The 120,588-nt window shown below is 44.3% G+C and overlaps 1 protein-coding gene and 1 long non-coding RNA gene across 2 annotated transcripts; one reads left to right on the forward strand and one right to left on the reverse strand.

The window, feature by feature from the left end:
- The first annotated feature begins 15,420 nt into the window (after window positions 1-15,420).
- On the forward strand, window positions 15,421-110,453 carry CLCN1 (chloride voltage-gated channel 1). Its single transcript, XM_048504506.1, has 23 exons — window positions 15,421-15,753; window positions 42,080-42,233; window positions 44,226-44,357; window positions 46,802-46,930; window positions 48,204-48,337; window positions 50,291-50,368; window positions 60,438-60,516; window positions 61,576-61,701; window positions 69,897-69,981; window positions 79,222-79,323; window positions 81,178-81,262; window positions 83,073-83,222; window positions 87,165-87,234; window positions 88,138-88,248; window positions 88,357-88,570; window positions 90,246-90,379; window positions 93,887-94,089; window positions 96,196-96,301; window positions 98,773-98,849; window positions 102,139-102,177; window positions 104,217-104,321; window positions 105,980-106,066; window positions 107,262-110,453. The coding sequence occupies exons 1-23, from the start codon at window positions 15,565-15,567 to the stop codon at window positions 107,652-107,654; spliced, it is 2,982 nt and encodes a 993-aa protein (XP_048360463.1). The 5' UTR covers window positions 15,421-15,564; the 3' UTR covers window positions 107,655-110,453.
- A 6,289-nt stretch (window positions 110,454-116,742) lies between these two features.
- LOC125437123 lies at window positions 116,743-119,467 on the reverse strand. Its single transcript, XR_007245138.1, has 2 exons — window positions 116,962-119,467; window positions 116,743-116,807 (listed from the first exon to the last, which is right to left on the reverse strand). It is a non-coding gene; the product is annotated as an uncharacterized LOC125437123 (long non-coding RNA).
- Window positions 119,468-120,588: the final 1,121 nt, after the last annotated feature.

The following is a 120,588-nucleotide window of genomic DNA, read 5'->3' on the forward strand; positions in this document are numbered from 1 at the left end:
TGCAGGCGGTAAGATGGGAAAAATAAACTGGTCAGTCTCCTGCAGCGTTTGCATGGCAGCAGGAGCTGCGCTGGTTTTTTCAAGAGAACCACCAATTTATTGTTTTTTTGAAAGCCGCAGGATAAGGGAAATCTTGTGGGGCGGGCCCAAGTTAGACCTGGAAGCCATGCAGAAGTCATGGCCAAACCGGGATGTTTCACCTCCTTATCCCAGGAAAACATCTAAATTGAGAAATGCCCCTTCCTGCAGCAGCACTGAAACCTCAGTTATGAGCAGAGGCAAGGAACAATGAGAAGGAAGCGGAGATACACAAACAGTATAGTTTTAAAGTGTGAATGGTAACCAGACTTTATTTTAGAAATAACCCAATTGTCTTGAGTGATTAGAGCCCACTGGTTGGTCAACTGTGACAACCTATTAAGGAAATGGTATTCAATGCCATCTAGTCATGCCACTTGTTTCCCCCTGGGTGGTGGGGGTGGGGGGAAAGATCCCTGGAGAACTGGCCCCTTATCTGCCCTTCTGCCTAGGCTGGAAGTGTCTCCCTTGATGTTGGGGAACCTGCTAGGTTCTGAACCCCTGGAAATTGCTGGTAACAATAGGATCAACCAGAAAAATAGTGTTGAGAATGATGAGGGAAATACCTCTGCTTAAAACTCCCAGCGCCCAGGGCGGTGATACCCAACTATCTTGCAGTAACTCTGCTCTTCCATATTCTATCAAGGACGGCATTAGTCTCCTCATTGAAAAGGTTATTTCCCCCCAAGGGGAGATCTTCCACTCTAGTCCTAGTATCAGCAGGTAAGGATGAAGCCCTGAGCCATGCATGTCTTTGCAAAACTACTTCAGATGCCAGGGCTCTGCTTGCCCTGTCAGTCATATGTCTCAAGTGTTCAGCTGCTGTTTACCCAACCTGGATCCCTCTGCAGACAAGACCTTGGCCAAGTCTTCTTGTCTTCTGGTTGGGAGTCAATGTACTGTGCCAAGGGAACTTACAAAATTTCACTCTCTGAGGAAGGGGAAGATTTCCTACCAAGAGAAGGAAAAGGCATACTTGGACAACAGAGGACCTTTGGACCCTTTCTGACAGAAGACTCAATTGCTGGAGATGTCAACATTTAACATTGAGGGAGGGGATCAGGAGCTTTGACGTCAAGAGGCCCCTGGACTCTGACCTCAACAGTGACAAGGGCTCTGTCTAGGCGGGGACATCAACTGTCCATGTTGAAGAGACTGTTGATCCCCACCAGGAAGTTTTGGCATTGGAGACAATGGTGATTGTTGACATCACAAGAAGACAGCCAGTTGTTGAACTGGGGAATCAGATGTGGACATGTTGGTGATGAACCTCAGCATCCAGGGGACAACAGCTTAGATTGAGAGGGATTCTTTGCCTTTTCAGCCATTTTAACAGAGGGCTCGGAAGATGTCCATTTGGCCACTAAAGCTGAGTCAGAAGTTGGATCAGATGGAGCCATTGGGACTGAGGAGACTGAAGGTGTGGGAATCCTCTTTAAAGATTTCTCCATGGAAGTATGCACAGAAGTGAGGACATTTTCTCATAATGCAGCTTTTTAGAGTAAACAGGTGGCAAGATGGGCACGTCACAGAGATGTGAGTCACGCTGAGGCAGAAAAGATATTCATCATTCTGAGCCATTTTTGTTCCACACTTTGAGCATTTCTTGAATAGTGCAATATCAATGAAGAAGATGGAAGGGGGAAAAAAACCTCTGAGGTAAATAAAGTGCTTAGCTGAAACCTGTCTTCTCTCCACAGTGATGAAGAGAAAACCAAGGGACGTGGCAGTTTAGGTAGGAGACCAGCTCATCCTCGGCTGTGGGTGGAGGGGAGGGGGAACAGCCCAAGTACTCTGAAGCTGCGTGGCCAACCTGCGTGTGGGACTGCACTAAAGACACAGTGGCCAATCCATGTGGGACTGCACTAAAGACACAGTAATGAACTGTGTCATCTTACACAGAATTACACTCTAATTAGCATACTGAAGTCAATGTGTTTAATATAGAGCATCGGGGGGTGGGTGGGTGCGAGGCTCGAAACTGTGTCCAGATATTTATGGTTTTATAGCTTATTTTGTATTTCAGTGGGACTATTATATCCATTTGCAGTTACATTTATTCCCCTACCCTAACCATGGTCTCAGGGTGGGTTACAATTAAAAAAACATATGACAATAAAATCACAACATTAAAATTCCACAACAATAAAAATCACAATGGTGAAATCCTATAACAAAAAATCTGAACAGTAAAATCCCACACCAATAAAATCACAATAAAACCCCATCCTAAAAACAATCTAAAATCATCTGCACCCACAAAAAAGGGAGAAGTATATGACATCTAGGAGCTGCGTGGCATAGTGGTTAAGTGCTTGCACTGCCACTCACACGGTCAGGAGTTCAAGCGCCCTGTGGGGCAGATATCCTGGCAGCTGGCTCCTGGTCAACTCAGCCATCCATCCATTTCTTGGTCAGTAAATGAGTACCTAGCTCATAGCTAGGAGGTAAAGAATAGCCGGGGAAAGCAATGGCAAACTACCCCACAAAAATGGCTTGTCTATGAAATCACTGCTTGCAGTGGTACCCCAGGGTCGGAAATGACTGAAGGGGAAACTTTACCTTATATGACATCTACATCAGTATGCTGTAGATGTGTCTATATCAGCATGGGATCAGGCTGTTTAGCTATGCTAGGCAAGCAGCAATGAAACATTGGCCCACTGTAGCGTTCTTCAGAGGAAGCCCTAATCTCATTTGTGGCTTCTGAGATTTCACCAGTCATTGCCCAACTATTTTCCCAGAGGTGTATATTTGTGTCTGTGTGCATGTGCACATGTACTCACACACCTGTGCACAAATCAAAGTTGACAGTCTCTGAATGAAGAATTCTGCCATGAGAGATTCTGCACTTTGGGGTTATCTCTTCTAAAGACCATATGGTTGTCTCAAGAGTGCTTTCTCCTTTGTTAATAGCTTTCCAATTTACCATATGTACTAACAATGCCCCTTAAATCGTCTTCCACTCTCACTAGCGCCAGCTGGCTCTGTATTGTTCACTCAGTGTCTGAATTGTACACTTTGCATGGATCGCTGCCTCTTACATGCCTCAAGTGCCTTCAGCTTCCTCACTTATTTATCATCAAACCTCCCTCTCAGCTTCCCTAGCAGCCTTCTCGCTTTGTAGATCATGATTTTATCTCTTCTTGGCTGGCTCCTCTCCATTCCTTTCTTCCTTACGGACATCCCTGTGCCATAGCTGCCGATCCTCGGACCTTTGTTCTGCTTCCTAGATTTTCATATTCTGCAACCTCATTTGTTCTGCTTAGGGTTGCTAATTCCTAGTGCCTTGGAGGTGAACCTTGCAGAGGGCAGAGTTTGGAGAGCGAAGGGATCTGAGAGGTGTAATGCTGTAAGTGCCACCCTCCAACACAGCCCTTTTCTCCAGGGAAACTGATCTCTGTGGCAATATGACAAGAATGGCTGGTTAAGCAATGGCCAATTGCTGAAAGGGGAAAACTAACTAATCAATCAATTTCTAACGAAGACCAGTGGTCACTGGTACTTCCAAAATGTAGATGTGTGTGACAAGTCCTGAGCTGAGATACCAAGACCAGCCAGAGCAGGATTGAATATCAGGTAGGACTGAATATCAACCTTGGCCTGGAAGGGGTAGCTTGTGAGGCTGTGGCCACCCCACTCAGCATGAAGAACTTCCATGTTCAGAGGTAGTATTCCTCTGAATATCAGATAACTGATCTCCAGACTAGAGATCAGTTCCCTGGCAGAAAATGGCAGCTTCACAGGATGGACTCCATGGAAACATGTCCCTTCTGAGCTCCCTCCCCAAACTCTGTCCTCCTCAGGCTCCATTCCCAAATCTCCAGGAATTTCCTAGCCTGGAGTTGGCAACCCTCGTAGAGGACTGTTGTCCTCATGGCATATTAGTAAAGATTCCCACTGGATTTTGTAAGCAGACTGTAAGTTGTAAGGAGAGAATGAGAAGCTCATTGCCCAAAGTTACACGCGGAATTCATAGCAGAGATGGGGGTCTGAGACAAGAATATCCAACCAATCTTTTGAATCTACATTTGCTCCTTAGTAACACTGAAGTGGGAGGGAGGAATCTGCAGATAGCCAATAAGCCACAAATCCATTCTGTCCCCTCCCCACAAGCTATCACCTGCGCTTCAACTATTCATGTGAAAGGGATCTGGGAGCCTTAGTAGATCACAAACTGAACATGAGTCAGCACTGTGATGCAGCAGCAAAGAAAGCCAATGCAATTCTGGGCTGCATCAATAGTAGCATAGTGTCTAGAGTGAGAGATGTAATAGATCTCATCTGGGATACTGTGTCCAGTTCTGGGCGCCACAATTCAAGAAGGATATTGACAAGCTGGAACTGATCCAGAGAAGGGCAACCAAAATGGTAAAAGGTTTGAAATCCATGCCCTACAAGGAGGGACTTAAGGAGCTGGGTATGTTTACTCTGGAAAAGGGAAGGTTAAGGGGTGACATGATAACCATGCTTAAATATTTGAAGGCATGTCATGTTGAAGATGGAGAAAACCTGTTCTCTGCTGCTCCAGAGACTAAGACAAGGAGTTATGGATTCAAAGTCCAGGAAAAGATTCCACCTAAACATCAGGAAGGACTGTTCTGCAGTGGAATATGCTTCCTTAGAGGGTGGTGGAGTCTTCTTCTTTGAATGTTTCTGAGTAGAGGCTGGATCTGTCAGGAGCGTTTTGACTGTATGTTCCTGGATGGCGGCCGGGGGAGTGGGGGGAGGAGTTTGAACTTGATGGCCCTCGTGGTCTCTTCCAATTCTGTGATTTTTACTAGTCCAGACTCAGGAAGCATTGTGCTAGTGACTGAGAACCATGTAATTGCTGCCACACAGGTAGATTAATGTAGGAGCCTTACTCCTCATTCACCCCAAATGAGGGAACAATAGAAAGAAATGGTGGTAGAAGCTGCTATCAAGGTCCACCCAGTGTGTCAGGGCAAGAGACGAACCGAAGTGGTTTGCCACTTCCAGCCTCTGGACTTCCTTGGTGGTGTCCCATCCAAGTATTAACCAGGGATGACCCGGCTTAGCATCTGAGATCTGATGAGATCCACTAGTTTAGACTATCCAGGTCAGAACACAAATAAATACTGGCAATTATTGTGAGAGTGGATTCTTAAGGAGTCACAACCGGCAAAGACCTGCCTCACCATTATTAGCCACCACTGGAATAAACTCATTGTACAATGAAATGCAAATCATTAAAACTGTGAGATGCAGCAGCGTATATCTGAAGGAAAGGTTACCAAATGATGAGTCATATTTTCTGAACTAATGGAAAAAAAGATTTTTTAAAAATATCAGCAATCCTTCCTTCTGATGCCAGAGGCTGCAGAGGTATTGACTCGTGCCTTCTCTATATTCTCATCCAGAGTCTAGGGGAGATAATTAGGAGGTTATTCACATCCTATATTTCTCCAATTCAGGGCTGGAGGAATAGCTTGTTGTTTGCCAGTCTTTAAATAAGATGAAACATCCCTTTCCCTAGTTCCTTCCCGTGAAGCAGAAGAATAACCCAGAGCTTTGGCGTTGCCACTAAAGTTCCCAAACAACCAGCTCCCACAACTCTGGGCCTCTTACTCTGAAATATGAATTGTGGGAGCTAATTGTTCAGGAGCTTCTTAGTGGCAGCACTAATGATCTGGGGTTTCTTTGGGGTTTGCAGTCAAGTCCAGCCGGGGCCGGGCTGGCAAGGATGTTGGGTGCTGGGTCCAGGTCCCTCCATTGTTCCCTACCTTGAATGGCGGGGATAGGAAAGCTTTCCAGGACGCATGTGGGCTGCATCTTTCCCCGGGGATCCTTGGTTGGAGGCCAGGCTTGCAGTCAGGAAGGGAACAGGGAAAGAAAAGGGGTCTCTGAGCGTTTAAAGGTGGAGGGGGGCTGCAAGAAGAGGCCCCCCTTGCAAATTATTGGGGAGATCCAAGGCAGCTTGTGGGTCGTCCTGGATATTTTCCAGAGGAGCATTTCTTTGCAAGCCCCGAAAGGAACAGTTGTAATCTGCTCGAACTCTGTTAAAGAAGTTTCCTGTCAGCAATTATAGGTATATGATGTCTGGGGGTAGAAAGTTCCAACTGGCAAGACCGGCAGGTGGGGAAAGAAGTTATCTTAGATTTTTACCCTTACACCTTATTTATTCCAATTTTCTCTCCAGTTGGAACTCAAAATGGCTTAGGACATCGGCTCCTCTCCTCCATTCTATCACAACAACCCTGTCAGGTGGGCCTGGTTCAGAGTTTAAGGGCCTAAGATCAACCGCAAGCTTCCATGATAGAAGTAAGAATTCGAACCCAGGTTGTCAAGAGTCCTAGTTCACCACTCTAGTCAGTATATCACGCTGGCTCTCTAAGGGCATTGCCTTGTCTTCTCAAAAGCCCAGTGCAATTCTGCTTCCCTGCTTCCCTGCTTCCTTGCTACCTTTTGGTTTTCATCTAAGTAGTCCTTAGTGATATTGATGGCTGCCAACCTGTTTGAATTAGCATCATTGTCCTGCATGCCAAGTTTTGCAAAACAGTTCAACAGTCCCTGGAAGGTATTTCAGTTATTCAGTGCCCAGGAATCACTTCACAAGTGACTGACCCAGCCAAACACAGAAAATTCAGATGTCAATCACCATGGTGAAATGGACTGCACCCCTATCACGACAATTGTCGTGATAGGGGTGCAGTCCATTTGTACAGATCTGACATTGTACAGATGTGGCCCTATTTTATCTGGTAATAGTATACCAATAAGCTGCTGATTTCCTTGGTCTCTGAGCTAGATTTCACTGTCCACTCTCCCCCCCTGCGCTGCTTCAAAAGGGCTGCTTTAAAATTCCACCCAAGAGGTAACCCTTTTCTGTGTATTGTCAAAGGCTTCCATGACTGGAATCAACAGGCTGTTGTGGATTTTTTCAGGCTGCATGGCCGTGGTCTGGTAGCTTTTGCTGCTAACGTTTCCCCTGCAGCTATGGCTGGCATCTTCAGAGGCATGTCACAGTAAGATGTTTTTCTCTCTGTGGTACATTGTCTCTCTGGAACCATTTTCTGCTGGTGGGTGTGGCATTTCCTAAAGCGAATATGACATCCTTGAGGAGCCTGCAGAGAGAAGGATATTTGTTCAGATCTTTGACTGAATGGAGATGTTTACTATCTGAAAGAAAAGAAAAGGAGAGCAGAGAGTTGTGTGTGGGACGGGGTTGAGGGAGAAAGACTTCATCCTTCCCTCAGTGATCGATAGTCGTGCCATATGAAGTGATAAATCTTCCCTTTGGCAGAGGGGCAATACAGGAACTGGAACCCAAGGTCAACCTCTGTACATTCCCCTCCTCACTCAGCCAGGGAAGGGAACTTTTTGGGTTGCCACCTGAATGATAAAGCAAGCAAGAAGGGGTGGAGGCAGCAGGTGAGGACTATATTAGAGCAGCAGAGTTTCACAGGTAGCTTTTTCATTCTGTGAAACAGAGAGACAGAAGAGAAGGTTGGACAATAGGAGCAGGTAGAAAGAAGAATCAGACAAGATATGGCAGACCAGAAGAGATTTCTGTCTCAGGTGAGATCCACCTGTTCCCCCACTGCTACCTTTATCTTTAGGTTCTCTGGGGCCCCTTCTGCACATGCAGAATAATGTACTTTCAATCCATTTTCAGTGCACTTTGGAGTGGGATTTTACTGTGCAGAATAGCAAAATCCACTTGCAAACAATCGTGAAAGTTGATTGAAAGTGCATTATTCTGCATGTGCGGAAGGGGCGTGGGTTTTGTAACACAATCACACATGGGTTTTGTATGGGCCAAATTTTAGCTTTCTGGTGGTATGAATAAATGTGGAATTTGGGGCTTTCTAGTTTACAGAAGCTTAGAGAGGCAGGCAAAGGCAAATCATCTCTGAATGTCTCTCACCTTGAAAAACCTATGGGGTTGTCATATGTCAGCTGTGACCTGATGGCATTTTTAACTTCCCCCAGTTTAGAGAAAAGGTGACTACAGGGGTGAGGTGGGGATGACAATGACCAAAGTTTATAAAACGGAGTTGAGAGAAATAGATTTTCTTCTTCTTCCATAATACTGCAACTCATGGCCAGCCAATGAAACTGATGGGGTAATAGATTCAGGATGGACAAAATGAAGTATTCAGCTCAATTGTAATTATCTTGTGGAATTTGCTGCTACTAGTTTATCTGGCCTTGAAAAGGGATTAGACAGCTTCATGGAAGGGAAACCCATGAATGACTGTTAGCCATGAAGACTAAATAGAACCTCCATTTTCAGAGGCAGCAACCCCTACCCCCTGAGAACCAGTGTGGGGCGACAACAGTGGAGGGAGACTTTCAGAGGGCATCTAGTTAGCAACTATCTGAAATAGGATGCTGAACTACAGACTTACTGGTGGATTCCACACAGGGCAAATATAACGGATGTAGAGAACCATACAAACTTTTTTGTGTGTGTATGGGTGGGGGACTTTGCACAGGTCTTGTCCCCAAAATGAATTCACCCTGTTTTGTTCCCCTCAAGCTGGGATTTTCAAAAATCGCGAAACCAGCTATTCTTTTGCAAAATCCCAGGTTGGAGCCGCTCTTGTGCAAACAGCCAAGCAGGAGGCACTTTATTTCCCTCCCTTCTACTGCACTGTCCACAGTCAGGGAGAATATGCCTGCCACAGCAATACATTCATTATTGCCCTGATGTTGCAGGGAGGTCCCTTTTTCTTTTCTTTTTCCTTTCGCATGTTGCACATGTGCAGCTACACAGGTGCAGCCGATTGTATTGTGGGATGATTAGCATGGCTGCTGGGGTTCATTTCTGTATGACTGCCAGTGGCGGAGCTACAAGGGGATGGGGGATGCGCCGTGCACTGGGCGCACGCCTGGGGGTGGAAAATTGCCCTCCCCCGCGGAGCCCCCTTGCGGCGCCCCACCCCCACCCCCCTTCCCACACTTACCTTAGTTCCTTTCCTAGAACTTTTTCAGGCTGAAAAAAAGGCCTATTCACAGTTCAGGCTTAAAAACGGCCTGATTGGGGGGTGGGGGTGGAAAATATAGACTGCGCACCAGGCGCAGTTTGTCCCAGCTACGCCTCTGATGACTGCACAGCTACGTGTGTGTTGCTGGGAAAAAAAAGAGAGAAGCATCTCCGTGCGAAGGTGCAAAGGCAACCCGGATTGTTTCATGGGCTCCAATCACTGCCTGCATGTGAAGAGGAAAAAGGGAAATGGGTTCCTTTATAATGACTGCAACCCGTTACGCATTTGCTGCATGGAATCCACCACTGCTGGTCTTATCCACCCCAGCTGCGTTGAGGTTTTTATCTTAGCTCTTTTGCACTTTTTGACCCTTCTAGGGATCAACAAATACTCATCCCAGAATTTCCTAATACCAAAGACGGTCTTTGACTAAATGTGTGCAAAATTTCCGCTTTCTGGGTTATGTGGAAGTACTTCAAGCCTTTTGATACTTTAATATTCAAGGCTTTTAATACTTTAAAATTATTTAAAGTTGGGCACAGAATCCAAAAAGGTGATATTTGTTGTTGCATATCCTGATTATTAGAAAGGTTTGAAAATGGGACGTTTTGTGCCTTATCAGGAAACATGAAGTACAATCCTAAATAGTTACTTCCAACTCCCCCTCCCCAGAATTGACACTTGCTACACTCATAACCCCATGCATTTCTGATTACTTAATTCAGTCCTTAAAAAGATATATATATTTTACCGTTAGCAATCAAAACATAGCGTGCTTCAAAAAGGAGGCCAATTTTTGAGCATGAAGCAAACAAAACCACACCTGGAATGAAATATTTTGCTGCAGGAGTTTGGTTAATTCTTCACAAACCTGAGGTAATGGGAGTCTCTATGCTACACAACACAAATTGAATTTTCACACACTTTCAATCAGGATAAAGCATATCAGTGAGTTCTGAGCCCTTTCATTGTTTCTGAAACATGCCCTCCCTTTTAGCCAATTATTCAAGCGCTTTTTGTATCCATTTGCGAAACTGTTCTCAAAAAGGAGTATGGATGGGGATTGGAGAAGGATTCCTTTTGACGGTGCAGTTGGTCTGATACTCTCCCTACCGCAGTTTGCAAACTAAAGCAAAACATGGATGGGGATTTGTGTTCAGATGTGATAGAATGCACATCCATGTGATAGAATGCACATCCATGCGCACTGCAGCAGATAGGCAGCATCCACATTCAGAGGAATATCCAAACTACATTATTTCCAACAAGGTGCAGGATTAAATATTTATCTGAATACACCCCCTCATCTACATTTTGCTTTGCTCAAGCATTTGTAACTACATGTCACTAGAGATGTGTTGAGGCAGAAGTCCAATTGCATAGAGCTAGCAGGAAGTGAAACTGCCAGGACAACATGGAGAGACAGCAAGTATGAGCCTGTTTGCCTGGCCAGTAGGAATGTGTTCTGGTACAGTGGTATAGTGGTTAGAGCAGTGGACTCTAATCTGGAGAACTGGGGTTGATTCTCTACACCTCCTTGGGATAGTCACAGTTCTCTCAGAACTCTCTCAGGCTCACCTTCCTCACAAGGTGTCTGTGAGGGGAGGGGAAGGGAAGAAATTTGCCGCTTTGAGATTTCTTATGGTTGAGGAAAGTGGGGTATAAACCTCTCGGTTATGCACACGTTTTCCCCTCTTCAGAACTCACCACACTCTCCGATCAGAAAATCCCCACGGTTTCCGAAAGTTTTAAAAGTGCAACTTTTTTATCTGCAGGGAAAGTAAAGGAGATCCCTGTGCATTAACCTTTCATGGGATTTTCTTGCTCCTCCCCACCTTCCCTCACCTCCACAACAGCAGCTTCACTGACTGTTTGTTCTGTCATTTCAGAACAATTGGACAGGTTTTTAAAAATTATTTTGACGGTGAAATTGACATAGTCTAGCAAAGTGATGCTAGACCCAAGATGGCAAAAAAAGGTAGTGGAAACTTCTCCTAATGGAGGTTACACAGAAACAACAAGGAAGGGAAGGGCAGGCAAAATAGCGGCTCAGCTCAGCTGAAGACATTTTGCAGGAGGAGAATCCCTGTGTAAACTAAAACTACAGGAAAACTCCACTGTGAAGCAAACAGCTGCCGGGAATGTAGTGCGTGCATAAATGGCCCAAAAGCAGTGGCATAATGCCAAGGGGACAGGGAAGGGGGTGCGCAACACACCGGGTGTGCGCTCCTGCGAGAGCATGGTGAGGGCGTGGAGGGGGCATGGTGGGGGCATGGAGGGACGGGGCAGGCAGGGGCATGGCAGGGGCACAGGGAGCACGTGTGCCCCAGGCACAGTTCCCCCTGCCCAAAAGTCTAAGACAAGATCCCCCCCACAATGCCACCCCCCTTTCCCAAAACAAACTTCTTGTCATGAAAAGAGACCTCGTAAAAATGAATTCAGCTCTGATGTATATGGTTATATATGTGTGCTGGTTAGAGTATCATACTTGGATCTGGGTGACACAGGTTTGAATCACCACTTTGCCATGGAATTTGCTGGGTGACCTTGAGCCAATCACACCCTCTCAGCTTGACCTACTTCACAAGGTTGTTGTGACGATAAAGTGAAGGTGAGGAGAACTATGTAAGCCATTTTGGCCCCTTTGGGGAATAAGAGGGGCATAACTGAAGTAAGTAAATAAATCAATATGAAGTTCAATAGAAATATTTTTATTTTGAGAACATATGCATCAAGTAGCATATTGCAATCTTAAACCAAATTGCACAATTCTATGTAACTTGACTTCAATGGGATTAGAAGGCCATAACTCTTGTTTAAGATTTCGCTGCTAGTGTACGTAGTAAACTTTAGCCAACTTATCCCCACCCTGAATGTTTAATATATTTTATTCTAGTTAGTTCTCAATATTTTAAACACTGCATATTTCCTACAATCTTGCCCATCATCATTTACTCAAATGCAAGACTAGTTTTCCCCCAGATATGCCGCCACGCACAGAAAAATGGAGTAATCTTACATTCATATTCACATACAAGCTACATTACATTTAGTATTTTGTGTGTGTTTGTATGTGTGTGTGTGAAAGAGAGAGAGAGAGAGAGAGAGAACATTTTATGAGTATTATCTTACATGTGGGGTTGTCTTCCTTCTGAGTACATACAGTAAAATCTATGAATGCCACCTGCACTAGTGGGGGCTGAACATGAGAAACAGGCTTTTCCATTAAGGGACGTTTCCCCTTATCAGCTTGCCTAGAATTTGACTTGTTGACTTTTATACTCCAGACATTTTTCACCCAGGTTTTTGCTGTTCTTCTTGCTTTTTGCTGTTCTTCTTGCTTTTTAAACCAAAACCAAAACAATTGACTCTTCTCTCCTGCTCTTTATATTGGTTAGCTTTTCAGCTCGCTGATGGAATGTATGCTTTACAATTGGGTAGTGAAACAGATTCTAAATTACTGTTTTTAATCTCTTTTAAACTGCTGGGATTTAGAGTTGGAATGTGGATTTGTTTGTTTTATTTCACAGCGTTCTTTTTAACCTTTGTGTGGAAGCAGCCTTTAGTACACTGGCGATGTAGCTGGGAATAACTGTTTTGAATGAATGTATGAATGAAATATTTTAAGGTCTGTTGATCCTTGTGTTGTATCCACTTTGCTATCCGGGGAGGACAAAGAGGTGTTGATAACAGGTCTCTGGCAGACATGTCGGCTTTTCCTGTGCACAATTCCACTTGCAAGATGATCTGGGGGTCTCATATGTGCTTCCTCTTCATTTCCTCTTAATTGCTATTCCAAGAGCCACACGCTTACTGACAGGCCACGGCACGAGCAGGTTTGAGAGCTGTCAGTGCGCCATCCACATGTGAAAAAAATTCGCTCTTCATTCTTCTCACATATTGCGAGGCTGTTTCAGTCAGTTCATGCCTGGCAGTAGTAGCAGAAGACACGGTCTCAGTGTGTATGTGTGGGTGTGTGTGTGTGGGTGGATGTGGGTATCTGCATTGGGGAAGTTGGCACCAGGCAACTATGAGGTCAGTTTCAGCGGTGGAAAAAGATTAATGTGACAAAGAGAACCTTTTCTCCCTCTCCCAAAATTCTAGAACTTGGGGGTGCACAGTGAATCTGATGGGGGGAGAGGGGTAGATTCAGGACAGGCTAAAGGAATTACTTCTTCACACAGTGACTGATCAAAATGTGGAATTCCCTTTGGGCTCCCAGGCCCCCTGGCCACAAGCGGGGAATGAGGGGGCAGGAAGGATTGCTGGACTTAGGTTGGGAAACTTCTGAAGATTTAGTGGTGGAGCCTAGATAGACGGGGACCTCAGTGGGAGTTCGTTCTCCCAAACATCCATTTTCTCAAAGGCCGAATCCCCACCAAGAAATTAAATATGGATACATTCATGTTTCAGAAGAAACGATACCTTTTCATCGTGGTTTCTCCCTCCCTACACCACTGAAGACCTCAGATGTCTATCTGAGATTCAAGCAGTGTGACACTCCCCTCGAACACACGATCTGCGCGGTGGACGTGTTTTTCCTCGTCCTGATTGGCTGCCATGTTGTGTTGAGGCAGCACCTTTTTAAAAAAAAATTCACGCGCAGCAATATAAGCAGCAGTCAATTTGATTGGCTATTGGGTCGGAGCGGAAACATTACTCGGCCCCTGATCGAAAATTCATATATTTTTTTTGCTTTAACGTCCCAACATTGCCACATATGAACAATATTTAATGAGCGTTGTCCCAAAGTAACGTGACATCATGGCAACGTTGCCACAACCACCACATGGCAAAAAAATGGGGAGTGACGCGACACCTTTCTAGCCCACTGCACTCTGATTGGCTGGAAAGATGTTGCATCACTCCCAACAGCCCGAAAACAAACACACATTCGATTCCTGTTTCTCCCCTCGGATCCGGCTTTGGCGTGTGTTTTTTCAAAAGGTTCACATAAATTCAGGTTCTGGGAAAACCTGTGATGAGGGGTGGAATGAGCGACAGAACCACGATGAAGATGTGTTCGGCATCTAAGCGGTGAGGAGTCCTTGCTCAAACTGCGTTTTTTGCCACGATTACCTCGTGTTTTATTGACGGTGGAGATTCAGCCAAAGAGAACTGATCTCTGTAGTCCCACCTGGAAGCTGACAACGCTAAATTCACTACCAGATGATGCCATGAGCATACAGGGCTTTAAAAAGGGATTAAATAGATTCATGGAGGATAGATCTATCAGGGACTACTTGCCATGGTGACTAAAGGGAACCTCCACTTTCAGAGGCAGTCAACCTCTGTAGACCAGGGCTAGGGGGTGGTGCTACTGTATCTTAAATAATTTCAAACACACCTCATTGGCTGAGCATGACAGGCTAGTAGACTGGCCTTGAGTAGCATCCAGTAAGATGTTTCCAGGCAGTTCACAATCCCAAGCTGTTAGTCCTTGGCTTCTGCCTCTCAGAGGCATACTGGCTCCTCTAAATATAGACCTCCTGTCGTTTTCTGACACCTTAAACTATTGGACTTCGCCATGTCCTGTTGCGCATGTCAACAGAAAGATATTTTCCTTCCTGTTCTCATAATTCAAAAAGTCTGCCCAGTGAAATTGATGGAAGACAGATGAAAAAAAACAACATGATTTTGTCATGCAATGTGCAATTCGCTTATGGAATATACTGCCACAAGATGAGGTGATGATGGCCAGGAAGGCAAGTGCCTTTTTTTAAAAAAAGGACCAAATTCATGGAGGGTGGGTCAGTAGCATTCAGTATTGATAGAAGTATGTGGAACTTTCTCAAGCAGAGGCACTATGAACCCCCCCCCCCCCCTGAAATCCAGGGGCTGAGGATAAATAACAGGTGACAAACTTTTATGGCTCAGTGTTGCAGGAAAAAAGAATGCTGGACTCAACTGAGTTCTTTCAAAACGGTTCTTGAATTGTTAACATGTGCGATTATGGTAGTTAGTGCCTTTGGAGAGTCCTGACCTAATTATCTGCCAGTGCATTCCTAAAGTGATTTGATGTCCTGCACTGTACAAATGCATGCATTAAAACTAGCAATATGGGCAGAAAAGGCCCATATGTCAGGATAACTCTTGCTGCCAGCTTTTCCTCTCTCTCTTTTCCTCTCTCTATATACGTCCCCTCTGCATGCAAGTTTCACCTTCTGGCTTTACAGTTCGTGAACCTTTCTTACTTCCCCCGGTTGCCTTCTCTCCCCCTTATTTCTCCTTCAGGGTTCCCTCCTGCCATACACCTGATATTCAATCCTGGCTGAGTTAATGCCTCAAGCCCAGATCAGATGTGGCTTTGGGGGGGTCATGTGACAGAAGAAGGTTGCTATAAATATAGTTAAACCTGCCATCGCTGCCCCAGACGCCTTTGGGGGCAGGAAGAAAAGAAAGTGAGAAAGGCATAAGGAACAGGGAAGGCGAGGGAGGCAGTTAAAGGCCATGCCGCAGGCCCAGCTGCTCACGGGGCTCGGCGTTTGGCTTATAGCGGCCTTGACTCAACTCAGCAAAGGTTGAGCACAGTGCTATGGAGCATACGGGGCGCACGGTGGATGATGCCCGGAAAAACACAGCATTGTGGGGTGGTGCCCCCCAATATGACTATGTCCAATTTGAGCATTGCACCAGTTATGGTCTCCCATCGGAAGCGGGCCACGAGACCGGGGGGACTGGGGATGACGTGCGTTACCAGGAGAAGGCCTTCAACCATGCTCAGGTAGGGTGGGCACAAGGGGTGTGGAATCAATTGTCAGGTCCAAATGGACTATGGGGGTTTTCAGATCATAAAATTGCTGTTTCCCTAAGGCTGGTTTTAACTTGTCTAGGAAATGAGATGGCCAGGTTGTCAACTCGAGGTTGGCAAATTTCTGGAGAATTAGGGGCGGAGCCTGGGGAGGGTACCATTTGAGGAGCAGAGAGGCCTCAGTGGAATATAACACCATAGAGGCCACCCTCTGTTGTGGAAACCCCTGCAGTCTAGAGATCAGGTGTAATTCCCAGAGATCAACAGGCCTTATTTGGTGGTTATATTTGGTGGTTATACCACTCTATAAAGTGGTAAAATTCTTAGGGGGCACATTGTGCTATAACACTTCAGACTGCTGATATGTATGAGTGGGGGGTGGGAAATCACATTTTTAATGCTCTCCCATGTAAAAAAGCTACGCATTAGATGTTGAGCACATGAGGAAGAAATGTTGACATTCCAAAACCTGTAAACCCTTCCCTGCAGCTTCAAGCAGGACAGTTTATATCCTATCACCTTGTTCTATTGAATGCGTCGACCTGCCTTGACTTTAAAATGTAACCTTAACGCAAAGGTGGCCTCTAAGAAGTCAGCGTGTGATGGGGGAAAGATAACAAACTCCCCAGAGTAAGGCAGTGAGTTAAAATACGGCTAATTTCTATTGGAGCACCCTTAGCAGACAGAATCCTTAGAGATAGTCTAGAAAGAGAATACGGGTGGCAGCTAAACCCTCTCTGGCCCGGGGACTCTAAGAAGGTTCGTTCTACAATATCCGTTGATGGAAAAGAGTTGGCCATCTTCAAAGTGGGATCTTTTTGGAAGTTGCTTTAGATTGTACTGCAAATGGAATAGACACCATTGTCCGAATAAGACCGAACTATCAGCACCATGGTTTCCGTGGTTGCCAACCTCCAGGTGGGGCATGGAGATCTCTTGGAATCAAAACTCACCTCCAGGCAACAGAGATCAGTCCCCCTGGAAAAAAAGGCTGCTTTGGAGGGTGGACTCTATGGAATTATTCCCCACTGAGGTCCTCCCCCAAACCCCGCCCTTCCCAGGCTGACTCCCTAAATCTTCAGGAATTAGCAACCCTAACAAATTCTGATGCTGCCTTACCTTTTCAGGCAATGCCAAAGGTGTGTCTGTGAGGAAGGCAAGAAACTGGCTATATCAGAAGAGACAGTGACGGGGTAGCCTTGTGTGCTGGAAAATTCCCCGGGAGAGTTTTTTTAAGCAAGCATCAGGCTGTGCGTTGCTTTCTACATCCCCAGCATGAACATATTTTCCAGCTGGACATCTTGTAAACAGATTATCTATTCCTTACAAACGTAGCCTCAGCTTCCTCCAACTGGTTCAAAATGAAGTTCAGGTCCCCAGTTCAAGCCTCACAGTTCAAGTCCCTGGCCACAGAGGTTGCTTAGACTGCTTCAAAGCCACCTACCAATATGCGTGAATTGGCGAACTTGAACATCCAAGGTAGTTACTGCATGACCAAGATGCATGAAGATGGGCATACAGGTGGTAAATGGGGGAAAAGTGACTCTCGTGCAACGGAAGGTTGGGAGAGGAAAAAATTGAACAAGGGATATGGTGTCCATTTTACATTTCCTCTTCTGATACCAACCTCATGTGTATGTGAATGTAGTTCCTTTGGTGCTCCTGATATGTGTGGTAACCATTTTGTGTGGTTAGGGGACACAAGGACTTTTCATGCACATACACCTTCTGTACATATGAATCAGAACACTGAACAACCTGCATTCCGATTTGCTTGTATAGAAGCATTATGCACATGGAAAATCCATACATTGCCAAATTCGCATGAAACGGCAACCACGTTTATCTGCTGGATTATAGGGACAGTACATTCCTGATGCACACATCTTGTGAGCTCCCGGCTTATGTGGACGTGGTGTCTGAAGAGGGTGATTTTTTGGAGACGGGCGCAGTGTTCTCTCGCAGTGTTCAAATATTGTGAAGTCTAGCATCCAATAGTGAAATGGATTCGTAATGTGAAATGAGCATGCGTGACCACTGATTTGAAGAGGTCATTATAAGATACTTGGGAAAGTTTCCATGATACAAAGTGGGGTAATTCTGCATTTGTTTGTTTGCCCCCTTATACTAACAACAAAATGCTGACATTCTTGAGAGCGACGCCTGCAAAGAATCTTTACAGCAGTCTTTCGAAAGACTGAGCTCTCCCTCTTTCTCACCAACCACAGTCATCTAAAGAGAACTAGGAAGGTGCTGGCATGTGATTCAGGTGGCCGACAATTCCTAGCATAGCACCCAAGTTGAATGCAACAGAATTTAAGCAAATATTATCAGTCATCAGTCCCGATGTCTCGATATCATATTTTGCTGTAAAGTAATGGTTAAGGCTGACATGACACTAATCATGATTTTCCTGGATTTTTTGGCAGCTATAAATTTTTTTTTACCTTTTTAGTGATTTTTGACACTTTCTGCAAGAATATCCACTCATTTGTTAACTGTGTCCACACCTATCTCTGTGATGTTATCGTGTAGCCAACTCTCTGATTTGCTGTGCAGCGTTGGGATATCCTCCCATTCACTGCATGATTCCTGACTGAATGGAATAATAACCCACATGTTACATGCAGGAAGAATTAGCAGGAGGAATGGCAGAAGGCATGCGTTGCTTGCAAGATTTACACCAAACACCAATGGTCAGCTAACAAAGCAAATGAGTAATCTAATCATCCAATTTGCTTTTTAGGAGACAGGAAAGTCTATCCCACTGAAATAGCTATTTTCAGCCTTGGAACGGAAGAAACTGAAAGCACTGTAACATGGGCAGGACACGGGAGAAGTTTGGGGAGAAGGGCTGCAGTTATCAGGGAAGAGCTGTGTAAGAATCTGGGAATTCAGTTCATCTGGTCTGTCACTTACAGATTTGACTGTGGGCGTTTCCCCACTTACCTTGACCAAAGGTTGCTGCGCGCTACTCCCAGCACACGTCATTTCTGGCGTGCTCCCAGGCTTCCCCACGACCCCGCGCCGTTTCGAGGGGCCTTTCCCCACTCACCGTTTGCTGCGCGCTACTCTTGTCAAGTAGCGTGGGGTCCAGTGGCACTCCCCACTACAGGGGTGGCGACAACGCAGCCGCCCCAACTCTGCCACTCTCGCACGTCATTTCTGGCACTGCTGAAAACAGCGCCTTTTGATGACCCCGTGCAGAGCACGGGGCAGTGGGGAAGCCGGGGAACACAATCCCCACGCTGAAAAGGTCCACACCGGATGAAACCGACGTAATTTTTAAAAGTGGGGAAACAGCCGACAAGCACCAGGAATGACGCGTGCTGAAAGGGTGCAACAGCGTCAGCGTCGGGGCGGCTGCGTTGTCGTTGCCCCTGTAGTGGGGAGTGCTGGGGGACCCCGCACTACTTGGGGAGAGTAGCGCGCAGCAGCAGGTAAGTGGGGAAACAACCTGTGTTTAAAGGATTCAATGATGCTTTGCCCTGAGCTGGATGGCCCAGACTACCCTGATCTCATTTGATCTCAGAAGCTAACTAGGGTCAGCCCATTTGAATGGGAGACCTCAAAGGAATACCAGAATTGTTTAGCAGAGGAAGGCAATGGCAAACCGCCTCTGGGGGTCTCTTGTCTTGAAAACCCTGCTGGGTTGCCATAAATTGGCTGCAACTCAATAGCATTTGACACACACACAACGCTTTCCATACAGCAACACTCATGTGTTTTTCCTTGTTGCCAATGTGATTGCAATGGGGGATCCACACAGACTTGTACTCCTCTGTTTTGGAAATAAACCTGTAGTGACTCCCGAGGGAAGCATATCCACTTTTTTTGCATTTAACAATGGTAAAGCAATAAAAGCAGAAGGATTGGGCCAAGGCGAGCTCAAGACAGTGGTTGCAAAAGGCAAGGTTGTGTTGTGGAAACCGAGATTGAAGGGCTGTGGCAGAATTGCCAGAGTTACACCCTTCGAAATCAACGGGCTGCTGGTGTATGGGCGGAATCGTTCAGATTTAGGCTAGGAAAGGCACTTAAGAAGTGGAGAAAATGGAAAGGAGGCTGAACTTTGTGCGCCAACAGCTATGCTCGGCATCCAAGACAGGAATAGTAAATGGAAAACCTTCTGAGATCACCGTAGTCCCACAGGACATTATATACTCAGACTATATTGGCATTCACCCAAATGCTGTGGCTTCCCTGGATTTCCTTTGTGCCTTTCCTGATCAGCATTGAGAATCAGTGCTTTGTGAGTGTGAAAGGTTCCCCCAGCCCCCCCGGCCCCCTCCCCAAGCTTGATTTCAGTTTCTTTGGCTAAACATTTTGCCTCCTTCATGCTTGGTGTTTATACTCGTCCGATATTTGCAGTGTGTTCTCGTGTTGCTTCTTAGTCATCGTTTAGCTAGCTCTTTTTTAATCTTCCATCTCAGGTCAGCCCCTCCAGCTGCTGTCCAGGATCTCCTGCAATTTTTCAGGACCTTCCTGGTGCTGTTCCGGCTGGGTGGCAAAACAGCCTGCAGCCGGCCTTCCTTTGCAGAATGGAGGAGGGAGGCCGCAAAGTGTGTGAACAGAGGGGAAAGTGGTTTCTGATATTGACTAGAAAGGGATGTTTTAGGTCTTCTGGGCTGCAAGCAGAAATATAGTGTTGGGGAACCGGAGGGATAAACTGGCAGGAGGGCGGGGTGGTAAATCAATGCTGACTTCCTGAAACCTAAATAAAAGCAGTTTATTTCAATTATACTCATCAGAAATTATTACGTTTTAATATGGGAAAATTTAACCTTGCATAAAAATGGACTGAACACTGTAATCCTATGCAGAGTTATGTAGAGAGAGACAGCACTGTATAGTGGATAAGAGGGGTGGACTCTAATCCGGAGAACTGAGTTTGATTCCTCACTCTTATCTGGTGAATTGGATTTGTTTCCCTACTCCCACATATGAAGTTTGCTGGGCCAGTCACAGTCCTCTCAGAACTCTCTGAGCCCTACCTATCTCACAGAAGATCTGTTGTGGGAAGAGAAAGGGAAGGGGTCTTTGAGATCCCTTACGATTGAGAAAAGTGGGGTATAAATCCAAACTCTTCTTCTTCTTTAGCTGAAGTCCAGTAAAGTCAATGGGCTTAGACTGGAATAACTGCACAGGATTGCACTGAGTTAGAATTGCCAATTTCCAGACAGGGCCTGGAAATCTTCTACTATTAAAATTAATCTCCAGACAAAAAAATACCAGCTGCCCCTAGAGAAAATGGTAGCTTTGGAGGGTAGACTCTGGCTGGTTTTTCAAGGCGAAATTGCTCCTCTGTTAGCACGGGAAATGCCCCGGTGCAATGGAGAGTTCTTCACTGCCCCTGTTGCTGCAGCATGTTTGGCTCGCTGTGCCTCGGTGCCACCCTGGAGCATTGGCTTTGCTCTGTGACTTTCCAGAGCTGCCAAAATGGACGTTCTTTTTGAATGCTCCCGTGTTGCTCTGGGGGCTTCCCTGCCATGAAGAATTTCATGGCAGCAGCACCGGGGCCATTTTCCCACCCCTCAAAGGGCTGGCTCCCTTAGCAATCCCACTCCACCAAAACAAAGAGGAATTACTTCCACCCATCCCCACTGGCTGTGAGGAGCTTTGCAAAGAGGGAGGAGAAGAGGGTGAATTACTTTTTGCACGTGCGAGGAGGTTAAAGGGGGAGAAGACAGTGATTTTCTCGACCTTGAGGCACCAGTGAGAATTTTAGACTGGGGCAGATTCTCGGTGCCGGCCTGCACTGTTTTAAAAATAAAAAAGTATTGAAAGTGAGTGTGGGGAATGGGGCGAGATTCAGCCAATCTGAACACAGGAAAAAAGACTGCCCACGCATCCCTGGAAGAGAGTGTGGAAGAGCTTGCGGTGCTTATGGGAAAGCACCAGGAAAGCACCGGGCTTGTGGAGAACGAGCTGGGGATCCCGCACCGGCCCTGACTTGAGTGAAGGAAAGAACCGGGCAGTGAAGGAAAGAGCCGGGCAGCCGTGGGGAACTACAAGTAGGGTGAGAAGCCCCGCAGCAGGTTCGTTCCCAGATATGCTATGGGGCATTTTGAAAATGAAAACTCAGCCTCTATGGATTGGCATTGTACCCTGCTTAACCCCCTCCCCAAATGCTGCCTTCCCCAGGCTGTACCCATTGTTTGGTCATGGTGGGGGAGGGTGGCCGCTCATTGGGGGGGCAGGTTTTGCCCAGGGCTCCAGCTTGCCTAGGTACGCCTCTGCACCACCACCACCCCCTGCAAATTTCCAGGTATTTTCCAATCCAGAGCTGGCAAACCTATGCTGAATGCTAGCTGGTTGCATGTTGTCCTTGCATTCATTAGCTGGAACTCTGGAAGGCAGAAGCAACTTATTTTCTGAGTTTTTCCCCCCTACATACAGCACAAACTCATGCAGGTTAGCTTGGAACTATACAATTTGGAGCTTGTCTTTAAAAATAAAAGTAAAAAACAAAGAGGAGGGAGACCAGGAATATCTATTGTGGGATGTAAAAACTCCTTACTTTGTTCACCATAGCTATGACCTAATACCATCTCTCTTCCTATGACATTTTCTTTGGAACTGGAAAAAATCTAGAAGGTTTAGATTCTGCACTGATTTTCCTATTTTCTTTATTGCCACTAAAACTGTTAGATATGTACATTATCACATTCATCCCAACATGCACACTATTTTGAAATATGAGCTCTATCTTACCACTAGACTCAGCCAAATTGGGTGCTCTATTTCAGATTAAGGGGACCTTCTACTTCTTCCAACTTTCCACTACTTAGCAGTAGCCTTTGGATAGTACAGTACATCTCAGGAACTGGAGTTGGCAAAATCCAGGAGAGGCCTGGAGATCTCCAGGAATTACTACAGAGATCTGTTCTCTGCGGGAAATGGCAGATTCAAAGGGTGGACTCTATGTCATTATACGCCACCGAGGTCCCTCCCGTTCCCACCGGATCCATCTCCAGGAATTCCCCAGCCTGAAGTTGGCAACTCTATGAACATTAGTTTCTGCATAATACTAATTCTTCCAGTTTTTAAAAACCTATTTCTTGAAATCGACAACACGCTCCTAAGCAGAAATAAGTATCCAATATGGCTTAGTTCCAAGGAAGCAGATAAGAAGTCCCACTGAACTCCATGGAACTTACTTCTGGGTATGCATGTTTATATATGACAAATTATTACAAAACTGATGTGGAGAAAGGCCCTCCACCCTAGAATCCACCTTGATATTTTACTAACCGAGGCTGCACTCTGCACAGGCTCTAGAATCTTCAAGGCTGGTAAAAGACTGAGAAAAAGAAAACTAGAGATGAGTCATTTGTCTCTCAAGCACAGATCCTTTGGGCTCTTAATTATGCCAACTATTTCCTAGAAATAGAAAAAAGTGATAGAATTGTGGACATGACTATTTTCTGGTCACATTAGAACAAAGGGTTTAACATCTAACACCTGCGACAGCAAAAGTCTAGATCCTGATTTTCCCTCTTGAAGCAGGAACATTAGAACTGACCCCCGGAGTGAGATGAACTCTCAAAGGGGAGATTATAAACCCAGGACAAGAGGAAGAAACTCTTTCAGCTTTTGACCTGGGAAGCACAAGCCACACAGGGCTAAGTTGTTATTTAGGGACTCCTTGTTTTGAGTGTCGGGGGAGAAGTCCCAACTCAGAAACTAATGCAAGAATCGATTTTTAATGCTGCAGCTTCAAGAATTGTTAACCTACCTTAGTTGAAAACACCATTTAGCATAAGTACAGAATTTGTCAGGAGGATTACTATTTCTTTTAATCCTTGCTTAGTCTGATGCTTTCCCAGACCATGTACACTATTTTTATTTTTTGTTAATAAAACTTCATATATTTAGAATTCTTAAAGCTTGATATTTGTAAACATACCATGCATATTCAGGCCCATTTCCCAATGAACAAGTGCCAAATGAAGGGGCAACTGGTTGACAGGGCTCACGTCCATGGACTGGCACAACAGCCCAAAGACCAGCAAATAGTCTGTCCTGGCCATTAGCTACAGTTAGAGTTTGCTGGAAGGAGTGCAATTCCTAGGCAAAGCCTTTACAGCAACAGAGATACAGAGTGCTAGATGTACAAATCCATTAAGGAAAATATATTCTTTCAGATTTGTTAGTGGCAGCAGTTATTAACTTGACAGAAGTTGGTACCACCCCTCCTCCAGAATAAGGGGAAGGGGAAGTGACACCAGGCAGAGACTTGGAATAGCCATGGGACTTTTCTGACCTCCCAGAATCAGGACGGAGTGGGGCTTGCAAGCCCATTCCTTCAAGCCTCTTGTTGAACTTAAGAGATCAGCAAAATCAAAAGATCAGTTGGCACATAGTTATAATGACTGAGGCAGTAGAAATCTTCAAATTTTGCCCCAAAATGTGGACCCGTCCCTGACATTAGCATTGTGAAAAAGCTACTAGGAATAGAAAAAAGTGATAGAATTGTGGACATGACTATTTTCTAGGTAAAGTAGGGCCAATTTTAGCACAAGTCTCTAGAATCAGGAGAGAAAAAGGAAGACAGCTTACTAAATCCTTATCGGAATGAAGCTTTTATGACCTCTGTAAATAAAGGTTGGCAATTTGTTGCCCTACTATTGTTAAACAAGCAACAGTTATACAGAGGCGTAGCTGGGCCAAACTGCGCCCGGTGCGCATTCTATATTTTCCACCGCCACCACCCCGACGCCCCCCACGGCGCCCCCCTCCCCCCAATTACCTTAGTTCCTTTCCTTTTTCTTGAACTTTTTCAGGCTGCAAAAGGCCTGTTCACAGTAAAAACGGCCTGATGGGAACTATATTTCCCAGGAGACCTTGTGAGCTCCAAGGTCTCCTGGGAACTGTAGTTCCTCAGGCTGTTTTTACTGCGAACAGGCCTTTTGCAGCCTGAAAAAGTTCACGAAAAAGGAAAGGAACTAAGGTAAGTTTGAGAAGGAGGGGGGGCGCTGCAGGTGGGGGGCACTGTGGGGGGCACCGCAGGGGGCGGGGGAAAGGGGGAGTGGCCTGGGGCGATTTTCTGCGCCCCCAGCCATGCGCCCGGTGCATGGCGCACTCCCCTGTCCCCTTGTAGCTCCGCCAATGCATATTAAAAAGAAAGGTCTGGCTAAAATTAAGCAAGTTTAATCCCACATTGACTTTCATGGGACAGATTTTAAATAGCATTCTAAAACCATCAGGCATTCTAAACCATTGTCACTATTCTCTGTCCCACAGAAAAATAATACTAGGATTGGATATTCCTCAGAATATTGCCTTTGTTGGATATTCCTCAGAATAAAGCCTTTGTTATAGACTGCTCTGCCTGGGTCCTAGTTCCTACCTATCCCTGTTCACCAAATCCGTTTGAAAGTCAACATTTTGACATAAATGCACTTGTATCAAAATGACATGTTCAATAAAGCACAAAATAATGGTTTTGACAAAGGCAGTGAGTAAAAATGAACAATTTTCATATTCATTTGGGACTATATTCTAATGTAGAAGCATACTATTTTCTCAACTGTCACACCACAACTGACTGAGCTATCATCTTTCTGTGGAACAGAGTATAGCCCCTAAACTCTTATTTCATTTAGCTAAGCCCCCCCCCCCCCCGGCTCCCTGGACAGAAGTCTTGCATTTCCAAAGTCTACCACAGCCACTGCTGACATTGGCCGAATCCCCACTGAGAATTAAAGATGGCTACAACCAGGATTCAAAAGAAACAGAACCTTTTTATTGAGGCTTCTCCCTTCCCACTGCAGCATATTTCTAGTGAAGACATCTATGCCTATCTCGGTTTGACTATCTCGGTTTGACAATCCCCACTTACACGTGATCAGCTTGGAGGGTCTATCCTGATTGGCTGTCATGCTGTGTAGGGGTGGGAACTTTTTTGCCATGACAGTATGTGGTAACATGAGTACGTAAATGCATATGTGCAATGCCTATGCAGCTTTTTTTCTGATTGGCCCCTCGTGCCCACTTTTGACCAGTTCCCGTTCTCTTGTGCTCACATTAGAGCAGTTCTCATTCTCTCGTGCACACGTTTCACCGATAACCTCAGCCGAGCAAAACAAAAAAAGCTGAATGAAACAAAAAAAAGGCTGTGTGCCAGGCTCTGATTGACTGGAAGGCATTTGCGTCACTCTCTACAGCGGGAAATTAGACTACATTAGACCCCCAAACCTCCCCACTCATCTGGATTGGAGACATGTTTTTTTAAAAAGGTTCATATACATGCAAATTCGGGAAAAACACGTGATAAGGGAGGGGGAGCGCCAGAACTGGGAGGAATCTGTGTTCGGCGGTTCAGCTGTGGGGAGTTCGTCATGAAACCTGGATATTTCCGGTGAGTATCCCGGGATTATTGGCTGTGGGGATATCGCCATTCAGTCCTTGATGGGGAGGGGGCAGTTAGATAAGGACCTGGAAGGTCCTGTAGGTGAAAAGGCAGCGGATACCTAGACACAGGAAATAAAGGAGATTAGCGAGGCCAAAGAAGGTTACCTGAGGGTTCTGTGTTTCCCACTGCATAGAACTTGACATCTTTGAACATCTCATGAACTTTTAGCTCCCTCTCCTCTTTGCTCAGCATAGTCTTCTCCAACTAACAGCCGCAGCTTCTGTTTTACAAGGGCTGTGACTCCCCTCTAAGACCTAGGGATCTCTTCTCTTTCCCCCTGCACCCCCTAGCAGCAGCCTAATCAGGGGAATAGGAAATACATGCTGCAGAATGAATTATCTCTTCTGCCACTCCCTTTCTGCCTGCTGCTAGGGGCACCTGCTCCTGCCCCCACTCCAGCCCTGTTCAGAATCATTCAGTGGTCAAAGCAAATACCACACGAGGAAAGAATCCAGGTTGTAGCTTGAAGTGCCCAGCAGAAAGGAAACTCCACATTCATATACCAGTAAACAAGACATGAGATCATGCTTCAGACCAAAAATGGTGGTTGGAGGAAGTTGATCCAGGCCAAAGGACAGCCAACTGAGCCTCAGTTCTATGACAACATGTCCTTTTATCTCTTTTGTCCATTGAAACCTATCCTTCTCCTCCACTCTTCTCTGTCTTTTCCCTGTTTTTAAAATTTAGGTTGTAAATTGGTTGGGGCGGGCCTTGTCTTCTGTTTGGGGTGTCTTCCTTAATTAGATGCCTGGTACTTGTGGGATTAAACTTGCTTAATTTTAGCCAGACCTTTCATGTAATGAAATTAGCAACAGTTGGTGAGATCTCATCATATAACATACACCAGATTTCCCCAACATGGTGTCTTGGGCACCATGACACCTGCCAGTTCTTCTTATGCTGTTGACAAGCTTTTCAGAAAGTAGGAATGGAAATGCTACAACTCCTAGACTGGCTGGATTTGATTATTTCACATTTCTTGCACACTGCTCCTACAGGAGAGACACTTCTGCTTGCAACCAAGCACTCTTGGATCCAATCCTCTGGAACATAAACCTCATCTTATACATTCCCATCAGATCTTATCTGTACTAACTCCATACTACAGATATGTCCTCAGTTGGCCCCATTCTTTACTGATCAGCTAGTTTTTCTCAAATATCTACTCAATGCTTCTCATATAACTGTCAGGCATATGCCCACTACCTGAGCTGTCAATTTATTGCAGATTTTATAGCTGATGGTTTAGCAGCTAAATAAATTCTTACTTGATTGACAGCTCAAGCTGGTGAGCTCTTATTGGTGTAACATATTTAGATTTTCATCCTGTCGATTCCTGGAAGGTCTGAGTGGGTCACAATACATGTAAATATACAAACATGATCCAAAATAGAAATTAGACAAGAGAAGTGTTAAAGTCCTCCATCACAAACCGTACAACCTGTTTCTTGATTTTAAACTTTGCTGACTATTCACTCCCATCTTCTGAACTCAGAGACATTATCCCACCGTTCTTTCAAAAATCTCAGGGCAGCAAACATAATCCTCCTTCGACCATTTTATCCTTACAATAATCCTGTGAGGAAGGTAAGACTAGAGGAAAGTGACTATGCCAATATCACCCAGCAAATCTCATGGCAGAAAGGGGATTTAAACCAGATCCTAGCAGCCCCACACTAACCTATGTTGGCTGACAGGCCACCAAAAATGCAACTGAAGTATTATTAAACGCTCATGTGTCATTTTGGTGTTCTTACCTCATGCCTACGAGAACTCACTTCCCCACTTAGAAAGGACAATACCTTTCCTAATATTTTGATGTTCATTATTCTAGTGATCCTTAAAACAGTCCTGTGAGGTGGGTCGCTATCATTTCCCCTATAGTGCAAAGTGGTGGCTGAGTTTGGAGACAGTTTGAAAGAGGAAAGCATATTTGAGCCCCAAGTAAATATAGGGAGGTGATGGTATTTAACACTGAGTACTTCCTCCATCCTTTAGGCTTCTCAGTGAAGTAGTAAATGTGATGTTAAGAAGACATAAAAAACATCTCTGGTAACTTATGCTTTCCTTCTCTGCCAGTCATATTTCCAGTTTCTCAATCTGAACCACTCTAGAACAATTTTGTTTAGTACCTTTTTATTCCAGCTTTCCTTCAAGGAGCACAGGTGCATGGCCTTCTGTGTTCCTCCATTTGATCCTTACAACAACCATGTGAGGTAGATTAGGCTGAGAGAGAGAGAGAGAGAGAGAGAGAGAGAGAGAGAGAGAGAGAGAGAGAGAGAGAGAGAGCACAACTAGCAAACTTCATAGCGGCCTAGGAAACTGAGGGCCCCTCCGCACAGCAGAGGCAACTAGGGTTCAACTCGTGTCTTTGGAAATTGTTACCTGAGCTCGACTCCTTTGTTACTCCGCACAGCAGCTGACTCATGTCTCCGGAGCCGAGTTCAGGGGGCGGGATTACCTCCTCACGCCTTCTCCGCTCCTCATTCCCGATTGGCTGCTGTTCTATGGCGGGAAACATAGGTGTGCGTCCCTTTTTTCTGTTTACCGACGTAGGAGCTACGTAGGAGGATTTTTTAAAAGTCGCGCTTCTCGCTGCCGCCACGACTCTCCTGTTCTGCGCATGGCTGAAATACTGCACTGTGATTGGCTGGCTGGCAGAGTCAAGGCAAGGGAGATTCCGCACTCTGCCGGCTTCAGCTTGAGTGCAACCCGAGTTCTCCAGGAAGTTGCACCTCCTAGTCAAGCTCAAAAATTTAACACTGAGAGGGGAGGGAGCCAAGACAGACACGAGTCCAATGCTACGGCTGTGCGGAGTACCCGGGTCGGACCTACATTGAACTAAGGTCAAATCCTACAGTGCAGAGGGGCCCTGAGTCTCCAAGGTCCTGGGTCCATCCTTTGACCCCAACATTGCTGAATATCAACTCCTATTAATTGCTGCTTTCTTGTCCCTAGAACTATACTCCTATACACACTTACTGAAGGGGAGATGTAGCAAGCTGGTACCCATTCCTTCTCACGTTTCCAAGTGAGATGCTCTTTCTGCACCTCATCACTACTACACTGATTAGTAAAGTGGATGCTCATTTCTGTTGTGAAGGAAGCAAAAGAGGGAATCCCAAAGAAAAGGCAGAGGTTACTAATTAATCAGAGGACTGTCCACATATACAGAGACATATCTATAGCAGTCATCCGCTAAAATCCAATAGCACGAAATCTACCTTGGCAGTTTCTGAGAACCAGAGGCTGAAACAAAAAACGAAGCCTACACCTTTGAGGGAACTTGTGTTGGATAACCAGGTTCAGTAAACTTTCTCACCTGAGGCAAATATTCTAGGGAAGGGAGAAAAGAACCTCAGTGTTTCGTATAGATTCACCCAGTTATAAAGAATTCAGTCGCTTGGGGAAAAGGTTGCAATTGCTGAATCACAATTGGGAGTCATTTTACTCATTTAAACTGAAACTTTTCACACATAACACTTACTTTGTGGAATATTATTTTTTCCCTGTCAAATAAAACATGCTGTTTTTCCTTCACCCGTGTCTGGCAAGTTGAATAATTAGTGAATGGGGGACTAAATTTACCTCATAAATCCAACATAATCCTAAACCTAATAAAACCTTGAGTCTAGGATTTAATTGACTCGAAGCTTCATCTTAATCAACTTCATCTGAGAACTGCCACAATATAGCTTTACAAATAATAACAACAAAATCCCAACTAACCTGATTAGAATGAAATAGCAACAGGAGGTGGGACTATTTAGAGCAGCTAAACAAACAAAAGATGGGGGAATTAATTAACTCAAGACCCTAGGAATTCATACATTCCTTGACAGATAGATAGGGAGTGGATTTCCAAATTATTTGCTTTTTCTCCTGCGATTTCTCCTCCAATTTTTTCCCTCTGATTGTAAAGTTCATGATTACAAACACAATAGAAGGCCACCTGACTACCACATCAACTTCTGTATTTTTTGGGGGGGCTCTTTAGGAAGGTAGAAAAATAATACTCAAAATGACTCTCTTTCAATGGCCTTACAAGGAATGAGCATACTCTTGGAAGAAAAGAAGGGGGGGGGGGGACCACCCGGGAGATGGGCAAATTGTGCCGCTAAGCCAGTACAAAAGGATAGATGAGGGGAAGCACGGGGAATTCCCAGTTGTTTATTCTCACCCCCACCCCCATTCTTCAGAGCTTTGCACTTGTTCCCCTAATAGCAAGGTTATAGACAAGTGCCTATCTGTAGGACAGTGATCAGGGGTCACCTACAGACAAGGTAGGAGCTTCTGCATTCTTTTTGGTGCTTCTCAGATATGCAGAAAAATGCTAGTTTCTTAACTGTGCAAAATATCTACTAGTTTTCCCGATAATGATTGAAAATGAAGAAGAGTTTGGATTTATACCCCCCTTTCTCTCCCGTAAGGACTCTCAAGGGGACTTACAAACTCCTTTCCCTTCCTCTCCCCACAACAGTTCACCTTGTGAACTAGGTGGGGCTGAGAGAGTCCTGAGAGAACTGTGACATATGAGAAGCCATGTTGGGCAAAAGGCACACTTGGCTCCACCTGCTTTATGAAAACACTTGGCAGGTTCCAGGTAAGGTGTCGGTTGGTGCTATTGGCACCCACAGGCACCATGTGGGGGATCTTTGGCTTGAGCTATGTATGGTCTTCTGTTGGAAGTGTGTCAAACAAAGGATGCTGTCCCTATTTTTATGAGTGAAATTAGAACATGATATTTCAACATGTTTTGTTCAGTGCTAAGTTAGATGCTAGCGAATTGTGCTTGGTGTGGTGGTAAAAGATAGCACAGTGGTAGTGAAATGCCACTAAGTTGTCACTGACTTACGGACATTTTGTAAGGTTTTGAAGCAAGATATGTTTGGAGTTGGTTTGCCATTGCCTGCCTCTATAACCCTGAACTTCCATGATGGTCTCCCATCCAAGTACAAACCAGAGCCAACCCTGCTTAGCTTGTGAGAATTGATGAAATTGGGTTAGCCTGAGCTATCCAAGTCAGGGTGGATGGTACTGAACACAGCAAACAGGGAATCTATGGCCTTTTGTGCATTTTCTGCTTGCCACGCTAGATTTTTTGGAATGGGTTTCCCCCCATGGTTATCTATTTACACTGGGTAGAATCCTGCTGTAAAGCATCTCCTGTTGAGTCAGCCACCATTCTGTTTGCCTGCTGCTTCCCCTGTTGCTTTCTGCCTTTTGGGGGGGGGGGGGGCATTAAAAATAAGGTAAGGAAGGAATCCTTTGGGCTCCACTGGCCAAAGAGTGGTAGGAACTGCTATCGGGTGCGGGAGCGCAGGGAGGGCTGAGCAAAGCTGAAGAAAACGCATGCTCCTTCCCTTCACTTTCTGTGTGGGGGTGGGGGTAAAGTTGCCCTTTCCCTGCTTTCAGAAGCCACAGATCAACTCTGATTTGAGACGTGGTGAGTTCCTAAAAGGCTAGAATTAGTGTGTAACCGAGAATCCAATCCAAAGGGATGGCCACTCCATGCAGAGCAGACCACAAGCGCACAACAGGCCTATATGTTGTTTACTACGTATTTCTGATGCAAACTACAACAGTGTGGGTTGTAATTTAAGAACAATAGAGAGGACAGAATTTGCGGTGGCCAGAGGCAGAAGAAGTGAAAGTATGCTTAATTGTTTGGTCACCTCCCAGACCCCCAGAGGTTTCACATAAACAGAGTTCTGTGAATGCAACCGGTCCTTCACATCTGTCATAGGTGATACAGAGCAGAAGAACTGAGTTTTATTTGGCTTAAGACAGCCAGCTATGCTTTGCAATTCTCCTCACTTCGTGTCTAGTTCTGCTGATTCAAGCACTGCCCACCCTCTTCTTGGCACTTGGTGTATCTTAAAGGAGCACGTGTGTGCAGAAGATGGGGGGGAGGTGGTGTTCTGCAAGGTGTGAATTGCCAAGATCTCAGGACATGCAACAGTGGGAGGAACATGAGCTCCAAGTGAGCCGGCAGTCCAGAGCCGGGTTATTGAAGGGCATGTAACAAAGAACTGTTGGTTCTTAAATACACCACCCCCCCACACACCACCACTTACTGGGAGAGGGGAACAAATGGAACAGATAGAAAGAATGAGTACAGAGCTACTGGATCACAAGTTGGTGTTCCATGCCAGACAACAGGCTTGTTGAAAGGCAAGTTTGGCACTATGCAGTGATATGGGATCATAAATCATTGCATATAGCTGCACTGTCTGTGCATTTTTCTCAAGTCTGAGTGCATGTTCTGTTTCTAAGAGTCACATCTTTTCGCATTTAGAAGCCTGCACAGAGTGGGAGAAAATACCCAAAACCAGACTGCACCAGTGTAGAAGAGTGTTACATTCACAGTTCATGTAAGAGGCATCATGAATGTCAACAAAACTTTATTTGGAACAAGGAGGAAAATCCAGTGCCAGTAGGCCTGCATGGCCCTATTTATATATCTTCCAAATACCTTAGATTCCCATTTTTTAGAATATTTGATAACACTTTGCAAAGTAGCAATGGATTCTGGGGGATTTTCTTAGGACAAACAAATTGTTATTGTTTTTGAAGAGTTGATTCTGGATTCTTTGGTCTTTTTTTAAACATCAATACAACTTTTGTATTACTTGAATTTCTGACCTGGGCATCCCCACCCCCACAAATGGGATGTTTTATATCAGGTTGAATATTGGTGATTTTTTTTAAAAAGTCCAGGTGCAAGAATTCCAAATTGATTCCTTCTTGACCAAGGTCATTACTTTAAGTCCAAAACACTGCCCTGCTTTGAATCACTCTATATTTCACATCTTTGTGCATACCTGGGCCTGGCATTCCTGAGCTAACATAAGAAGGCAGGAAGCAAGAGCGAGGGTAGAAAGAAACAACCCCCTCATGTTGGTGTGATAGACCCATCTCTTTCTACTTCTTTTTTCTATATTTCAGTTGTAATTCTTAGCTGACATAAAAACCACCAGTTGGTTACTCATATGGTTGAATAACCTCCAGACAGGTTCTGGAGACCTCCCAGAATTTTAACTAATCTCTGGGTTCCAGAGATCCGCTTATCTGGAGAAGATGGATAATGTGGAGGTGGATGCTGTGGTCCATTATGCATGGAGTTCTTTCTGCGATGCTCCTTGCTCCACAGAGCATTCACAGTGGGGCTTCCTCGTGTTTCCTTGTTTACACACAAGTAAGTGCCCCACTGCCTGCTGCATGGATTGTGCAGCTTGCCTGTCCCTAGTTCCAGGTCATTCCTGTCGATCACAAGATTGCTGGCTTTTTTTCCCTTTGAGCCCTTTAAATTTCATATCACTATTTCTCACATCGCTATTGAGCAGGCTCATTATCATTAATTTTTTGGGGAAAGTGGTTATTGATCCCACAGAAATATCAGCAAGGAGTGGGAAGACTGGAAGGAGCAAAAACCCTGAAATGAGGGAAAACATTGGGGTTTCCCTGCTCTCAGGAACTGGGGGGCTTCCAGAATCTTTGGTGATATAAGTGTGGGCATGCCTGCAATGAAATCTCTGCCCCGAAGGAAATGTATCCTCACTGCGGGGCAGAACACCAGTGTATAACTGGTCTATGACACTATACCCCATTGATGTTCCTGTACTCCCGAAAGCCCACAGTTCTCAGGCTTCACCCCTGAGTTTCCAGGAATTTTCCAACCTAAAGTTGCTCACTATGGCTATGGCTGTAGCCTTGTAGAAAATTGTTCTCTGGTACAAAAGATAAAGATAGTGATGGTGATCTGTTTAGTTTGGACAAGTTGCTTTTTCTTTCGAAAATGGGTCCAGGTCTCCGACCTGGATGGCCCAGGCTAAGCAGATCTGGGAAGCTTGTAGAACATTTGCATTCACTTTCGCACATGCAGAATAATGCACTTTCAATCCACTTTCACAATTGTTTGCAAATGGATTTTGCTATTTCGCACAGCTGCAAAGTACATTGAAAGTGGATTGAAAGTGCATTATTCTGCATGTGCGAAAGTGATAGAGCACCACTGCTCTTTTGTCTTGTTTTGCCTTTACAAGAGGTGCTGTGATTTTGAAAAGATTATTTGATATGTATATATTTGCATAAGAGATGGGACTCCTATTTACTTACCTGGAGTAGGGAGTTATCTGCCCTAGGAATTTCCCACCCACAAGAATTGAGGAGTGGAAGAGAAAGTGGCCTCTATATAGTGACACTGTAGGAATTTCATTTTCCCTGTGGTAAAGTTCGTAGAGGTTGGGGAGGCAGCCTAGAATGTCACCTGGAAGTGACATCACATCTCTCCAAACTTCATATTCCCCAGGCTCCAACCGCAAAATCTCTTGGTACTTGCCAAGGCATTGATTGAAACTTAAATCAGAATTCTTCCAGCGTCAGCCCCTGTGGCTGGGTCTCAAGAAATGAAATCTCTGAACGATGTATGTGAATGTTTTGATGAGCACAAAACACCACCAGGCGGCTTCCCTTCAGTCCTTCAGGAACTGCTTATACAAAATGTGGTTCAGCTGCAGCTGTTCTGTTTCAACTAGGTGTAAATCATGTATGAGAATCAATATTCTTCAGTTTAGAAAAGTAAACAGCTTTCTTCAGAAGCACAGGCTCTTCAAGTAAATGAACACAACATACAGCAGAAGAATGGCTCATAGGGTTGCCAGCTTTGGATTGAGAAATTCCTGGAGATTTTTGTATTGGCGCCCAGGGAAAGTGAGAGTTTGGAGAGGGATGGGACTCTCAGTAAAGTATGATGCCATAGAGTCCACCCCAGAGGTGGGATCCAGCAGGTTCTCACAGGTTCCCGAGAGTAGGTTACTAATTATTTGTGTGTGCTGAGAGGGGGTTACTAATTGGTGATTTTGCCACGTGATTTTTGCCTTAGTTACGCCCCTCCTCTCAGCAGTAGCGCGCAGAACTGGAAGCAGTCTAGCAGGAGGTGTACTGGCATGCGTGGCAGCCTACGCCTGCATGCATTCTTTTCCCGCCCAAGGACCAGCGCAGTGGCTGCGTCCTTGCCACAGCCCTGCCCAGGAATGCCCCGCCCCCAGAATGCCTGGCCACGCCCCCGTCGTGCCCAGCCCCATTGGCGCTACGCCACAGTTTGAATCCCATCACCATGGGAACCTGTTATTAAAATTTTTGGATTCCACCACTGGTCCACCCTCCAAAGCAGCCATTATATCAAGGGCAATAGATCTCTGTAAAACAAACAAAAGCAGGGGGAAAACGTAACCCTAAAACAATAGAGTTAAGTACCCAAAGGTCAAGAATAAATTCAGCTATGGAGATTAAAAACTTAATGGCTAGACACTTTTCCCCCAGTGAATATATATTGTGGCTCTAGTTAATATATTATTAATATAGTAGTTGAAATTAAGTAAGGGAAAGTAAGACTCCCTGAATTAAAAATGTTAAATTCTGTATAGTATTTTATATGTATTGTATGATTTTTTGTTTTCACCTTCTGATTTCTAATTTTGATTTTTTTTTCCTGTTTCCTGTATTCTGGTATTTTATTTAGATGAGAAAATAATTTTACAAAATTAAAAATAAATTTAGCTATGGGGCCAACAAATTAAATTATGAAAATTATATAAATACTAAAACTATAATATAGAAAAAAATATTGGCAGCTAAAAACAACAACGCAAATAGGACCCTTTATTGCTTATATTACAAACATATTCATATATAAATATAACACAAATAGACAAACAAATGCAGTATTGAACCCTGACCAGGTGTGTTTCGGCCACAAGGCCTTCAAGAGTCAAAAACTACAGAATTCTCAATTCCAGACTAAAAAAATATTGTTTTTTTTAGATCTTTATGACTGGTCTCTGTAGTCTGGAAATAATTTGAACTTCCAGATTTCCAAGGCCCCTCGGAGGTCAGCAGGTATACGCTAATGGTAATCTTTGATGTGAAAATAACAGCCCAATCCAGCCAGGGTTCTGGTGTTGTCCTTCCTATTCCACAGAAAATGTAAAACAAAATGTAAAACAAACAAACAAACCCCAAAACACTACAACCAATCACCCATTGGGAAGGAGAAAGATATGCCACAAAAATTGTGGCATATCTCCTCTGGTAGCTCTGCCTGCACATGGAGACCGACCAGGCACTGAAAGCTGACCAAGGTCTGCCATGACCCCCACCCCATCCCTGGAATGCCCCTGGCCATGCCAGTGCAGAGTTTTGCACCAGCGGGCCTGGGTGACCCAGATAGTTTTTTGGGTCAGGTGCCATGGAGCCATGCAGTACCATTTCCACTAGTGCATTTGTCCCTTGCTGTGGTAGAATGGGCACCCAAGGCAACATAGGATTATGCTGGCTCCAGAGGGGGATTCTCTCTCTCTCTCTCTCTCTCTCTCTCTCTCTCTCTCTCTCTCACACACACACACACACACACACCCCGATTTGACTGTCTGTGTGTCAAAATGATACAAGACTGTTCCTATTTTTAGTAATGAAATGTAGATGATGTGGTATATTCATCTTTGTGTTCTCTGTGCAGTCTCACATTGGGGTCTGCACAAGCACAGGCCCCAATGTGTGCCTGCACAGAAGACCACTGAATGAACAACAGTTACAGGTAAGTGCAAGTATGCTTTTCAGAACTATGCTCAGGACAGCCACACCCAATGCTGTTCAAGGACAACCCCCCATGTTCATGAATCCTATGCCTGAATGCAGTCTCTACCTTGGCTTCAGGCAAGCTATGAATACATCCCAGGATCTGGGTCACGCTCTAGTTGAGATGAGCACACAGTGCCGGATTCATGTCTTCACTCCTGAGTTCACATTGCAATGTTTTTGCTTCAGAGATTGCTTAGAGCTTCTGTTGCCGCTGCTGAGAACGTCGGTTAGGGCAGCAGCTGGAAATGGCTAATTTGAGTTACCAGAGACCTCCTTCCCCTTTGACAGGCTTGTCCCCAGGTCAACATCTGCTTGGACAGACTGCTTAGATTTACTTCAGTTTGATCAATTGTTTTGCCCAGTGAATAGCTTTAAGAAAAGTTTTAGCAAAATGGAAATGGAAGGATTTCAGATGCCACCTAGCGATCTTGCCAGGTCTCCTGAGACGCAGAGGGCAGTGCCAGGGAGCAAAGCAGTGGTGCCTGCAGAATCGGGGTGGAGCAGAATCAGGGTGGAACACAGCGTTCCATGTGTAGAAGATGGCAGTGCCTGGTTCTTCAGAAGGCTGGTGGACAGGGGTAGCAAAGCAGGGTCTCCCAGCCATTACCTTTGAAAAATTACCTTTGAAAAATTACCTTTGAAAAAAAGTAATTTGTGTCATCAAGTTGCAACTGAATGATAGCAACCATCCTGGGGATATCGATGCAACAGCTGAGCAAAAGTGGTTTGCCATTTCTTTCCTCCCTGTACCAACCCTGCACTTCTTTGGAGGCTTCCTATGATCCTATCCATGTACTAATCATGGCCAATCCATGATCTGGTGAGACCAGATCAGTCTGGGCTATTTGGGCTGCTAAGTCATTTGATAGGCTATCCTTATTGAGAGATTTTTCTCCTTCCCCTAGGGCAATGGTGGCGAACCTATGGCATGGGTGCCAGAGGTGGCAATCGGAGCCCTTTCTGTGGGCACGCGTGCACAGAGTTCATCATGCGGGGGGGGGGGCAGAAAATCACCCCCCCACACACACACATCTAGGTTGGCCTGGGCACGATCCTTTACCTGGGAGTAAGCTCAGTTGCTGGCAATGGGGCTTGCTTCTGAGTAAACCCTCCTAGGGTCATGATTCACCCATTCGAAGCATTGCACGGTTGCTTCGCCAAGCTTACTCCCGAGTAACGCATGCCTCAGAGCCAACCATGTTTGCCATGTTGACACTTTGCAATAAATAAGTGGGTTTTGGGTTGCAATTTGGGCACTCGGTCTCAAAAAGGTTAGCCATCACTGCCCTAGGGAGCCTAAGGCAGAGGATAAAACACTGTAGCCGTCCTCAAGTTGTTCTGTCTGACAACTCCTCAGTATGCTGATCTGGGACTTAAGCAGGATTTGTTTGAAGTTTGTGGTTAAAAGGAGATTTCTGTCTGTCTTCCCTTCAATGGGCATATTATTTATTAGCATGTAGAGCAAAAAATTCCCAGTGAGTTGTAAAAGGTTATGGCATCAGCCCTAAAGAATCAAGGTAACTTACTCCTCAGTAAGCATGCTTAAAATTACACTGTACAATAAACAGGTATTTCCCACAACAGAAGCTGAAACGATAAATTCTTGAGCTCCCCCTTTTTGCAGAAATATGATGAACCAGTTTCATATGCTGGCCAGATAAAATTGAACAATTTTTCAATCTGACGAACTGCAGCAAGAATAGTTCATTGTTTTCTTTGAAATTGCAGTTCTGCATCCCAGGGCTGTCAGTAATTTTATAGTTTATTGTTGATCACTGGCATTCTGAAGATAAATGATTTTTATTATGTTGCCATTGTATCTTGTACACTTGGGGTTTTTTTTTTGAGTCATTCTATTTTGGCTGTGTTAAAACCCAAAGGGCAGATTACAAAAACTAGATCATTGGAATAGGATTGCCAACTCTGGGTTGGGGAACTCCTGGAGATCTGAAGATGGAGCTAGGGGAGAATGGGATTTGGGGAAGGGAGGAGAGGGGAGGGGTCTCAGTGGGGTATATGGGCAAAGAGTCTACCCTTCAAAGCAACCATTTTCCCCAGGGTGGTGTAGTAGTCAAGAGCAGGTGGATTCTAATCTAGAGCACCGGGCTTGATTCTCCACTTGAGTGGCAGAGGCTTATCTGGTAAACCAGATGTGTTTCCGCACTCCTACATCTGAAGGGTAACTTGGACCAGTCACAGTTCTCTCAGAACTCTCTTAGCCCCACCTACCTCACAAGGTGTCTGTTGTGGGGAGAGGAAGGGAAAGGAGGCCATCTTGAGTCTCCTTACATGAGAGAAAGGTGGGATATAAATCCAAACTACTCCTCCTCCTTCTTTATCATTGGGAGATTGGTTGTAATTGTGAGAGATCCCCAGGCTACACATGGAAGTTTTCAACCCCATGGAATCCTAGGAAAGCAATTAGCAGCTGTTGTCTGTGGCCCTCAGTTGTAGCTTCCCTGTGGTATCTGACTGTTGGAAACAGGGTGCTATACTAGATGAACAATTGGTCTGATCCAGCAGGACTACCCTCATGTTCTAGTTAAGCTTTTTTTGCCATCAAATCATAGCTACCTTATGATGATCCCGTAGGGTTTTCAAGGAAACTGACATTCAGAGGTGGTTTGCCATTGCCTATCTCATAATGCTGGACTTCCTTGGGGATCTCCCATCCAAATACTAGCCAAGTTCTAGGCTGAAAATGTGTGACTGGGCCAAGGTCACCCAGTGAATTCCCTTGGTGTGAGTGGAGATTTTAATCTGGGGCCCTTTCCGCACGGGCCGTAAACAGCGCCCTGGGGATGGCAAAAATGCCATCCCCAGGGAGCCATTCGCATGGGGGGTGCAGCTGCTGCGCAGCCACGCCGCCCTCACTTCCCACCTTGCTTCCCCAGCGAGGTTTTTGGAAAATGCGGCTTCCAGCTGCTGCCGTGCGAACTGCAGCGGCTGGAAGGCACCATCCCTCCCCCTGTTCCCCATCGACTTACCGTCTCTGCGGCCGTCTGGCGCATCGCTGAGGCCTGGGGACACGCCCCCCTGCCCTGCGACTCCGGAGTGGTCGCGCAGGGCGGGGGGGCGTGTCCCCTGGCCTCAGCTACGCACCAGACAGCCGCAGAGACGGTAAGATTCAGCACGGCACCATTGTCCTGGTAGTTTCTGGAACCGTTCGTGTGAACGGTCCCAGGGGGGTTGGGTTGGCGTCATGTACGCCGACCCAACCCCCATCATGGCCATGCGGAAACGGCCTGAGTTCCTCAGGTCCTAGTCTGGCACCTTAATCATTACACTATGCTGGCTCCCTGCAATTCATAGTTTACTGCTGAAATACGACTTCCATCAGAAGAATATATGCCCATCTGTCCGTCTGTCCCCCCCCCATGAAGTACACTTAGTGTGACCATGAAGTACACTTAGTCTGGAAACCATCAGGGTGAGTTTTCCATCCATGCTCTGGCCATATTGTACCCATATCCCTCCCTCCCCAAGTAGAATAGGAGGAAGGGGAGAAAAAGTATCAGAAATGTCTATACACAGATCTATTTTGTAATGTATCATTTTGTCTTATGCCTCTCCAGAGTAAGGGATGGGTCATATATGGAAGTTCTTCAGCTAATTATATAAGAAATAATGAAATGGTTTGCATGTCTGAAGGGGCTCTGCACATAATTTTGAATCACTAAGGCCCCTTCTGCATGTGCAGAAGAATACACTTTCAATCCACTTTCACAATTGTTTGCAAGTGGATTTTGCTATCCTGCGCAGTAAAATTCAGCTGCAAGTGAATTGAAAATGCATTATTCTGCATGTGCAGAAGGGGCCATACAGTGCTTTTCAGTGAATTTAAAACTGAAACTGACAAGAGGAAGATCACATATTTTATCTACAAAATGCAAAGTGCAAATTTATACAGCCTCAATTTACCTTGAGGCCAAGGAACAGAGAGTCAAGTGTTCAGCACTTCAACCTCCACTCAGTTTTGCTATTAAAAAACCACCTCTCTGCTTTGTTATACAGGAGAAACAATATTGGTCTTTAAAAATGCATACATATACTCCTTGACAATCCATGCTGATGACAAGCACTGAGCCTGATCTCAAGTAGCAAAACCAAGAGAAGGTCAAAGGGTTAAATACTTTTCTCTGCATAGCCCTGAGATAGAGACTTATGGATAGAATTGTGCAGTTATCCCTTCCACATTGCAGCGGTCAGAGGCGCGATGCCCCCTTCCCCCTTCCCCGCAACCTGGAAATCTGTATAAAAATGTTTGGCCTTCCCTTCATACCAGAGAACAAGTCTACATTTTTCTTTTTCTTTTCTTTTAATTCTTAAAAAGAAATTGTCCAATTCCAAAGCCTTTATTGGCATTATAAATTACAGAGTTAGTAGAAAAGACGTATTTATCTACTAACTGAGACATTAAAACATTAAAATCCATTAAAACATTAAATACATTAAAACAATGTTGAACATTCACAACCACGCCTTGTAAACCTCACATATAAATTAATTTAACCATTACTGCTATGTAGGCAATGATTGCGCCTGACCAAATAGTGCCTCAAAAAACTTGCAACATTCTCACATACAAGATCACAGGACCCGTTGAGTAGAAAGTTCATCACAGATGGTAACCTGACAGCGTTTGAGCTCTCTACCAATGGACAGATATACATGGAGCGTAATGACTCGTATATTAAAAAGAAATTGTGTATATTGACGATATTAAAAACATAAAATAGGTTGATATTGTACATAGTGTTCATATATTTTGTGCATTTCTGAGTTTCTAAACTTTTTCTGTGTCATCCGCTGGCCTTCACGTGTTGTCTGCGGCTTCTGCAAAACACCTAAAAAATTCCCATTTAATTTCTTATGCCAACCCGTGATATATCAAAACCATGATGGGGGAAGTTGCAATGTGGAAAGGATAACTTTACTGCACTTTATGAGAAGAATGTGCTTCATAATTATTGTGTCATTTGTTCAGCTGTCAAATTACTCCTTCCTTTGCCTGTGCAGTGTAATCATGTATGTGTGTGAACAGTCTCTACGTCCCATGAGAAACATTTATTTTACTAGTACTTTTCTTGTATGGGACTTGCGTCCCAGCTGGAATGAGAATGCAGATGTGAACTGCAAATGCCCAAAGCTGGTAAGCATCTAGTGTGTGTCTCTATTGTTCAGTCCCTGTCATCTCATAAATAGCCTGACAAATGACAAATCTGTGGCTCTGTCTGTTCTCAGCTCTATGGCCAGTACACAGACCAGCTGCCCAGCCTATCTAAGAAGGAAGCAGCCCAACTCCTGAGCGAGAAAAAGCCCCAAGGTAATGGCCAGAGTCCAGTGAAGCGGAGTAGTCAAGCTGAAATCAAAGAGGAACGATACTCCAAGTGCCATGGTAAGCTACAGTAAACTTGCTTTGCTGATAGTCTGTCCTGTCTAGTGAGGGATGGATGAAAGCTGCCCCTCCTCAAGTTCTTATAAAGGGGGAAAAAGGTATCTTGGCTTACCCTGTCTTTTTCCTTGTTGGGGCTAAAAGGATCCAAAAGGGTTCAGGAAGCCAAGTCAGGAAGCTTTTTAACTGTATCAATCCCACTGTCCCTCTTTTGCTCTTGGTTCAGGTTTTCTCTGTATTTTATGGGAGAAATGTTTGGGTGGGGGGTGGACTTGTGACAGAATGAAGGGGCAAAGTGCCTTTCCTTGTTGGGAGACTCCCTTTGACAAAGAGTTCCCTGGAAAGAACCTGATAACAGCTGCCACCACATAGAGAACAGCTGAGAACAGCTAGACTGACCTATTAAGAAGGGTTTCCTTTAACACAGTACTGAACAACAACAACAACAACAAAACAGGATATAAACCCCAAAGAATACCTTATGGAAAACTATGTTGCATTTGTGCAGTCTTGCATGTAGGGGAGCGATTAAGACAAATATCATACAGAGAAATATGAAGCCCAAAAGCAGGGTGGTTAGATCCGGAAGGTGGTAGAAAAAAGGGGGACAAAATAAAAAACCTGGAAAACACATAATAACTGCTTATTGTTGCTTATATTATGTGTGTTGTACACCGCCCTGAGCCCTCCAGAGGAGGGCGATATAGAAATTAAATTACCATACCATACCAACACACGACATAGACTTTTCAAATAAACAAACAATGAGGTTGGTCTAACTTGGCTAGATTCATTTTCCCTAGACTGTAGTGGAGTTCCTTGCAGTAACAAGATGATTTGGAAAGGGATGGGGTTCAAATCTCTGGCATCCTGTGATCATCAGATTCATGGGGTTCTTGTGGGACAGATACCATGTGTTAGGGAAGTGGATACACAGGTGCAGGAAAGAAGCCAAACTGGAGCAAAAACCTGGTATAGAAAAGCCCTAGTGTTTCAGCTCTAATGTACAGTGGATCCCCACAGCTGCTTACCTGGGCCAAACAACATATTGGAAGACCCTGTCTGGAGTGTGGATTTAGGATGGAGTGAAATTCAAGTACTTTGACTTCTCTGAGTCATGAACTGGACTGTCATTCAGTCTCAGCTATGTCTTTAACTGTGTGAGATGGAAACGATGGAGAACTCAAACAGATAAAAATGTAGGGAGTTGTGTGAATGGAGTTGCCAGTGTGTGGTTTGTTTGTTGTGTTGAAAAGGAGGCATGTCAAGGCCTAATCTGGATTAGGACCATGGAGCAAAGGAGAAAGGTGTTTTTTTAAAAATCTCTCCCTCTCTCTTTTAAAAAAGATTTTCTTCTTTGTGCCATTTCTCTAACCCGAAATGGCTCCAGGGAGCCATCATGTTTGTTCTCCGTTGAGGCAAATATGATGAAAAAGGTCATCGAGTTGGGGCTAATTTATGGCAATGTCGTATGGTTTTCAGGGTAGGAGAGGAGTAGAGGTGGGTTGCCAGTTCCTGCCTTTTGTAGAGATGTTGAACTTCATTTGTGGTCTCCCATCCAAATACTGACCAGCACTGATTCTGCTTAGCTTAAAGGCCCATCTAGGTCAGGGCAAAGCAAACATGCAGGTACCCATGTCAGTACATGCATATTTTCCCATCAAGGCAAATAGGGTTGCCTTGGAGGCAGAAAGGTAAAGAAAACAGCACTGGGGGTGATTAAATCCTCTTTCATTTGCACCATGGTTCCTAGGTAATCAGGCACAACATACCTGATTTTTAGGGGGAAATCCTGGAGATAATATTTGTGAAACTCTCAGCACCGTGTCTATCTGAGCTTGATGTCCAATTCATTTCAGTCCAATTCCTTCTGTAGCATAGACTGAACTTACTCAGGAAAATGGGCAGGGCTTTAAAAGTATTTCACTTGGACTGAACTAGCTCCAGACTGCTTGATTTCAGCTCACTCTGTTGCCTCATCTTTCTCCTCCACAGCCTGCGTTAAACGCATCCAGAAGTATCTTACCAAGAAGCTGGGAGAAGACTGGATATTCTTGGCTCTCTTGGGCCTTGTCATGGCCTTGGTGAGCTGGGGGGTAGATTATGCCAGCGCCAAGAGCCTACTAGGTACGTGGACTTGTAGTCTCAAGAAAAACAGAAGCAAAACAGAAATGAGGGCCTTTTATGCACTTACTGCTTGCAAGGTCGCTGTGTGCTTTGCAAGATTTCCCATGGCTTTCCATTTGAAAAGGAAGTCTTTTGCTGCAAACTATTCCCAGTCACTCCAATCTGATCTGCTATTTTGTCCTCTCACCGCTTCCTTTACTTGTCTATTGAATTATAGTAGACCAGCAGCGTGAAAATAAAAAGAACAGCATGGACAGAAAAGCTTTTGGGTAGGCGGGGGAAAGCAGAGAGGAGTGATAACACTTAAAGAGAGAGAACACATTACCATCTCTTTCACTTTCCCCGTGAAGGCAGGGGAAAAATCATACTTCACCCTCCCTTGGAAACCATGGGGATTCTCTGATCTGCAGCAGGGTAGAGTTTGGAAGTGTGGAAACAGTGTGCACCACCGAGAATCTGACACAAAGGGAATGTATGCTCACTGCAGAGCAGACCACAAGTGCATAAATGGCCAAGGTGCCTTTGTCTTATGGTATAGTGGGCAGAGCACCAGACTAAGATCTGAGGAGAGCAAGGTTTACATCCCTAACTCTGCTGTGGAAGCTTGGTTGGTAACCTTGGGCCAGTCATAGTTTGCCAAACTAACTAGGAAGTGGCAGGTCCTGTAGGTGGAAGATCAAAGGGTGCCTCGGCAGGGGGAAGGAGAGAGATTAGCCAGGCCAAAGGAGTTTTCCTGGAGGTCTATGTATCCCAATGCACAGAGCTTGATATCTTTGAACATCTCCTCAGGAACTTTTAGCTCCTGTTACTCCCTACTTATTAGTTTTGCTGACTAACAACCACACCTTCTACCTTACCTAGAGCTGAGATTCCCCTCTGAGTCTCCTTCCCCTTCCTGCATCTCCAGTAGCAGCCTAATTGGGGGAAATGGGTGCAATCTCCAGCATTGGTCATTTCTGCTAGGTAATTGAGCCTCTCCTACCTCCTATCAGCAGCCTAACTGGGGAAACAGGGGAAATGAGACATTTCTTTTGTGCCATTGAACCTCCCCCACCTCCTAGCAGCAGTCAATTGGGGGAACGAGGTGCACATGCTGCAGAATGAGCCATCTCTCCTGGGTAACTTGGCCTCCCCCTCCTCCAAGCAGCAGCCTAATCAGGGGAACAGGCATGCACACTGCAAAACGAGCCATCTATGCTGGGCAATTGAACCTCCCCCCCCTCCGGCCACTCCCCCTTCTCTGCTCCCCCACCCACGGACTGGCCTCCTTATCCCCCCTAGATACAGCCTTATGTTGTTGTGAGGATAAAAATGGAAGAAAGGAGCACAACGTAAACCATTTGGAGTCCCCTTTGAGGAGAAAGGGGTGTGTGTGTAAATGCAGCAAGTAAATAAATAAACACCTTGCTTTATCCCAAATTCAAGGACATTTAAATGCAATGGAGATGGAGGGAGAGGAGAGGTTCTCTAATATTATTTTTAAAAAGATAAGAAATGTGTTGAGGTTGCCCATTTCACTGGAGTAAAAAGAGGTTATTTAATCCTTAGCCCTCCCCTTTGTTCCTCAGAATGCTTTGCAGGTGTGAAGCAACAGTTACAGGGCTCTTCTCCGTGACTCTCTCTTTGATCCTCTCTATGCTCAAGGCTACTAAGCTAGCATGCGGCATCCCTGGCCATGCTACCGGGCATCAAAAGGCTTCTTCTAAGAAGAGCAGCAGGATGCTGTGCTGAGGGGGCCGACTAGCTGCAGTGAAAATTTCCAGGCGGCTGGCGCTTGTTGTCATTTCCTGTCGTGGGGAGTGCCAGGGGACCCCGCGCTACTCTCCTCAAGTAGCGCGGGGCTTAAGGTAAGTGGGGAAAGACCCACAGAGATGCCATATATTGACTTCTGTTGGTGGGGAGTAGGGATGCATCTCCTGCTATTACCATTGATCTCCAGATGACCAAGATCAGTTCTCCCAAATAAAATGTTTGTTTTGGAGGATGGACTCTATGGCCACTGGGCCCTGCTGAGATTCCCTGCTCTCCCCAACCTCCCCATCCTTTGCAGACTCCACCCACAAAATCTCTAGATGTTTTCCCACAAAGAGTTGGCAACCTTAGTGAGAAGGAAGTTAGGGGTGGAAGCCGATTATAGGAATATGACCTGGAAGGGAAGCAGTTAAACAGTCTCTGATGCCACTGTTAGAATCTAGAGACCTTGTTTGTGTTTTACTTAGGCCACTACTGCACATGTAGAATAATGCACTTTCAGTCCACTTTCACAATTGTTTCATAATCCACTTTCACAATCCAGTTTCACAATTGTTTGCAGTAAAATCCAGCTGCAAAGTGCATTGAAAGTGAATTGAAAGTGCATTATTTTGCATGCATGGAAGGGGCCTTAGTGATTGTTTCCCAAACTGCATTCCTTTAATAACATTTTTTCTTTTCTTTGTCCATAGTTTACAAGTGGATTTACAAGGAGCTACACCCAAGCATCCCGATGCAGTTTCTGGCCTGGGTGACCTACCCCCTCATCCTTATCCTCTTTGCTGCTGTCTTCTGCCAGCTAGTCTCTCCGCAGGCTGTGGGTGAGATAGCAACGTGTGCAAAGATCAGCCTGCCTGTCAGACACAAACAGTTGACAGTGGCAGGCTCAGATATTGTAACCTAGGTCTCCCTCAGTCACTTCTGGAGCAGGGGCTGGGGAGTGACCCCCGATTTTTTTTTCAGTATAAAAGGTTATATAGATGAGAGTAGATCTTGTCCTGCAAGTGATTTTATTATCAGTAGCTGGCTTCATTGCTGGTATTTGAACCCATTGCTGGGGGAATTTAGCGGGGAGATTTGGCCACAAGTGGTGGGATGGATTATAACCCAGATTCGCATGTTCTTGAGTCTTTAAAATGATCTCTCCACCCCTGCCCCTAGAGCATATGATTGGAGAATATCTCTGTCTCAGAAAAGGATGTTAGCAAGGTTGTATATTCCTGTGCCCCAGAACTCAACAAGTTGGACCTTCTTAGTTGTAGAATGCTTCACCTGGGTGCTAGTGCCTACTTAGTCCTCCCAATCTGTTTGAAAGCTTGAAAATAAAAAATACATCAATCAAAGTACCATGTTCAGTAATGGTTTTGACAAAGGCAGTGTGTAAAAATGATTCTCATATTCGTTCAGGACTATATTCTAATGCAGAAGCATACAATTTTCTTGACCACTGAACCTCAACTTTGACTGTACTAAAATATTTTTCTGACACAGAGAGTAGTTGTGTTTGGCACTATCATTTTGTTTGAAGCTCAGTCGTGGCTCAAACAGAGGATGGTCACGTGTTCTTCTTTATCCATAAAATGCAAACTTCAGGCTCCAGCAGCCTCAGTTTGTTTAGGGCAGTAGGAGCGACGAGACCTGACTCATATTCTCAATTGGCCATGCTGGCAGGGGCTGATGGGAATTTATGCAGTCCGCCAATTGGCCATGCTGGCAGGGGCTGATGGGAATTGTAGTCCATAACATCTGGAGTGCCAAAGGTTCGCCACCACGGGTTTAGGGTCATCAGGAGATTTAACCCTTCAGCCTCCACTTAGTTTTAAGGAGAGAAAACAAGGTTGATAAAGAACATGCTTTTTCTTCTTTTAAATGTTGGTAGCACACTAGGGGAGCCAGTTTTGAATACTGAAACAAGCAGAGGTTGAGTGGTTGAACCCTCTCTGCATGGCCTCCAAGGCAAACTGAGGCTACACAACCTTGTAAATTGCATTTTAAAGGCCTATGGAAAAATGCCCGAGGGCTCAGTTTCTCTGCATGAGTTGTACTGTGTTTTCACAGTACTGTCTTTCAGTGCCATTTTTTTTCTTTGTCCAGGTTCTGGGATCCCTGAGCTCAAAACTATTATGCGGGGAGTAGTCCTCAAGGAATACCTCACACCTAAAGCTTTTGTGGCCAAAGTAGTAAGCCTGACAGCTGGTCTGGGAAGCGGAATACCTGTTGGGAAAGAGGTGAGTACAGGTGCCTAGGGTGAGTGGAGAGTGAGTACCGGAAGGCCACTTAGTATTGGGGAAACAGATCTTGAGAACTTTGTTGTAAAAAAATTCAGAATTGATGCTGATGTTTGAAAATTTTCCACACTGTGGTTTTTCTTTGCTTTTGCTTCTGATTTAGAACATTTTTTTAAAAGTATCCACACAATGTTGTGCTCCAATAGGTGCAGTCCCTCCCATCAGTGTATTCTTTCCAAATTGACTTTCTTCTGATCGTTTCAAAAACAGGGCAGTCCAAGTACATCACCACTTAGTCTGGAAGGAAAGGTCTACATTTTCAAAGCCCTCTCCCCCCCAAATATTGCAAATTTCCCATTCTTTTAGCCCCTTGTGGGTGCTGTTTTCCCCTCTTTGCCACCAGAGAGCCTTTTCAGGTCTTAAAAACAAACCGTAATTGCTGCCCCAGATTTTCAGAAAGTATCAGGTTTGTAGAAAAATCTGAAATTGAAAAAAGAGGTGGGGGGATTACAGTTCTCCAAAATAATATAAACAATATCTATAGCTTTAAGAAAAGAATGCCCATTGAACTATCAGGGGCCATTTTGGATGTTGCTAGGCAACTACAATAATATTGCTGAGCTTTCCAAGCTTTGATTTCTATAAAACAAAGCTAAGTGAGGGGACCGAAATGGCTCTGGAAAGGGTCCTGTCCCTTTCCTCTGTCATGTCCCCTAATGGAGGGGTCGTATGGGATGGCCCCAGCAGCAACCATCTGAGACTCACAACACACACCATTGTAGATTGGAAAATTCCTAGATATTTTGGGGGAGGAGCCAGGGAAGGGTGGGGTTTGAGGAGGGGAGGGAACTCAGCATGGTATAAACCAGTGGTGGGATTCAGCAGGTTCCCACCACTTCGGCAGAACCGGTTGTTAAAATGGTGCTTGTAAACAACCAGTTGTTAATTTATTTTAATTCCGCCACTAGTATAAACCCATAAAGCGCACATTCTAGAGCAGCCATTTTATCCAGGTGAACTGATCTCCATCTTCAGGAGATAAATTACAATTCCAGGAGATCTCCAGGCCCCAGCTGGATATTGGCAATCTTGACCACTAGACCTATCAGCAGCCACTGCAAAACTGGGCCCGGCACCCGCCACTATTTAGCCAGGCCTGGCCCACTGTGGGCCACCATGCAACTCAGCCAGAATTTTCCCAGGGAGAGGCAGCCGGGGGAAGGAAGTAGGGAAAGCTAAAGGCAAGGGAATAGAAAAAGTTTAGGTTGGCTGGTAGGTGGGAAGGAGATAAAGAAGTAGGAAAAGAGGAGAAGCTGTTAAGGTTTTCAGGGAAGGGAAAAAAGAATACTGGGAAGGGGCTAAGGGAGAAATTAGATTTCCCGCACAAGTCCTTGTGGGCCACTCACTTGAAAGGATATAAAGCTATAGAGCTATAGCAAGTACTGATCTTTCTTAAATAAGAAGCCATCACAAGCCCTCTAGTGGCATAATGAGGGAAATGCAGGGGACATGGGGGTCTCGAGGTTCTGACAGAGGAAAGGGGCACGAGCACCCCCCCCTTCCCCGGTGTGGCAACTTCATAGCTGGTTTGGATGTGTTTACGTTCACACTAGTGATGGCAAACCCTCGCTGTGTGGAAGCAGCTTGACAATCAGTATCATACTCTAATCGCAAAGATGGGCAAGATAGACAGAAGGATTTCTTTTACCATTGGAGGCAGAAGGACCCAGAAGAAACAGGAGCGGGGGTGTGTGTGTGAGACCTAGAAAAAGATGCTGATGATAGCCCGGAAGCCACACAACACTCCATGCTGATGATACTTTCAAGGCAATGAAGAGGTTGGGAAGGAGACAAGTGCAGAATCAAAGGACTGAGCAACCAAGCCGGTTTTCTTTTCTGGTCAATGTTGTGGCACTCCTCATTCTACATCTTTCTTGCTCTTCTTTTTGGCAGGGCCCCTTTGTGCACATTGCTAGCATCTGTGCTGCTGTGCTCAGCAAGTTCATGTCCATCTTTTGCGGCGTATACGAGGTAAGCATTCTGCATGCTCCATCTGGTTCGCGGGAAAGTTTGCAGAGAATGTCAGCTGGGAGTGCCTCATGGACCCAGAGTCCTGAAGATGCAAAAGGAATCCATTGTACTATGATAAATGCATCAGTTATAAAGTAGATGGTGCAGTAATAGCAGCAGGTGGCTATGTTAGCTACCTGGTAAAGTGAAAGAAATGGCTGGTGGGCCGAAATCACAATCCTGCAAGAACCATGTGGAAGAAAGCTTTTTACTTCAAAACAATGCTAAAACTACTCGACACCTTATTGTATTTAGACTTAGGGTTGATAGTTTTTTTCTGGGTACCAAGCGAGCTCTGTGGCACAGAGTAGTAAGCTGCAGTTGCAGCTCTGCTCAAGACCTGAGTTCAATCCCAAGAGAAGTCAGTTTCAGGTAGCTGACTGAAAGTTAACTTGCCCTTCCATCCTTCTGAGCAGAGGTGGGATCCAGCAGGTTCTCACAGGTTCCCGAGAGTAGGTTACTAATTATTTGTGCGTGCCGAGAGGGGGTTACTAATTGGTGATTTTGCCATGTGATTTTTGCCTTAGTTACGCCCCTCCTCTCAGTAGTAGCGCGCAGAACTTGAAGCGGTCTAGCAGGAGGTGCACCGGCGTGCGTGGCAGCCTGCGCCTGCGTGCATTCGTTTCCCGCCCAAGGACTGGTGCAGCGGCTGCGTCCTGGCCACAGCCCCGCCCAGGAATGCCCTACCCCCGGAATGCCCAGCCACACCCCCGCCATGCCCCGCCCAGCCCCATTGGCGCTACGCCACAGTTTGAATCCCACCACCATGGGAACCTGTTACTAAAATTTTTGGATTCCACCACTGCTTCTGAGGTTGGTAAAATGAGTACGCAGCTTGCTGGGGTAAAATATAGATGACTGGGGAAGGCAATGGCAAATCACCCCATATACAAAGTCTGCCTAGCAAATGTTGGGATGTGACATCACCCCATGAGTTAGTAATGACCCGGTACTTGCAAAGAGGCTACCGGTACCTTTTTACCAAACCTAAAACATTGAGTTGGGGGTATAGGAAAGGGCCATCAAGTTACAGCTGACTTATGGCAAGTTGTAGAGTTTTCAAGGCAAGAGATGGTCAGAGGTGGTTAGAGGTGGTTTGCCATTGCCTGCCTCTACATATGAACTCTGGGCTTCCTCAGTGTTCTCCCATCCAAATACTAATAGGACAGACCCAATTTAGCTGCTACAGAAGGGCCAATATCTATGACACATGGGACACTAGTCAGGTCTTGAGTGCTTGAGGTAACTTGTGGTCACATGTACGAGGAGGGAAACTCACCTTCAAGTGTTTCATTGCTCCATTTGGTTCTGAAGCACTGAAAGAAGGAGGAAGGTCTTCAGGCTTTTGAAAGTTTAAAAAAAAATTATTCAATTTAATACCTCGCCCTCCCCAGCTGAGGCTGGGCTCAGTGCAGCTAACATACATAATTTAATACAACTACAAACAATAATTTAAATTGATGGTTAAAACATGTCATAAAAATCACTGACGGCAATTTAAGTCATTCAGAAATGTTTGCCCACATAGAGTTCCAATTTCACCCAATGTTATAACTCATCTTTAGGTGAAGTGAGGGATGTAGGCTTCAGCGCCAATATAATTCATGGACAACTATCTCAGCTTCAATTGTAGGCTTGGTGGAATACCTCAGTCTTGCAGGCTCTGCAGAATTGTTGGATATCCCACAGCGCCCTGATATCTGCTGGCAGCGGATGCTACCACATAGGAGCTAGAATCGTGAAGGCCCTGGCTCTGGCGGAATCCAGCTGTATGTCCTTAGTAACGGGAATAACCATGAGGTTGCTATTGGAGAACCAAAGGGTCCTCCACGGGCAATATGGAAAGATGCAGTCCCACAGATACAATGTTCCCAGAACGCTCAGGGCCTTAAAGGCTAATACAAAAACCTTGGAAATGATCTGGAATTCAACTGGTAAACAATGCAGTTGGACAGGTCTTATGTGCCCTTTCTCCAGAGTCCTGGTGAGAACTCTAGCTGCAGCGTTCTGGACCAATTGCAGTTTCCACAGCAGTCTCAAGGGCAGGCCAACATAGATCAAGTTACAGTAATGTAGCTTGGAGGTGACTGTCGTATGGATCTCTCCCACACCATTTTTACTGGTGGAGCTCAAGAAAGGGGAGCCCAAGGAAGGGGCGCGGGAGGGAAGCTTGTGAAAAGGGCACGGGAGGGAAGCCTGCAATCCCTCCTTCTCTTTCAAGCTCCCCTGAGCTGAACAGAGCAACAGAACATTTTGAAGTGGAGTTTCCTCCCCTCCCCCATCATAAGTATGACAACAACTTGGGTTAAGCACGTGTGACCAAACTCACGTCACATATACCCTACATTCTGGGCCAGAGTTTAGCACCCTGAGAATCATAGCTTTCATTATAACAAAAGGCAGGGTTCTAAACCTGGTTGTAGAAAAATGTTGGAGTTACTATGAATTTCTTGTAAAGGTTCAGAAAACAAGGATGGTTTTGGCAGGGCTTCTGGCAGCCATGGATGGGTATTTAATCTTCTGCACAGCTGTAAACAAGAACTAATTTTTAAAAAAGAAATGTTCAGCTTGCTAGCCCTCTCCTATGGCTGCATTTCCCCTACTAAATATCTAACCTTGTTATGTCCAGACCCTATGCCATCCCCTGCCTCCATCCTATTGCCTGTGAAAATATTTCCCAATTCTTGCTGAAAATTACATAATGTGTACAAATCTGCCTACATTTGCTCAAATGATTCTGTATGCAGTGGTATTGTTTTCTATGTCTTGATTTTTATCCTTTTGACACAGAATAAACAGATTCTTCATTGTTCCCACCACCCATATATAATTTCTATTTTCAAAGTTATTCACAATTATTAATCATTTCATCAAGACTAATGCATTAATGGGAACTGTCAGAAGAATAGAGTGCTTATTTGTGTATTTAGATATTTATAACCTGATTTTCTCCCCAATGAGAGTACAAAGCAGCTTATAACATTTTTCACCCCTCCTCCATTTTATCCTTACAACAACTTTTGGGGCTAGGTTAGGCTGAGCGTGGGTGACTGACCTATGGTCATCCAGCAAGCTTCTATGGCAGAGTGGAGATTGGAACCTAGGTCAGCCTGGAAAACTCACCAGAACCACTAGGTCTCCCAGATCCTCATTCAGCACTCTAACCACTACAATACAAACCTAATGTGCCATGTGTAGTTGTAAGCAGCTGTGTTTGAGGCTGGCTGTGTCTCTAAATGCTGACTGAAATGCAAAGGAGATTGGTGCTGGTATTATGGAGAGCCTGGCAGGGCAATTTCTTTTCAACAGCAGGTGACCCAGGCCAGGTTAGTACGGACACTGGCAAAGAGGTGTAGGGTTTGGCTGTGTGTCCCAGCCACCTCTCCATGCCAGACCTGTTCTCTGTACTAAAGGTGAACTTCATGTGCTCTACAAGAAGGCTGACTCTGCTGTTGGCTGTGGCTTGGTTTTGGAGGAGGAGGGGACTAACCACATGGCTGTGCGGCCTCTAACCCTGGCATGCCTCTCTCTGGCTGGGCTCTCTGTTCCAGAATATGCACAGGCAGCTCGACTTCCTGGCAGCCGCTTGCGCAGTTGGCGTTGGATGTTGCTTCGGGGCACCTCTTGGAGGCAAGTGCATTCCCCCTATTTATACAAACAGTTTACCCTTCCTGGCTGAAGAAATTCCTGGCACAAGATCTGTTTTTTCAACCCATCTTGACTGTTTTATGGGGCAGTAGCAGGCATGTTATATGTTGTAGCCTACACTTACTGGAAGCCAGCAACCATGCACAGTTCCTCTTGATACATGATGTCTGAAAGGAACAACATGTAGATTTTCAGCTTGGTTACAATGAACCAGAACCCTGTACTAGGGTTTTATGCCGCATGCGCAGCGCTATACCTTACGTACGGAATTCCTACGTTGCCTTTCTGGTAAGGAATTCATGGGAATCATGCATATCAGGAAGACTGGAGACATCACACACTTTTGATATGTGCAGCTGACAGGATCCCAGTATTTATAACTGTTATGCCTGATAGGGGCTAGATTTTTTTTTAAAATCTTGTGTAACCCAAGAGGGTGAAGCACAATCTGTGAAAAACAGGAAGTGATACAAGGAAGGGAACTCTCAAAGGCCAGGTGGAGAGTTGGCTTAAATCGACAAGCCAACTGCTTCCCACTTCCCCTGTTTTCTTCTTCCTTCCCCTAGTAAGTCACTGTTCCTATTTTACCTCTTGTGGAGGACTGATGGATTTCACGTTTAAAGAAGTTGCTAGTGGGTGCACCAGTTTCTCTTCTGCTTTCCCTCCCCAACTCCCTGGTTACATGGTAAATGTTATGGAGTGTGTTTGTGTTATGCTAGCTATTCTGAAGTATAGTCAGCTCTGCATTCAGTCCTATTTGAATACTCTATTAAATGGCATATTTTGGAGGGGAAAAAGAGAAGCCATTATGGTTAACTTGCTAAGACCTCCTTCAGAAGCAAGTCCAGAATTGGTGATTGCAAATGAAATTGATAAAGTGTACAGTGAACTGTGGGTGTATATGTGGGGGATGCACCAACTATCGGATCTGACCAGCTTCTTCACTCAGATTTCCCTTCTTAATACAGCTTCAGTCTTACATAGCTTTTGTATATGCCTGTCCTATGATCCCAAGCATAACCTTTTTTTGGTAGTCAAAGGCCGAATTCCCACCGAAAATTTAATCTAGATGCAACCAAGTTTCAAAAGAATCGGCACCTTTTCATCCAGGTTCCAACATCCTCACTGCAGCATGTTTCTAGGAAGAAGTCTAGGCCTGCCCCTTGGGGGGGGGGGGGGTGCCTACTGTCAGGGGTGCAATTGTTAAGCTAGCAGCACCAAAATTTCAGAGTATCTTTAGGAGACCCTCCTGATGATACCACCCAGGTTTGGTGAAGTTTGGTTCATGGGGGCCAAAGTTATGGACCCTCAAATGTGTAGCCCCCATCTCCTATTAGTGTTTTTTTCAAAAAGGTGCATATACAAGCAGGTCCAGGAAAATCCCATGATAGGGGGGGAGCGCCAGAAATGGGACTGTGGTCTGTGGTTTGGCAGTGGGGAGATCACAAGGAAACCTGGATATTTCCGGTGACTATCCCAGGATTAATCGCCAGTGAGATTAATCGCCAGTCTTTTACTAGCAGAAAAGTTGGGTATAACCCACCCAAACAGTGTATGATCAAGCATATACCACTATTTTCAACTGTGAAGTATAGGAAAATATGGAAGATGCCTGCCATCTCATTTGAGATGGAAAGTGATACTAAAGTACTTGTAGGTGAACAAATATTGTGGTGAATGAATTAGTCATTAAACTAATGGACAGATTCTTCATAATACAGCCAAGGACAGAAATTGTGATTATGGCATGATTCACCCACTCTTTTTTTTTGATCCAGAGCTGACAATGGCCCGAGGTCTTACATGAGGCAATCCTTTTAATTTCTTCCACACTATCAAGAGTGAATCCTGCAAATGATGCATTTGACTTAGATCTTTGAGCCTTTTAAAATTTTACTGTAAAGATTTGACTTCCAGGGGGCACATTTTTGAAAGCTAAAGCTTTTATGCCTTCTTGATAAATGTACAAATATGAGTGTTAAGAACTTACTTGCTTGTAAATTCGATTACTTCTACTCACTCACTGCCAAATCCAGGTATATCCTTAATGTTGATTTAAAAAAAAACACGTTAGAAAATGAATTTTTGTGCATGAAAGAAAAATATGTAATATTCTTAAGTACACTAGCAGTAACCTCATATATAACCATGTATATGTCTAAATAAGCCATATAATAATTAATGTACAACTCCCATTTCTCTTTAAATTCCTGTTCTGGTCTTCTATTTATGAAATTAGTCAGTCTGGCCATGTTGAAATACTCTTTCGTTGCATCTTCCCAGTTTTCTTAATCAGGAAATCTCTCCATTTTCTAGCTGGATGCAATTATGACTTTTCTGAGAAAATGTTTGATTTTTTTTTTATGGGTAGATTTGAGCTATGAGAAGTTGGGTGACAATCGTCTGCTTGCAAATCTGGCCAAAGGAACAGAATCACAAGCTAGAAAGGCTGTCTGCGATTCCATCCCAGTCTCACTATTGTGTGCAGAATTTTCTGCAAAAGCATGTTGTCTTAGCTGCACGAGCTCTCTGAGGCATTTACAATAGCCAGAATGATTCTCACAACAGCATCCATCAAACCGGAGGGAACATTGAGTGCTGTTCGAAGTCCTATAGAGAAGGAGAAAAATGAGATAATTAAAAAAATAAAAATAAGAGCAAAATAAATATTGATGTTTGGAGAGCTGTTTCTCCCCCTTGCCGTTGTGACATGACCTTTGGCAACAGTTTTCTACAAAGGCTCTTGGCATCTTGTTGCTAATGAGTTATGGAGTGCCCTTGAGGGTTGATAGCTATCCAAACAAACCGCCAGATAAATAATGTGTCATCGGCCTTGAGTCAAGCACAAACCTTCCTCTTTCCAAAGGAAATGAGCAGTGGGAGCCAGGCCAGTTTTCATGTCTTTGTGACATAAACTGCCTTGACGACTCAAAACCAATCCCTGTCTTCATTAGGATTGCGAATTCTAGGTTGGGGAATTCCTGGAGATTGGGGAGTTTGGAGAGCGACCTCCTTAGAGCAGATATTTATCCTAGAAGAATTCATCTCTGCAGTCTGGAAATCAGTTATAATCCTGGGAGATCTCCGGGCCACACCAGGAGGCCGGCAACCCTGATCTTCACCCCATCCCACCCCAATTCAGGAATAATATCTTTGGGAAAACAACTTCAGAATGCAAAGAACCCGCGTAGATCTGGCAGGTTATTCAGTTCTGTGGGCTGAATCCTACCAGGTTCCCTACTGAAGCTTGCCTGATTATTTCCGTCTTCTCTGCAGTCCCCACCACACCACACACCACCCCAGGTGTTATCCATGCAGGTTCCACAATTCCTGGCATATTCTCTGGTCAAATGTGGTCTTCTTTTCCTCTTTTTCCCCAACAGATCCTGTCCTGTATTTCTAGCTTTTGAAATTTGGCATCTGTCTTAGGCCGTTTCTGCACGGCCACGCTGGGGGTTGGGTCGGCGTATATGACGCCGACCCAACCCCCCCCCCCAGGACCGTTCACATGAACGGTCCTGGTTGCAGTGGTGAAGACGGAGCGAGCTCTCCGCTAGGCTGCGCTTGTCCCCAAATGCTTTATCAGTCTGTCCTCTGGCGCGTACAGCGGAGGCCAGGGGATTACGCCGCCCTGCGTGACAGCTCGGAAGTCGCAGGGCAGGGGGAGCGTGTCCCCTGGCATGTGCGACGCGCTGGAGGCCGGAGGACGCGGTAAGGCATTTGGGAAGGGGGGGATGGCGCCTTCCAACCACTGCCGTTCGCACAGCAGCGGTTGGAAGCCGCTGTTTCCCAAAAACCTCGCTCAGGGAGCGAGGTTGGGAAACAGCGGCTTTGTGCCGCTGGGGGGGAGCGAGGGCGGCACGGCTGCGATGCAGCTGTGCCCCCATGTGAACAGCTACCTAGGGACGGCGTTTTTGCCGTCCCTAGGGCACTGTTATTGGCCCATGCGGAAAGGGCCTTAGAATACTTGATTCTTGATTCTAGAAGTCAGAAATGTATGGGTTTTTATTTTTCTATACACATGAAGAGTTTAAAAATGTGAGGACTTTCTAATACAGTATGCCCCATTGGATTTTGGATTGGGGGAAACTCTGGGAGGAATGAACCTCTGGATCTTTCTGAACACCTCATTTGCCTCTAATTTCTCCACAAGCTTCTTTTTTAAAAAATAAACAGGAAGATTGCTGCATAGTTATAGTCTGCAAGGTCTCTCAGGTTGTGTCAACCGTACAAAATTTCTACACAGCCATCATTTCTACACACAACCTGCAAGGTTTGTGCCAGTGGCAGCTTCCTGGCGCACACACATGAAGCTGTTTTCACAGTCACTGGGTTATCACACATGATTAGTCAACAGAAAAGCTTTGTGATATTTCCTACATGTCTGTGCTAGGATTTCAACATGTTATTCACAAGAGGTTAATTGCTGTACCTCATAATTTTTCAATTCTTAACTAGGGATTTGTCCCCCGTGTTTGAAAATCACTAATGTGGAATGGAGAATTCTGTAAGCATAAGGCCATGTTGGCCCTTTCCCCACTTACCGTTTGCTGCGCGCTACTCTCCCCAAATAGCGTGGGGTCCAGCAGCGCTCCCCATGAGTCCGGGCGGTGACAACGCAGCCGCCCCGACTCTGCCGCTCTCACGTCCCCTCAGCGCGTGTCATTTCTGGCGCTGAAGAAAGAACACGACCCCGCGGCAGAAATCACTCACGCTGAGAGTAGCGCGCCGCAAACGGTAAGTGGGGAAAGGGCCGTTATCTGGCCCAGGGGCTGGGCTGATGCTGTTGGGAAGAGGTTTTTTTCTCTTTCCCCACAGCATCATAGTGCATTTCTGTGCCTTCTGGGGTTTCTACAGCTTTTCTCCTACCCTTGTCAAGCCTGCTTTGCTGCAAATGTTTGGGATCGATCATAGTAAAGTGGCTGTTGTGAGTTGTCTGGGCTGTTTGGCCATGGTCTGATAGTTTTTGCTCGTAATGTTTCACACACATGTGCGACTGGCACTTTCCAAGGCATGTCATGGTAAGATGTGGCTCTGTGTCACATGCCTCTGAAGGGGCCAGTCATAGATATGGGGGAAATATTAGGAGCACAGCCTGGAAAACCCAGGCAGCTGATTCCAGCCACGAAAGCCTTTGTCAGTTTCTCATATTAAAGCTTGGGTGGTAGCTACGTGGGTGGGAAATTTCATTGGGGGGGCTTATTAAAAATTAGTAACTGAATATTTTGATATTGATAGGGTGTTTTAACCACCTGTATAATGAGTTCTACGAATTCTCAGATTTCATTTTTTAAAAGTAAGCATCTAGCCCCTTCTGTCGCAGAGATGTAAAAGGAAAAGCATATCTCTACACCATAGAGCAGTGATGGCGAACTTTCTCGAGCCCGAGTGCCCAAATTGCAACCCAAAACCCACTTATTTATGGCAAAGTGCCAACAAGGCAATTTAACCTGAATTCTGAAGTCGGCTCCGAGGCGTGCATTACTCGGGAGTAAGCTTGATGGTAGTCGGTGGCTTTGCTTTGAAGCAACCGTGCAACTCTTCCAACGGGTGAATCATGACCCTAGGAGAGTTTACTCAGAAGCAAGCCCCTTTGCCGGCAACCGAGCTTACTCCCAGGTAAAGGATTGTGCTTTAGTTCTTCGTATAAAAATCAGTGGGATTTAACAGCGCTTAACAGGGTTACCTACACTGCTACCCCAAAACTAGGTCTTAGGTTTAATGCTAATAATCGAGCCCAGTGGCCCCAGGCCAGCCTAGATGTGTGTGTGTGGGGGGGGGCAATTCCCCCCCCCCCACATGACAAACTTTGTTTGCTCATGCCCACAGAGAGGGCTCTGAGTGCCACCTCAATAGGTTCACCACCACTGCCATAGAGGGCTAGAGTCTTATTTTTTTAACATGAAAACTGAGAATTCAGAGAACTTATTACACATATTGTTATTGTCTTGATATAAATTCAATAATTGCTGCTTTTGGGGGATTGGGGCAGGCAAATTGTGGGAATATCTGCCCCATGGAAGCCCCATGCTACTGCATTTTACTGGCAGCTGCACTGGAAATGGGGAAAACCACACAGCCCTGTCCCCGTGTGAAAGCCTCTTAAGAGATTAATCTGTTTTGGGATTAAATCTCCTCCAGGTGCTTGTGTGTAAGGAAGAAATAAGAAGGAAACTCCTGGCACAGAAAGTATTTTTGAGCCCAAGCAGATTGGGTGTGAAGTCCATATCCATCTAATCACTGAGTGCCTCTAGCTTCCAGTTCTGTCACTTATTTTTCTCTCCTCCTGTTTTCTGTTTCTTGTTTTGTGTCGTCTCTCTCCCTTTTCTCTGCTCTTTCTCTCTGTCTTTCTCTCTCTCTCTCATGTCTCTTCCCCCAGTAGCAGCCATATTATTACACAGATGTCCTGACTGTGGGATGCGCCGTCGGGGTTGGCTGTTGTTTCGGGACTCCACTTGGAGGCAAGTGGCAGCTAACTTCCATTTGACTTTTCTTAGAAGCATCCATCCTGTCCTCCCTTCTTCCCTGAGGCATAGCAACCATAGCTCACAGGAATGCCCTCCACTATTTAAACTTACAGCATACACCCCCCAATCATGGCTGCCCTCAGCTGCCATATTGGGCCTCTTTTTTGTTGGAGGTAGTGGGGTGGCCCAGCACAGGGGACAGATCATCCAGCTATCAAACTAGAAATGAAGCGGCATGTGTTATTCAGTTTATGTGCTTCATTTATACCCCGCCTCTCCCTCTAGAAGGATCTGAAGCAGTTGTTATCCATTTTATCCTCTATGAGATAGATTAGGCTGAGAGCGTGAGACTGACATGAGGTCACCCAGCAGGATTCTGTGGCCGAGTGGGGATTTGAACCTGTGTCTCCCAAATCCTAGTCTAACACTATAACCACTGCACCATTCTAGTTCTTTCTCCTGCCACACTGATTCTGTCTTTTTCTTAATGGTATGATTGTTCTCACATTCTGCATCCAAGCCCTGCCCAGAATCTCAAAGCCATCTCATTGGAAATAGGTAAGTCAGCAGTTATGGATAACAACATCTTCCCTAAAGAGCTGCCAGTGGATTCCTAAGCAGAGTAAGACCCTCCTAGGTCCATAGCATATGGCAGACTTTGAAGGGTATAACTGTGCTTCAGATTGCGCTGTGTGTATTACATTTTTGTTGGTTTTGAGATGATCCAGGGACAAGCACACATACCCTGCTGCCCCAAACTGGGGTAACAGATAGGTTCCCACAAAAAGAAAGCTTAACAGCCAATGGGTGTTGAAATATAGTACAAGTTAGATTCTTTTGAGCTCTTACGAATGTCCTTTCCATACCTGCTCTGAAGGGGAACATTCCTTTGGGATGGAAGAGGAACCCAAACTATTTGTTTAAACCTGCCTTTTGTAAACTCCATTTGCATGTGTGGTGCGGAGGTGATGTTTTGGCAGAATGCAAGATATTTGGGGTAGGGAGAAGTAGGCTATTATCACGTATGTGTGAGAACATCTCTGTTCCCTCTAGGTGTTCTCTTCAGCATCGAAGTTACTTCTACGTACTTTGCAGTCCGGAATTACTGGCGCGGGTTTTTTGCAGCCACATTCAGTGCCTTTGTTTTCCGCGTTTTTGCTGTCTGGAACAAAGATGCAGGTAGGATGAAGTCACTTCTCATTGCCTTCTTCAACCTTTGCCACCCTACACTGAGTATTCCTTGGTACAGAACTTCTGTAAGGCTTTGGAGCATAGTGTCCTATGAATTTTTTACCTGCCTTAGATTGATGTGACACCAGATTAGGAGGGGTAGCTAATACCCCAGAGAGGACAGGGTCAGAATTCAAAATGACCTGGACAGATTAGAGAGCTGGGCCAAAACTAACAAAATAAATTTCAACAGAGATAAATGTAAGATACTACAGTTAGGCAGAAAAAATGAAATGCGTAGATACAGGATGAGTGACACCTGGCTTGACAATAGTACATGGGAAAGGGATCTGGGAGTCTTAGTAGACCACAAACTGAACATGAGTCAGCAGTGTGATACGGCAGCCCAGAAAACCAATGCAATTCTGGGCTGCATCAATAAGACTATCGTGTCTAGAGTGAGGGACATAATAGTACCAAACTATTCTACATCGGTCAGACTACACCTAGAATACTGTGTCCAGTTCTGGGCACCACAATTTAAGAAGGATATTGAAAAGGTGAAACAGGCTCAGAGGAGGGTGACTATAATGGTAAAGGTCTGGATTCCACACCCTATGAGGAGGGACTTATGGAGCTGGGCGTGTTTAGTTTGGAGAAGAGAAGGTAGCCATGTTTAAATATTTGAAGGAATGTTATGTTGAAGATGGAGCAAGCTTGTTTTCTGCTGCTCCAGAGACTAGGACAAGGAGTAATGGATTCAAGATGCAGGAAAAGAGATTCCACCTAAACATTAGGAAGAACTTCCTGACAGTGGTTATTTGACAGTGGAATACACTGCCTTGGAGTGTGGTGAAGTTTCCTTCTTTGGAGATTTTTAAACAGAGGCTGGGTGGCTATCTGTCAGGAATGTTCTGATTGTGTATTTCTATATGACAGGGTTTGGACTTGATCACCCTTGTGGTCTCTTCTAACTTTATGATTCTATGACACACTCCCTTACAATAAGGCTTGAACACTCACCAGTTCAGCTCACATATTGTTTGCCCCTGGTGAACAGGGAGCCAATTTTTCAGTAAGCTGTTTACCTGTTCATCAGAATTTTGTGGCTGTTTAGCAAGTTGCTTCACCACATTCCTTCTTAAAAGTGCAGTCCAAGCAATGTACATGTTCTTGCGCAACCCAGCTGAGTTTTACTTCCCTTCTTGCTGTGCAGTTGATTTACTTAGTAAGCAAATGTTTGAGATGGGCACTTCAGTCAGTAATTCACCATATAAATCAATCAGCAATGTTGTTCATTTAAGTAGTCCTTAGACATAAATGACTCCCCATCTGTTTGAATTGGCAGTGTTTTTGTATTTGCACAGTTCTGGAAAAACAATGCAAACTTGTTCATCAGGGATTTGAGTCATTCATTGCCAAACCAAGCAGACCTGGTGGTCAGCACAATCAAACATGGCAAACTTGATTGCTGAACACAGTCGATGTGAAATTCACAGCTTTCCTTGTCCCTTGTGATTCAGTCTTATGCAGAATTATTCTAATCTAAGCCCATTTATCCTAACAGGCTTAGACTGGAGCATATCTGCATAGAATTGCACAGTTAGCCACCTACATGGCAGACAAAAACTCTCTTCTTGAAGCTTTCGTTCAAGTGGTTCTTGCTTTTCAAAGTGAATGAGAAGCCTGCATAGGCTAGAATGTTCATTCACTCTATAAATGCCTCTGTAAGCAGTACATCCCTGCTGACCCGTGACGGCCATTCTGGTTTGGGTCTTCTCCCATACCCACCTGATTGCTGGAATGGTTCTTTGCTTTTCGCCAGGTATTTACGCTGCCACCAGCTGGTCATTTTGAGTATCTCCTGATAAAAGGGCCAGCTCTGTTAACAAACACGCTGTTCGCATAGCCACTTACAGCTCTCCCACCCCACCCCAGTCTGCAGCTCGTGCTCACCACTACCCCAGGCAGGCTTACTACCATAGCACACTCTGGGAATCTAGCAGTCTAATGGCCAATCGCTTCCTTTCCCCTATAGCCATTTCAGTAATATTTTTAAGTGGGGCTTCACAGAATTACAGGGAACAAACCTCCAGCATTCAAAGTGGCAAGCAATTTATTAAAAAGAAAATGTCCATATGTATACTCTGCCCAGATACTCTGCAAAAATACAAAGAAAATGGGCATACATGCAGTCCTGTGTTTCTCCTCTAGACATAGCCTGTCTGTTGTGATTCTAGGATAGGCTATTTACTGCATCAAAGATGGAGTCCAGGTGTGTGAGTGCCTTCCTGCAAGTTATTTCCAGTTGGAATCAGTTCAACAGACCTTGCTGCTCTCATGTCGAGGGTACTTATTCCCCTCAGTTCCTCCCCCCTTGCCTCCCCCAGCTTTTGTCAGTCCTCTTTCTGTTATGCCCAGGAAGAGAGAGAATCTAGCATTTTGATAGTTTCAAAGCATAGTTGCGTTGGACTGCAGTAGAACAGCTAGATTTGAGTCCTGTAGCACCTTAGAGACTCACACATTTTTTGGGATATAAGTTTTCGAGAGTCAAAGCTGACAGATCTGATGAAGAGAGTTTGACTCGTGAAAGATTATACCTCAAAAATCTTGCTGGTCTCTAAGGTACCACAGGACATGAATCTAGACAGTCCTGTGCCTCAGATAAAGATGTTAGTAAGGTCAGTCGAGGTGCCGTGGTCAAGAAAATGGTATGCTTTTGCAATGGAATATAATCTTGAATGAATATGAGACTTATAATTTCTTTTTATGCACTGACTTTGTCAAAACCATGATTTTGTGCATTATTGAACAAGGCACTTTAATACAAGAGCATTTATCATTCATTGTATTTTTATTTTAAAACTTTCAAATGGATTGGGGGGGGGGGGGGCAGGACTAGGTAGGCACTAGGACCCAGGCAAAGCATTCTACAAAAAGAAGCTGCAAAGTTTTGAGTTCTGTGGCGGAGGAATATACATCTTTTTCTAAGACAGCAACTTTTTCTAGCATCTTTTTCTAAGACAGACTATAGTATTTGGATCCCAATATCTGTGTCCTCTCCTAGGTGTCACAGGATGCAAGATGGCCCTTTTGATTGTTCTCTGAGGCCAGAAGCACTGCACAACCAAACCCTAAGTACTAGATACTTGTGGGAGCCATTGCCTAGATGGGGGATCCCTGTGGCAATTAACCTGTCCCCAGCTTCCTCTTGGAGTGAATATGGGGATCTGCAGCCCCTCTCAATTCCCTGTGGTGTGTTGTACTCAAAGTAGAGGTCATTCCTTTTTCCGTTTTCTCTTCTGCATGCACTGTGCCGTTTTGAACCGTAAAGTTGCCATCAGCCTCAATGCAGATGGCATATTTATCTGTTCTAAGCAGGTAGGTTTCATATGTCTGCTCAAAAGATCTGAGGTCTTTGACCAGCAAGAGCAGGTAAAAGTCAGTGGCCCTTTCCACACAAGTCACTACAAAGTTTCTAAAACATTTGCAAAATGTTTTCGATCCCGCCCCCCGGTTTGTCCCCACTCACCCCCTCAAAACAATTCCTGGCTGCCATTTTTTGATTTTTCTGTGTTTTTAAAAAAAATCTTGATGCTTCAGTTCTTTGTGTTGCAATTCATCATAGCTCGCGTAATCGATGCTTGGTAGATTTCAACCCGCCCCCCACCCCCACCCCCAATATAACTGAGAAAATCACCACACACAATCTTTCACTGTCTCTTACAATGGTGCTCATCGAATGTAAGTTCATTATACCAAGCCAGGTACATATATTTTAGAGGTCGTGTCTTGGTTCTGATCTATAAATGTAACGCTTGAAGTTACTGAATGTGGGGCATATACATACTGGGTCACTCCCGTCCGTTTTTCGGTATACATGCCTGATGACTGCGGTTTTGCAGTGACAGATGGCTTGCAGCAAATAAATTGAACTGAATTGAACCTCAGTGTTTACCGTACTTCTATATTTCATATAAACAGCAAGAAAGAATGAATTTCAAGGGCAATTTAAGCCCATGTGTGAAAATGCTATCAGACATTTCCTTGCCTGAAGAGAAGAATTTAAATGACCCCTCCTTCCTCTGGACTTCTCTCTCTCTCTCTGACCCTCCCTTCCTCCCTTTCTCTAAGATGGAAATGGGAAGCAGAAACAAGATAAACCCCAGAATGTGTTATCTGCACAAACTATTTTAGAGGACAGGTTGGAGGCTACCCATTCAAGCAACCCAGCTTTTATCTTGGTTCATGGCTCTCCAATGCCAAGCTGTTACTTTCCCCATCTTTTCCTGGGCTTTGAATTTTGTGTTAAAGTTCCTGTACGGGCATTGTAAGGGAAATTGTTAATATGTTAATTAATTCTTCCCAGTTAATTCATAACAATGCCCCAAGACCCATGGGAGATTAGGTAATATAGAGTAATATAGAGACCATACCACTTGCTAAATTGAATGCCTGCCTGCCTATCTATCCCAATCTATCCTAGTCTAATCTAATCTATCCTAATCTAATCTAACCCCAAACTAATCTAATATATCTATCTAATCTAATCTATCAGTCTTTAATCAAGCAGGGTGATGTTACATCTTAAGCATCTTATTACTAAATGGCCATTTAGCCTTTACCCAAGCTTAATCAATTTAGATCAAAGAGCCAACTTAGATGTGATGGCATCTATGGGAGGGGACCAATGAATACTACCACCATTTTAAAGAGATCCTAAAACGCTGTGAATTGAGGACCCATTAACACCATCATGTCTAGTTTGGCACTAAATCAATAACTACTGGTTCTTGATAGGTGAGTTTGTTACCACTCTTCCTGCCTTGCTGTCTTCTCTGCTGAGGTGAGGAACTCTTTGCAATGATATAATTCACTTCCAAATCATAACATCCTCCTTGATAGTTGTCTTTCTACCAACAGTCCCTTACACCATTTGCTTTTATGGTAGTTGACCATTGGGCCTACTTGTCTTTGCACAATCCCAAAATTTTGCAAGCTTGCTTGCAAAACTGAAAGTTCAAGAAGTTTAAAAAGGACCTGGTCAATGCATCATGTGATGGGAGCAGGCACTGGTCAGGCTTTTATCTCCCGTTAAGAACTGTTTCTGAAGACCATCTGGAAGCCAGAGGCCTTCCCCCAGGGAAACACCCCCCCTCCACACACACACACACAACATTGCACATACTATTTCTCAAGTCTGCATCCTTGGCAATTTATTGTCTAGATTTGACCTGTTCATTAGTTACCTACATCGAGTTCTTCTTGCTTTATCTCAATCTGTTCTCCGGGACATCAGGACTCCTTATGTCTGGGCTTGTCAGGCCTCCTCCTATAGTGGGAGACCTCCCACTGGTGAAACTCATTGCCTGGAAGGAATAAAAAGTGACTCACAGACATCACTACATCATTTCCAGGTGCAATATGGAAGTGACAAAGGTTAGCTCTAGGAATCTCTGGAAACTCTATGGTAAAAACCATAGGTCCATTCCACACAGCACAAAAAAGATGTGTGAGGGACATCTTCAAAAGAGGTGGCTGCTTCTTTTCACTGCACGCCCAAAATAAGATCTCTGGGGGATATCTTAAAAAGAGATGGCTGCTGAAAACGAGGCTTTTTGCCACCCAACCGTTTCACTGTTTGGTCAGTTTCACCCTCTGCTTGCACCTGACATTTTCTGTGCTGCTCAACGGATTCTCCCTGTCTCAATTTGCTGGGCACCCTCCTGGGTATTTGCTCTGCAGGCTCCAATCCTGGGCACCTTTTCAGGCTGAAATCTACATAGTTGTACTCAGCTTGTCCTGCCAATTCCAGCAATATATAGTTTTTCTATTTTTAATTTTTTTTCTAACAGCTATTACTGCACAAAAAGTATGGTCTGTAGAGGGCAGGTCAACCCAATTCTTCCCAGTGGGCAGTAAAACAGTTCTAAGAGTGGCTAAGGTTCTCTCATGTGAAGTTACAAAGATAGCTCTTCAAAAAAAATATTTTTTTTGAAGGAAAACAGTATATTGTCATAATCAGCAGGCTGAGCTGACTACACCTATGTACTTTTTTGGCTGGAAAAACACTCAGGATTGGAGCCTGCAGAGCAAACCTACTGGGGGCACCCTCCAACAAATGGAGACAGGGAGAATTCCTTCAGCAGCAGACAAAATATCGGGCGCAAGCTGAGGGTAAGACTGACCAAAGAGCAAAAAGGTCAGGCTGGAAAAATAGGATGCCTCCTGAACTCTGCATTCCTCACATCCAAGCAGGGGATGTCTGTGGACGCCTTAAGGGGAAAAAATTAGGCAAGTTTTTTTTTAAAAAAAGACTCCTTGAGCTTAAATAAGGTATCATGAGGACGTCTTGGGGAAAAAACTGCTGTTTGGAATTCCTTCCCAAGACACCTTTTTAAAAGTTCCCAGAAAGTCTTATTTGTGTTGTGCAGAATGGACCGTAGATTCCAGTGATTTCTAGAGCTATTCTTTGTCACTTCCAGGTTGTTCCCAGAAGTGACATAGCAATGTTGCCAACATCACACCCGTTCCCATATAACCCTGCCCCAGCCCTCCTGCCAGTTTTCGGGCTCAGTCTGGTAACCCTACTTGTGGCCCTTTCATCCTCCTAATGCGAAGCTGCAAGCCAACCATATATACAGACATTATTAAATTAATTTGATTTAAATTAATTAAGTTTGATTTTTGATTATTAAATTAATTTGATTTGTTAACTAGATTGATCTCACTTATAACTGGAGATTGGTCTCACTTATAAAAGGGCCCTGTCCTCATTCTCTGGGTATGTTGACCTAGAGAAAGACAGAAAATAACATTTTAGTAAGTATGAAATAAAATATCATTGATATGTTTATATCTTGCCTTTCCCCACAGACTCTAGGTGGCTTTCAAGGTGCCCAGAGGGCATAAAAATGCAACAAAAATATTAAAACAGCAATCACTGCAGATGCAACTGACCCACAAGAAATTCGTTTCATTGACTAAGGACTATTGAGTCATCATTAAAAAAAACTCAGCAAAAAACTTTGGATGCCCGTCTAAAAATAAGCCATGAGATGGCCTCCAAAGCTCCTCCGGAAGGCCATTCCAAGGAGTCAGTCCCATGACCAATAAATACCTAGATCTTAGCCTGAGCATCGCAGGAATGAACAAGCAGATAAGACAGCACCATAATTAGAAGCTGCCCAGAAGATGCAGGTTCATGCACAGGTTAATAGAGGTAGATGCGGGTCTTTACTTGGGATGAAGGCCTAGATTCACATATTGAATTATATACATACACTAGCTATAGTACTAGATAAGCAAGTTTTTGTTTGAGCAAGAACTTTTTTTGTCAGAGCTGGCTCCAAGACTGAAAACATCTGAACACCCTGTCTAATGAGACCAGGGTCCTGTGGGATTTATCTGAGTTCTGCAGTCCTGTAAGACAGAGACATCCGTCCAGGCCTATGGTTGGGGGCAGCAACGCTGTTACTCCAGCTGGCTTTCCCCCTTCCTTCCTTCCTTCCTTCCTTCCTTCCTTCCTTCCTTCCTTCCTTCCTTCCTTCCTTCCTTCCTTCCTTCCTTCCCCTTTGTTCTAAAATTAGCTCCCTTATTAGATTTATGTACAAGAGAAGGGTGCTGAAGATCCTGGAAGCCCCACAGTTCCTGACAGTAGAGAACCCCCAATATTTTTCCCCACTTTGGGGTTCCTGCTCCTTCCAATCTTCCCCCCTCACTCTTTGGAGGCATTTCCAGGAGATCGATGGCTGGCTTCTCCCCAGTAGTAATATAAGAAATATTGAAATGAAGTTTAAAGGACTCCAAAAAAAGTTGGCAATCTTCAATCAACGGGGAGTGACCCAGAAGAGGGGACAGGAAAGCCGCACAAGCTGGACAGCAGGCAGTGGGGCACCTCCTTACAAACAAGAGAACGCAAGGAGACCTCACTGTGAATGCCCTGTGGTGCAAAGACCTTTGTGGAAAGCACTCTGTGTATAATGGGCCTAAGTCTGCCTCTAACCTCCTCAGCATTGCAATATTGTAGGAGGACACTGTCATGCTAGCTATTGAAAAGCTGAAAAATAAACAAACAAACAAACAAATAAATAAATACTGAATATCTGTATCAGGGTCTCATCTGTAGTTCACATTTCAAATCCTCACATGCTCTCCTTCTCTCCACTAATACTTCCTCCTGTCTTTTTTCTCGCCCTGTGCAGTCACCATCACAGCCCTGTTCCGAACGAACTTTCGGATGGATTTCCCTTTTGATTTGCAGGAGCTGCCCGCTTTTGCTGTCATAGGGTAAGCCCAAAGGGGTGTGACTCATTGCAGTGTGGAAATGATAACAGACAAGCCATGGTAAGAACTCTCCAAATGAAACACAGCTGTCTGGAAGCTCCCAGGAAGCAATCCAGCCACAATCCCAGTACTTCACACTATCCTATAATGACTCCATTTGGAACAGGAACAACCAGCTACTTGTACACTACCCTGGGGGGGACCAGGTGCAAAATGTTCTTGTATTTTAAAAGTTTTGCGGGGGGGGGGGGGGTTCTGCCAAGGTGTCTTGTTGCAGCTCTGCATGGGAAACTACACCTGTCCCAAATTCTGTCTTATATGTCCCGATTAAGGGCTAAGGGTCTGAGCTGTCTTATTTAGCTTTGGTCATTCTTATCTGCTCTAGGCAGAGGTGCACAGTCTGTGGATTTCTTTTTCTGCAGAATTATCCTTAGAAATCCCTAGGTGGACTAGAGCCCTGGAGTAGGAGCTCCAAATGGCTCCTGCAGTGCTGCAGAGGCGACTCAGCTTGAATATAAACCAAGTGACCCCTGTGAGTTATCAGCAATAATAGGGGCCATTTGATTTAAGTGGCTCTAAGTTGCCAGTGGCCCTCCAGGGCAGTGGCCCACCAGGAAGTTTCCCCGTAAACTAGAGAGCTCCCAATTATTTACTTTGGGGTGAGCAAATTGATTTAAAGAAAGAGACAACTCATCCCTTTTTAGTTCATTTTAAATAGGGTTTTTTGACAGGCTGTAAGCTTAAAAATCAATACAGTAAGACAGAATAAAATACAGAACTGAACAAAATGTTACAATATTAGGAAATGAAAAAAGGAATAAAGTACATGACCAGCATTTACTGCACAGTGCACACAATCTTTAAGCTAAAATAAAACCCTATAGTAATTTTAAACAAAACGAAATGAAATGTGTAATGTGTGCGTAAGAGTTTGACCTCTGAGGAAGACCTATTTTGGACAAGATGTGTTAGGTTCCTGTGTTAGGACTGTAACCATTTATGTGATTTATATGACTGTTTTTTTCATTTAATTTTAATTACTATAGATTGTTTTTAACTTAAAGATTGTGCAATAAATGTTGCTCATATAATTTATTCCTCACCCCCAACTTTGTTGGTTCCTAACTTGTTTGTCAGGTTGTGTTTTTTCTTTGTAAGAGTTTAAAATGTTACAATACTCATTGACAATTTTCACATTTCACAATTTTCACATAGTGATCCTTCTTGACAATGCCTTAAAAGAAATCACTTGCTAAAATTTTAGCAACAGGTTGAGTTCTTACTGGATCAGTATCAGCCATTCTCAACTCAACTACCCACCCTGGTCAGGAAAGGCTGGGATAGAAATCTAATGAGATAAGTAAATAAATAAATAAATAATCTGCCAACAGGATTCATTAAGCAGTTGATACCTGATCAAGACCAACTTGCTTCAAAGATCTCTTGGTAAAGTCAATTGATTTCAAAATAACATAGGACCTTTCCCCACTCACCGTTTGCTGCGTGCTACTCTTGCCAAGTAGCGCGGGGTCCAGCAGCACTCCCCACTACAGGGGCGGTGACAATGCAGCTGCCCCAACTCTGCCGTTCTCGTGCGCCCTCAGCGCGTGTCATTTCTGGCGCTGCTGAAAACGGCACCTTTTGATTACCCTGCGCAGAGCGCGGGGCAGTGGGGAAGCCGGGGAACACAATCCCCACGCTGAAAAGGTCCACGCCAGATGAAACCGACTTCATTTTTTAAAGTGGGGAAAAGGCCATAGATGATCTATAGCAGAGATCCACAGCGTGGGACCTATCAGCACCATGGCCCCTGTCAGCACCTTTCCTTGAATCCAGAAAATGTTTTGAGCAAGTGGGTAGAGTCAGTGGGTCTTTTGCCCACCAGGGTTTCTGGTTGCTCATTGGAGATCTGACTTGGTGTGTAGATTGAAAGGTGTTAAGTGGAGCTTATGCCTGAAGTATTAAAAAGTTTCTATTAGAGTGGTACATAATCTTGTTCCCTGACATTTTTTTTGGTTGGTTCCACCACCTGTGGAAGCCATTTTGTGCTTGGCTCAGCCTCCTGTAGCAGTTATTTTGTTGTTATGCCCACCAGCCTTTGTGAGAATTCCAAGGGGCTTTCCCGCGACTAGCAAGAAGGGAGCTAAAAGGCTCGACTCGAGGTTCCGCTTTTAGTGATGGCTTGCATTTCCAGGCTGTCCGCACAGCAACTTACTTGGCCCCCTGGAACTGAGCTAAGTGGGCAGGTTCATCTTGGTGCCTGTTTTGCTTCCTCGATAAATTGATTGGAGCTTCTTGTGTTACCATGGGGAAATGGGAGCCGCTTCTTTTTTTTTACAGTTTACAGTTACATGCCGCCACCACTCTCCTCCCAGACATTCTGCTCGCAAATTGCACAAAGCAGCCTGGATTTAAGTTGAACCAGGATGGGAAGTGTCATTTCGATGCCTCCCAAGACTTCGAAGCTTTGAAGCGGTATCAACCTTGTTCCAGCAGAAAGGTGCAGTTCATAACTGCGACAGGGATGTCGCAGTTCTGAGGGGGGGAACTGAGACAAAACAACGTTGAGCTCAGTTGCAGTGCGGATACACTGAGGTGAACCTAGATAGAAACCAGTACAACTCTGTCAGTGCGGAAAGCCCCCAAAAGTGCCCACAGTTTCAAAAAGAATGGGGACCCCTGATCTGTAGTTTCCATTGCATCAGACTCTGAAAAGCGAAACCAATCCAAAAAGTGACCAATTAAAAATTGTACAAGGTATTTGTCAAGATGACTCCCCCCCCACAAACACAACTCTATTACTGTGCTTTTTCTTCCTCTCTTTTCTTCATATTTTTCTCCTGACCACCCCACTCCCTTTTTACAAAATGTTTCTAAATAAAGGTTGTAATGTGTAGCCCAAGGTATAACCTACTCTGCTGTGACTTCATCCTAGACATAGCTTGAGGCCAGTGGTGGGAGAGAGAATCTTGGTTGAGATCAACATTTTGATTTAGGCTTGCACACTTTCTACAGCAAGCCCTTCCAGGTTTGAATTAAAACCAAATTAAAATCGAGTTAGGTTTAATACATTAATGACTAAATGATATTTATTTAAAATAAGTTATATTAAATGTGCGACAGGTGAGAGTCAGCGGTGGTGTAGTGGTTATAGTGTTGGACCCAGGTTCAAATTCCCACTCGCACCATAGAAGCTTGTTGGGTGACCTTGGGCAAGTCATACACCGTGTCAAAAAACGGACCGGAAAATATAATACAAGACACACGTATGCTGCTAAAGTGGCATTCAATGTATTACCCTCTTATATTTCTAATCTTACAATACATGAAATACAAGTGCAACAATGCTTGTATGTAATACTATTCCACACCGTGGACTTCCTTAAAGGGCGCTTAAAGGGATTTTTTTACGCGCTGTGCTTAAAACAGTTCACTCTCAGTTTCGTGCACATTCAAAACAATTAGCAGCTATCCTGCTTTTCATACTATTTGTATCAAGCTATAGTCACCAGGTCATATTATCACCCGAGCATTTGCCGAAAGTATATTCTTCAAGAATTATGATGTTATTCTGGATCATTAGAAACGAAATCTTACTGATCCCCTTCAGGGAATTAATTTAAAGGGAAGCCTTCGTTGCAATGCGGAGAAGTGGCCAGCGAAGCAAAAAGTTCTAAGCAAGCGAAGAGAGCTCAGTCGGCAGTAACTAAACGCTTTACCGATGCAGCCTTCTTCAGTGCTTCAAGAATCTTCAATGAGCAATATAATAAATTAAATTCCTATAAATATATATGAACATTCCTGTAAAACTGCTTGTTCATGTATCAATTTTAAACGGGATTTTAATAACGCCTAAAAGTGTTAATAACATTTAAATATTTTTAAGTCGGTGAAGTATATTTAAATATATATACGTACATTCATTTCATTCTATTTTATAATAAATAATTAAATATTAATAAATACCATGCACTTCAACATTTACCATTAGTCCTTATCAGCCTCTAGTGCCAAAGCTGTTGTTCTCTTAATGGATGTCATTCAAGCATGGTATGTGGTTGTATATATCTATTGTCCTAGTGTGATTTGCTGCAGCGTAAGCACTTTCCATGTCTTAGTGTTTTAAAGGGAATCAATATCCAGCTAGCCATATCAAAGTCCATTTATAGGTAACAAGGAAGAATCTAAAATTCTCTATCGCTTAGACCTATTAGCCTGATATGATTTTAGAATCATAAGACCGATTTAGCTTTTCTTGTTGGAGGAGCACTCTCTTTGCTGTCTATATTGCTCTCAGATCGTTGATGATGGTACAAAACTACATAGTTCGAAATCCTGGGCTGCATGTTGGCTGTCAAAATGGAAATGCTCAATCTAGTAGTGATAGCCTTCTTTTGTTCTGATGTATACTTGCGTGTTCTTGCATTCACTAGCTCTCGCCGAAGACGCAAAGAATGTTGTCATTCCGGCCGTGCCAACTAAAGTCATTAACAGCCCCCCGACGAATAATCATGCAGACAGGCCGGTCAGGTATTTCACCTTTGTTCTCACATGTTAGAGAATGATTTGTTTTCTCCATGTTCTGTTTACATGCGTGCGATCCTTAATTTCTTTAGTGTTTACATGGCATTGTATGGACTGCATGGTGCAGTGTCCTATAGACAGATGTCTAGTAATCCTTTAATTCTGGATCTAATTAATACTGTCTGGCTTTTAATATCTGCTCTTGTAGTTGTTGTATGTGCAGTCTAGTTGCATGTCGTAAACCCAATTAAAGGGGAAGTGACAATTAGGCATCCTGGAATTTCGTTGGACAGTATACTTGCCAATGCACTTTCCACTATGTCTTTTATACTGGTAGACTTTAAAAATCATGGATTTAATGCCCATGTTATTTCTAGACTGTGGATTCTGGTTACTTTTATGTGGAGCAATTGGCTTAGTAGAATCCTTTGATCCTATTAAAGAGGCTCTACTTGAGAACAGATTTTGGATTTAACCCCTTGAAGAGTATTTTTTGCATTATTTTTTTTATTTCTTCGTCTTAGTTCCTCACTGGTAGAGTTCCGTTTTACAAACTAATTTCGATTGTTGACTATATAGTAAAGTTATTTTTTAAGGTGTATTGGACTGGGCAAGAAGAAAGTAATTTAAGTATCTTATTTCCTTTTCAATGGACTTATGAAATGGAGCAAAGGTGATTTGCTGACTATCATCATTCATAGTTAATCAGCAAGTGTCCAAAAGCTAATAGTCCGGGAAGAATTTGTTCCCCTCGTAGAATCCTTGAATTCGAAAGGATGTAAGTCATTTAGCCAGCTGTAAGCCGGATTTCCTTCACATCACAATAATGGGCTGCATGATGAATAGCAAGTCATCTATATATCTTGTAGTAATCGATAGGTTGCCTAGAAAAAAAATGGATTTGATTCTTGCATGATATATTGGTTCTCAAAATTGGACATGAACAAATTTGCGACACTTTCCTTCCTATATTAAGGACACTACACACTTAATTAACAAACTGGAGGGCAGAAAATATCCAAAAAAGCGCCTCTACTCTAGTGACTATATGATGTGAGTATCATTGTACACCAAAATATATGTACCTAATGAAGAAGTTAGATTGATACTTCTAAAGAGCTCTGGAATTAGGACACTCAGAGAGGGAATTCAAACAACCCCCCCCACACATTTTTTTTTGATCTCCTTTATTTGGAAATAATATTTGAATACACATATTTCAGATTCAAAGCTATCAATTATTATATTTCAAAAATCCGGCCCTTTCTCTGAGCATGGGAGGTCACTCCCCTAGGTCCAAGTGTCACAAATGGGGTTGTTCATGTCCAATTTTGAGAACCAATATATCATGCAAGAATCAGAATACCATTTTTTTTCTAAAATTCTATATTACTGCAGATATATAGATGACTTGCTATTCATCATGCAACCCAATTGTGATGTGTGGGAACTATTACACTGGCTGAACATTTCTTACATCCTTCAATTAAGTTCACAGGGGAACAAAATTCTCGGACTATTGGCTTTTTTTTTGGACACTTGGATAACTATAGATGATAGTCAACAAATCACCCACTTTTGCTCCATTTCATAAGTCCATTGAAAGAAATAAGATACTTAAATACTCTTCTTGCCATCCAATACTACCTTAAAATAACACCATATAGTCAATTTAGTCAGGGCAAAAGCGAACTCTACCAGTGAAACTACATTTAGGAAGAAAACAAAAAAATAATGCAAAAATACTCTTTCATAAGGGTTATCATCCAAAAAATCTGTTCTAAGTAGAGCCCTTAATAGGATCAAAGGAGCCCCAGCCAACAATTGCTCCAATACAAAGTAAGAATACACAGTCTCAGAATAACATATGGGCATTAAACTATGATTTTAAAAGCCACTGAGTATAAAAGACATAGTGGAAAAGCATTGGCACATACTGGTCGAAATTCCAGGATGCTCATTGTCAGCCTACTTGAATTGGGTTTAGACATGCAACTGGCTTAAGACAACAACTAATAGAGAGCAGATATTAAAATAGACAGTACACTAGATCTAGAATTCAAAAGGACACCATCGTTGGACACTGCACCATGTGTCCACAATCATTAAACTACTAAAGAAATTAAGGATCCACGCACAAACAGAACATGGAAAATAAATCTCATTTTCTCCAACATGTTGAACAAGGGTAATGTGTCTACATGATTATTTGCCCCCAGACTTAGTGCGTAATGGCTTCGGAATGACAACACGTAGTCTTGAGAGTTAGAATGCAAGAACACGCAAGTAATATAAGAACAAAAAAAAAGAAGAGCCGAACCACTAGTTGAGGCATTTTATTTTTGAAGCAACATGCGGCCCAGGATTTCCAATTTGTAGTTTTGTACCATCATCAGCGATCTGGAAAGGAGCAATATAGATATAAAGAGAGTGCTCCTCCAACAAGAAAACTAAATGAGTCTTATATTCTACAAAATCATATCAAATAGGTTCCTAAATAGAGAATTAGATTTTCTTGTTACCTATAATGGACTTTGATGAAGTGCCCCAAGCTGGATGTGGTCCCTTTTAAAACACTAAGATAGAAAAAAGCAGCTGCAGCAAAATCACATAGGAAATAGATATATGGAACCACACATACCATGCTTGAATGACATCCATTAAGAGGAACAAGCAGCTTTTAGAATGAGTAAGGATAATGGCAAAATGTAAGAGGTGCATGGTATTTATTAATATTTAATTATTTATTATAAAATAGAGATGAAATGAATGTACACATATATATTTAAACATACCACCCGTTTGGGTAAAACATATTTATTAACATCGCATGTTTATTAAAATTGTTTAAAATTGACACATACAGTTTTATGAGAATGTATATATATTTATAGAATTTAATTTATTATATTGCTTATTGAAGACCGGAGCACTGAAGAAGGCATTCGAAAAGCTTTAGTTACATAGCGACTAGCTTCTGCTTGCTGAACTTTTGCTTGCTGAATACTTCTCCTCGCATTGCAACAAGGCTCCTTTAAATGGACTCCTGAAGGGGATCAGTAAGATTTCAGCCACGTATCCAGAATAACATCATACCCTTGAAGAATATACTTTGCAAATGTCAGGATAATATCCTATGACTATAGTTTTTGATACAAATATATGAAAAGCAGGATTAATACGTTGGACTGTTTTGAATGTGCACGAAACTGAGAGTGAACTGTTTTAAGCACGTGCCAAAAAATCCTTGCGCTCCTTTTAAGGAAGTCCACTTGGAATAGTAATATTATAAGCATTGTTGCACTTGTATTTCATGTATTGTAAGATTAGAAATATAAGAGGGTAATACATTGAATGCCACTTTAGCAGCATACGTGTGTCTTGTATTATATTTTCCGGTCCGTTTTTTGGCAAGTCATACACCCTCCGCCCTGACCCTGGCTAGTATTTGGATGGGAGATTTCCACAGAATATCAGGGCCGTGACATGGAGGCAGACAATGGCAAACTACCTCCCAACGTCTCTTGCCTTGGAAACTCTACCATAAGTCAACTGTGACTTGACGGTAAATAAATAAGTACAAGTACAATCTAAACAAATGAACAAAAAAACTTAGGTGAGTTACAACAAATTCAGTGTAGGTTGCTACTACACCCAAGCTGGCGTGGTGCTGATTTGTCTCCAGAATCCCAAATACCTTTCGTTTTCCTCCTTTGCAGTATGTTTTCCTTGAATGCGGCATTTAGAATCCATAACCCACCCTATACTTTTAAGGCTGCTTAAACATGTAAGAAAACTTCTCTTCCTGCAGGTATTGTTGACACTGCCACAGTCGGAGGACATGTGTTTGTCATTGCAGCGATGCTGAACAAAAGGATATAGAAGAGAGCTCTTGTGTCAGTCAGGGCCAAAGATGATGTTGTGAAATGTAAAATACAATGCCCTGTACAATGTTAGGGGTGGGACTATGTTGTCATCCCAGTCAGCATTCTCAGGAGAGACAGAGAGGTGGTAAAATTCTCTTCACCTCTTGGCAGTACCACATACGGAAGTGTCTTATCTAATAGTAATATCCCATGGCAAGTTGTTGAATACTTACCTGTATTTGTGTCTTTGATCAATTGCAATGCTCTGGAGTGAAACAGCTAAATTCTTTCAATGAGTTCAGTATCATGATGAACAAACCCATTTGTTGGTTGTTGTGTGTTTTCTGGGCTGTGTGGTTGTGGTCAGTGAGGTTGTGATTAGGAGTTTTTGCTACGTTTTGCCCACCTCTATGACTTGCATCTTCAGAGGCTAATCACAGTAAGATGTGTTTCTCTCTGTGGAAGAGAAGCAAAAACTATCAGACTGTCAGGGCCCCCCTCCAGGGCACCCAAAGGGGTACCCGGTTGCCCTCGTGCCGCGGTGCCGCGGCCGCGCGGGCAGCGCCGTCCCCGGCCAGCCCGAGCCTTGCGGGGCGGCCGGCCGGGCCGAAGAAGACGGCGGTGGCAAGTCCGGGCGGGGGGGGAGCGCCGGCGGTAAGTCCGGGTGGGGGGAGGGCCCCGCTCCCGGACACAGACCGTGGCAAAAACTATCAGACCTGGAAAACCCACAACAGCTTTCTGTTGGATATTATGACTGTCCAGAAAACAGGATGTATTAAACCAAAGAAAGATAATTTTTAAAAAATTTGGCAAAGTGCTGGGTTAATTTTTTTCCCCACCTCATCCTCCATAGGATCTGTTCCGGATTTCTGGGAGCGTTTTTTGTTTACTTCAATCGGCAGGTGGTTTTGTCTGTCCGACGACATACAGCTCTAAGTAAATTCCTAACCAAATAGTAAGTACAACATTGATCATTTATTCTCTTTGGGGAGATGGGGCAGCAATCATACTGTTTCAATAGATTTGCAAAGCACAGAAGCTAAGGTGGGCAATGTTTTTTGAATTCTCAGGTGCAAAATTCAACAAATCACTGCAAGTTCCCAGTTTACATCTGGCTTTGGCCCTGTGTTTGTGCAGCAGCAAATTCTGCTAAGAACTTAAGCTGCCTCTTTTTAGTTTTTCATTGGGAAGGTGTGGAGTAGAGTACATTTTTCCCCAGTGGGTCAAGAGAATAAAGTGCCCGCCCCCCAAAGAAGTTGATGCAGTTTTATTTAGCTGAGAAAAAGGTGCCATGGGGAATGTTGTTAAAATGGAAAATCAGCAGTAAGGTTGGCATGATACCCTGTTTACCTTTTGAATCTGGTTCCGGGAGAGGGCCTGAAAAATCATAATGTATTTCGTTTTGTAGAAAGCAGGTAAAACAAAACTGAAATTAGCCAGTTAGAGCTTGATCTATACAAACAGAAGCTTTTGATTTCCATGTGTACATAGCTAACTGTCTTTCACTGAAACGATAGCAAGTTAAAAGTTCTTGTTTGAGCTGGATCATGCAAAAATCTCATCAAAATCTCTTTACGTGAATGCTGTCTCTGATAACTAGGCAAATTCTTCAGCCTTAAGAATCAACAAGTAACTTGTAATGCTGTCCCAGGCAGTGTTGGATTTAGAAGGGTGTAACCAGTGGTGGAATTCAAATAATTTAACAACCGGTTCTGGTGGTGGGATTCAAATAAACAACTGGCTGTTTACAAGCACCATTTTAACAACTGGTTCTGCCGAAGTGGTTCGAACCTGCTGAATCCCACCACTGGGTGTAACTCTGCTTTGGACTACACTGTAAATGAAGTGGGAAGTCCCCTTTGCAAGCTGATGGTAGGATCCTAGTGGATCTCATCAATCTAATTTTCAATCCTAAATCGTTATTAGAAACCTAGAGAAAGAAAGGCATTTCCTGATCTTGAAGTAGGCAGATTTGAAGAAGACATTACCTTTTGGCCTCTTATGGACGAACAGAAGGCTGTTTTGGTTTTGATGAGATTTGGATTTAGTTGAATCGGGACCTTATGCATGTGGGACCTTATGCATGAATGTGCAAAGTGGTTCTATGGGAAAGCATTGTGTCTGAGGAGGTGGGAAACAATACAGACATTTTGTTGATGGCACTGGATCTCTGATGGCTCAGTCAAACCCAGAAATCCCCACCTGAATTGCAATCAAGTGATGAACATCCATTTGTAGACCACAGTGTAAATTATGAAGTGGTACAGCACATCCTTTTACATAAGACGGTCCCAGCTCCAAACCTTGGCAGCACAATGTGTTGTTTAGCAGTGGAGTCCATGTGGTTGATAGGAACTCATAAACGAAGCTCTGCTTTACAGTCAAAAGGATAAGATTCATCATCTGCAAGCAGAATTTTCTGTAGTCCCTCAAGTGCATCTCTTTCCTCTTAGCACATTCTTTTTTTTCCCTGTGAAAGTACTCTATATTATAACAGCATGGATGAGCGAGCAATGCATTCTATTTGTGAACCTTGGATTGAAAAAATAAAACTCATTCGCACTGATCCAGATTAAATTAATCAGTATTTTTACAACTTGCAATTAGAACAGATTATCTTCTTTGGGGTTCACACATTGTGCTACATCTCTCCATCAAGTGCAAACTGATGGCCTTATACCTCAATTTGCTTCATGCACTAAGGAGTCCATGTTTATTGATCTTTGACCAGCCCTGCTAGTGTGGCATTCTATATCAAGAGATCAGCTTGCCTTACAATCTACATGATTTTTCTTTCTCTCTTTTTTAGCCGCCTGATATATCCAGGGGTTATAACCTTCCTGATAGCATCTGTGACATTCCCTCCTGGCTTTGGGCAATTTATGGCTGGAGAGGTGAGAATGCTGTTGTGCTCGTAAGATGTCAATTGCAGTTTCCTAGAATAAAGGATATGTTTGTTCTAAACATAAGGTGTGTTTGCAACTTCCTTTTCTAGCAGTAGCTAGCTGAAGCAAAACAACCCCTTTTCTATTCCACTATAAGGCTGTTGTGTTGCCTGGTTTGTTCCTTACTGAATTTGAAAGTAGTGGCTCTCCCATGAGCCTTTTTTTTACTGAATAAGGGCAGGTGAGAGATTCTGCCTTTCAAAAAGGCACTCTAGCCAACTATTTCTGCCCAAGGGACAAGCTAGCTATACTATCCCCCTGAACTCTCTCCCTGTCTATTTCAATCATTACAGGAGAAACAGCTATGAAATACTGCTGGAACTTGTGGGAGTAAGTTAATGCCAGTGTGTGAACCCTACAGTGGGTAGATGCCTATCCAGTAATGCTTCCAGTAGTAAATCAGACTTCTTGGATGAAAGCTTCCCTGATTACTTAACATAGGGTTGCGTGAATGGATTGCCTTTGCACACAGTGAGGAAGGGAAGTTAGCTATAGGAGTGACTGAGGGGGATATGGAACATGTAGGAGGGTCCCAAGCACCTCCATAATTCTCAGCTGAAAAGGCTAGCAGCTTCCTGAGTGGCATGGTTCCACCAGAGGAGTTGTAGGTGGAAGGCTCCAAAGAGGGTTGCCAACCTCCAGGTGTGGCCTGGCAATCTCCTGTAATAAGAACGGATCTTTAGACTAGAGAGATCAATTCCTTTGGAGAAAATGGCTGCTTTTAGGGTTGCCAACCTCCAGGTGTGGCCTGAAGATCTCCTGGAATTAGAACTGATCTCTGGACTACACAAATCAGTCCCCTTGGAAAAAATAGCTTCTTTGGAGGCTGAACTCTATGGTATTATATTCCAGTAAGACTCCTCCCCTCCCCAAATCCCCTCCTTCCCCATGTTCCATCCCCAAATTTCCCAACCTAGAGCTGGCAACTCTAGCTGCAGACCTGGCTGAGTGGAGCAATAATGCAGAAGCAGTTACGTTTGGGATGATGTGTGTACTCTGTGATAAAATAAATTGTTAAATCAGATCTTGGTGCAAAGGTAATCCAAATGTGGCAACAACAGCAGCAGCAGAGGATTGGACTCACAAAAGTGGGTATAAATTGCAGGTGGAAAGGTACCAACTGGACATTAGGAAACTTAAAAAAAATTAAGAGTAAGTGGAATCAGCTGCCTAGGGAGGCGGTAAACTTTTCCTCACTGGCAGTCTTCCATAGGTGTCAAACTCACGACCCTCCATATGTTATGGACTACAGTTCCCATCATCCCCAGCCAGCATCATGCAGGCAGGGGATGATGGGAACTGTAGTCCATAACATCTGGAGGGCCGCGAGTTTGACACCTATGGAAGACTGATCTGACATTGAGCAGGGGGTTGGACTAGGTAACCTGTATGGCCCCTTCCAACCCTTTTATGCTTTTGGATTGTCTGACTTTTTTTGCGGGGGGGGGGGTTGCCAGGTGCCCATAAACTTAAATGTATTTTCACAACCATAAAGGGCTAGAAAGGTGACATTTTCTTTAAAATGAAAGCTGAGAACCTCAGGGAGTTGAAATCTGCAGCCAGTGCCATTCTGTGCAGCTTTTCTGTACTTCTACAAGTTTGAAGTCTTCCTCCAGCGTAAGGATCTTCCTTCAGATAGAAGAGGCTTGGAACAACAGTCCTCTTTTGTTGGAGGAAAGCTCCTTAAGCCACAAAAAAGCTCCAGGCTTGGCTGAGCACAGTAGGCAAGATCCAAGCACATACTTTTCTCTCTTTGCAGCTGATGCCCCGAGAGGCCATTAGCAGCCTCTTTGATAACTACACTTGGGTCAAGCACACAGAAGACCCCCAGATCCTGGGGAAGTCTGCGGTCTGGATCCATCCCAAAGTCAGTGTGTTTGTGATCATCCTTCTCTTCTTCCTCATGAAGGTAGGCATCTGTCTGAGAGTGTGGGATGTGTGTCTAGAGCGAGCAGAGCTCTTGCCGTTTTCCTTCTGCAGGTGCAGAGAGATGTCCTCAGCTCACAAAGAAGTGCTCCATCACCTCCTGGAAAACTTAGCGAGTTATCACCACTAAGGCAAGATGAGTGTTTTTGGACAAGACCAGATGCACTCGGTTTATAAGTACGGTTGTCAGACCTGCTGTGGAGCCCCACCAATCCCAGTGCCATTGAGCCAGTCAGTGGGGAACTCACTAGTGGTAAACTTAAGTCTTGGGCCTCTGGCATCAGAACGTAGTGACATCATTTGTGGCGTGCACTGGAAGTGATGTTATCACATCGCTGCCAACTGCAAGGACACCTGGTATTTGGGCAAAAATTTGGGTAAAAAACAGCTTCTTCCATGAAGTTTTGCCCCAAATACCAGAGTATCCCCATGGTCATCAGCAATGCGATGATGTCGCTTCTGGTGCACACCAGAAATGATGTGACCATCTTCTGATACCTAAGTTTACTGCTTTTGAGTTCTCTACTTCACCCCCACCCCTCTGATTGCCAGGGTGTAACCTAGCATTTCTATTTATAGAAGGGTAGTAGCAGATGTCCCTAACCTAGATGTCCAAGGTTAGCCCAATCCTGTCGGATCTTGGAAGCTAAGCATTATCAGCCCTGGTTACTATTTGGTCAGTACTAGTCAGTCTCCAGTGCTCTGCATGCAGAGTTCCTTCCTTGGAGAGTCATAACATTGGCCCTTTCCCCACTCACCGTTTGCTGCGTGCTACTCTTGCCAAGTAGCGCGGGGTCCCGCGGCACTCCCCACTACAGGGGAGGCGACAACGCAGCTGCCCCAACGCTGCTGCTCTCGCGCCCCCTCAGCACGCGTCATTCCTGGCGCTCCTCAAAATGGCGCCTTTTGATGACCCCGAGCACGGGGTCGTGGGGAAGCCCGGGAGAGCGCCAGAAATGACGCACGCTGAGAGTAGCGCGCAGCAAGGGTGGTCGATGGTGAGTGGGGAAAGGGCCTCTGGCTCCTCCTCCTCCTCTTTGTCTTCTTGTTACGAGATTGCTGTCATACGACTGTGATGTCTTGTGACTTCCTGGGTCAAAGATAAGTCCCATGTCTGGAAAGGTTAAAGATCGCTGCTTTGTCACACAACACAGCTTGCTAGTTCTGCATTAGATTTCTGGAGAAAAGTTTGAGCAGTGGTGCCATCAGGGTAAAATTTTGGGTCTATCCAGGCCCAGTGGGTGGGGGAAAGGTTGGATGAGAGGCAATCAGAAGGTGTGACTGGGATGGATCAGCTCTCCTATATTCATTTGAACCTCTCTTTTTTCTTCCACTTTCTCCCCCTTGCATTCTGATAATTACAGTTCCCGGAATACCTTATATTAATTACTGAGCACTTCGGGGACTGCAGTTTTCAGAATGGATTGGTGTGGGGAATCTTTTCTGGCTTGGCTCTGCTCAGCAGCTGGGAAAGTTATCTTGTACGCTGAGCCAGAGGAATATGAACATATCAACAACTCTCAAATTAGTAAGTCCTTGTGATGAAGAGGAATCCCCACTAGACAATTAAGTCCAGGATCTTGAATTACCAAACTGCACTACTGCCCCCTCTTGCAATTGCTGTACCGTAGTTTTAGCTGCCTCTGGCTATGAATTTCCACCGTGCTTTCTTCACTCTGGTCGAATCCGTCCGAATTCAGAACAACTCACTGTTCTTCTCATGCGTAACTTATTTTTATTAATTAATTTATTAAAATATTCATATCCTGCCTTTCCCGGTGGTTCAAGGCAGCTTATAATAATAGCAAAAAAGAAAATAAAACTCAGTTCAAAACAAAAAAAATAAAACTGCAAACCTTAAATCCCTCTCCACCCCCCTCCTTAAAATGCCTGACAATTCAAATCCCCTCAAAAGCCCTGGCAAACAGGCAGTCCTTGTGGCACCTCCTGAGGATTTCGCCCAGTGGTGGGATTCAAATATTTTAGCAACCGGTTCCGGTGGTGGGATTCAAATAATTCAACAACTGTTTGTTTACAAGCACCATTTTAACAACCGGTTCTGCCGAAGTGGTGCGAACCTACTGAATCCCACCATTGATTTCACCTCTTCAGGGAGCCCATTCCATTGAGCTGATCTCAAAGGCCACCTTTGTAGGGAGTGGACTATTCAGCAAATAACATCTATTCTCAGGGGTGTAGCTCTCTAAAACAGTGCCAACCCCCCCGCACACACACACAGAGCTGCACCCCACCCCTAACTCCCCATGGAGTTTGGGGCAGGGCACAATTTAAAGCCAGTCCCAGGAAGTGGTGCTCGGGGCTCCAGCCCCCCTGCGCCCCCTAGCTATGCCACTGTCCATGTTCAATGAGAATCTCTGATTCCTATCCAAGGATCCTAAGGATAAACCATAGTGAGAGAACAATTTTAAAAGGTACTTATAGAGCCCAAACACATTGTTATCCTCTGTGAGTTTGTGTGTGTGAAGAGATTTTTTTTAACCCACAGAAACACATAATCAGATCTTGTGATCCAGCCATCACTCCTTTCTGCCTCCTTCTCCCCTGGATACAGGATTGCCAAATCCTTCCATGGCCACCAGTGAGGGATGTGGGGTGACGTCAGATCCAGGTTGGGAAACTCCTAGAGATTTGGGAATGGAGACTAGGGAATATAGGAACTTCAGTGAGGTATGATGTCATGGAATCCAGCCTCCAAAGCATCCATTTTCTTCAGGAGAACTAATATCTGTAGTCTGGAGATGAGCTGTAATTCTGGAGGATTCCTAGGCCCCACCTGAAGGCTCACATCCCTACTCAGCTAGGACCTGGGACAACCAGGTCAAATCCCCACTCTGCCACGACCCTGGGCCCATTACAGTCTCTCAGCCTAACCTCCCCTCACAAGAAGATGAAGAAGAAGAGTTTGGATTTATACCCTATCTTTCTCTCCTGCAAGGAGGCTCAAGGCAGCTTACAAACCCCTTTCCCTTCTTTTCCCCACAACAGACACCTTGTGAGGTAGGTGGGGCTGAGAGAGTTCCGAGAGAACTGTGACTAGCACAAGGTCAAAGTCATCCAGCAGGAATGTAGGAGAAAGTAAACAAGTCTGGTACACCAGATAAGAGTCTGCTGCTCATGTGGAGGAGTGGAGAATCAAACCCGTTTCTCCAGATTAGAGTCCACCTGCTCTTAAAAACTACACCACGCTGGCAAGGCTGTTGTTGTGAAGACTGAGGGGAGGTGGGGAGAACAGTGCAAAGCTGTGTTGGGGAAAGCATAACAATTAAAAAACAATTCCCTGGTCTGTGGGAGCCACGCAGGTCATGAGGCTGTATGGGAAAAGGAGGAGGCAGAATCACCTTTCTGTTGCCATTTTTGGAAGAGGTTCTTCTCGTTACAGTCCCTCATGGCTATTTAGACTCTGGGAATCAACTTCCTTGGGTGTCACAAAGGACTACTGGAGGAGGAAAAAGTGGGAAGAATCCACAGTTCTTATATCTGCGGATCACAGGATCTGACCCATTAAACATATATTTGTTTAAAAAAATCCAGAACAAGTGTATGAGCATTTTTGTTGTTCGTCTGATAAACTAGTGAAGTAGAGAAGTGGAGCAATTGGTGGCGGGGAGTGGGGGGTGGGTGGCTAGCAATTGCGGTAGGGGAACATTGATTGGCATTCTCCCTAAAATCCCGATTCTCTCTAAAATCCTGATTCCTCCCACCCCATCTCACCCCAGCATATGCGGATGGCTTGCATGAATTCCCCTCCTTGCGCTCCTGCCCCTGAAGCCTGAAACTCCCTCGCCTGTCCCCTGCCTCTATACAGCTCCCCTCAGACCATTCCTGACCAAATGGCCATTTGGCAGAACTATGAGAGACACCAGTGTCACACACTAACCCTTGCTGCCTGTCCCCTCTGTCCTAGTTCTGGATGTCTGTCATCGCCACTACCATGCCGATCCCCTGCGGAGGCTTCATGCCTGTGTTTGTGCTGGGTGAGTCTTTATCTTTTCCTGAGGCTTCTCTGAAAGGGATTTTTCACAATCAGGTTTATGATGGAACTGACAGGGGGATCCAAACCCAAGTAAGAAAAGGGCCCTTTGAGGCAACCGGGCCCCTGGCTCCCTTTCCCTTCTGGTGTCCATAGAGGAAGCCATTAACAAACCAGCTTCTTATTTCCCTGCTCTTTCTCACACCCCAGCCATTGCACAAAACTCACTTCTGCTGGTGTGTGCTACACTAGTTCTAATAACTCCAGCTTGAACCTCATTTGCATGTAGTCAGTGGGAAGGAAGGAAGGAAGGAAGGAAGGAAGGAAGGAAGGAAGGAAGGAAGGAAGGAAGGAAGGAAGGAAGGAAGGAAGGAAGGAAGGAAGGAAGGAAGGAAGGAAGGAAGGAAGGAAGGAAGGAAGGAAGGAAGGAAGGTTGAAATAAAGACCTTATTAGTTTTTTAGGAATAGAATATTCTAATTTTCCTTCCTTCCTTCCTTCCTTCCTTCCTTCCTTCCTTCCTTCCTTCCTTCCTTCCTTCCTTCCTTCCTTCCTTCCTTCCTTCCTTCCTCCTTCCTTCCTTCCTCCCTCCCTCCCTCCCTCCCTCCCTCCCTCCCTCCCTCCCTCCCTCCCTCCCTCCCTCCCTCCCTTCCTTCCTTCCTTCCTTCCTTCCTTCCTTCCTTCCTTCCTTCCTTCCTTCCTTCCTTCCTTCCTTCCTTCCTTCCTTCCTTCCTTCCTTCCTTCCTTCCTTCCTTCCAATAACCACCTCATTGCTTGCCCATGATCAGGCTGGTGTGAATAGTTCATAAGCATTTTTCCATTTGTTGTTGACAAACATGGCAGAGCAGAAGGAGCTGTTTCCTTTGTTAGGCTCTCAGGTATGAAATGTTGGTTTCTTGATGATTGTAGGGGCAGCCTTTGGACGTTTGGTGGGTGAAATCATGGCCTGGCTTTTCCCTGATGGAATAATCTTTGACGGCATTGTTTACAAAATCTTACCTGGAGGTTATGCGGTGATTGGTAAGTCCAACCCCTGCGTTCTTCCTTTGGTTCGCAAACTTTTGTTCATAAACTCTGCCAATTCGTTCAATGCTGACTTTTCCCCTCTTTCTCCCCAATCCGGGAAAGGTGCTGCAGCTCTGACAGGCGCAGTGAGCCACACGGTGTCCACAGCAGTGATTTGCTTTGAGTTGACAGGACAGATCGCTCACATCCTGCCTATGATGGTGGCTGTCATCCTGGCCAATATGGTGGCCCAGAGTTTGCAGCCAAGCCTGTATGACAGCATCATTCAAGTAAAGAAGTTACCTTACCTACCAGACTTGGGCTGGAATCAAATCAGGTACGTCTGGGATAGGGAGCAGAGTAGAAGATGGTGGGAGGGGAGAGGTCCAGCTACAAAGAAGAAATCAGTTCCAAAGAAAGTGGGAAACTATCAAGTGTATTCATTTATTTGAAACATTTATACCCCACCTTCCCTCAGCTAAAGTCCAAAGCAGTTTACAAAAATGAACAATGTGCAGGAAAAATAAACAAACAAAACAAACAAACAATAAAATGGAGTTCCCCCTGCCTGTAATTGCTTGCTGTGACAAATGCCCATATTTGGGAAGTGGTTTCCAGGGAGAGACTGCACTGAAATAATTAAGTCCTGCCCGGTCCTGATTGGCTGGGGGGAAATTGCCTGAGGGGAGAAAACGAGGCAGTTGGAGTGGTGGGTTGGGGTTCTTTTTTTCTCTGGGGAGAGTTGGAGTGAGGGAGACTCCAGAAAAGGGGTCTGAGCCTAAAAACCTGTCAGGGCTACTGGACATATAACATTAGGGTGACCCTAGGAACATGTCTTTGGGGCTTGCTTACTCTCCCTTAAGGGGAAGTATAGATTTGGCTGCAGGGAAGCGCCTGAGGGAGACTGGTCAGTTTGAGGTGGAAGACCAGCTTCCTGAGGAGAGAGCTGTGACCCTTCTTGGTTTAAGCCAGTAGACACAGGGATTCTAGGCAGGGACCCAAACACCTCACTGTTGGTCATAGGACCATTTGAGAGCCTAAATGCCAGTCTGAATGACAATACGTACTTCTGTTCTTTTTTTGTTTATGCGTTCCTCAACCCTACCAAAGAAATGTTTGACGTTACTCTTTATTTTAAATAAAACCTTTTGTTGTGGAGCTGTAAGGCGATATGAGCTCTAGTGCTGATTTTGAGGGAGGTCCTTAAAGTCAATAAGGAATAATTCCTGAGGTAATAACTCCCTGGGCTTGGAACTTGTGAAAGGGGAATCCTTTCCTCCTCCCTGTTTGGACTTGTGTTACACTTGCCCTACAATAGTCCCCTAGTCCAGCGCCTGTCCCAGTCAACAAAACATCCTCTGGAGCAGTGGCCATCTTACAACAAATTCTGAAAATAAATGACAAAGGAGCCCAGCTTGCCTCTTCCAGGAGTCCATTCAGAGAGACAGAGCCCCAGCAGAAAAACTCCAGTGGTCAAATGGAATTACTGCTACAGATTTACTATTATTATTTACCAGCAATCCTAACAGTTCCTTCCTGAGAGTAAACATCATTGACTAAAATGGGACTTACTTCCAAGTAGACCTGTTTGGGATTGCAGTGTTAGTTTTCAAAAGTTGTTCTGATTTTTATGTGTATTTTTATTTTATTTATTTATTATTTATTTTTATTTATTTTCAAATTTATATACTGCCCCTTCCCCTAAGGGCTCTATTGGTTAGGTTGTAGTTGTTCACTGACTCACAGCCTGCAGATGATTATTCATTCATTCATTCATTCATTCATTCATTCATTCATTCATTCATTCATTCATTCATTCATTCATTCATTCATTCATTCATTCATTCATTCATTATTGTTTATCTGTTTATTTGTGTTACTGTTTATAGTGTGCCTTTCTCAAGTGAGACTAAGACAGATTAAAAAGTCAAGTGAATGAATGACCAAAGAATGAAAATGCTTTCCTTTCTGTTACCTCATTCTTCTTTGCTTTTAACCTCTCCCCATTCTAGCAAATTCAACGTCTTTGTTGAGGATATTATGGTGTGTGATGTAAAATTCATCTGGTCTAACTGCAAATACCGGGATCTCCAGGCTATCCTGGAAGGCACAGATATCAAGGCCTTTCCTTTGGTGGATTCTCCAGGTGAGCTGTGGTGGGGGGCACCCCACTTCTGTTCTGTATGATAGAAATGTAGCCTTATAAAAAAATGTTCCATGGAAAGGTCCCCATGGTTTCATTTTGCCTGCCCCTCTGCTGCTCCCCCAGTGCCCCCCCCCCAGTAGCAAAACACTGCACTTCACTAGCTGCATACCAAGAAGAGTAGAAGAAGAGTTTGGATTTATACCCTGCCTTTCTGTCCTGAAAGGAGACTCAAAGGGGCTTACAACCTCATTCCCCTTCCTCCACAACAGACACCTTGTGAGGTAGGTGGGGCTGAGAGAGTACTGAAAGAACTGTTACTGGCCCAAGGTCATTCAGCAGGTTTCATGTGTAAGAGCAAGAAAACAAATCCAATTCACCTGATAAGAGTCCGCTGCTCAGGTAGAGTAGTGGGGATTCAAACACAGTTTTTCAGATTAGAATCCACTGCTCTTTTTACACCACAGTAGCACTCTTTGGTCTTTCTGCACAGACCTGTTTTTGGTGGCATGATGAGAGGTGGAAAACCCTTTGGAAGGAGGAAGTTCGTAACTTTGGCATAGAAAAGGCTTGTGGATAGTCAAAGGTTTATGGGAATGAGTACAAAGTGGGGGGAGGGGTCAGACCCTGAGTACCTTGTATCCAGTCCCTTTTTGAGTCCCGGTTAATTCCCAAAGAATCTGTTTTTGTCCACTATCCTTGTCATGAACATGCAGAAGTGGTGTCAGTAGGATAGACTCACAAAAATAACCATAAGATCTCTAGTTTCAAATAGGGAGGTCAGGTATTCTGCTATAGTGGGAGACCTCTCAGGGCATACCCCTCTCCTCTCCACTGCCATTCAGCAAAGGGGTGAATGGGTTGACAAGGTCATTCATCATCTCACAAATGCACAGTATCATTTCTGGCATGAAACTGGATGTGATGTCATCATGTCCAGACAATGTTCTAGGATTTGGCCCTGTCTCTATGGTTTAACAATCGAGTTTTGGGTGAATCCTGGAGTGTTGCCCTGATGTGACGACATCACTTCCAATTTTGCATCAGAAAGTGGCATTGCACATTGACACACTGTTGAATCCCTTGTCCCTGCCCCGCAGTTTTCCTGATGGGGTGCCCACTATGACTAGCCCCCCTGGACATTGCTGCGTAGTGACATATAAGTCTGGAATATTTGGCTTTACAAAGTGTAAGCCCACCTTGCTCTGACCTTCCCTGGTCTCAGTATATTTCAGAAAGGAACATAAATAGCAGAATGGTGACCTTTCAGACTTCTTTGTATTCCTGATTGTGAACAGGATGAAGCCTGAACGGAGAACAGAATTAATGAAAAATGTCCAGGAAACATTCTCCAAAATAGTATATTTCACCAAGCCATTTCAGCCTCGTCCCCTGCCTTGTGGAACCAGGACCAGAGCCCTGTGAAATTTAGAGCAAATTTAGTGCAACAACAGAGTTGTTCCTCCGGGGAGTCCAGGCATACAGTTGAGACAACTTCAGTGGTGTATCAACACCCCCGCTCCCCTCCTTTCCCATTTTCCCTTCCTCTTTTCCCCTTCCTCCATTTCCCTTCCTTTTCCTCCTGCCACCTTCCCCCCTTCCTTTACATATCCTCTTTTTTGACCCCTCCGCTGGAGTCCTGCCTAATCTAAATATTAAACATACACTGGAAAGAGGGACTGTGTGTAAACTGACTGATGGCCTTTCGTAGTTTCATGTTGTTACATTTCTGATTTGAAATTGTATTTTAATGTTTAAGTTTTAGATTATTTATAATGTTTTATACATTGTTTTTTTGGGGACGTTGGAAACCACCCTGACCTGGTAGGAAAGGGTCGGTGTAAAAATCCAAAAATAAATAAATAAAAATTAAAAATGGGTCTACCCATCACTGATAGTCATTAGTATGAGGATAAAATAAATAGTGAATTGAAACTTGCTCATGGTTCTAAAAAATGTTCAGTACTGCAAAGTGGAGCTATGGATATCTAATCATAGTCGTAAGGCAAAAAAAGCAAAACTATAAAAAAAATTAGGGCCAAGTCAAAACTACAAAATGATAGTTTCATGCATTGTCAAAGGCTTTCACGGCCGGATTCAACTGATTTTGGTGGGTTTTCCGGGCTGTGTGGCCGTGTTCTAGTAGATCTTGTTCCTAACATTTCGCTTCATCTGTGGTTGGCATCTTCAGACGTGTATCACAGACGGCATCTGTGCGTAACAGACTTCTTTCTGTGAAACACCTCTGAAGATGCCAGCCACAGATGCAGGTGAAATGTTAGGAACAAGATCTACCAGACCACAGCCACACAGCCTGGAAAACCCACCACAACCAGATACAGTTTCAGTTTCACTTACATTGGGGAAAACCCCCTCTGTTTTTCACAGAGTACTTGACCTTCCTTTCAGCCTTTCATTAATTTAGGGAAGCCATTCACAAAGGGCCAACACCAAGGAGGAGCATTGAGACTCCTAAGCTAATAAGCTATCCTGAGAAATATTTTAATATTTTTACTGTTTCCTTGCTGATTTGATACATGAAAGGAGGAATGATCACATTTACAAAGCTGATCCCTCTAGGCATCGGAGAATCTGTTCCTAAAATAGGCATTCTATGGAATCATTCAGTCTTGAAAGAGAATCCCTGAAGTAGAAAAGGAGAATGGCAAACTTTCCTGCTCTTGGCAGTCAGCTTTTTTCTCTTTTCTTTTTACTTTGCTCTGTGGTTTACCCTTCTTTTTAACAATTTTTCATGAAGATGCACGCAACTATATTCCTAGTCTCAGAATAGTTCACGGGCACAAGCAAATATGGTCCTTTCATTGGGGTCTTGCAAATTAGAGACAAAGGCTTTTAGCAGCGAAGCTAAATTTGCTCAATTTCATTTTCAGTATGATGGAAAAGTGGCAATATTTGGGGGAAAAGTTCACAAACTAGGGTCCAGTCTGATGAGCAATCTGGAAGTGGGAAAAGACTGATCTGGTGATGAAATCTGGTGGCATTAAACTAGACTGTCCTTTAGAGGGGAAAAAGTCATGCAAAAAACTGAAAGTTCGGCTCAGTCTATGGCAACCCTAAGATTGCATGTCTGTCTAATGAGTCACACAAAGCACAAAATGAGTTTGGCACACACAATGCCTTTTGCAATTTGGTGAGTAAGACTGGTGCCAAGGAGAGAGGCTTGGGGGACTTGGCAAGAGGAAGGGGGAATAGCAGCAGAAGGCCTGGCCATTGTGGGCCTTAGTCATCTTCCACTTGGCATGAGGGGCTGGCACTTTGTGTGGGAGGGAAGGAAATCACAGCTGAGCTGTTGTCATATAGAGGGGGCTGAGCAGCTGCTGCTTTCTGCAGGAACCTCATGCTGTTTCTGAAGAGCCTGGAGCACTGGAGCAAGACTCTGGTGTCTCTCTGAAAGGGTTCTTTGGAGGTCTCTGGGGTATGTAGCTACCAAGTCACGTATGTATTCATCGAACACACTTAATATTTTCTTTTCTACCTCTTTTCTTGTAGAATCTATGATTCTCTTGGGCTCGGTGGAGCGGCCAGAGATCCAGAATCTTCTGCTTAGGCACCTCAGTCCAGAGCGACGACTGCACCTCACCAAGGAGACGTTCCAGAAGTCAGATGAGGCACCATTTGATGATAAATCTGGATGGAAACATGAATCCTTCGCTTTTGTGGATGAGGATGAGGATGAAGAGGAGAAGACTGAAGTGAGGAAGGGGTCAGAGATGACAGAACCCCAAGCTGCAGGGAAGGGTGTTACTGCATGCCAGAGGGTCGGAATGGATGGTCTTTGTGGTCCTTTCCAACTCTGTGGCTGATTATACATCCATTCTCTGCCCTGCAGTGAGGATACGTCTCCTTTGGGACAGAGTTTTGATTGCAGACGTGCTCACACTTAAGGCGCTGCAGATCCTGAATGCCCCATGGTTCCTGAGAGTGTGCAAACCCCAATGTTCTCCCTGGCTTTGTGGTTTCCACTCCTTCTGGTCTTCCCCCTACCTCCATTCCTCACAGGCATTTCTGTGGGATGGACAGCTTTTAAAAAGAAAACAAAAATTAACAATAATGAGCCATGGCAATAGTGATATAAAGAATAACAATAGCAAAAAAATTAAGGGATTTTTAAATAAAATCTGGCAATCTTGCAACCAACCAGGCGAGAACAGGGGGCTAGCTGTGCAGCAGGCAGTGGGACACATCCTCACATGTAAACAGAGAAACTCGAGGAGACCCACTGCAACCTCACTGTGGAGCAAAGAACCTCGAGGAAAGTGTTCCATGCATAAAAGGCCTATAATTCTAAAAAGATAAAAAGATGCAGTGAAGAGAAGAGAAGAAAGGGCAAGGAAACCAACTGCAGTGTAGTGATTAAGAAGAGACGTAGGCCTTGCCATCTTTGCTTCAAATCTCTCTTCATAGGCGAGCTGCCCTCTGTTTAAGTCCCCAGTTTGGCCAACCTGACAGGCTCTGTTGAATGTTAGTGATGTATTATTTATCTCTTTCTCTGTCTTCCATGCTCTCCATAAAGAATTTCTGAGGTGGTTTACAATGCCATTCTATTGTCTTATGTAGATGTTGTTATCCTGCTCTTGGGGAGGAAAGGCAGCAAAGTATAGCTTGATCTCATCATATCTCAGGAGCTAAGCAGGGTCAGCACTTGTGTGGAAGACCACCAAAGAAGGGTCTGCAGAGGAAGACAATGGCAAACCATCTCTGTGTCTCACTTGCCTTGAAAGCCCCTTGCTGGGGTCACCACTGCAGCCTCAACTTGACTGCTCTTGCATACATACACATCCTGCTTTTCTCCCCCATAAGAACTTGTAGTGGCCTGCAGAAATACCACAATGGTTTAAATAAATGCAGACTTAAAAAGACAAGGATGAAAAGTGGGTTGCAAATAAAGGAAATGAATAAAACAAAATAAACAGAACAAACAAAATGTACGCTTGTGACATCCAGTGCTGATCTTGGATCCACTGGGTTAGTTTACTCAGGGCCACAGGCTGTGAGCCATGGGTTGAGGACCTACAGCCAGGGCCTTTGTCCCTTAGCATAAAGCTCACCCCTGAGGCCATACCCAAGCCATCTATGCATGCACTACTTACCAGCAGCTGTTTGCTTGCAGTAGGGTTTTTCTGTGGTTTTTTGTTTGCACGGGGACTCTCCTGTGAAGTGTCCCTAGCCAACCGAGCTGCCATTTTGCCCACCCTCCTCTCCCTTGTCCTTTCTGTGCAATCTCTGTTGAAAGAGATTGCCTTCCACTTTTTTTGTGCCATCTTTGCTCTAGTGTTAATTTGCTAAACCATTATGTCATTTTCAAAGGTCTATTTCAAGAAAATCAGAAGAAAGCTAAATGCATGCTGATCCCATTCACTTTTCTTACAAAGGGAGAGGAAAAGTCACACTTTGAGAGTTTTGGAAACTGCGGGGATTCTCTGATCTGAGAGCACAGAGGGTTCTGGGAATCCACCCAAAATGGAATGTACGCTCAATGCAAAGGAGACCACAAGCGTGTAAATGGCCCCGGTTTTGCGTATTTGCAACAGGAAGGGAGACAGAAGCTCCATCAAAGGTTCTGCAACAGGCAAACATGTTCCCAAGAATCCCCCCATTTCATTAAAACAACAAAATAAAGATCATGCTAAAAATGAGCAGCATAAAATCAAGAACAGCAGCAACTGACTTACAAACAGTAATGAAGGGCAGATAAATAGAGAAAGCATCAACGATAAGCCATGTTTTAAGACAAAATGCTGAGTAAATGATTTTCTAGGAAAAGTTGAAGCTTGTTCCTCTTTGCTTTCTCTCAACAGCTCCGTCAGCTGCCCCCTTTAGCCTCAAGTCACCCAGAAGAACCTAATGGCCCTGTGACTCCTCACAAGCCTTTGCCAGAAACACCAGCTTCTCAAGAAACTGCAGGTATGGACCTTTGGGAGTTGGACATTCCAGCCAGGACTTGAGAGATTTAACTACCCTTACCACTAGGATGGGACATAAAAAAACCCCTCTGGAACCCTCTTTCCCACTCTGTTGCAATCTTTCACCAGCCAATAAAAGATATTATTTTGATTTTCCTTCCGTGATCCCATCTTCCTGCCTTATGTTTTAATTGTTTTTAATTTTTTGTATGTGTACTTTAACTTGATTTTATTTTTTAAAAATTATTTGTAATGTGATTTTATTAGGTGTATTTTAATTTGTTATCCACTTTGGTGGCCCTTGTGAGGGCAGAAAGGTGGGATGTAAATGTTATAAAGTAAAATAAATAGAAAGGGAGGAGAGGCCAAGGATTGTGTTTCTAGAAAGCAGACAAGGATCGTGATTCTGTTGTGACTCACCTTGATAGTGGTCATTCTAAAGAAAACAGAAACAGGTGGAGACAGTGTACAGAAGGAGCATATACAGAGGGCATTTCTACAGCTATTGAGTACTTACAACTAAATTTTGGGCAAATTAAGCGGCTCTAAAGAAGGTTTACCATCCATACAAATTTCAGCCCTGGTAGGCGTCTCTATATAAAACTCTTCTAGATATCATTCAGTCCACTATTTCACCAAGCCAGTTCTATGTAAACTGACCTTCAGGTTATCACCGTCCAAGAGTTGGCTAAAGTTGATAGTAAATTATTGTTCTGCCCCACTCCAAAGTCAAATGTATTCAGGACCAGAGCACATGTGTGGCCACAAATACTAGCATGAAAGCATCACAGAAAGAGCACAGACAAATATAGTTATTGATGGCCATTTAGGTGCAAACCATAAGACCTTTTCAGTACACACCTAAATATGTGTGAATGTGGCATGCACATGCATTTCACAGGTATGTTTGTGAGGGGGCTCAAATTCACCGCCACAGCCTGTTGAGTATATACTCAGTGGCAGTTGATGCAAAAATAACTAGTGTGTTGAAAAATTAAATTGTGTTAGAGTGGGTCTCCGCCCTTGCCCTGTTACCAAATTGTCCAAACAAGAGACAAGTTTAAGAACTGCCCGATCAGACAAAAGTCCATCTAGTGTGCTAGTATTTTATTTTCAGCTTTAGCCAGCAAGATGCCTCTGATTCCTTCTGTTCAGACCTGTTACTTAAAAGACCTGTTAATTTAATAAAGCTTTGTGTTTAACTTATGGAGTTCTCTTCTACAAGAGAGGATAATGGCCGCCAACTTATGTGGATATGTAAAGGAAAAAACAACTAGAGTAATCCATGGAGGATAAATCTGTTATCTTACTGATATCAGACTGGGCCATTCCCCAAGTTGACAGTCATAGGCTCCTTCCATTCTATTCATTCCAGCTGCTCAATATTCTGTTGCTTCTTTGACAATCCCATATTTCTTTACCTTGGTACTTACAAAGCAGCCTTGTTCGACCAACAGGGACCTTCTCCCAGTTGATCTGCTGCCGCTTGCCTAGCTGTTTTCCAGATATTCAAAGAGCTTTCATGCGAAAAAATGTCCTGCCTTTATTATATTGACATGTGGAGAAACCAGATAGATAGATAGATTTTATTGTTGGCCGTAGGCCATCACAATTTTTAACAGTAAAATAGAACCTATACAATCCATATAAATGTTAAAATAATCAATTAAATTAAATTAAATTACTGGTAGTTTAAAATCAGTATTACTACATCCTGGAATCAGCTTTCAACCTCATTTTCCTGGCCGCATATGCAAACAGAGCCACTCGGCTTGAAATATAGTGATCACAATCTGCTAAAAGAAAGATCAATTTTTCCACCTGGTTCCTGTCCTTCATTAATGACATAAATCCTGTAATGTACTTTTTCCTGGGCTCGTCATACAGAGTACATTCTAAAACATAGTGCACTAGATCTTCTTCCCTACCACATCCACCTGTACAATTTTTACTTATCCCATATGGAGAAACTAAACCTTATATGTATAATTTCAGGGAATACTTCAATTTCAGGAAATACTTCAGAAAGTTCAATGATGTAACAATCTGCAAATATCCTTTGTAAACCTCGTACTCAGTAATGGAATTGATTGTCCAAATAAATTAATAATAATGATGAAAACAAATCAAAGACCTCTCTCTGGTTAGCATTCTACAGCTGCCAAGTTTGTCTATCTAGGCTGGATTGTGAATGGGTGAGGGAAATGTGGGGTTGCCAGTTCTGGGTTGGAGATGGTGGAGCCTGAGAAGGGTGGGGTTTGGGGAGTGAAGGGACTTCAATGGGGTATAATGCCATAGAATTCATCTTCCAAAGCAGTCATGTTCTCTGGGTGTACTGATCTCTTTTGCCTGGAAATCAGTTGTAGTCCCAGCCGATCTCCAACTAACACCTAGAGGCTGGCAAGACAAGGGAAATGGCTGCTTGACAATCTGGTCTCCCAGACATCCCATGCCTTCTGTTCCTTTCCACAGGCCAGAGATTCTGGCGACTGACAAGGCAGCTCCTGTGCTTTTACCACCCTCCACCTCAACCAGAGCTGGCTGAACAGGTGAGGAATCAGAAAGGCTCTTCTGGGCCCAACTACGCTTGAAAGGGAAAGGTGATCGTTACAGGGGAGAAGCAAAGGACCAAACTTGAAAAATCTCTGGGAGATCCATGGAAAGCAGTTTTTGTTGGTAAATAGTAAGGGGGCAGGGAGTTATTCCAACTCAGGACCAATCACTTTATGTGCTGGTAACTCCCTGTAGATTGTCTGGTGGTGGAACATGGTGTCAATTCAAAGACCATTTATGGTGACCCTGTAGGGTTTTCAAGGCAAGAGATGGCTTGCTATTGCCTTCTGGATAGCAACCTGGCTTCCTTGGTGGTGTCCCATTGAACTACTACCCTGGACTGACCCTTCTTAGCTTCTGGAATCTGATGAGATCAGGCTAGCCTGGACCATCCGGGTCAGGGCATAAATCGTCGGCCACCCCTCAAACAGCCACCAGGAGCTGTTATTTTCCCCTCTGTGAAAAGATAAAAGTTGTCTATTGGCAATGAGTGGGTTGGATCAGTGGTGGGATTCAGCAGGTTCGCACCACTTCAGCAGAACTGGGTGTTAAAAAGGCTCTTGTAAACAACCAGTTGTTAAATTATTTGAATCCCACCACTGGGTTGGATCCCATGGATCTCATTTCACTAGCAGAGGTACTTTCCTTTGCTGGAAGCTGCCTTTTTCTGGGTCAAGATCCTCAGAAGTTCATTTTGGCTCCATCTACCAGAAGAAGTGCCTCTGCTTGCAGAATGGCTGCACTGGATCCAACCCATGTTGTTTTCTTCCACCTAGTGCACATCTTGAAGTTTTGACCTGACCATCTCCCGGCTCCCTTTGTAGTCTTTATCATCCTGATTAGATTTCTCTCTTCAGATATGACCCACCCAACTTATCTAGAACAAAAGATTGGGCGCTCCAGGATTGGGCAGCCAAATGTGCTTGGATCTCTGGATAGATACGAAATGTCAGGGAGGGGTACAGGCCAAACTTCAAGATACCATAGCTAGGTTGCTTTGTAGTAGCTTTTGATGTGGTCAGAACCCCTGACATGTCAGAAATGTAGCATTCTCCTGGAGGCAGGTGCTATAAAAAAGGTATGGGATTTCCTTTCCTCTATCTCCAGGAGGCAGGTGCTATAAAAAAAGTCACTTCCTCTGATGGCCCCTCCCCCTCACGCTCCAGTTGCATTCCTGCCTCTATCAGGAGAGCAGTGCTTTGCAGGAGCTCCGCAGAAGCTACTTTCAGTTACAGCGAGCTTAACCTTTTCTCCTCTCTGTCATTGACAGTTTTTGTTGCACAAATCCTGTACAAACCCTGCTCCAATCAATCACACCTATTTGCATTCATTGCTTATTTCGTGTGATTTACTAGTTAATTGGGAGAAATAAACAGGGCCAGTTCTAATGATTTTGCAGCCCTGGATGAAAAATTATCTCCCCCTCCTCCTGCATCGTGTCGGATGCCAAGAAGACCATTCTGTTTCTTCTTGGCGGGCATTTTTTCATACAGGGAACGAGGTGTGGCTCAGTGGGAGACCATCTGCTTTGCATGCACAAGGTCCCAAGTTCAGCTCCTAAGATATCTGGTTTAGAAGTGTTTGGTAGCAGGTAGTAGGGAAAGTCTCTGCTGAGACCCTGGAGATTTGTCACCCATTTAGGCAGAGAGACTGATGTTGATAGACCAACTGTCTGAGTCAGGATAAAGCCCCTTCATGTTTTCCCATTGTAGCCTTTCTTTCTCTGTTCCTTTGTATGGGAGGAAAGAAAAGAGGCTATACAATTAACCCTCCAAAGCTCTAGGTCAGGAGACAATGGCTCCTTCCGCACATGCAGAATAATGCACTTTCAAACTGCTTTCAGTGCTCTTTGAAGCTGTGCGGAATGGCAAAATCCACTTGCAAACAGTTGTGAAAGTGGTTTGAAAACACATTATTTTGCGTGTGCGGAAGGGGCCCAAGTTTGGAGAGAATTTATCCTGGAGCCTACGGAATTATCCTATCCTCAGTAGTTAGGGCTGGCTGCTGAGGATAGGCATGCCAACTGTGGAAACATTACTCTACTTGCTAAGATTCACTGGATGTCCTCTGTATATTTTTAAGATTATTTGGGGATAGAAATGTGATTTCTTTATTTTAACAAAGGCAGAAATCTCAGCAAGTTTGATTTTGTACCCCATACAAAAGATGCTTTTCCCTGCATTTGTTTGGAAGTTAGTGCTGTCAGAAATCTTCCCAAACATGACGAAAATAACCATTTTGCAAATAAAATGAATATTTTCTTTGTTTGTAAATGATCCATTTGATTCAGAGACCCTGTCATGTAAGAGGGATATCTTCTTTTGGGACAGAATGCTGCTTCCAAGATGTCCATCTGCAGTTTTTACAAATGATTGTGTTAAACAATAATTAACTTAATGTATCTTATCCATTTGATCAGGGTAATTATTTTAGTCAATCAAAAGATTTTCAGTCAATTCACCTATCTGGTTAAAGACCGAAATGCTGCAACCCTAGCAGAATTACTGAACATTCTTGTCCCTGGATATTGGGGTTACTGAAGGATATTGGGGAAGTCAGTGGTTTCTGTCTCATGACCCCACTTGGCCATGGCCCCTTCCGCATGGGCCAAATAAAATGCTAAATAATCCGTTTTGGGGGGAACTTCACACAGATCCCTCCCCCAAAATGAGCCTGCCCTGTGTTATTTTCTCCAACCTGGGCTTTTTGAAAATCGCTAAACAAGTGATCTTTTAAAAAAATCCCGGGTTGCAGCCGCTTGCAAGCAAACTGCCAGGCAGAAGGCGCTTTATTTGCCCCCCTTATCCTTTTTTTTGCAGCTTGCACCTGCATAGCTACGCAGGTGCAGCTGGTCGCATCGTGGGACATTGGCATGGCTGTGGACGTTCATATGTGCATGTCTTTGTAGTTATGCATGTTTGGGAAGTAATTTAAAAAAATAGGCGCATCTTCGTGTGAAGGCACGACAGCAACCTGGATTGTTTCTCTGGGCTCCAATCACTGCCTGCACGGATGCATGTGAACACGAAAACAGAAAACAGGTTCCTTTATCACGACTGCAACCCATTATACATTTGCTGTGCGGAAGGGCCTATGTTTGAAAACTTCTTCCAGGAAGAAACACATCTGTCAGAGGGAGGTTTCTTAGGCTGGAGGAAGCTTCTGAACTCAACGGAGCAGAGTAGTCAGATAAAAACAAATGTTTCTTCTGTATGAGAGTTTGATCTTAAATTAATGCTTTACCTCTTTGTTCTGATCTTGGCTTTGGTTTTTGATTCCCCTCAGGATTCAACGGACATTGTAGATACCATGAAGCCAGAGGAGGTAAGTCTGGAAAAACTGATATCAGAGAACCAACAGGAACCCTCCCCGCCTTTCCACATACACACCCACAATTTGGGGTTGTTTATGCTTGAAAAATAATCACAACTATCTTTCTTGTCAGCTAGTAGTTGTATCCTTTTGCTTTCTGAATCTGCAAGCAGGGACAGCACATAGTGTGTCTGTGCCTCAGGTGGAAACACTACTACTCCATCAAAAGAGTTATAATACAGTTTATAATTTACACAGTTCAGCTTAAGGCAGGGATCCCCAACCTTTTAAAGCCTGAGCACAGCAATGAAATGGTTACAGTAGGAGGTGGAACCAGCCACAACATGATTGTCATAGCTTAATTTCAGCAACACAGTGCAGATCCTTGTGCTGTAATGGCAGTTATTGCCAAGGCCATATCAAGTAAGTACAGAAAAACAAGAACTAATGGAATGCAACAATACTGACAAACAAAATGTATGAACATTATACTACCGGCTACAAAAGGATGCTGGAAGCTGCGGTTGTTGCCCAGGTGAAATGGGACATTTGTGCACTTTGGTAATTGTCTTGAAGCTTGCAAAGGCAATGATTCCTACAGTTGCTTCAGGCAAGACAGCATTCTATTTATTGACTGAAGGAGTTTTTCCTGCCCTAAAAAACAGGGAAAAACCACCAGGAAACCTGTCTCATTTATGGGCTTTTTCTTTGCCTTCTGTGGACTTTTGATGGAATCTTTGCTGTGTGTAAAATTCTAAGAACATTATTGAAGATTCTTTATTTTTATATTAGGTGGATTCTTCTATGTGTTGTTATGTTTGTCAGTTGTACTTTATATTACATTTCCACACATACTTTAAGTGTTTAGCATCCTTTTGTAGCCAGTAGTATAGTGTTCATATATTTTGTTTGTCAGAGAGTGCCAAGGCAACATTTTTTAAAATGTGCACAGCCAATCAAATTGCCAATAGTCAATCAGAAGCCTTGCTGATACAAGCCCTATCTGGTTCCACCCACTTCCTAAAAATACTTGGCAGATACCAGAAAAGATGTTGGCTGCCACCATGGTGACTATGGGCTTCACATTGCGGAACCCTCCCTTAAGGTTTAAAGGATGTTTCACAGCTGAACTTGAAGGAAAACAGGGGACGTCTCTTTTCTGTTTACTGAAAATGGAACATCTAGGTCAGATAGGGTTGTGAACACCAGTTTGGGCAATTCCTGGAAATTTGGGAGTGGAGCCTGAGGAGGGACCTCAGCAAGGTGTCATGCCATAGAACTCATTGTCCAACATAGCCATTTGTGGAAACTGACCCCAGTAGTCTGGAGAAGTTGCAATTCTGGGAGACCTCCAGGTGCCACCTGGAGGCTGGCAACCCTATGTTGAGGGGAGCTAAACTATTGCCCCTCTCCCTCCTTATCTGGCTGTTCTTGATTACTTGAAGTGTTTCTTTCTTTCATTTCACTCTTGGAGTCAGGCTGAGAAGGAAAAAATGGTTCAAATAATGGAAGACCATGCGATAAAGAGGAAGTCAGGGTTTAACAATGTGCTGTCCTTGTGCAAAACAAGCACTTTTTCCTGTTGGCTTTCTAGGTAAGTGGGTGGACAAATAGATCTCCCCATTCCCTCCTATTTGTGCCCACATGGTTGGGGAATAATGAGTTAAACCAAAGTCTTCATGGGGAAAAATGGTTTCTGAAGAGTTCTGAGTTCTGAGGGTGAGTTTCACACATAAGAATCAGGGGAATGGTCAGAGCTACAATGGGGAGGGAAAATGGTCAGAGTTACAATGTCCCTGTTGGAAGAAAAGATAGTGAAAGGAGCTTAATCCCCTTCCTCAGAGGCCGCTGTTCTCCTTTGAACATTGCCAGAAGATCAGTGCTTAGCGCTGGGCCCATAACCTATATTCAAGATATATAGTTGTCTTTCTACTGAAAGGAAAGAAGGGCTGGAGGAACCTGTCAGGAGTGGAACCCTGAGGACAGAGATTGGTCCATGGGACCAGATAAAAATGCAAACTGGGTGTGTGAACCCTTCTTTCTTGTGTCAGATAGAAGCTTGGGAGGAGGAGGAGTTGGAGAAAGAGGTGTGCTTTGACAGCTGCCGGATAGACCCTTCTCCCTTTCAGTTGGTGGAAAGGACATCTCTGCACAAGGTGAGTGTCTGCTCTGCCCCTTTCTATCTCTACACTCCTTTGCCCACCTACCCTGGTTCTTTCATTTGTCTTCCTGTTCTCACTGTTGGGTCCTTGTGTCTCTCCAGTTCTGAATTCATTAAGAAAAAGTTCATGAGATTTGCCTTGCTTTCCTTTTGTTACTGTGAGAGCTCTATAACCCATATGGGGACAACAGAGTCCTCAGTAATAACATCAACTGGGACCATCCTTAAGTTCTTCCATTTAAAAGGTGGCTTCTTGATTGTTTCTGCCTTAAAGTTGCTCCAGAGTAAAGTCATTGCCCAACTCTTATATGGAGTTGAAATCTGGTGCTGGGACAAAAACATAGTATCAAGTCTAGAGATAATACAAAATTCCTTTTAAGGGAGAATATTGATCTTGCTGCTCTGCTACAAGTTGAAATTGACCTGCCTTCTGTTAGGGGCTGTGTCAAAGTTAGCATAATTAATTACTAGGGAAAGTTGAAATTTTTCCCTGTAGCCATCTTTCTAGGCAATGCTTTATACAACTCCAGAAAGACACCTTTGGGGTTGCTAGTTACCACAGGATTTTCTGTCATTGCCCAATAACTGTTGATGCCTAGGACTTTCCTGTGGATGGGTTTAAAACTCTGGATCAGATATTTAATATACAATCTGCCTTAGGTAGAGTATCATTACTAGCTCAAGATTTTCCCCATGATTCAAACTACTAAAATAAGATCGTACTAGAGTTTTTTATTTGTCCAGCATCACAGTCCACAAATAATTCAATAAACCATGTCAGTTTCACTGGTCTATTGAGTAATCAATAGACCAGCATCATAAAAATAAAAAGAACAGAGTGGCCAGAAGAGCTGTTGGATGGACATGGGAAGGTGAGGAGAAGTGAGAAAACCTGAAGAAAGAGCAATACATGGTCATCTCCTTCACTTTCCCTGTGAAGGCAGGGAAAAGTTGTACTTTACCTGCTTTTAGAAACCACAGGGATTCTCTGATCTGCAAAGTAGTGAATTTTGGAGCAGGAAAAATGTATGCACAACTGAGAATCTGATCTGAAGGGAATGTATGCTCACTGTGGCACAGACCACAAGTGCATAAATGGCCAATAATTGTATAATTGATGGCATTACTGTGTTATTATCTCACTTTAGCTTGTTCTCAGTGCCAACAAAAATTAACTTGTTGGGTAGGTGGGATCTCTGTTTCTAAATGTTTGGATCATCAGAAGTTTCATGCCTCTGCTGAGTTCCTTCTTAGGGTTATCAGTTATTGTTGGGAAGTTCCTAGAGATTTGGGGGCAGTACCTAGCTAGGGTGGAATTTAGGGGGTGGATAGAGCTCAGCAGGGATATTATGCCATAGAATCTGCAATCCAAAGCGGCCATTTTCTTTAGAGGAGCTGATCTGAGTCTTGCTCATTGGGGGAGAGCGACTATAAGTAGAAGAATTCAATTTTTAAAATTAAAAATCTATGTAATCTTGAGATTAGTTCTAATGCTGGGATAACTCTAGCCCCACTGGAGGGCTAGCAGCCGTTTAAAATTCTTCTTGGTTTGTGTACACTACAGTATTTACCACAGGCGTTTGGCTTTGGTATGAGTTTCAAGGGATTCATTTCTTGTTCTTTTCTTCTGTCTCCTAACTTTCCCCCTCACAGACACATACTTTGTTCTCTTTACTGGGCCTCACTCATGCCTACGTAACCAGCATGGGGAAGCTGAAAGGTGTGATTGCGTTACCAGAGGTAAATGAAATGTTGCTCATTGAATATTCATGCTTTATGCTTTATCAAAGAGTTTTACAATCAGTCAGGAATAACCTGGCAAAGCAGAAGGTTCCAGTTTTTACTCAGTGTGGTTCGAAACAGGTAATAGTATATTCTAAGAGAGCTGAAAGTGATATGGTAAAGGCCCGGCTTCTCTGGCTATGCAGCTTTTTCTTTTGTTTCTTTTGTTCTGGTCAAATGAGTTCTGTGGATTAAAATTAAGTTCAAAATTTGCATACTAGAAGTGGAAGTGGGATGACCTTCCATATCTCCTTTAATTCAAATAATCCTCAGCTCATTGCAGATAACATCTATCCGTTTTCTAGGCACTGCTTTCTTTGTTGGTTATCAGAACTGTTGGTAAGAGTCTAGTCTCCCCTCCCCCGCCCCATAGTGAAACCATCTGGCAGTTTTTTTGACCAGAGACATATCCATATTACAAATCTGGCAGTTTTATAATAGTTTACCAGCCCCAAAGAATCATGAGAACCATATTTTTGTCAGGGTGCTGATAGTTCTCCATAAGAGGTTGCTTGCCGTCAGTGTGTGCTCTCTTGAGACATTATATCTACAAGCAGGGGCCTGCAAGACTTGTGGGAGGGGACATCATGCTCCCCACCCCCATTACCAGGCCTCAAGAGCTGCCTTGGAGCCCAGTGGCGATGATGTTCAGGAGTCATTCCATATCTGGGGTGGCTCCTGGACACCACTGCTGCAGCTGGGCCCAGAGCAGCTCCCCAGATTCTGAAGCTGCTGGGAATTTAAACCTCCTCCCTCCAATTTCTTTTTAGTTTTCAGATCTTTCAGTAAACCTAGGGGATTGTCCAGATTTGTAGGTCTATTTATAATCAGCATGGGTCTAATCTGTGGGTTTAGATATCCACAGATTGGGACATATTTCATTATTAGAGTATAAAAAACTATTGACGTCTGTGGTATTGGTATACCCCAATGATCACTTCTGCAGACCATTCTTCATGTGGATATTTATCACCTGTTTGCCAAGAAATGGATTTCATTAGCCATTTTTTTCCCTCAGAAGGGACTTTAATTGGGCATTAGGAACAAAATGAACTGTGTGGTAGAATTTTTCTAGTCTCTGTAGTGTCTGTTTATTCAGGAGTGCTCCAAAATAGCTCATCTATTAACTTGCATCTTTCTCTGAACTTCTAAGCTCCGGAAAGCAATCGAAGGCTCCACAAGCTCTGGCGTCCAATTGCGCCCTCCCCTTGCCAGCTTCCGTGATACCACCCAGACCTCGAGCAAGGAGCAGGCTAAATGGTCCACACAGGCATGGAGCAAGCCCAACAGCAACAAGACACCTGGGGGAACTACAGTGGACTCAGGAACAGATACCTCAGTGGCCCCCAGTTGTCCACGCCCACAACCATCTCCCAGCCCAAAAGAAAGGAGAGAAACACGCTCTGTATCAGTTGCTGATATGGAACTGGAGGAAATGGAGCGTGCTGGCCCAGCTGCTGAGAACATCTCAGAAATCCTGCAGGACCTTGACCTGCACTCCTCCAATCTGACTGAGGATGAGGAAGATGAAGATGTGCCACTATAATTGTATAGAGAAGGGGGCCCAACCCACCCCCTTCACTCCTGCTACTTGTGCTTCAGGGGCGAGTCCTGCGGCCTGCCTGCCCCGCTCTTGCAGATGGTGACCCATGCCAGAGGACTTTGGCTAAGTGGACTGGCTCTCTCTTCTGCCACTTTCAACATGTTGAGGTGGTATATGGAGGAACCTGGGCTGTAGAAACTTGGGGATATACCCTCTCTTTATGCCTTCTTTGAAAATGGTGATAAATGTATGTGCGCTGTTTCACATTGCTGCATTCCCTGCTGGGAGATGTTCATGGGAAAAGATGAGGTAATTTCCCTTCAGTTGGAGCTGCCTGCTACCCCCGTTGCCAACAGCATTTTGTATCTGCTCCTGTTTCCTCTTACCTTGCTTGATACAACACCTGCAGCCTTGTAGCATGGTCTGGTGAAGAGACAGGAGGATTTAACAAAGGGTTGGTCCAGCAGTCGAGATCATCCAGCCCCTTTTAGGAGTGTGTCCAGAATGAGAAAATCTTCATCTTATGTGATTACTTTTTACGATTTTGCAGTGCCTTTTCCTTTTGCATAAGTGTCAAACTGATCCTCCCCTCAGAACAGTTTAATACCTTTCAAAAGTCTGTCTCACTTCCTCCCTTGAGACATGTTCTGCCAGACCCCTGACCTCTTCCCTACCCAGAAATCTCCATTCACCTGTTCCCACGGGGGCGTTTCTTTTGAAATGAGTGGAAGTAGATGAGAAAAACGAGAAGCAGGACTTATTTTAGGCCTGTTCAGAGTTAAGTGAACATATGTACATCCTGCCTGTACATGCATGCGTCTGTTTCTGACAGCCAACACACATTCTCTTTACAAATGAAACCGGGGACCAGTACCTGGATAAATGTGTGGTTTAAATCTCCTGTGCAGAATTGTAACATGAGAATTACTGAATGCTCAGATGAAGCAAAATCAAGTGTACACTGCACACAGATTGTAAATGCGTTCACTGTAATTAGTTAATGGGGCTTCTATGTTAATGTGTGTGTGTTGGGGTGGGGGTCTCTATGCCCCACACACTGGAGAAAGACAAGGTAATAGCAGGAAGGGAGTTTGCTTCGTCTCAATTACTTAATCTGTATATTTCTTCACCACACTCAGGGCTTTCTTGAAAATGGAAGATTCCTGTGCCTTGATTCAGTGGAGCACACGGGGAGCAGCTGAGTCCTTTTAAAAAAGCGGAAATCCTCCCAATTAGCTGTTTGGCAAGGGGGAAGGGCAGAGGGTGTATAAATTAAGCCTTCTCACCAGGGCAATTCTGCATGCAGCTCCAACTGATGGATTGTAGAAGTGACCTGCATGCAAAGCCAGGCGGGGGCATGTTGTTCCCCATGAAGCTAGGGGGGTGCACCCAGAAACCAGATTCTGCACACATAGCAGGACTGGGGGTGCTAGTTATGAGCAGAATGGCAAAATCTCTAGATTGGCAGATCTCTAGATTGTGTAAGGCTCCTGTTTTTCTGCCAAATCATGATTGGAATTTTGTTGTTGTTACTGGTAAAGCACTTGTCTTAAACATAACAAATCCAGGTAAGAAAATGGGGTTGATGGGAAATAAAGAGGGCTACTGCTTCTGAAGGGTGCACTGCAAATTTATGTAGGTTTTTTTTCCAGCAGTTCAACTGTCATTTTGATCCCCTCTTCCAAATTCTTCAAATTGTCATTGGGTGAGGTTGCCAAGAATCCTGTTAAGAGATCCTTAGCATGCCTTTACAATCTATACTTCCCAGACAAGACAGAATGACTACTGAGCACTAATCCCTTTTCATTCTGCAGTGTAAATCTAGTACAAGCCCGTCCCCGACTGAATTCACCCTTCTTTCTCTGCTGCATTGGTAGGCTTTCAAACTCTGGGTTGGGAAATTTGTGGGGGCTTGGGGGTGGAGCCTGGGGAGGGTGGGGCTTGGGAAGGGGCAGGGTATAATGCCATAGTCCCAGAGGTGTGTGTGTGTGTGGGGGAAATACCTGCTCCGGGCGCTCCCCCCTTGCCCCACTTACCTTAAGGAGCCTGCGGTGGGCTGAGGGGAGGAACATGGGGGGCAGTTCTCCACCCCCACATGACCAGCTGGTGTGTGCCCGGGGACATGTGACCCCACATGTCCCTGTGATGCTCCGCCTCTGCATGTAGCTATCTCTGTAATCCAGAGATCATCTTGTAATTCTGGGCTTTACCCAGAGGTCAGCAGCCTTACCTCTGCAGCCAAAGAGGTCCCTGCTGTTCCAGTGCCTTCTGAGTGCATGAATGGCCCTCTAGTATTCCAGATGCAGCTCCCAAACTGAATTTGGCCTGTTGACTGGAAGAGAGAGGAAGCTGTTGTGTTGGCTGGGCTCCTGCAAGGAACTATCCATCTGAAGGAGCACAGAGTTTCCCTGTCTACCTCACAGTCCTGCCAACATGTGCCAGGAGAAAAAAACATAGCACTTGTGGACTGCCAACTTTCTGAACGTTGTTGTATTGAGAGAGATACAAACAAAATTACACCAAGCATAAATCCCCGGGGCAAAAAGCAGGATCCTAACTGTACAACTGCTGGGGATGGGGGATGAGGCAGAATAGAATTGCACAGCAAGCAGAAATTCAGCTAGTGAAGTTTTTTTTCTATTGGTGCATCCTCATGCTGCAGGGAAAAGTTCAGTCGTGACTTATCCTGTTAAAGATGGACAAATCTTTCTGAGAGGGGGGAAGGGTGCTATCCATTCTGTGCTTGTCAGCACACAGCCCAGTTGGACTTTTTTCTTCATTAAATGGGATTATAAACCTCAATTCTATACGCGGTCATTATTAGAAACTTCTACAACACATGTAAATTTCACTCTGCCAGCAGCATCCCATACCATTATTAAGAGACAGGCAAAAAGCCCAATCTGAGGCGGGGCAAGGGACAGGGACGGTGCTGCTGCGGCATAGCCACACCACCTCCCATGGAGTTCCAGGTGACACAGCAAGCAGAGGGAGAAAGGTAACCTGCCACCTGGAAAAGTTCATAGGGAAAAGTGACTTATGCCAGGAAAACAGAGGGCTGACCAGGGGTGTTCCTGGGCAAAAAGACCTCTGGAAGCTCCTCTCCTGGGAACACCCCTAGCCTGCCTCCAGCTGCACCGGTGTCCCTTTTTATACTAGTGTGGCATCCTTTTCCAGCTCAGGCACAACAGCTGTGTGGCACCTGCCAATCAACTTGTTCACCCTCTCTGCAGCAATTTTTGCCCCTTACACTGGCGGGGTGGGCAAACACTTCCACAACTTCTTTCACCCCCCACCCCACCCCTGGATTGGACTGCCCAGGATCGTTCTCCCCTCACAAAACACCGTTTATTTCTGTGGATCGCATCAGCTCTCACAGTATGAACATCCTGTCAATTTAAACATGATGATAATGCCAGGTTCTTTGGCAAGTGTTAACAAAGATGCAACCAGTTCCCTGCTTAATCAGCCAAAATATACCTTACATCCACAGCTCATGCTGTCCAACATAGCACTGATCTAACAAATTACTTTTTAGCGACACCAGTGCTGGGTCCTGTGGACACCTTAAGGCCTTATCCAATTTCATTGTCTCCGGAAATATGTGTTGGGAGCTAAAACTCACACATAGTTGTATGTACTTGTACCTTTCGGTTTTCTTCACCTGTGTTCATAGACTATATACAATTTTGGCTCGGTTAACAGTCCAAAACCCCTCAAAGCTGTGGTAATATATAGAAAATATATTTATTAATACATAACAATGTAAAAATGCATACAATGGCCCAATAGATACTTTTTTAAAAAAAGAACAGGATATGGCTGAGTTCTCACTGAGGTTTGAGTGATACCACTTTAGTGTGCAAACAAGGGATGACATGAAAGACTGTACCTCCAATCCCCTTCCTCTACATTCCCTCCATGTAGAAAACGAGTATGTCAGGGGAATGATTTTAACTTAGTATGGTATGGAGGAGCAGTCTGCTGTGTGACCTAGCAGAAACCTAGCAGTGAGAACTAGGCTTTGAGCCCTTCCGGACACACGAGTCGACTCAGGTTTGACTCGTGTCGGCGGAGTCTTTTACCTTGACTCGAGTCCTCCCGTTCCTCCGCACAGCAGCCGACTCGTGTCTCCGGAGCCGAGCTCAGAGGGCGGGACCACCTCCCTGTGCTGCGTTCCGATTGGTTGCTGTGTCCCCCGTTCTGCGCATGCCCAAAGCTTTTCGCGCCGCCACGAGTCTCCCCTTCTGCGCATGGGCGAAATACTTAGTTGTGATTGGCTACATGGCAGAGTCGAGTGACGGAGATTCCGCACTCCGGCGGCTTCGGCTCGAGTGCAACCCGAGTCCACCAGTCGACTCAACTCCCCAGTAGAGTCGAGAAATTCAATGGCGAGAGGGAGGTGAGTCGAGTCAGACACGAGTCCGACGCTACGTCTGTGCGGAGGACTCGGGTCGGACTCTAGTCGATCTCAGGTCGACCACGACAATGCGGAAGCACCCCTTGATTAAAAAGCACAGCATTGAAGAAATGTACAGTGTATGTTGCTATTTATTTGAGGTTGCTATTTATATTCAAGGTATCAATAAGGACGTTTTCAATGTGTTACCCTAGCTCTTAGGGTATAGTTTTGTGAACTAGCCTAGTGCTCCTTTTAGTGGTACCAACTTTGTGGTTCATGGGGAACCACATTTGTAGTTACCATCAATCAACAAAGTCCTATTTCTTTCCACCTCTGGCATAAGGTCTGCCCGTTCTTCCAGTAGCAGCGGTTTCAAGGTAGACTCCATTTGCCCACCATATGCCCCACCAGGCAAGGGTCTGCTTTCTTGAAATGTGAGGTAGGTACCACATTGGGGAACAGTACAGTTATCCCTTCCACATGGCTGGGGTTAGGGGTGTGATGCCCCTTGAGATCTGGAAATCTGTGTAAAAAAATTCTGGCCCTCCCTTCATATAGGAGAATAAGTTTGAATTTTTCTTTATCATTTATCACAGCCATGCATGTGTGGCTCCAAAGCTATTGAATTGCCACGGTTTAAGTCCAACACTCTCCAAGAGACATGTCACTTAAGCGGCAGCAGGAAAAGCATACAGTGTCATAGTTCTGGTATTTTCCCCTCCATTATTTTCAGAGGCCTAAGTGAGGGGGCAGAAGAACCTGTGTTCCTTCGAATGTGCTCGTCCGTGTGTTTTGCTGTCAATTCCTAGTGCAGTCCCACTTTTCTGAATTGTTTTGTGTACTTTCAGGGACTCCCCCTCTTTTCCCCAGTGATTCTTTTCCTATGTAGCTGCAGTGGCACAGAGAGACTGACTGACTGCTTGGTACAGATCTTACTACCTTTCATTGTCAACTTCTATCTAACATCATTTTCACAGGGGGAAATGAACAGACTCTTTTTTCCCTTAAAAAGTCAGCAGTGCTTTCTGAACTAAACAACAGAAATACTTTCTTGGTCTTATTTTAAAAGACTACAGTAACCTGCCTGAGGACACTGTATCTCCTAACTAGTCTGCTACTCTGTTTTGCAGATATTCACACTAGATATTTCTGTTAAACAGGGTGCGGCTGCCCAAAATGGCTGCTATGACTTTTCCTCAGTTTGTGCTATCCCCATTTTCTGTGCTGTTCCCTCATAACTGGCTGTTTCAGACCCAGGACAATATTGTGCCGCTATGCCCTCAGGCAACTGGTTTGGTTCAGACAGAATGTGAATGTGCGGTCTGACAAAAAAATAAGGTGTAATAGGGCCACTTCATTGTGATTGGAGGCCATTTTAATTAGCTACAGTTGCTCTTAACTATCCTTTTGTGTGCTGTACAAATACAGACACCCATGCTTCATGTCGTATGGATGCATAGCTATGGCTTGAATGAAGACGAAACCAGCATCTGTTGAGGCAAACAAGGATTTGAGTGATTGTCTGTAAGCTGAATCCTGGATTCACAAACACACCACAGTGGAAATAAACAACTTCATATGGACCAAACTAATATTATGAAGTGGGTGGCCAGATGCCTGAGGCTGCTATTTTTTCTGGCCACTGTACATTTACTGGCAGGCAACTGTTATCTTGCAGTTCCAAAATATAGCAATATATTAATCTTATTTAATCATTTTTAGCTCATTTTCCCCACCTTCCCTGTAGGGTTGTCAAGCGGGGACTCGCAACTTGCAGGAGATGGGGGATGTGGTATCTTCTGCTTTGGGAGGGTACAGTTAGCATCCTGGTGTCACTTGGATGACACTTAAGCTTTCGTCCAAAAACCTATGGTGTTATAGCCTCCTGCTGCCATTATGTCACTTCTGGGTCATCCTGGAAGTGATGTCATCATGCCAGGGATACCAATTATGCCCATCCATGTTTCCTGGTCTTTCCTCCTGTCGCCCACCCGAACAATAGTGGGCAACGGGAGCTGGGGGCAAGAGATATCTCACCCCAAGTGAGAAGCTTACAACTCTATATTTCTGGTACAGTAACAAGCACCAGATACAAAGCATGGTTCCAGCATACAGCACACTGCCATATGAGACCCTGAACGAGCCATTTTATGGAAGTGGCATTTCTGGAGCTTTCTTACCCCCTACATTTTCTGTCTGTTCTTATGCCGACTGCTTTCTTGTAACCTTTGGCTTCTCTTTGAAGAACACCAAATGCTTCTGGTAAAAATATCCCCACAGAAATAACACACAATTCCACCAACCACAATGGCAAAAACCACGTGCCGTTTAATAGCAATAACTTCATGAGGTCCTTACATGCCATAGCAGGCAACGATCCCCCTTCCTCAGTGGCTCTCGCCACAGCCTGGCATGAAATGCCATATCATTTTTGATAGCTATATGTATAGTTACATATATATATTTATATATATGGTATATATAGATATATATTTATTTATAGAAGATATATTCTCATGAGTCACATTATCAAAACATGCGGAGAATAGCCAGCGAAATAGTTTCAAGCAAAGACTCTTTTTTTGGAAGGGGACCTGGAAGACCAAAGGCAAATCTGCTTTGTTTTAGACTGTAAAGGTGTGGCCTTGGGGCAGGTACAGGGAGAGATGATGGTTACCATAGTAGACCCATTTGTCTTACTTTCCTCCCACTCCCACCTTCGTTCCTGAAAGATCACATTAAATATCACCTGTAACACATGGAAATAATTTTGTGTCTTATCCCCTTTTTCAAAACGTTTAGCCTGGAAAAAAAAAGTCTTAAGACTGTCTGCCTCTGGTCATGTCTCCCTGATGCAAAAACAGTTTTATGTACTGGGATTAAAAAAAAACCTGAAGCCCTGAACTTTTGGTTAATTTTATACAAGCTTGAACTCACTGTCCCCTCTTATGACATTAGACGCACCAACTGTTATCATCCACCCACCTGCAAAGAGCTGTTGAAAAAGTCCTGCCCTTTGCAAAGTTATTATTGAGATTTATTTGGTCACCTGGAAGCCCTCCCACACCCATGCAATGGATCCTTTGGTGATTCTCCCACTTCATGCACAGCACCTAGAGTTGCCAACCTCCAGGTGGGAACTGGCGATCTTTCAGAAATGCAATTGCTGTCCACACTGTAGAGATCAGTTTCCCTGGAGAAAACTGCAGCTTTGGAGGGTCAACTATATGACATTACACCCTGCTAAAGTCCCTCCGCTCTGTCCTCTGCTAAGCCCCCAAATCTCCAAGTTTTTTTCAAACACAGAGTCAGCAGCCCTAGCAGCACCAACTAAACCAGAAACAAAAATGAAGAAATTGCTAAATCATAATCAACAAAATGGTTTGTCTCCGATTCCTTGAAATTATAGGAAGATACAGAATTATAACCCAAAACTCCATGATTGTCTGTGGGCTTTGGAAAAGAAATGAAGAAGAATTGGTTTTTATTCCCAGCTTTTGGGCCATTTTACACAAAACAAATTGTTCTCAGGTCACAAAATAAAACATTTTGGGGTAGAATACTGCACAGTCCCCCCCCCCCCCGCTCAAAAGTTTGCATTTTTTATTTTTCCTGAAAACGTTTTATTTTGAAAATGTTAAAATTTTCTGAAGTCATTTTGAAAACATTTCCTGCTTGTTGCGTGGAGCAAGAAACACTTTATTTCCCCCGCCTGATTGTTAATGCTCTTACTTTCATTTTCTCCACAGCTCGTACCCGCCATTTGCTGCTGCTTCAGGATTCTCCGTGCCACCCACCATTTGCAGAATATTCCCACAGACGTTTCCTCTGCTTACAGCTCATCTGCCTGCAATTTCTGTGTATAAAGTACATGAATAATGTTAGTTTTATGTATTGTCGAAGGCTTTCATGGCTGGAATCATTAGGATGTTGTGGGTTTTCTGGCCATTTTCCAGTAGTATTTTCTCCTGATGTTTTGCCTGCATCATTGGCTGGCATCTTCCTCTGTGGCAAGTGAAATGTCAGGAGAAAATACTACTGGAACATGGCCATGCCACCCAGAAAACCCACAGCATCCTAAAGTTTCTTTTGCCTGCCGATTCCATGCACATCAGCAGGCAAAACTAATTTTATTCATGTACTTTGTACACTGAAATTGTGGGCAGCTAACATGGAAACATTATGCAAATAGCAGGTGGCACGGAGAATCCTGAAGAGGCAGAAAATGGTAGGCATGAGCTGCGGAGAAAATGAAAGTAAGAGCTTTAATGGGGGAGGAGAGGTGGGAAAATAATTATTTTCACTGGAAACCTTTTTTACTGTGCTACGTGGACTAAAAAAGACAAAAGGTTCTTTTTAAAATGTCTGCAAGACATTTTATTTGTTGTGCGGATTTGGCCTTTCTCTAACTTGGGAGTCTCAAGGTGGCTTACAATTACAATCCGTTCCACTCCCCACAACAGGCAACTTGTGAGGTAGGTGGGGCTGAGAGAGTTCTGAGAGAACTGTGACTAGCCCAAAGGTCACTCAGCAGATCTCAGGTGGAGGACTGGGGATTCAAACCCAGCTCTCTAGAGTCCACTGCTCGTAACTACTACACTATGCTGGCTCTCACGTGGGAATAATGGCTTTAACTTTTAGAAGAAAAACTGAGATAAGCTAAATGGGAAAGGAACCAACAATTTAAAAAAAAAAAGATTTGGGGAAGCAAGTTCTGCATCATGGAGGTAGCTTCAGAGAACACCAAGAATGACCTAGGCCAGTGTTGGCGAACCTTTGGCACTCCAGATGTTATGGACTACAATTCCCATCAGCCCCTGCCAGCATGGCCAATTGGCCATGCTGGAAGGGGCTGATGGGAATTGTAGTCCATAACATCAGGAGTGCCAAAGGTTCGCCACCACGGACCTAGGCCTAGTTCTCACTATGGTAAATTGGAGCATGGACTTTACCACGTTTTTCTGCAGGAAGAGGTTTGCATGGCTGAACACTCCCCAATACAAAAACCAGCATAACAAAAAATTAGACTTGGCAGCCAATGGTTGACACCTGGTGGGAGACTTAAAGTGAGTGAGGTTTGGGGCCACAATAGAAAGGGCAGATTAAAGTTTGTGGTGCTTGTTTTTGCCAAGGAAGGAACAGAGCTCTTGCTCTTGCGGGAGGGGGATTTGCAGACTCGGTTGCCTGGGCTTAAAAAACTGGAGTGGCCAGGGGATTCCCTGTGCCCAGTTTCTGCTACCACTCTAGCAGCTGGCAGGATGGAAAAATTTAAAAACTGTCATCAGGTGTGATGTCACCAGAGAAGGAACCTAGAAGAGACATCACTCTCCCTAGATATCACTTTGGTTTTACCATAGTTTCCAGTAATTCCTAGAGAGGTGCAGTCACTTCCAGGTTTTCCCTAGAAATGACATCCCATTGTCCTCTGATGGTCCCCCTCCCATGCCCCCTGCCAGGCTTCTGATTGCCATCACTGGCTGGCAATCTTAATTGGACAGTGCCATGTTTGCGAGACACTTAAGGATCTTATGGAGAGACACTTAAGGAATGCTCTTTGGGGTATTTTGGCTTTTATGACTAGATGCTTTTTAAAAACACACACATCACAAAGCCATTGCATCAAGGTGAATTTACCACCTCGTACTTCTGTTACTTTTCCCACACCTTCCACGGCCACCACTGCTGCAATTCAGAAGCAGTGATCAAGAAATTGCAATACCTTGAACAATACGCCAATGAAACCAAAAACAGGGATATTGGAAAAATGCAGGGTCCTTTGGGAGTGAGCCAAATTTACTTTATTTATTTCTTTTTAATCAAAAAAATCTGGATATTTTTTAACGGTTTCAAGGATAGCCCTCAACATGCAGTGGAAGCACAATCAGCACAGTGTTACATGCATAAGCCGTCAGGTATCCTGAAAAAGATGCCTCATGCATGAGCAAACAACGGTTAATTCTTCACAACCCAAAGATCACCCGGTATGCTCGACACCTAACAGCCAGGAGTCCACTGTACGTGAATTTAGAAGCAGCATTGGGGAGGGGGAAGGGCTGTACCAGAGGACAAAATACATAAGACTGTGTCATATTTGAATGGGGCATGTGTATATTTTCAGCTGGGATTGGGACCCCAGCCCTTCCCTTCTTGCTGCTTGCATGTGTTTGAAAGAAATCAAGTGGCTGAAGGACATACTTAGTCATGCCCCGTTCATATGTGACTCACATTATCCTGCATTCGAGGACCACAGTGAAGTATCAACTTTTTTGTCTGAGGTGACACTCCGACTATCATTGAGAGAAGGCGCTAGCCTGCCGGGAAGACGGGGAAATCTTCCCTTTCTATGTGCATCTGCTTCTCTCAGATTGTTGCCAAACAGCTGTGCTGGGGGTAGGGTTGGTATTTCTAGGGGAATAAGGGCAAATGGGTGTACTGGAGCCTTCTCCCTCTCCCCTGGTTCCAAGACCAGAATGAAAAAAATGACCTGAAGAGAGGGGAAGGTGGGGAAATTTCTGCACCCACAGACAGCTGGCTGCTCAGCTGGAAAATACCTCCTCCTCCTTTCCACTGCTCTGCTGCTGTTTGGTGAAGGCTCACATGCAGAGAGACATTTGTTACTGCTAAGGATGCTTCCACACAGGCTTTGTTTTCATTTGACATCCAAACCAGAACAGGGTTTTGTGGTTATTTTCGGGGGAAGGCAGGTTTGGCAGACTCAACCATATGATGTTGTTCACTAACCATCCACTTACTGGGTTTTATCCTCCTTGAGCCGGTCTTCCCAACACTTGGCTTGATGAAGGGAGCTTTGACTCTTGAAAGCTCATACCCTTGTTGGTCTCTAAAGTACTGCTACATTCAACTCAGGCTGTTTTACTGCAAGTCAACACAGCTACTCTCCTGAAACTATCTTTTTAGGAAAGATTCCTGTCAAAGTACCTTTGTACACTATGTGGCCAGGAAGGTGTGCATTTTTTAATGTCCGATGCACATTGGCACCATTTTTCATCCCTCAGTTGAGTTTTTTAAACATGCAGTTGCTAGATCATTACAATAATGTTATAACCATCTATTGCTGTGGTGGCGAACCTTTGGCATTCCAGATGTTATGGACTACAATTGGGCTGATGGGAATTGCAGTCCATAACATCTGGAGTGCCAAAGGTTCGCCACCACTGATCTATTGTCATGATCAATTATGTTTCTCCAAAATCCCAGTTTGTTTGTTGTTTGTTTGTTTGTTTCTCTCTCTCTCTCTCTCTTTCTTTCACTAGCTCTTTTTTGCCATGAAGATACGAAAGTTTTCTGCTGCTCCAGAGACTAGGATCAGGAGTAATGGGTTCAAGGTGAAGGAAAAGAGATTCCACCTAAACATCAGAAAAAACTTCCTGACAGTAAGGGCTGTATGATAGTGGAATGCACTACCTCGGAGTGGGGTTGAGTCTCTTCTTTGGAGGTTTTTAAACAGAGGCTGGATGGTCATCTGTCAGGAGTGCTTTAATTATGTGTTCCTGCATTGCAGGGGGTTGGACTTGATGGCCCTTCGGTTTCTTCCAACTCTATAATTCTATGATTTTATGAAAAGGGCTAGAGATTTTTTAAAAATGAATAGTGGGCATTCAGAGCTGCTAGTAGGTCATGACAATAGATCGTTACAGCATTATAGCACTGTAGCAATCAAGCAAAGTCTGTAAAACCCCTCAGAAGGCACTGGGGGTGGGAATGATTGACACTATGGGCCTAAGTAGGTTTGCTAGACCACCTGCTCTTGTCAGCAAGCCTACTCCCTGCCAGTTAAACACTGGGGGAAGAAAAATAAAATAAAAACAGTGATGTCACCAATATCACAATGTCAAGGTCTTATGATAAAGTTTCCAGTAATTCACAGAGCTACCCTATAAGTGCAATCCTAAAGAGAATTATTCTAGTCTAAGCCCATTCAATTCAATGGGAGTGTGGAGTAACTCTGCATATGATCGCACTGGTAAACTCCAGAAGTGATGTGGTGACATTGGCAAACTATGGTTTTTATGTTATTTTTCTCCCACTACATCACCCAGAAGTGACATAGCAAAGTCAGCAATGTCAAACGTACCACCCCACATCTCCAGCCCTCCCAGCAACCCTAGGCCTAAGGGATGGAACATATTGGCAAAACTGCTGTGTGGACACTCTATTGTCAATGCATTTGCAGCAGCGAGAGAATTGCCGGTGTGTGGAAGAAGTTGAAGCATACTTCTGCCTACCTTAACAAGTTCCCTGTATATCTGATACATCTCTTGTTCTTGACCTTGAGCACAACTAAATGCAGCCTTGCAGGAGAGCTGCAGTTTAAGAAACATTCCACTCAAAGGTCAAGCATAGATTGAGGAAACCTCTTTTCCATCCCAGCAAGTTTTTTGAGAGGGATACAGAAAGAGGTGACCCATCCCAACTCTACATTCAAGAGCCAGTGGGAAACATTTCAGATAAAAAAGCAAAACCTCTTCAGAAAAAGGGGAGGGTATAGTGTAATTGTCCTAAAATTAGGTTTTT

This window comes from Sphaerodactylus townsendi, linkage group LG07, assembly GCF_021028975.2.
Source record: "Sphaerodactylus townsendi isolate TG3544 linkage group LG07, MPM_Stown_v2.3, whole genome shotgun sequence".
NCBI classification, from domain to species: Eukaryota; Metazoa; Chordata; class Lepidosauria; order Squamata; family Sphaerodactylidae; genus Sphaerodactylus; species Sphaerodactylus townsendi.

Bases quoted from the DNA above. Each gene is read 5' to 3' on its own strand.
- CLCN1 (XM_048504506.1), top strand. From the start codon at position 15,565: ATGGAGCATACGGGGCGCACGGTGGATGATGCCCGGAAAAACACAGCA. The intron at 42,234-44,225 runs GTAAGCTACAGT...TCTCCTCCACAG, and splicing joins ACGATACTCCAAGTGCCATG to CCTGCGTTAAACGCATCCAG. The intron at 83,223-87,164 runs GTAGGCATCTGT...CCTCTGTCCTAG, and splicing joins TTCTCTTCTTCCTCATGAAG to TTCTGGATGTCTGTCATCGC.